Here is a 144,179-nt window from a genome sequence, read left to right as displayed (position 1 = left end):
TCTGTTACTGAAATTGCAAAATGAGAAGGTAGCTATTCTGGAAGCAGTTTTGGATAAGGAAGAACCTTACTTCTGTTCATGATTAATGAAAAAGCAAACATGAAATAAAAACCTAAGAGACAGTCCTAAGTTAATATATAATAGGCTGATATTGGAACAAACCCAGTGATTTCCACTGAATAATGCAGTGTTACATTGTTCAGGTGGGCTGAACTCTTTGAAATGAGGTTTATGCATTAAGTAATTGAAGAGAAAATTCAGTGATAGGGCATTTTTTACACAAGTGTAATTGCAAATGATACAGAATGTCATGTGGAAATGTCACTGACCCACAGCTGGTGTTAAAAAAAATAACAATAATTTATCCCTCCAGCAAAAACCTCTTGAGTGACCACAGAAGGCAGCAGGGTTTGAATGTCTGAAATCCATATTATGGCTGGACTTTGTGACAGTGCAGGAATGTCCTGCTTCTAACTAAGGCTGTTTCATTGACAGACATTACTGTATGGGAACAGGTTGATTACAGATCTCCTTTTGTGCTATTCCGAGAAGATGCTGGAACAGATTTTGATTTTTAATGACAGTTATGTGGCCTCACAGACATGCTTATACAAGTGGAAAGTACAGTTCCTACCTAAAGAAACCTTTTAATTTCATATTCCCAACACCCACAGAGCAATACATGTCCTCATTGACAGTACTGATATCTTTATGGAGGTTCTTGGATATGTTAGTTTGGTACTACAGCACAATTAAAGAAGTTAAAAACAGTATTATCCTCTTCCCCTGAACTGTTATTTCCCCAAGAAATTCCATCTTTGACTAATAAATGAGCAGGTGAGATTCTGGAATTGTTTGGTAACAGCTGACAGAACGGAACACTAGAAAATTGAGTACCTCAAAATGGTTTATTTATCTTTCAGCTTTGAAGTAACTAGCATTTCTACACAATATTTGCTGCCTGTGATTCAAGTTGGCTGAGGGGCTTAGATGCCTACAAGAGTTTTGTTTTTCTCCCCATTGTATTCTTTGGCTTAATAAAATATACTGTCTTTGCCAATTGAGCTGCCCTCTGTATTTCTTTTAGCTTTGTCCTTTTTTTTTTGATAGGCTAGGGACTTGGTAGACATAGGCTTTAACAACATATTCCTAAGCAGATGGAAACTAATATATTATAAGATTTTCTGTAAAGTCCAGAGAATTTGAGCATCCCAAAAGAATGCCAGAGTTTTAACAAGTGAAATGTATGGTATTTCAATCTTGTTATTTCCTTGTGTATCTTTACTTCCTACCTCTGTAGGAGGTACCTCCAGTGTAACCTGAGTTTCCTCACAAGCTTTGAAAGACACGTAAAAAGTAGGTGGTCAGTCAAATCTTGAGTTTGAGTCAAAACGGCATTTGAATGAGACGAGTCAAAAGGCATTTAAAAAATTTGAGAAAGGTCACCAGTTTCGTACTGGGAGCTCATATCTTTAAGGCATGTGGTAAAACTTGTTCTGCATTTGCCAGAAAGCAACTTTTATGGTAAAATATATGGCATTTTGAGTTAGAAATTAGTTTGCTTTTGGGGCATAAATTGTCACAGGCAGAAAAAGAGAAACTGTGGAATCAAGGCTGCCTAACAGAGAGGCTTACCTGAACCTCAGCCCTGGTAACAGGATATAATGAAACAACCAGCCACCTTACTGTATCTATTCCCCTGAAAAAAGAAAAGTATTTTTCTTTTTTTTTTTTTTTTTTTTTTAATTAATATGTCATTTACTGTATGTTAGTAAAAATGGGCTTAAGCTACTAAATCTGAACTTAGTTTGTTCTTTTGGTTCATAAGACCTCTCCTTTCATACAAGTTAAGTGTCATTGTACACTAAAAAATAATGGTGCATCTTCTAAGGTAGTTAAAAACCTGACTTAATAGACTTTGCAGTCAATTTTCTATGGCTGTCATTTCGTAGAAGATGATCCTGGCTAAGAAAGGTAGGGAGTAGTACATCCTGCCTTGATAGGGACAGAAAGCTCTAGTTTACAAGAGCATTGATGCTCATATATTGTTCGCATATGAGTAGGACCTGCAGAGGTCATGGGGAGGGAATTAGGTCCAAACATTACTCTCATGTGTGGAATGGTGTCACCATAAGTGTCTGAGCTGAGTATGAGTTGAAGACTGATGTTAGGCTAATGAGAGTGCAAGAGAGGAGCCTGAAGGCATTGGCCTCCTAAGCAAAAGGAAGATGGAACTTCCAATGATTTATGCAAAAGGAAATAGCTCATATGCATTCTTGAAGCATTTCGGTTAGAGCTGTAAACAAGTGATTGCTAAGAATACATCTGACTGCGTCAGGAGTTCATACATCAAACAAGGCACAAAGCTGAAATCTGCTACCTCATGCCAGAGAAAAACAATACCCTTTCTTGAGTTCAACTCAAAGATTATTTGCTTTCCTCTTACTTCCCTGTAAAGCAAAACTAAAATGAAACCAATTTTAGAAAACATAACTGCTTGAAAAAAATGTAGAATTTATGTAGTTACAGGCATGCCAGGTCTTAGCGTATCTATAAAAACTTGAAAAAAGTTCAGATAAATAATGGTCTTACTTCTTCAGGCCATACTCTGATCTACTCCACTCCACCCCAGACAGGGAGTGCAGGAAATTTAAGTAAATTCACAGTTCTTGCTGTGCCAGCACTGGCAGCATCCATCAAAGGGGCAGTTATTAACTCGTGCACTGCAGAGTAAGAGGGACACCTTTCCCTTTGTAAAGGACCACAAGTGCTCTGTCTGTTTAGCAGCATTCTTCTGCGCACAGTGTGGCTGAAAAAAAAAATTCTCACTGAAAATGATTTAATGAAGGCTTTTATCAGCATAAGCCTTAGTCAGGAAAGGGTATTAAAAATATGACGTATTGCAAATGTTTAAGTCATAGATGAGCCCACAGACACACAGAGGCCTGAGGATTCTATAATGATTTGTCACTGAAGAGAAGGCAGGTGGGTATGGTATAATTGGGGTAAAATTGTAACCCAAAGCAGGCGACCAGCAGGGACTGTCCCTATCCAATGCCTATAGTGAGGAGGAGTTTACCTGCTAAAGAAAATATGGATAAACTCAGCTAAGAATGAGAGACCTGGTTATTCAATATTTTCCACCTAGTGAGATAGCAAAGATTTACAACTACTCCAGCCTCTTTACAATACTGGAGAACCAAAGGCTGATGCCCGTTTGGTGCATTTCTAGCAATTTGCCATTCTAATACAATAAAAATACAAGTTAGAACTGAATACTTAAACATTTACTCATAAATAAATAAAAATACAGGAAAACATGGAGGAAAAAGGTTGTATTTAATTTTTAGGGAAAGATTTTTGGTCTCAAGGCTCTTCAGTTCTTAGTCATGCATTACCCAGGACCAGGGTTGTTAAAATATTCTGCTTACTGAATATCCTGAAAAAGAAGATGTTCAGATGTGATGCACTGCTCACTGAATTCTCTCTGTCTTTCCTTTTGACTCACTAGCATTTGGATAACATACAGACTTTGTTCTATTAAAGAAAAGCATACTTCAACAGAAAACTTTGGAATTTATTGTAGTACAGGTCAGGTGTGAGAATTTCATTACATTGGCTGTGATCCCACTTGTGTGAGGGATTAGCTGAGGCTGAGACGTAACAATGCAGCCTCACCCCTGTTTAAATTACTGAAGTCTTCAATTCAAAATGTCAGTTTCACAAATGGAAAGAGTACTGTAAGGAGGTGAAAACTCAGCATGGGGACTTGGAATTACCTTTGGTGTTTCATTTTTTCCTTTTTTCTCTGTAAGTTAAAATCTATTTGATTATTTACCATTGATATTTATAGAGAGGATGTCCTTGAGCTATATTGGAAATGATAATTGGGGGTGGGGGTGCAGAGAGGGGGCTGTGTGGGTAAAAATCAATATAAAATACAATAGCATGCAGCATTTAAAATTATATTATTATTATTACTACTACTACTACTACTGTATTTGTTATTATTACTGTTATTGTTATTGCTATTACTTTCTCTTGAGTGTGTAGTATTTCAGCAGGTGTTTTAGTAGGAACAGAAAGCTGTGAGTAGATACAAGAATGAGAGCGAAGTATTTGTAAAAGTATCCTATAAAAGATGAAACATGCAGTGTCTGACCAAATTTAATGACTTTTTTAACCTCAAGCTTAGTGATGAGACCAATGAATGATCTATTTTCCCAATTTTTCTCCCCTGAGAGATGCTTTAGGAAAAGACTCAAGAAAGCATGGACTAGGTTGTATTAATCATGCTGTGTTCCCAGTGTACTGCAAGAGTTGTATGAAATAATGCCTAGAAATTCAGAGGGCTGCATTATCTTATTCTTACTGTCTAGTTTCATGTCATTAAATGCAGAAGAATATGAATCTCTTGGGTGATCAGTACGCTTTGTTATATATTCCAAAGGATACAAACACAATATTCAAGCTATATTGGGATGCAGAAAATGTATCAGTCGGTAGGAATAATTTTGCAATATATGTACTGTTACATTACAAATATACACAGAAAGATATGAAAATGCCATTTTGGTTTTACAGGCAAGTAGAGTCAAAAGAAGTTAACTGATGTGGTTCTTAAGAATTTGATAGAGCTACTTCAGTATATCCTCTCTGATAATACTTTAAGTTTTATACAGACAAAATCAAAGACTCAGGATAATAACTAAGTGTTGCTAAGGAATAATATTACCATGAGACGGAAGATTATCTTGGTGTTTTTAGTAGGAACAAAGCCACTCCTAAAAATCAAGGTTGAATTACAAGAGAAAGTAAGCAAAATGAGCCTAAACAAGGCTGAGAATATAATCACAACAGAAAAAAGATCTGATTTTACCTTTAAAGACATTCGGGAGTGTTAGAAATGATGTCACCTTCATACATGTGCACTAAAGCAGTTAGAATTTATTCGTAGAGATACGGATAAACAAAGAAAAGCAATTAATTTTCTCCCATGATTACTATGATTTAGAATATCAACATAAATATATGCACAGAAAAAGCTTATTCACTTGCCTGACAGCCAGTAAATAAGACAGGAATTATTGCCTTGCAAAAAAAGAAATGGAAAAAATCAAGTCTAAACAAAGAGATGAGGAGAAAATTATGCTGAAAAAATGCATTAGATTCATTAGGAATCATCCTTGTTAATATAATGATATTTTAGTTTAGAGATAGAATATAATAATATACATTAGAAAATAACTGTAAGATTATTAGGTCCAAACGTAAAATTAACACTGCGGAGTCCACTGTTAAAATAGGACCCCGAGTGAATAAGAAATACTATACAGAGGAAAAAAAGAACAAAAAAAATATGATAATATGGACCAAAAATATTAAAGAATATAAAAAGAAAATTTCAATATATAAAAATACAGAAAAATAAAATATATACAGGAAACAAAGAAGGAAATTGATCCTTAAATCTAAGAAAATTAAAAAGGAAGTATAGAAAACTCATGATAGCAAAAGAATAGAAAAGAAAGTGTATAATGGAAAATGAGGAAAGAAAGGAAAAAAAATGAAGATAACAAAGGTAAATAAAATATTTATAAAAAACAAATATATACTTCATAGAGAAATAAATTACTTCAAATAAATGGAGGGCAAGTATACAGAAACCAAAATTCTAATACGGAAACAGGTAAAGAAATTGTAACGGCATGGACAGAAGAAACACAAATATCGAATAACAGCTCACAGAAGTATATACGTGGGACGACAAACAGGGACCAGTACAGAGGAAATGCCCTGGAAACAAAAATATCAAATAACATTAAAGCAGAATGGAACAATAAGACAACCCCTGCCCTCCTTGCCACATCGCTGGAGAACTCCTCCACGTCGAGGACGGTGGGCGGAGAAGGGAGGACGGAGACTGCGCCCACCACGCCAACTCAGGAAGGGATTTTGCACGGCGGGTCCAACGAAAGCGAGACCACTAGTCCTGCCTTCGTGACGATGGGGCCCCATGCCACTGCCACCGGCTTGGGCACAGCAAGTAGCAGTGCTGCCCCCGTGTCTGCCAGGCTTGTCTCGGCAGTGAGCAGCCACTCTGCTTCCTCTCCTGTGGGATCCTCAAGTGCCACCCCAAGCCTCCAGCCAAGCAGCACCAGCGGCTCTGTTGAGGCGGGCTTGAGCATCAACTCCCCGTCCTCCACTGCACACGCCTCCTCTGCTCCTTCCTCCGCACCCGGCCTTACGACAGTTGGGTCTGGCGCTGGAACCTCAGAGGCCGTGATGCACAGTCCGGCTCCCAGCACCGCCAGCCACAAGAAATTGGGTTCTGCCTCCGGCACGTCCCCTGCCTCGGACACCACCGAGGCCAGCCTTTCGGCCACGCTGGCTGGAAACGCGCTGACGCAGGCAGCGGGGCTCACCTCCAGGCCCCTCACGCAGGGGCAGGCCACGGCAGACACGGGGGCAGGTTCGTCCACCACGGGGATCCCCTTGCGTGCCACGTCCTCTCTGGCTAGCCGCGACACTTCTCCCCCAGCCACACGTGGAAGTCCCACCACCGACCATGGGAGAAGCACAACCGCTGAGTCCAATGCCAAGACACCACCTGCCCTCCTTGCCACATCGCTGGAGAACTCCTCCACGTCGAGGACGGTGGGCGGAGAAGGGAGGACGGAGACTGCGCCCACCACGCCAATTCGGGAAGGGAGTTCGATCGGCGGGTCCACCGAGAGCGAGACCACCAGTCCTGCCTTCATGACGATGGGGCCCCACGCCACCGCCACCGCATTGGGCACAGCGAGTGGCAGTGCTGCCCCCGTGTCCGTCGGGCCCGGCTCGGCAGTGAACAGCCACTCTGCTTCCTCTCCTGCGGGATCCTCAAGTGCCACCCCAAGCCTCCAGCCAAGCAGCACCAGCGGCTCTGTTGAGGCGGGCTTGAGCACTAAATCCCCTTCCTCAACCACACACGCGTCCTCTGTTCCTTCCTCCGCGCCCGGACTTACGACCGTTGGGTTTGGCACTGGAAGTTCAGAGGCCATGACGCACACTCCAGCTCTCAGCACCTCCAGCCCCAAGGCACCGGCTTCTGCCTCCGGCACGTCCCCCGCCTCGGACACCACCGAGGCCAGCCTTTCGGCCACGCTGCCTGGTAGCTACCAGACGCTGGCAGAGGGGCTCACCTCCAGGCCCCTCACGCAGGGGCAGGCCACGGCACAGATGGAGGCCACTTCGTCCTCCACATGGAGCCCCTTGCCTGCCATGTCCTCTGCTGCGAGCCGCGACACCGCTCCTCCCGCCACAAGCACAAGTCCCGCCAGAGGTTCCAGTCCCGCCACCGACCATAGGAGCAGCACGATGGCTGAGCCCAACGCCAAGACATCCCTTGCCCTCACTGAAACATCGCTGGTGAACTCCCCCACGTTGAAGACGTTAGGCGGAGAAGAGAGGACGGAGACTGCGCCCACCACGCCAACTCGCGAAGGGAACTCTCTTGGGGCGTCTGCCAGCAGGGAGACCACCAACTCTGACTTCACGACGATGGGGCCTCACGCCACCTCCACTGGCGATGGAACAGCGAGTGTCAGTGCTGCCTCTGAGTCTCCGAGGTCCATCTCGACAGCCACCAGCCACACCTCCTCCTCTCCAGCGGGATCCGCACCTGCAACTGACAGACTCCAACCAAGCAGCACTAGCGGCACCACTGAGGAGGGGTTGAGCATCAACTCCCTCTCCTCTACCGCACGCGTGTCCAGTGCTCCTTCCTTTGCCCCTGGCCTTACGAGCGATGGATACGGTGCTGGAACTTCAGAGGCCGTGACAAAAAGTCCATCTCCCAGCACCTCCAAATCCAGGACATCGGTGTCTGCCTCTGGCACGTCCTCTACCTCAGAAAACACCGAGGCCAGCCTTTCGGCCACACTGGCTGGCAGTGCGCAGATGCAGGCAGCGGGGCTCATCTCCAGGCCCCTCATGCAGGGGCAGGCCATGTCAGAGATGGGGGCAGTTTCATCCTCCACAGGGATCCCCTTGCGTGCCACGTCCTCTCTGGCTAGCCGCGACACTTCTCCTCCAGCCACACGTGGAAGTCCCGCCACCGACCATGGGAGAAGCACAACCGCTGAGTCCAATGCCAAGACACCACCTGCCCTCCTTGCCACATCGCTGGAGAACTCCTCCACGTCGAGGACGGTGGGCGGAGAAGGGAGGACGGAGACTGCACCCACCACGCCAACTCAGGAAGGGATTTTGCACGACAGGTCCAACAAAAGCGAGACCACTAGTCCTGCCTTCGTGACAATGGGGCCCCATGCCACTGCCACCGGCTTGGGCACAGCAAGTGGCAGTGCTGCCTCCGCGTCCACCAGGTCCGGCTCGGCAGTGAACAGCCACTCTGCATCCTCACCTGCGGAATCCTCACCTGCCACCCCAAGCCTCCAGCCAAGCAGCACCAGCGGCTCTGTTGAGGCGGGCTTGAGCACTAAATCCCCTTCCTCCACCGCACACGCATCCTCTGGTCGTTCCTCCACACCCGGCCCTATGACCGTTGGGTTTGGCACTGGAAGTTCAGAGGCCATGACGCACAGTCCAGCTCCCAGCACCTCCAGCCCCAAGACACTGGCTTCTACCTCCGGCATGTCCCCCGCCTCGGACACCACCGAGGCCAGCCTTTCGGCCACGCTGGCTGGAAGCTATCAGACGCAGGCAGCGGGGCTCACCTCCAGGCCCCTCACGCAGGGGCAGGCCACGGCAGACACGGGGGTAGGTTCGTCCTCCACGAGGGGCCCCTTGCCTGCCATGTCCTCTCCAGCTAGCCGCATCACCGCTCCTCCCACCACAACAAGGGCAAGTCCCTCCACAGGTGGAAGACCTACCACCGACCATGGGAGAAGCACAACCGCTGAGTCCAATGCCAAGACACCACCTGCCCTCCTTGCCACATCGCTGGAGAACTCCTCCACGTCGAGGACGGTGGGCACAGAAGGGAGGACGGAGACTGCGCCCACCACGCCAATTCGGGAAGGGAGTTCGATCGGCGGGTCCACCGAGAGCGAGACCACCAGTCCTGCCTTCATGACGACGGGGCCCCACGCCACCGCCACCGCATTGGGCACAGCGAGTGGCAGTGCTGCCCCCGTGTCCGTCGGGCCCGGCTCGGCAGTGAACAGCCACTCTGCTTCCTCTCCTGCGGGATCCTCAAGTGCCACCCCAAGCCTCCAGCCAAGCAGCACCAGCGGCTCTGTTGAGGCGGGCTTGAGCACTAAATCCCCTTCCTCAACCACACACGCGTCCTCTGTTCCTTCCTCCGCGCCCGGACTTACAACCGTTGGGTTTGGCACTGGAAGTTCAGAGGCCATGACGCACAGTCCAGCTCTCAGCACCTCCAGCCCCAAGGCACCGGCTTCTGCCTCCGGCACGTCCCCCGCCTCGGACACCACCGAGGCCAGCCTTTCGGCCACGCTGCCTGGTAGCTACCAGACGCTGGCAGAGGGGCTCACCTCCAGGCCCCTCACGCAGGGGCAGGCCACGGCACAGATGGAGGCCACTTCGTCCTCCACATGGAGCCCCTTGCCTGCCATGTCCTCTGCTGCGAGCCGCGACACCGTTCCTCCCGCCACAAGCACAAGTCCCGCCAGAGGTTCCAGTCCCGCCACCGACCATAGGAGCAGCACGATGGCTGAGCACAACGCCAAGACATCCCTTGCCTTCACTGAAACATCGCTGGCGAACTCCCCCACGTTGAAGACGTTAGGCGGAGAAGAGAGGACGGAGACTGCGCCCACCACGCCAACTCGCGAAGGGAACTCTCTTGGGGCGTCTGCCAGCAGGGAGACCACCAACTCTGACTTCACGACGATGGGGCCTCACGCCACCTCCACTGGCGATGGAACAGCGAGTGTCAGTGCTGCCTCTGAGTCTCCGAGGTCCATCTCGACAGCCACCAGCCACACCTCCTCCTCTCCAGCGGGATCCGCACCTGCAACTGACAGACTCCAACCAAGCAGCACTAGCGGCACCACTGAGGAGGGGTTGAGCATCAACTCCCTCTCCTCTACCGCACGCGTGTCCAGTGCTCCTTCCTTTGCCCCTGGCCTTACGAGCGATGGATACGGTGCTGGAACTTCAGAGGCCGTGACAAAAAGTCCATCTCCCAGCACCTCCAAATCCAGGACATCGGTGTCTGCCTCTGGCACGTCCTCTACCTCAGAAAACACCGAGGCCAGCCTTTCGGCCACACTGGCTGGCAGTGCGCAGATGCAGGCAGCGGGGCTCATCTCCAGGCCCCTCATGCAGGGGCAGGCCATGTCAGAGATGGGGGCAGTTTCATCCTCCACAGGGATCCCCTTGCGTGCCACGTCCTCTCTGGCTAGCCGCGACACTTCTCCTCCAGCCACACGTGGAAGTCCCGCCACCGACCATGGGAGAAGCACAACCGCTGAGTCCAATGCCAAGACACCACCTGCCCTCCTTGCCACATCGCTGGAGAACTCCTCCACGTCGAGGACGGTGGGCGGAGAAGGGAGGACGGAGACTGCACCCACCACGCCAACTCAGGAAGGGATTTTGCACGACAGGTCCAACAAAAGCGAGACCACTAGTCCTGCCTTCGTGACAATGGGGCCCCATGCCACTGCCACCGGCTTGGGCACAGCAAGTGGCAGTGCTGCCTCCGCGTCCACCAGGTCCGGCTCGGCAGTGAACAGCCACTCTGCATCCTCACCTGCGGAATCCTCACCTGCCACCCCAAGCCTCCAGCCAAGCAGCACCAGCGGCTCTGTTGAGGCGGGCTTGAGCACTAAATCCCCTTCCTCCACCGCACACGCATCCTCTGGTCGTTCCTCCACACCCGGCCCTATGACCGTTGGGTTTGGCACTGGAAGTTCAGAGGCCATGACGCACAGTCCAGCTCCCAGCACCTCCAGCCCCAAGGCACCGGCTTCTACCTCCGGCATGTCCCCCGCCTCGGACACCACCGAGGCCAGCCTTTCGGCCACGCTGCCTGGTAGCTACCAGACGCAGGCAGCGGGGCTCACCTCCAGGCCCCTCACGCAGGGGCAGGCCACGGCACAGATGGAGGCCGCTTTGTCCCCTACATGGAGCCCCTTGCCTGCCACGTCCTCTGCTGCGAGCCGTGACACCGCTCCTCCCGCCACAAGCACAATTCCCGCCAGAGGTGCCAGTCCCACCACCGACCATAAGAGCAGCACGATGGCTGAGCCCAACGCCAAGACATCCCTTGCCCTCACTGAAACATCGCTGGCGAACTCCCCCACGTTGAAGACGCTGGGCGGAGAAGGGAGGACAGAGACTGAGCCCACCACGCCAACTCGGGAAGGGAGTTTGCTCGGCAGGTCCACCGAAAGCGAGACCACCAGTCCTGCCTTCGTGACGATGGGGCCCCACACCACTGCCACTGGCATGGGCTCAGCAAGTGGCAGTGCTGCGCCCGTGTCCGTCGGGCCCGGCTCGGCAGTGGGCAGCCACTCTGCTTCCTCTCCTGCGGGATCCTCACCTGCCACCCCAAGCCTCCAGCCAAGCAGCACCAGCGGCTCTGTTGAGGCGGGCTTGAGCACTAAATCCCCTTCCTCCACCGCACACGCATCCTCTGATCGTTCCTCCACACCCGGCCCTATGACCGTTGGGTCGGGCACTGGAAGTTCAGAGGCCATGACGCACAGTCCAGCTCCCAGCACCTCCAGCCCCAAGACACTGGCTTCTACCTCCGGCATGTCCCCCGCCTCGGACACCACCGAGGCCAGCCTTTCGGCCACGCTGGCTGGAAGCTATCAGACGCAGGCAGCGGGGCTCACCTCCAGGCCCCTCACGCAGGGGCAGGCCACGGCAGACACGGGGGCAGGTTCGTCCTCCACGAGGGGCCCCTTGCCTGCCATGTCCTCTCCAGCTAGCCGCATCACCGCTCCTCCCACCACAACAAGGGCAAGTCCCTCCACAGGTGGAAGACCTACCACCGACCATGGGAGAAGCACAACCGCTGAGTCCAATGCCAAGACACCACCTGCCCTCCTTGCCACATCGCTGGAGAACTCCTCCACGTCGAGGACGGTGGGCACAGAAGGGAGGACGGAGACTGCGCCCACCACGCCAATTCGGGAAGGGAGTTCGATCGGCGGGTCCACCGAGAGCGAGACCACCAGTCCTGCCTTCATGACGACGGGGCCCCACGCCACCGCCACCGCATTGGGCACAGCGAGTGGCAGTGCTGCCCCCGTGTCCGTCGGGCCCGGCTCGGCAGTGAACAGCCACTCTGCTTCCTCTCCTGCGGGATCCTCAAGTGCCACCCCAAGCCTCCAGCCAAGCAGCACCAGCGGCTCTGTTGAGGCGGGCTTGAGCACTAAATCCCCTTCCTCAACCACACATGCGTCCTCTGTTCCTTCCTCCGCGCCCGGACTTACGACCGTTGGGTTTGGCACTGGAAGTTCAGAGGCCATGACGCACAGTCCAGCTCTCAGCACCTCCAGCCCCAAGGCACCGGCTTCTGCCTCCGGCACGTCCCCCGCCTCGGACACCACCGAGGCCAGCCTTTCGGCCACGCTGCCTGGTAGCTACCAGACGCTGGCAGAGGGGCTCACCTCCAGGCCCCTCACGCAGGGGCAGGCCACGGCACAGATGGAGGCCACTTCGTCCTCCACATGGAGCCCCTTGCCTGCCATGTCCTCTGCTGCGAGCCGCGACACCGCTCCTCCCGCCACAAGCACAAGTCCCGCCAGAGGTTCCAGTCCCGCCACCGACCATAAGAGCAGCACGATGGCTGAGCCCAACGCCAAGACATCCCTTGCCTTCACTGAAACATCGCTGGTGAACTCCCCCACGTTGAAGACGTTAGGCGGAGAAGAGAGGACGGAGACTGCGCCCACCACGCCAACTCGCGAAGGGAACTCTCTTGGGGCGTCTGCCAGCAGGGAGACCACCAACTCTGACTTCACGACGATGGGGCCTCACGCCACCTCCACTGGCGATGGAACAGCGAGTGTCAGTGCTGCCTCTGAGTCTCCGAGGTCCATCTCGACAGCCACCAGCCACACCTCCTCCTCTCCAGCGGGATCCGCACCTGCAACTGACAGACTCCAACCAAGCAGCACTAGCGGCACCACTGAGGAGGGGTTGAGCATCAACTCCCTCTCCTCTACCGCACGCGTGTCCAGTGCTCCTTCCTTTGCCCCTGGCCTTACGAGCGATGGATACGGTGCTGGAACTTCAGAGGCCGTGACACAAAGTCCATCTCCCAGCACCTCCAAATCCAGGACATCGGTGTCTGCCTCTGGCACGTCCTGTACCTCAGAAAACACCGAGGCCAGCCTTTCGGCCACACTGGCTGGCAGTGCGCAGACGCAGGCAGTGGGGCTCACCTCCAGGCCCCTCACGCAGGGGCAGGCCATGTCAGAGATGGGGGCAGTTTCATCCTCCACGGGGATCCCCTTGCGTGCCACGTCCTCTCTGGCTAGCCGCGACACTTCTCCTCCAGCCACACGTGGAAGTCCCGCCACCGACCATGGGAGAAGCACAACCGCTGAGTCCAATGCCAAGACACCACCTGCCCTCCTTGCCACATCGCTGGAGAACTCCTCCACGTCGAGGACGGTGGGCGGAGAAGGGAGGACGGAGACTGCGCCCACCACGCCAACTCGGGAAGGGAGTTTGCTCGGCGGGTCCACCGAAAGCGAGACCACCAGTCCTGCCTTCGTGACGATGGGGCCCCACACCACTGCCACTGGCATGGGCTCAGCAAGTGGCAGTGCTGTGCCCGTGTCCGTCGGGCCCGGCTCGGCAGTGGGCAGCCACTCTGCTTCCTCTCCTGCGGGATCCTCACCTGCCACCCCAAGCCTCCAGCCAAGCAGCACCAGCGGCTCTGTTGAGGCGGGCTTGAGCACTAAATCCCCTTCCTCCACCGCACACGCATCCTCTGATCGTTCCTCCACACCCGGCCCTATGACCGTTGGGTCGGGCACTGGAAGTTCAGAGGCCATGACGCACAGTCCAGCTCCCAGCACCTCCAGCCCCAAGACACTGGCTTCTACCTCCGGCATGTCCCCCGCCTCGGACACCACCGAGGCCAGCCTTTCGGCCACGCTGGCTGGAAGCTATCAGACGCAGGCAGCGGGGCTCACCTCCAGGCCCCTCACGCAGGGGCAGGCCACGGCAGACACGGGGGCAGGTTCGTCCTCCACGAGGGGCCCCTTGCCTGCCATGTCCTCTCCAGCTAGCCGCATCACCGCTCCTCCCACCACAACAAGGGCAAGTCCCTCCACAGGTGGAAGACCTACCACCGACCATGGGAGAAGCACAACCGCTGAGTCCAATGCCAAGACACCACCTGCCCTCCTTGCCACATCGCTGGAGAACTCCTCCACGTCGAGGACGGTGGGCACAGAAGGGAGGACGGAGACTGCGCCCACCACGCCAATTCGGGAAGGGAGTTCGATCGGCGGGTCCACCGAGAGCGAGACCACCAGTCCTGCCTTCATGACGACGGGGCCCCACGCCACCGCCACCGCATTGGGCACAGCGAGTGGCAGTGCTGCCCCCGTGTCCGTCGGGCCCGGCTCGGCAGTGAACAGCCACTCTGCTTCCTCTCCTGCGGGATCCTCAAGTGCCACCCCAAGCCTCCAGCCAAGCAGCACCAGCGGCTCTGTTGAGGCGGGCTTGAGCACTAAATCCCCTTCCTCAACCACACACGCGTCCTCTGTTCCTTCCTCCGCGCCCGGACTTACGACCGTTGGGTTTGGCACTGGAAGTTCAGAGGCCATGACGCACAGTCCAGCTCTCAGCACCTCCAGCCCCAAGGCACCGGCTTCTGCCTCCGGCACGTCCCCCGCCTCGGACACCACCGAGGCCAGCCTTTCGGCCACGCTGCCTGGTAGCTACCAGACGCTGGCAGAGGGGCTCACCTCCAGGCCCCTCACGCAGGGGCAGGCCACGGCACAGATGGAGGCCACTTCGTCCTCCACATGGAGCCCCTTGCCTGCCATGTCCTCTGCTGCGAGCCGCGACACCGCTCCTCCCGCCACAAGCACAAGTCCCGCCAGAGGTTCCAGTCCCGCCACCGACCATAAGAGCAGCACGATGGCTGAGCCCAACGCCAAGACATCCCTTGCCTTAACTGAAACATCGCTGGTGAACTCCCCCACGTTGAAGACGTTAGGCGGAGAAGAGAGGACGGAGACTGCGCCCACCACGCCAACTCGCGAAGGGAACTCTCTTGGGGCGTCTGCCAGCAGGGAGACCACCAACTCTGACTTCACGACGATGGGGCCTCACGCCACCTCCACTGGCGATGGAACAGCGAGTGTCAGTGCTGCCTCTGAGTCTCCGAGGTCCATCTCGACAGCCACCAGCCACACCTCCTCCTCTCCAGCGGGATCCGCACCTGCAACTGACAGACTCCAACCAAGCAGCACTAGCGGCACCACTGAGGAGGGGTTGAGCATCAACTCCCTCTCCTCTACCGCACGCGTGTCCAGTGCTCCTTCCTTTGCCCCTGGCCTTACGAGCGATGGATACGGTGCTGGAACTTCAGAGGCCGTGACACAAAGTCCATCTCCCAGCACCTCCAAATCCAGGACATCGGTGTCTGCCTCTGGCACGTCCTGTACCTCAGAAAACACCGAGGCCAGCCTTTCGGCCACACTGGCTGGCAGTGCGCAGACGCAGGCAGTGGGGCTCACCTCCAGGCCCCTCACGCAGGGGCAGGCCATGTCAGAGATGGGGGCAGTTTCATCCTCCACGGGGATCCCCTTGCGTGCCACGTCCTCTCTGGCTAGCCGCGACACTTCTCCTCCAGCCACACGTGGAAGTCCCGCCACCGACCATGGGAGAAGCACAACCGCTGAGTCCAATGCCAAGACACCACCTGCCCTCCTTGCCACATCGCTGGAGAACTCCTCCACGTCGAGGACGGTGGGCGGAGAAGGGAGGACGGAGACTGCGCCCACCACGCCAACTCAGGAAGGGATTTTGCACGGCGGGTCCAACGAAAGCGAGACCACTAGTCCTGCCTTCGTGACGATGGGGCCCCATGCCACTGCCACCGGCTTGGGCACAGCAAGTGGCAGTGCTGCCTCCGTGTCCACCAGGTCCGGCTCGGCAGTGAACAGCCACTCTGCATCCTCACCTGCGGAATCCTCACCTGCCACCCCAAGCCTCCAGCCAAGCAGCACCAGCGGCTCTGTTGAGGCGGGCTTGAGCACTAAATCCCCTTCCTCCACCGCACACGCATCCTCTGATCGTTCCTCCACACCCGGCCCTATGACCGTTGGGTCGGGCACTGGAAGTTCAGAGGCCATGACGCACAGTCCAGCTCCCAGCACCTCCAGCCCCAAGACACTGGCTTCTACCTCCGGCATGTCCCCCGCCTCGGACACCACCGAGGCCAGCCTTTCGGCCACGCTGGCTGGAAGCTATCAGAAGCAGGCAGCGGGGCTCACCTCCAGGCCCCTCACGCAGGGGCAGGCCACGGCAGACACGGGGGCAGGTTCGTCCTCCACGAGGGGCCCCTTGCCTGCCATGTCCTCTCCAGCTAGCCGCATCACCGCTCCTCCCACCACAACAAGGGCAAGTCCCTCCACAGGTGGAAGACCTACCACCGACCATGGGAGAAGCACAACCGCTGAGTCCAATGCCAATACACCACCTGCCCTCCTTGCCACATCGCTGGAGAACTCCTCCACGTCGAGGACGGTGGGCACAGAAGGGAGGACGGAGACTGCGCCCACCACGCCAATTTGGGAAGGGAGTTCGATCGGCGGGTCCACCGAGAGCGAGACCACCAGTCCTGCCTTCATGACGACGGGGCCCCACGCCACCGCCACCGCATTGGGCACAGCGAGTGGCAGTGCTGCCCCCGTGTCCGTCGGGCCCGGCTCGGCAGTGAACAGCCACTCTGCTTCCTCTCCTGCGGGATCCTCAAGTGCCACCCCAAGCCTCCAGCCAAGCAGCACCAGCGGCTCTGTTGAGGCGGGCTTGAGCACTAAATCCCCTTCCTCAACCACACACGCGTCCTCTGTTCCTTCCTCCGCGCCCGGACTTACAACCGTTGGGTTTGGCACTGGAAGTTCAGAGGCCATGACGCACAGTCCAGCTCTCAGCACCTCCAGCCCCAAGGCACCGGCTTCTGCCTCCGGCACGTCCCCCGCCTCGGACACCACCGAGGCCAGCCTTTCGGCCACGCTGCCTGGTAGCTACCAGACGCTGGCAGAGGGGCTCACCTCCAGGCCCCTCACGCAGGGGCAGGCCACGGCACAGATGGAGGCCACTTCGTCCTCCACATGGAGCCCCTTGCCTGCCATGTCCTCTGCTGCGAGCCGCGACACCGCTCCTCCCGCCACAAGCACAAGTCCCGCCAGAGGTTCCAGTCCCGCCACCGACCATAGGAGCAGCACGATGGCTGAGCACAACGCCAAGACATCCCTTGCCCTCACTGAAACATCGCTGGCGAACTCCCCCACGTTGAAGACGTTAGGCGGAGAAGAGAGGACGGAGACTGCGCCCACCACGCCAACTCGCGAAGGGAACTCTCTTGGGGCGTCTGCCAGCAGGGAGACCACCAACTCTGACTTCACGACGATGGGGCCTCACGCCACCTCCACTGGCGATGGAACAGCGAGTGTCAGTGCTGCCTCTGAGTCTCCGAGGTCCATCTCGACAGCCACCAGCCACACCTCCTCCTCTCCAGCGGGATCCGCACCTGCAACTGACAGACTCCAACCAAGCAGCACTAGCGGCACCACTGAGGAGGGGTTGAGCATCAACTCCCTCTCCTCTACCGCACGCGTGTCCAGTGCTCCTTCCTTTGCCCCTGGCCTTACGAGCGATGGATACGGTGCTGGAACTTCAGAGGCCGTGACACAAAGTCCATCTCCCAGCACCTCCAAATCCAGGACATCGGTGTCTGCCTCTGGCACGTCCTGTACCTCAGAAAACACCGAGGCCAGCCTTTCGGCCACACTGGCTGGCAGTGCGCAGACGCAGGCAGTGGGGCTCACCTCCAGGCCCCTCACGCAGGGGCAGGCCATGTCAGAGATGGGGGCAGTTTCATCCTCCACGGGGATCCCCTTGCGTGCCACGTCCTCTCTGGCTAGCCGCGACACTTCTCCTCCAGCCACACGTGGAAGTCCCGCCACCGACCATGGGAGAAGCACAACCGCTGAGTCCAATGCCAAGACACCACCTGCCCTCCTTGCCACATCGCTGGAGAACTCCTCCACGTCGAGGACGGTGGGCACAGAAGGGAGGACGGAGACTGCGCCCACCACGCCAATTCGGGAAGGGAGTTCGATCGGCGGGTCCACCGAGAGCGAGACCACCAGTCCTGCCTTCATGACGACGGGGCCCCACGCCACCGCCACCGCATTGGGCACAGCGAGTGGCAGTGCTGCCCCCGTGTCCGTCGGGCCCGGCTCGGCAGTGAACAGCCACTCTGCTTCCTCTCCTGCGGGATCCTCAAGTGCCACCCCAAGCCTCCAGCCAAGCAGCACCAGCGGCTCTGTTGAGGCGGGCTTGAGCACTAAATCCCATTCCTCAACCACACACGCATCCTCTGTTCCTTCCTCCGCGCCCGGACTTACGACCGTTGGGTTTGGCACTGGAAGTTCAGAGGCCATGACGCACAGTCCAGCTCTCAGCACCTCCAGCCCCAAGGCACCGGCTTCTGCCTCCGGCACGTCCCCCGCCTCGGACACCACTGAGGCCAGCCTTTCGGCCACGCTGCCTGGTAGCTACCAGACGCTGGCAGAGGGGCTCACCTCCAGGCCCCTCACGCAGGGGCAGGCCACGGCACAGATGGAGGCCACTTCGTCCTCCACATGGAGCCCCTTGCCTGCCATGTCCTCTGCTGCGAGCCGCGACACCGCTCCTCCCGCCACAAGCACAAGTCCCGCCAGAGGTTCCAGTCCCGCCACCGACCATAAGAGCAGCACGATGGCTGAGCCCAACGCCAAGACATCCCTTGCCTTCACTGAAACATCGCTGGTGAACTCCCCCACGTTGAAGACGTTAGGCGGAGAAGAGAGGACGGAGACTGCGCCCACCACGCCAACTCGCGAAGGGAACTCTCTTGGGGCGTCTGCCAGCAGGGAGACCACCAACTCTGACTTCACGACGATGGGGCCTCACGCCACCTCCACTGGCGATGGAACAGCGAGTGTCAGTGCTGCCTCTGAGTCTCCGAGGTCCATCTCGACAGCCACCAGCCACACCTCCTCCTCTCCAGCGGGATCCGCACCTGCAACTGACAGACTCCAACCAAGCAGCACTAGCGGCACCACTGAGGAGGGGTTGAGCATCAACTCCCTCTCCTCTACCGCACGCGTGTCCAGTGCTCCTTCCTTTGCCCCTGGCCTTACGAGCGATGGATACGGTGCTGGAACTTCAGAGGCCGTGACACAAAGTCCATCTCCCAGCACCTCCAAATCCAGGACATCGGTGTCTGCCTCTGGCACGTCCTCTACCTCAGAAAACACCGAGGCCAGCCTTTCGGCCACACTGGCTGGCAGTGCGCAGACGCAGGCAGTGGGGCTCACCTCCAGGCCCCTCACGCAGGGGCAGGCCATGTCAGAGATGGGGGCAGTTTCATCCTCCACGGGGATCCCCTTGCGTGCCACGTCCTCTCTGGCTAGCCGCGACACTTCTCCTCCAGCCACACGTGGAAGTCCCGCCACCGACCATGGGAGAAGCACAACCGCTGAGTCCAATGCCAAGACACCACCTGCCCTCCTTGCCACATCGCTGGAGAACTCCTCCACGTCGAGGACGGTGGGCGGAGAAGGGAGGACGGAGACTGCGCCCACCACGCCAACTCAGGAAGGGATTTTGCACGGCGGGTCCAACGAAAGCGAGACCACTAGTCCTGCCTTCGTGACGATGGGGCCCCATGCCACTGCCACCGGCTTGGGCACAGCAAGTGGCAGTGCTGCCTCCGTGTCCACCAGGTCCGGCTCGGCAGTGAACAGCCACTCTGCATCCTCACCTGCGGAATCCTCACCTGCCACCCCAAGCCTCCAGCCAAGCAGCACCAGCGGCTCTGTTGAGGCGGGCTTGAGCACTAAATTCCCATCCTCAACCACACACGCGTCCTCTGATCCTTCCTCCACACTCGGCCTTACGACAGTTGGGTCGGGCACTGGAAGTTCAGAGGCCATGACGCACAGTCCAGCTCCCAGCACCTCCAGCCCCAAGGCACCGGCTTCTACCTCCGGCATGTCCCCCGCCTCGGACACCACCGAGGCCAGCCTTTCGGCCACGCTGCCTGGTAGCTACCAGACGCAGGCAGCGGGGCTCACCTCCAGGCCCCTCACGCAGGGGCAGGCCACGGCACAGACGGAGGCCGCTTTGTCCCCTACATGGAGCCCCTTGCCTGCCACGTCCTCTGCTGCGAGCCGTGACACCGCTCCTCCCGCCACAAGCACAATTCCCGCCAGAGGTGCCAGTCCCACCACCGACCATAAGAGCAGCACGATGGCTGAGCACAACGCCAAGACATCCCTTGCCCTCACTGAAACATCGCTGGCGAACTCCCCCACGTTGAAGACGCTGGGCGGAGAAGGGAGGACAGAGACTGAGCCCACCACGCCAACTCGGGAAGGGAGTTCGCTCGGCGGGTCCACCGAAAGCGAGACCACCAGTCCTGCCTTCGTGACGATGGGGCCCCACACCACTGCCACTGGCATGGGCTCAGCAAGTGGCAGTGCTGCGCCCGTGTCCGTCGGGCCCGGCTCGGCAGTGGGCAGCCACTCTGCTTCCTCTCCTGCGGGATCCTCACCTGCCACCCCAAGCCTCCAGCCAAGCAGCACCAGCGGCTCTGTTGAGGCGGGCTTGAGCACTAAATCCCCTTCCTCCACCGCACACGCATCCTCTGATCGTTCCTCCACACCCGGCCCTATGACCGTTGGGTCGGGCACTGGAAGTTCAGAGGCCATGACGCACAGTCCAGCTCCCAGCACCTCCAGCCCCAAGACACTGGCTTCTACCTCCGGCATGTCCCCCGCCTCGGACACCACCGAGGCCAGCCTTTCGGCCACGCTGGCTGGAAGCTATCAGACGCAGGCAGCGGGGCTCACCTCCAGGCCCCTCACGCAGGGGCAGGCCACGGCAGACACGGGGGCAGGTTCGTCCTCCACGAGGGGCCCCTTGCCTGCCATGTCCTCTCCAGCTAGCCGCATCACCGCTCCTCCCACCACAACAAGGGCAAGTCCCTCCACAGGTGGAAGACCTACCACCGACCATGGGAGAAGCACAACCGCTGAGTCCAATGCCAAGACACCACCTGCCCTCCTTGCCACACCGCTGGAGAACCCCTCCACGTCGAGGACGGTGGGCACAGAAGGGAGGACGGAGACTGCGCCCACCACGCCAATTCGGGAAGGGAGTTCGATCGGCGGGTCCACCGAGAGCGAGACCACCAGTCCTGCCTTCATGACGACGGGGCCCCACGCCACCGCCACCGCATTGGGCACAGCGAGTGGCAGTGCTGCCCCCGTGTCCGTCGGGCCCGGCTCGGCAGTGAACAGCCACTCTGCTTCCTCTCCTGCGGGATCCTCAAGTGCCACCCCAAGCCTCCAGCCAAGCAGCACCAGCGGCTCTGTTGAGGCGGGCTTGAGCACTAAATCCCCTTCCTCAACCACACACGCGTCCTCTGTTCCTTCCTCCGCGCCCGGACTTACGACCGTTGGGTTTGGCACTGGAAGTTCAGAGGCCATGACGCACAGTCCAGCTCTCAGCACCTCCAGCCCCAAGGCACCGGCTTCTGCCTCCGGCACGTCCCCCGCCTCGGACACCACTGAGGCCAGCCTTTCGGCCACGCTGCCTGGTAGCTACCAGACGCTGGCAGAGGGGCTCACCTCCAGGCCCCTCACGCAGGGGCAGGCCACGGCACAGATGGAGGCCACTTCGTCCTCCACATGGAGCCCCTTGCCTGCCATGTCCTCTGCTGCGAGCCGCGACACCGCTCCTCCCGCCACAAGCACAAGTCCCGCCAGAGGTTCCAGTCCCGCCACCGACCATAGGAGCAGCACGATGGCTGAGCCCAACGCCAAGACATCCCTTGCCTTCACTGAAACATCGCTGGCGAACTCCCCCACGTTGAAGACGTTAGGCGGAGAAGAGAGGACGGAGACTGCGCCCACCACGCCAACTCGCGAAGGGAACTCTCTTGGGGCGTCTGCCAGCAGGGAGACCACCAACTCTGACTTCACGACGATGGGGCCTCACGCCACCTCCACTGGCGATGGAACAGCGAGTGTCAGTGCTGCCTCTGAGTCTCCGAGGTCCATCTCGACAGCCACCAGCCACACCTCCTCCTCTCCAGCGGGATCCGCACCTGCAACTGACAGACTCCAACCAAGCAGCACTAGCGGCACCACTGAGGAGGGGTTGAGCATCAACTCCCTCTCCTCTACCGCACGCGTGTCCAGTGCTCCTTCCTTTGCCCCTGGCCTTACGAGCGATGGATACGGTGCTGGAACTTCAGAGGCCGTGACACAAAGTCCATCTCCCAGCACCTCCAAATCCAGGACATCGGTGTCTGCCTCTGGCACGTCCTGTACCTCAGAAAACACCGAGGCCAGCCTTTCGGCCACACTGGCTGGCAGTGCGCAGACGCAGGCAGTGGGGCTCACCTCCAGGCCCCTCACGCAGGGGCAGGCCATGTCAGAGATGGGGGCAGTTTCATCCTCCACGGGGATCCCCTTGCGTGCCACGTCCTCTCTGGCTAGCCGCGACACTTCTCCTCCAGCCACACGTGGAAGTCCCGCCACCGACCATGGGAGAAGCACAACCGCTGAGTCCAATGCCAAGACACCACCTGCCCTCCTTGCCACATCGCTGGAGAACTCCTCCACGTCGAGGACGGTGGGCGGAGAAGGGAGGACGGAGACTGCGCCCACCACGCCAACTCAGGAAGGGATTTTGCACGGCGGGTCCAACGAAAGCGAGACCACTAGTCCTGCCTTCGTGACGATGGGGCCCCATGCCACTGCCACCGGCTTGGGCACAGCAAGTGGCAGTGCTGCCTCCGTGTCCACCAGGTCCGGCTCGGCAGTGAACAGCCACTCTGCATCCTCACCTGCGGAATCCTCACCTGCCACCCCAAGCCTCCAGCCAAGCAGCACCAGCGGCTCTGTTGAGGCGGGCTTGAGCACTAAATTCCCTTCCTCAACCACACACGCGTCCTCTGATCCTTCCTCCACACTCGGCCTTACGACAGTTGGGTCGGGCACTGGAAGTTCAGAGGCCATGACGCACAGTCCAGCTCCCAGCACCTCCAGCCCCAAGGCACCGGCTTCTACCTCCGGCATGTCCCCCGCCTCGGACACCACCGAGGCCAGCCTTTCGGCCACGCTGCCTGGTAGCTACCAGACGCAGGCAGCGGGGCTCACCTCCAGGCCCCTCACGCAGGGTCAGGCCACGGCACAGACGGAGGCCGCTTTGTCCCCTACATGGAGCCCCTTGCCTGCCACGTCCTCTGCTGCGAGCCGTGACACCGCTCCTCCCGCCACAAGCACAATTCCCGCCAGAGGTGCCAGTCCCACCACCGACCATAAGAGCAGCACGATGGCTGAGCCCAACGCCAAGACATCCCTTGCCCTCACTGAAACATCGCTGGCGAACTCCCCCACGTTGAAGACGCTGGGCGGAGAAGGGAGGACAGAGACTGAGCCCACCACGCCAACTCGGGAAGGGAGTTCGCTCGGCGGGTCCACCGAAAGCGAGACCACCAGTCCTGCCTTCGTGACGATGGGGCCCCACACCACTGCCACTGGCATGGGCTCAGCAAGTGGCAGTGCTGCGCCCGTGTCCGTCGGGCCCGGCTCGGCAGTGGGCAGCCACTCTGCTTCCTCTCCTGCGGGATCCTCACCTGCCACCCCAAGCCTCCAGCCAAGCAGCACCGGCGGCTCTGTTGAGGCGGGCTTGAGCACTAAATCCCCTTCCTCCACCGCACACGCATCCTCTGATCGTTCCTCCACACCCGGCCCTATGACCGTTGGGTCGGGCACTGGAAGTTCAGAGGCCATGACGCACAGTCCAGCTCCCAGCACCTCCAGCCCCAAGACACTGGCTTCTACCTCCGGCATGTCCCCCGCCTCGGACACCACCGAGGCCAGCCTTTCGGCCACGCTGGCTGGAAGCTATCAGACGCAGGCAGCGGGGCTCACCTCCAGGCCCCTCATGCAGGGGCAGGCCACGGCAGACACGGGGGCAGGTTCGTCCTCCACGAGGGGCCCCTTGCCTGCCATGTCCTCTCCAGCTAGCCGCATCACCGCTCCTCCCACCACAACAAGGGCAAGTCCCTCCACAGGTGGAAGACCTACCACCGACCATGGGAGAAGCACAACCGCTGAGTCCAATGCCAAGACACCACCTGCCCTCCTTGCCACATCGCTGGAGAACTCCTCCACGTCGAGGACGGTGGGCGGAGAAGGGAGGACGGAGACTGCGCCCACCACGCCAATTTGGGAAGGGAGTTCGATCGGCGGGTCCACCGAGAGCGAGACCACCAGTCCTGCCTTCATGACGACGGGGCCCCACGCCACCGCCACCGCATTGGGCACAGCGAGTGGCAGTGCTGCCCCCGTGTCCGTCGGGCCCGGCTCGGCAGTGAACAGCCACTCTGCTTCCTCTCCTGCGGGATCCTCAAGTGCCACCCCAAGCCTCCAGCCAAGCAGCACCAGCGGCTCTGTTGAGGCGGGCTTGAGCACTAAATCCCCTTCCTCAACCACACACGCGTCCTCTGTTCCTTCCTCCGCGCCCGGACTTACGACCGTTGGGTTTGGCACTGGAAGTTCAGAGGCCATGACGCACAGTCCAGCTCTCAGCACCTCCAGCCCCAAGGCACCGGCTTCTGCCTCCGGCACGTCCCCCGCCTCGGACACCACCGAGGCCAGCCTTTCGGCCACGCTGCCTGGTAGCTACCAGACGCTGGCAGAGGGGCTCACCTCCAGGCCCCTCACGCAGGGGCAGGCCACGGCACAGATGGAGGCCACTTCGTCCTCCACATGGAGCCCCTTGCCTGCCATGTCCTCTGCTGCGAGCCGCGACACCGCTCCTCCCGCCACAAGCACAAGTCCCGCCAGAGGTTCCAGTCCCGCCACCGACCATAGGAGCAGCACGATGGCTGAGCCCAACGCCAAGACATCCCTTGCCTTCACTGAAACATTGCTGGCGAACTCCCCCACGTTGAAGATGTTAGGCGGAGAAGAGAGGACGGAGACTGCGCCCACCACGCCAACTCGCGAAGGGAACTCTCTTGGGGCGTCTGCCAGCAGGGAGACCACCAACTCTGACTTCACGACGATGGGGCCTCACGCCACCTCCACTGGCGATGGAACAGCGAGTGTCAGTGCTGCCTCTGAGTCTCCGAGGTCCATCTCGACAGCCACCAGCCACACCTCCTCCTCTCCAGCGGGATCCGCACCTGCAACTGACAGACTCCAACCAAGCAGCACTAGCGGCACCACTGAGGAGGGGTTGAGCATCAACTCCCTCTCCTCTACCGCACGCGTGTCCAGTGCTCCTTCCTTTGCCCCTGGCCTTACGAGCGATGGATACGGTGCTGGAACTTCAGAGGCCGTGACACAAAGTCCATCTCCCAGCACCTCCAAATCCAGGACATCGGTGTCTACCTCCGGCACGTCCTCTACCTCAGAAAACACCGAGGCCAGCCTTTCGGCCACACTGGCTGGCAGTGCGCAGACGCAGGCAGTGGGGCTCACCTCCAGGCCCCTCACGCAGGGGCAGGCCATGTCAGAGATGGGGGCAGTTTCATCCTCCACGGGGATCCCCTTGCGTGCCACGTCCTCTCTGGCTAGCCGCGACACTTCTCCTCCAGCCACACGTGGAAGTCCCGCCACCGACCATGGGAGAAGCACAACCGCTGAGTCCAATGCCAAGACACCACCTGCCCTCCTTGCCGCATCGCTGGAGAACTCCTCCACGTCGAGGACGGTGGGCGGAGAAGGGAGGACGGAGACTGCGCCCACCACGCCAACTCAGGAAGGGATTTTGCACGGCGGGTCCAATGAAAGCGAGACCACTAGTCCTGCCTTCGTGACGATGGGGCCCCATGCCACTGCCACCGGCTTGGGCACAGCAAGTGGCAGTGCTGCCTCCGTGTCCACCAGGTCCGGCTCGGCAGTGAACAGCCACTCTGCATCCTCACCTGCGGAATCCTCACCTGCCACCCCAAGCCTCCAGCCAAGCAGCACCAGCGGCTCTGTTGAGGCGGGCTTGAGCACTAAATTCCCTTCCTCAACCACACACGCGTCCTCTGATCCTTCCTCCACACTCGGCCTTACGACAGTTGGGTCGGGCACTGGAAGTTCAGAGGCCATGACGCACAGTCCAGCTCCCAGCACCTCCAGCCCCAAGGCACCGGCTTCTACCTCCGGCATGTCCCCCGCCTCGGACACCACCGAGGCCAGCCTTTCGGCCACGCTGCCTGGTAGCTACCAGACGCAGGCAGCGGGGCTCACCTCCAGGCCCCTCACGCAGGGTCAGGCCACGGCACAGACGGAGGCCGCTTTGTCCCCTACATGGAGCCCCTTGCCTGCCACGTCCTCTGCTGCGAGCCGTGACACCGCTCCTCCCGCCACAAGCACAATTCCCGCCAGAGGTGCCAGTCCCACCACCGACCATAAGAGCAGCACGATGGCTGAGCCCAACGCCAAGACATCCCTTGCCCTCACTGAAACATCGCTGGCGAACTCCCCCACGTTGAAGACGCTGGGCGGAGAAGGGAGGACAGAGACTGAGCCCACCACGCCAACTCGGGAAGGGAGTTCGCTCGGCGGGTCCACCGAAAGCGAGACCACCAGTCCTGCCTTCGTGACGATGGGGCCCCACACCACTGCCACTGGCATGGGCTCAGCAAGTGGCAGTGCTGCGCCCGTGTCCGTCGGGCCCGGCTCGGCAGTGGGCAGCCACTCTGCTTCCTCTCCTGCGGGATCCTCACCTGCCACCCCAAGCCTCCAGCCAAGCAGCACCAGCGGCTCTGTTGAGGCGGGCTTGAGCACTAAATCCCCTTCCTCCACCGCACACGCATCCTCTGATCGTTCCTCCACACCCGGCCCTATGACCGTTGGGTCGGGCACTGGAAGTTCAGAGGCCATGACGCACAGTCCAGCTCCCAGCACCTCCAGCCCCAAGACACTGGCTTCTACCTCCGGCATGTCCCCCGCCTCGGACACCACCGAGGCCAGCCTTTCGGCCACGCTGGCTGGAAGCTATCAGACGCAGGCAGCGGGGCTCACCTCCAGGCCCCTCATGCAGGGGCAGGCCACGGCAGACACGGGGGCAGGTTCGTCCTCCACGAGGGGCCCCTTGCCTGCCATGTCCTCTCCAGCTAGCCGCATCACCGCTCCTCCCACCACAACAAGGGCAAGTCCCTCCACAGGTGGAAGACCTACCACCGACCATGGGAGAAGCACAACCGCTGAGTCCAATGCCAAGACACCACCTGCCCTCCTTGCCACATCGCTGGAGAACTCCTCCACGTCGAGGACGGTGGGCACAGAAGGGAGGACGGAGACTGCGCCCACCACGCCAATTCGGGAAGGGAGTTCGATCGGCGGGTCCACCGAGAGCGAGACCACCAGTCCTGCCTTCATGACGACGGGGCCCCACGCCACCGCCACCGCATTGGGCACAGCGAGTGGCAGTGCTGCCCCCGTGTCCGTCGGGCCCGGCTCGGCAGTGAACAGCCACTCTGCTTCCTCTCCTGCGGGATCCTCAAGTGCCACCCCAAGCCTCCAGCCAAGCAGCACCAGTGGCTCTGTTGAGGCGGGCTTGAGCACTAAATCCCCTTCCTCAACCACACACGCGTCCTCTGTTCCTTCCTCCGCGCCCGGACTTACGACCGTTGGGTTTGGCACTGGAAGTTCAGAGGCCATGACGCACACTCCAGCTCTCAGCACCTCCAGCCCCAAGGCACCGGCTTCTGCCTCCGGCACGTCCCCCGCCTCGGACACCACCGAGGCCAGCCTTTCGGCCACGCTGCCTGGTAGCTACCAGACGCTGGCAGAGGGGCTCACCTCCAGGCCCCTCACGCAGGGGCAGGCCACGGCACAGATGGAGGCCACTTCGTCCTCCACATGGAGCCCCTTGCCTGCCATGTCCTCTGCTGCGAGCCGCGACACCGCTCCTCCCGCCACAAGCACAAGTCCCGCCAGAGGTTCCAGTCCCGCCACCGACCATAGGAGCAGCACGATGGCTGAGCCCAACGCCAAGACATCCCTTGCCTTCACTGAAACATTGCTGGCGAACTCCCCCACGTTGAAGATGTTAGGCGGAGAAGAGAGGACGGAGACTGCGCCCACCACGCCAACTCGCGAAGGGAACTCTCTTGGGGCGTCTGCCAGCAGGGAGACCACCAACTCTGACTTCACGACGATGGGGCCTCACGCCACCTCCACTGGCGATGGAACAGCGAGTGTCAGTGCTGCCTCTGAGTCTCCGAGGTCCATCTCGACAGCCACCAGCCACACCTCCTCCTCTCCAGCGGGATCCGCACCTGCAACTGACAGACTCCAACCAAGCAGCACTAGCGGCACCACTGAGGAGGGGTTGAGCATCAACTCCCTCTCCTCTACCGCACGCGTGTCCAGTGCTCCTTCCTTTGCCCCTGGCCTTACGAGCGATGGATACGGTGCTGGAACTTCAGAGGCCGTGACACAAAGTCCATCTCCCAGCACCTCCAAATCCAGGACATCGGTGTCTACCTCCGGCACGTCCTCTACCTCAGAAAACACCGAGGCCAGCCTTTCGGCCACACTGGCTGGCAGTGCGCAGACGCAGGCAGTGGGGCTCACCTCCAGGCCCCTCACGCAGGGGCAGGCCATGTCAGAGATGGGGGCAGTTTCATCCTCCACGGGGATCCCCTTGCGTGCCACGTCCTCTCTGGCTAGCCGCGACACTTCTCCTCCAGCCACACGTGGAAGTCCCGCCACCGACCATGGGAGAAGCACAACCGCTGAGTCCAATGCCAAGACACCACCTGCCCTCCTTGCCGCATCGCTGGAGAACTCCTCCACGTCGAGGACGGTGGGCGGAGAAGGGAGGACGGAGACTGCGCCCACCACGCCAACTCAGGAAGGGATTTTGCACGGCGGGTCCAATGAAAGCGAGACCACTAGTCCTGCCTTCGTGACGATGGGGCCCCATGCCACTGCCACCGGCTTGGGCACAGCAAGTGGCAGTGCTGCCTCCGTGTCCACCAGGTCCGGCTCGGCAGTGAACAGCCACTCTGCATCCTCACCTGCGGAATCCTCACCTGCCACCCCAAGCCTCCAGCCAAGCAGCACCAGCGGCTCTGTTGAGGCGGGCTTGAGCACTAAATTCCCTTCCTCAACCACACACGCGTCCTCTGATCCTTCCTCCACACTCGGCCTTACGACAGTTGGGTCGGGCACTGGAAGTTCAGAGGCCATGACGCACAGTCCAGCTCCCAGCACCTCCAGCCCCAAGGCACCGGCTTCTACCTCCGGCATGTCCCCCGCCTCGGACACCACCGAGGCCAGCCTTTCGGCCACGCTGCCTGGTAGCTACCAGACGCAGGCAGCGGGGCTCACCTCCAGGCCCCTCACGCAGGGTCAGGCCACGGCACAGACGGAGGCCGCTTTGTCCCCTACATGGAGCCCCTTGCCTGCCACGTCCTCTGCTGCGAGCCGTGACACCGCTCCTCCCGCCACAAGCACAATTCCCGCCAGAGGTGCCAGTCCCACCACCGACCATAAGAGCAGCACGATGGCTGAGCCCAACGCCAAGACATCCCTTGCCCTCACTGAAACATCGCTGGCGAACTCCCCCACGTTGAAGACGCTGGGCGGAGAAGGGAGGACAGAGACTGAGCCCACCACGCCAACTCGGGAAGGGAGTTCGCTCGGCGGGTCCACCGAAAGCGAGACCACCAGTCCTGCCTTCGTGACGATGGGGCCCCACACCACTGCCACTGGCATGGGCTCAGCAAGTGGCAGTGCTGCGCCCGTGTCCGTCGGGCCCGGCTCGGCAGTGGGCAGCCACTCTGCTTCCTCTCCTGCGGGATCCTCACCTGCCACCCCAAGCCTCCAGCCAAGCAGCACCAGCGGCTCTGTTGAGGCGGGCTTGAGCACTAAATCCCCTTCCTCCACCGCACACGCATCCTCTGATCGTTCCTCCACACCCGGCCCTATGACCGTTGGGTCGGGCACTGGAAGTTCAGAGGCCATGACGCACAGTCCAGCTCCCAGCACCTCCAGCCCCAAGACACTGGCTTCTACCTCCGGCATGTCCCCCGCCTCGGACACCACCGAGGCCAGCCTTTCGGCCACGCTGGCTGGAAGCTATCAGACGCAGGCAGCGGGGCTCACCTCCAGGCCCCTCATGCAGGGGCAGGCCACGGCAGACACGGGGGCAGGTTCGTCCTCCACGAGGGGCCCCTTGCCTGCCATGTCCTCTCCAGCTAGCCGCATCACCGCTCCTCCCACCACAACAAGGGCAAGTCCCTCCACAGGTGGAAGACCTACCACCGACCATGGGAGAAGCACAACCGCTGAGTCCAATGCCAAGACACCACCTGCCCTCCTTGCCACATCGCTGGAGAACTCCTCCACGTCGAGGACGGTGGGCACAGAAGGGAGGACGGAGACTGCGCCCACCACGCCAATTCGGGAAGGGAGTTCGATCGGCGGGTCCACCGAGAGCGAGACCACCAGTCCTGCCTTCATGACGACGGGGCCCCACGCCACCGCCACCGCATTGGGCACAGCGAGTGGCAGTGCTGCCCCCGTGTCCGTCGGGCCCGGCTCGGCAGTGAACAGCCACTCTGCTTCCTCTCCTGCGGGATCCTCAAGTGCCACCCCAAGCCTCCAGCCAAGCAGCACCAGCGGCTCTGTTGAGGCGGGCTTGAGCACTAAATCCCCTTCCTCAACCACACACGCGTCCTCTGTTCCTTCCTCCGCGCCCGGACTTACGACCGTTGGGTTTGGCACTGGAAGTTCAGAGGCCATGACGCACACTCCAGCTCTCAGCACCTCCAGCCCCAAGGCACCGGCTTCTGCCTCCGGCACGTCCCCCGCCTCGGACACCACCGAGGCCAGCCTTTCGGCCACGCTGCCTGGTAGCTACCAGACGCTGGCAGAGGGGCTCACCTCCAGGCCCCTCACGCAGGGGCAGGCCACGGCACAGATGGAGGCCACTTCGTCCTCCACATGGAGCCCCTTGCCTGCCATGTCCTCTGCTGCGAGCCGCGACACCGCTCCTCCCGCCACAAGCACAAGTCCCGCCAGAGGTTCCAGTCCCGCCACCGACCATAGGAGCAGCACGATGGCTGAGCCCAACGCCAAGACATCCCTTGCCTTCACTGAAACATCGCTGGCGAACTCCCCCACGTTGAAGATGTTAGGCGGAGAAGAGAGGACGGAGACTGCGCCCACCACGCCAACTCGCGAAGGGAACTCTCTTGGGGCGTCTGCCAGCAGGGAGACCACCAACTCTGACTTCACGACGATGGGGCCTCACGCCACCTCCACTGGCGATGGAACAGCGAGTGTCAGTGCTGCCTCTGAGTCTCCGAGGTCCATCTCGACAGCCACCAGCCACACCTCCTCCTCTCCAGCGGGATCCGCACCTGCAACTGACAGACTCCAACCAAGCAGCACTAGCGGCACCACTGAGGAGGGGTTGAGCATCAACTCCCTCTCCTCTACCGCACGCGTGTCCAGTGCTCCTTCCTTTGCCCCTGGCCTTACGAGCGATGGATACGGTGCTGGAACTTCAGAGGCCGTGACACAAAGTCCATCTCCCAGCACCTCCAAATCCAGGACATCGGTGTCTACCTCCGGCACGTCCTCTACCTCAGAAAACACCGAGGCCAGCCTTTCGGCCACACTGGCTGGCAGTGCGCAGACGCAGGCAGTGGGGCTCACCTCCAGGCCCCTCACGCAGGGGCAGGCCATGTCAGAGATGGGGGCAGTTTCATCCTCCACGGGGATCCCCTTGCGTGCCACGTCCTCTCTGGCTAGCCGCGACACTTCTCCTCCAGCCACACGTGGAAGTCCCGCCACCGACCATGGGAGAAGCACAACCGCTGAGTCCAATGCCAAGACACCACCTGCCCTCCTTGCCGCATCGCTGGAGAACTCCTCCACGTCGAGGACGGTGGGCGGAGAAGGGAGGACGGAGACTGCGCCCACCACGCCAACTCAGGAAGGGATTTTGCACGGCGGGTCCAATGAAAGCGAGACCACTAGTCCTGCCTTCGTGACGATGGGGCCCCATGCCACTGCCACCGGCTTGGGCACAGCAAGTGGCAGTGCTGCCTCCGTGTCCACCAGGTCCGGCTCGGCAGTGAACAGCCACTCTGCATCCTCACCTGCGGAATCCTCACCTGCCACCCCAAGCCTCCAGCCAAGCAGCACCAGCGGCTCTGTTGAGGCGGGCTTGAGCACTAAATTCCCTTCCTCAACCACACACGCGTCCTCTGATCCTTCCTCCACACTCGGCCTTACGACAGTTGGGTCGGGCACTGGAAGTTCAGAGGCCATGACGCACAGTCCAGCTCCCAGCACCTCCAGCCCCAAGGCACCGGCTTCTACCTCCGGCATGTCCCCCGCCTCGGACACCACCGAGGCCAGCCTTTCGGCCACGCTGCCTGGTAGCTACCAGACGCAGGCAGCGGGGCTCACCTCCAGGCCCCTCACGCAGGGTCAGGCCACGGCACAGACGGAGGCCGCTTTGTCCCCTACATGGAGCCCCTTGCCTGCCACGTCCTCTGCTGCGAGCCGTGACACCGCTCCTCCCGCCACAAGCACAATTCCCGCCAGAGGTGCCAGTCCCACCACCGACCATAAGAGCAGCACGATGGCTGAGCCCAACGCCAAGACATCCCTTGCCCTCACTGAAACATCGCTGGCGAACTCCCCCACGTTGAAGACGCTGGGCGGAGAAGGGAGGACAGAGACTGAGCCCACCACGCCAACTCGGGAAGGGAGTTCGCTCGGCGGGTCCACCGAAAGCGAGACCACCAGTCCTGCCTTCGTGACGATGGGGCCCCACACCACTGCCACTGGCATGGGCTCAGCAAGTGGCAGTGCTGCGCCCGTGTCCGTCGGGCCCGGCTCGGCAGTGGGCAGCCACTCTGCTTCCTCTCCTGCGGGATCCTCACCTGCCACCCCAAGCCTCCAGCCAAGCAGCACCAGCGGCTCTGTTGAGGCGGGCTTGAGCACTAAATCCCCTTCCTCCACCGCACACGCATCCTCTGATCGTTCCTCCACACCCGGCCCTATGACCGTTGGGTCGGGCACTGGAAGTTCAGAGGCCATGACGCACAGTCCAGCTCCCAGCACCTCCAGCCCCAAGACACTGGCTTCTACCTCCGGCATGTCCCCCGCCTCGGACACCACCGAGGCCAGCCTTTCGGCCACGCTGGCTGGAAGCTATCAGACGCAGGCAGCGGGGCTCACCTCCAGGCCCCTCATGCAGGGGCAGGCCACGGCAGACACGGGGGCAGGTTCGTCCTCCACGAGGGGCCCCTTGCCTGCCATGTCCTCTCCAGCTAGCCGCATCACCGCTCCTCCCACCACAACAAGGGCAAGTCTCTCCACAGGTGGAAGACCTACCACCGACCATGGGAGAAGCACAACCGCTGAGTCCAATGCCAAGACACCACCTGCCCTCCTTGCCACATCGCTGGAGAACTCCTCCACGTCGAGGACGGTGGGCACAGAAGGGAGGACGGAGACTGCGCCCACCACGCCAATTCGGGAAGGGAGTTCGATCGGCGGGTCCACCGAGAGCGAGACCACCAGTCCTGCCTTCATGACGACGGGGCCCCACGCCACCGCCACCGCATTGGGCACAGCGAGTGGCAGTGCTGCCCCCGTGTCCGTCGGGCCCGGCTCGGCAGTGAACAGCCACTCTGCTTCCTCTCCTGCGGGATCCTCAAGTGCCACCCCAAGCCTCCAGCCAAGCAGCACCAGCGGCTCTGTTGAGGCGGGCTTGAGCACTAAATCCCCTTCCTCAACCACACACGCGTCCTCTGTTCCTTCCTCCGCGCCCGGACTTACGACCGTTGGGTTTGGCACTGGAAGTTCAGAGGCCATGACGCACACTCCAGCTCTCAGCACCTCCAGCCCCAAGGCACCGGCTTCTGCCTCCGGCACGTCCCCCGCCTCGGACACCACCGAGGCCAGCCTTTCGGCCATGCTGCCTGGTAGCTACCAGACGCTGGCAGAGGGGCTCACCTCCAGGCCCCTCACGCAGGGGCAGGCCACGGCACAGATGGAGGCCACTTCGTCCTCCACATGGAGCCCCTTGCCTGCCATGTCCTCTGCTGCGAGCCGCGACACCGCTCCTCCCGCCACAAGCACAAGTCCCGCCAGAGGTTCCAGTCCCGCCACCGACCATAGGAGCAGCACGATGGCTGAGCCCAACGCCAAGACATCCCTTGCCTTCACTGAAACATCGCTGGTGAACTCCCCCACGTTGAAGACGTTAGGCGGAGAAGAGAGGACGGAGACTGCGCCCACCACGCCAACTCGCGAAGGGAACTCTCTTGGGGCGTCTGCCAGCAGGGAGACCACCAACTCTGACTTCACGACGATGGGGCCTCACGCCACCTCCACTGGCGATGGAACAGCGAGTGTCAGTGCTGCCTCTGAGTCTCCGAGGTCCATCTCGACAGCCACCAGCCACACCTCCTCCTCTCCAGCGGGATCCGCACCTGCAACTGACAGACTCCAACCAAGCAGCACTAGCGGCACCACTGAGGAGGGGTTGAGCATCAACTCCCTCTCCTCTACCGCACGCGTGTCCAGTGCTCCTTCCTTTGCCCCTGGCCTTACGAGCGATGGATACGGTGCTGGAACTTCAGAGGCCGTGACACAAAGTCCATCTCCCAGCACCTCCAAATCCAGGACATCGGTGTCTGCCTCTGGCACGTCCTCTACCTCAGAAAACACCGAGGCCAGCCTTTCGGCCACACTGGCTGGCAGTGCGCAGACGCAGGCAGTGGGGCTCACCTCCAGGCCCCTCACGCAGGGGCAGGCCATGTCAGAGATGGGGGCAGTTTCATCCTCCACGGGGATCCCCTTGCGTGCCACGTCCTCTCTGGCTAGCCGCGACACTTCTCCTCCAGCCACACGTGGAAGTCCCGCCACCGACCATGGGAGAAGCACAACCGCTGAGTCCAATGCCAAGACACCACCTGCCCTCCTTGCCACATCGCTGGAGAACTCCTCCACGTCGAGGACGGTGGGCGGAGAAGGGAGGACGGAGACTGCGCCCACCACGCCAACTCAGGAAGGGATTTTGCACGGCGGATCCAACGAAAGCGAGACCACTAGTCCTGCCTTCGTGACGATGGGGCCCCATGCCACTGCCACCGGCTTGGGCACAGCAAGTGGCAGTGCTGCCTCCGTGTCCACCAGGTCCGGCTCGGCAGTGAACAGCCACTCTGCATCCTCACCTGCGGAATCCTCACCTGCCACCCCAAGCCTCCAGCCAAGCAGCACCAGCGGCTCTGTTGAGGCGGGCTTGAGCACTAAATTCCCTTCCTCAACCACACACGTGTCCTCTGATCCTTCCTCCACACTCGGCCTTACGACAGTTGGGTCGGGCACTGGAAGTTCAGAGGCCATGACGCACAGTCCAGCTCCCAGCACCTCCAGCCCCAAGGCACCGGCTTCTGCCTCCGGCACGTCCCCTGCCTCGGACACCACCGAGGCCAGCCTTTCGGCCACGCTGCCTGGTAGCTACCAGACGCAGGCAGCGGGGCTCACCTCCAGGCCCCTCACGCAGGGGCAGGCCACGGCAGACACGGGGGCAGATTCGTCCTCCACGAGGGGCCCCTTGCCTGCCATATCCTCTCCGTTTAGCCGTGACACCGCACCTCCCGCCACAAGCGCAAGTCCCTCCACAGTTGCAAGACCCGCCACCAACCATGGGAGAAGCACAACCACTGAGTCCAATGCCAAGACATCACCTGCCCTCCTTGCCACATCACTGACAACTCTTTCTATGACTGATTTGAGGACTTCTACCACTCTGAAGTTTGCATTTACTCAATCTTGCCGTGAGTATTTTGTTACATTTTTTTAATTTTTTTTGCCTCTTGTTTTAAGTCAATGATTATATTTTCCTTTTTTTCTCATTTTTTCATTTTGTATTTTCTTTTTTTACAGTATCTCTTTCATTTTGTTATTTAGTCTCCATTTTCAAATCGCTGCAGCTACTTGCATTTCTCAAAAACTCTACTTCCTATTCTGCAGGTGTTTTCCATATTGCACGCCTTGTATTTATGCAGTGTTCTGTGCTAGATAGGTTATAATCTTTGTAGTTATTTTGCATTGTTATGATTTTGTTGCTGGGATCCTTAATTGTTCTTGTTGTTTATTTCACTTCAAAAATTACCTCTTTTTAAATATTAGAATTATTTCCTTTTTGGGGAATATTGAAGTGAATTTATTTGTACTAGTTCACTTTTTATTTTTTTTACTAATAATTTTTTTCCAGTGTATTTTTTTTGTTTTGACAATTGTCTATCTGCTGACTTCAAACGGTTGTAATATTGAATCTTTCATCATCTTTTAATGAATAAAATTATAAAGCTAGGTTAGGAAAGAGGAGGATGAATCCTTTATCTATTCTGCACCAGAGAAAATATTTTAAAAATCTGGCCTATGCCTTCCATTTTTAGAGCGTAAGAGTATTTTTCTAGCTTGAATACAAGTCTATAGTGTTATTCCTACCATGATTTTAGTCATATTGCTGGCAAAAATTTCAACTGGAAGCATGCACATGCATGGCAATTTATACCTTGATCTTTCACAATGTCTCAATTTCAAGTGCAGAGCAGTGATGAAGGGCATTCCTCAGCGGTTATTTTTGGGACCACTGCTGTTTAACATCTTTGTTGGTGACATGGACAGTGGGACTGAGTGCACCCTCAGCGAGTTTGCCGACAACACCAAGCTGTGTGGTGTGGTTGACATGCTGGAGGGAAGGGATGCCATCCAGAGGGACCTGGACAGGCTGGAGAGGTGGGCCCATGAAAAACTCATGAAGTTCAGCAAGGGCAAGTGCAAATTCCTGCACATGGGTTGAGGCAATCCCAAGCACAAATACAGGCTGAGTGATAAGTGGATTGGGATCAGTCCTGTGGAGAAGGATTTGGGGTTGTTCATTGACAAGAAGCTCAATATGGCCTAGCAATGTGTACTCACATTCCAGAAAGCCAGCTGTATCCTGGGCTGCATCAAAAGAAGTGTGACCAGCAGGTCAAGGGAGATGATTCTCCCCATCTATTCTATTCTGGTGAGACCCCACCTGGAGTATTGCATTCAGCTCCCAGGCCCCCAACATAAGCAGGGCATGGACCTGTTGGATTGAGTCCAGAGGAGGTCCACAGAGATGATCAGGGGGCTGGAGTACCTACTCTATGATGACAGGCTGAGAGAATTGGGGATGATCAACCTGGAGAAGAGAAGGCTCCGGGGAGACCCTATAGCAGCCTTCCAGTACTTAAAGGGGGCTTACAAGAAAGCTGGAGAGGGACTTTTTACTAGGGCATGTAGTCCTAGAACAAGAGGTAATGGTTTTAAACTGAAAGAGGGTAGATTTAGATTAGATATAAGGAAGAAATTCTTCACTGTGAGGGTGGTAAGACACTGGCACAGGTTGCCCAGAGAAGCTGTGGCTGCCCCCTCCCTGGAAGGGTTCAAAGCCAGGTTGGACGGGGCTTTGAGCAACCTGGTCTGGTGGGAGGTGTCCCTGCCCGTGGCAGGAGGGTTGGAACTAGATGGTCTTTAAGGTGCCTTCCAATCCAAACTATCCTGTGATTCTATGATATGATTCACACCTTTATAAAAACATTGCAGACTTCAGTTCTTTCCTTACGTAATCAGTTTTGCATTAATATTTTATTAATTAAAGACACACAGAGTGTAACTATATGTCTCATAGGAATTTCATTTTTGCTTTTTAGTTCCAATCACTTTATCCATACAGCTGGAGGATGTGACCAGTACAAGGATACAGTTCAGCTGGAAACCTCAAGGTGGCACAAAAGACAGTCCTTACAGAGTGCGTCTGTGGGGAGGCTCTGGAGAGTTGGAGAAGAGAAGCCTAAATAAAACAAGTACTGCATTTGAAAATCTGCTTTCTGATCATGAATACCAAATATCCGTGGATGTTTCAACTTGCTCTAAGAATGTCAGTACCTCCTTGACAGTTCGCACAGGTATTTCCGCTGGAACCTATTATTTTTTCCATTACCAGACTAACACATACATGGCCTGAAGATGAAGCCCTTTTTCATTAAGCACCTAACTGGACATGAATAAGCTATATACTGAAATGAATAGGCAAAGGGAGGCCAAACTTGCAGACACTTATGGCCAGCCTGCAAATTTTACATGGGGTTAAGATCCAAAGCCTTCCTTGTCCTCCTGCCAAATTCAAAACTTTATTGAACTACAACCACAGCAGTTCAACATGCCAATCTCTCCCAGCTCCACGTTTTTTACCTCCCAATCTTGTCCTGTTCCTGCATCTTCACATGCAAGCTGTGCCCACTTTGGGGTTCCCAGTCACATAGCAGCCAGCAGGTTTAAATCCACAGTTCTCCTGTAGCCACTTAGCCTAGGAAAGCCCAGAGCCCTGAACCTCCTACTGCTTGCTCACTTTGCAAATCCCAGCTTCTTCTTCTTCAGAAGAAGCTGCAGTATGATAAATGTTTACAGTAGGATATACCAGAGTAGTTAAGTTCACAAGTGAAATACCTATTCTATTATCTATTACCTGGAATCTTGCACTATCCTCCCATGGGATAGCATCTGTGATACTGGCAACAACTGTGCCTGGTACATGAAGCGACATGTTGGAAGGAGCAGAGTCAATGCACTGCAGGCCAAGGGCAAGCCTTTTGCAGGAACTGGTCTTCAAAGCTGCCTTGCTGTAAGGCACATAACCCAAGGGTATGGTGGTCCTTCCCCTTCGCATCACGTAGCCACTTGTCCTCTTCCTTCAGAGACACATCAAGTAAAAGGTGAGGAATACAGTGGTCAGTGCATGGTACAGAATATTTATGAGATATATTGTGGCCAACTGTGTTGCAGGGAGTTAACCTGTCTGCATTCACCTCTGGTCTGCTCTTATCATTAGACGTACTTAGGTGAGGAAAAATTTTTAAACAACACCTATAATTTGCCTGCTTATTTTGTCTTTAATATCTCCACAGCTGCTGAAGTCTTCAACGGAACCACTAGGATTATCAATGAGGTTTTCATACCTCAATATCAGAACAAATCAAGTTCAGCATTTAAGGACTTTGAAGCTAAGTTCATTAAGGAGGTATTTTGCTTAAGGATTCTAAACCAAAATTTATTTTCTGTTGAGCTCTTCCTAATGTAAGTAATCATGAGGATCTGTGTACAAATAATCTTAAATGGGGGTAGGAAAGATTGTGTGATGGTTAGAAACAAAGCAGTACTTATTAAGGCCTTACTTCTCATTTATAGCATAGCTCTCTGAGGCCCTGGTTTAAATGAAATTCTGTCTAGGAATTATGCATATTCCTCTACTATGAGAGATGCTTCTAAATTAATTATGGCTAGCATATTGCTCTAACAACTCTTCATGTTAAAGGAGAAAAATAGATAATAACTTAAATCTTTTACCTTGCAGATAGAAAAACATCTACCACAAAAGATCCTTGAATTAATAAAGTGGAAAAAAATGCGTATTGTAATTAACAGCATCAAGAATGGCAGTGTGATTGTGCTCTTCGACATTGTGTTGGACACAGGAGAAAATATAACAAAAACAGAGATCTCAGATGCTTTCATAGAGGCCCTTAACATGAGTACAGTATTGAAAGCTGATCTTAAAAAGACTGTTATAGAAGGTATGAATTCATTCATCACTGTGAATTCAAGCAATAGTGTCTATTTCACTGTTGGTAACATCCACTGAAATGGGATTTAGGTGGGGAAAGGAAATTGCAAATAATACTCTATCTCTTTTTCCAATACTGACTTAAAACCTTGTTCTTTTTCTGTTTTGTTTAACTTCACTGTAGCAAGGAATAGTTGTCAGCCAGGATTAAATGACTGTTCCCAACATGCTACGTGCACTGCTGAAGGAGCCACTTATTCCTGCCAATGCAACAAAGGATTCACAGATAACAGCCCCCAAGTTCCAGGGAGAGTTTGTCAGCAAAAGCAAAACCTACCTTCACGTAACTGCTTTATATATATTAAAAAAAAAAAAAAAAAAAAAAAAAAAAAGAGTTTTAACAATTTGCAGATAAGGTCTTTTTCCTCCCTCAGGTAATAGATTGTTATGATTAGTTACACTGGACTTTGATAGATTGAATTTTATATGAGAATGGGTGCCATAATTAACTACTTAGGCAAATGATTGAAGCATATTTTCTGGGCTTGTTTTTTAAAAGTTGTTTATGAAAATAAATAGCATAAACTTGGTGAAACTTTAAAAGAAATCCTACTCACTTCCCCCAAATTGCTGTTTTACAGAACAGATTACTACAGTCCCTCCAAAAAGTGCTATAGCTGCATTTACAGGATCAACAGCTAATTCCAATTTCACTACGACATTTGCATCAGGACCTTGCAGTAAGTAGATACCTGATACTGAATTCTAGAATAAAAATTATCCAAGATGAGTTATTAAAATCAGATACAATATTCTTGTTCATCAGTCATACCAGCTGTGAAATAAAATCTCTGGATATAATTTCAGAAAGGGAAGCCTGAGAGAACCACTGAAAATACATAATTATACAAATATCAATCAAGGAAATTTCTACACCTCAGTAAACTCCTCCTGGACCCAATAAGGTTTCACTGGGTACCTGCCTTCAGTGATAAACCACTGTGATAAGTGATTTTTCTTAATGTTATCATGGAGCACATTTATTAAATGCCTATCTACTGCTCCGAACTTAGGGTTTCCTGGTGGCATTTTAGTAATCCATCTTTCTGATAAGAGTCCAGTATGAGTCAAACAGCAGTCCACCTCAAAACACTCATCAGAGCAGCTGCCTTGCCTGTCATGAGAAAGACTAGAAGCAAGTCAAATGTCACCCATTTGTGTTTTGAAGCCATCAAACAAGTACATTAATGTATGATTTACATCTATACAGCAATCAGTTTATTTCTGCTCTTATGGGAGAATGAGGTGAAAGGCAGAAATCAGCCCTAAGAAAACTCACAAAAATTTGTATTTGTTTAATTTGTATTTTTTGTCTTCAATATTAAATGTGTAGAATTGCAGACGTGAAATGAACTGTCCTTGGCTTTATGAAATTTTTTCACTTTGCAGTGCCAGTGTCCATCAAAGTTCAGAATGTGACTGGGGAAGCAATACAATTCAGCTGGACCAGTGGCAGGAGAGGCAGCTTCTACATGGTCTCCCTCATGGATGGAAACCGGGACATAAATAAAACGACTACAAAAGAGAATAAAACTGTGTTTAAACATTTACTTCCTGGTCACGTATACACAATATCTGTGGCAGTATTATCTTGTGCTGAGAATAGCTGGACTTCAGCTAGTGTCCGAACAGGTATTTCTTCAATCATCCTGTCACTTCTTTTTAATGAATATACTCTCAGAATATCTTTTTACAATATGATTTTAATTTGATTTCATAGACTATTATTCCTGTAAGTTGACTTTATTGATCTGACTCATCCCCTTATTTGGATAGGACTACTTGGATTAAACAGGAGTTTTCAAGAGTACGTGCTTATTCTATAAAATTTCTGACCATCCTGTACTGTTGAACCAGATAATTCTGTACAAAAGTCAAGATATCTTTTTTTCATATTTAACAGGAATTATTCTGGTAATGTGAAGTTTAGGTTTTACATGCTTCTGTGAATTCAGACAGTCCTTAATTCTCATTGCTATCTTTTTAATTTCATCCTAGGATATAAACATTAAGACAGAGTGTTTAATTGTATCACTGTATTAAAGCATAAAAAGTAGAACATATGCTATATTTTTTCTCAAAATTTCAGATACGCCTGGAAAGTATCTTTTGGGAAGTATATACTCATGGATGCTTATATCCTTTCCCTCAGCCAGATGATTTTGACTAAACTTTTCATATCGTGTACAGGTCTTCCCATGTGACACTATCTTCCTTACAAGCCATTTAGGGACTGTATATGTAACCTAGATCCAACATTTTAGCATCCAGGCACTCAACAGGGCCTTTTCAATTGAAACATCTGTGCATTGATTGTCATCACGTCATAGGTACCTCTGCAAAAAATGTTGCAGGCAGACAGGAACTTGCTTTTCTTGAAAAATCTTCCTCTGCCCACATCCGACCACACAAAAGCTGTGTAGTGCCCTTAGAGCAGTGATGAGACTGAGATCTATACCTGCCTCTTAAAAAGGTTTACAAAAAGTGTTCTGTTAAGTACAGATATGTAGTTATAAAGTAAAAACTATAGTGGGTTTTCATCAACTCATTTATAAACCATACTGAGAGGCCTTAGGCGTTTTCCCTCCACTATTCCAAATGAAAAGCAGTTAGAGAATTGGAATGCTCTAATATTCTAAAAGTGTTTATCAAACTACCAGCCTAAAAGTATCCACAGCAAATCCATATTCATTTGCTTTTGTGCTAACATTGCCCTCTAGCTTAAATACTCCTCTTTCTTCCTTTTCTCATATTGTACTCTCTCTCCCTGATACAATTATAAACTTTTCTACAGACAGTGCTCTCACTCTTTGCTAGACTAGACAAGCCATTCTTTCCTAGTTTCCTTTCCTAAGAAGAATTCTTCTCTGCCTTGGAGGCTCTCCTCACTCTTCATTTCTTTGAAATAGAAGTCACCCTTCTTGAATGTGAGTAACTGGGATTACACACAGCCATCCAGTCAAGGTTGTACCAGTGCATTTACCATATCATTGGTATTCTCATCTCTACAGGAAATGTATTGAACCATGTGTTATAGGATAACACATGTTTTTTTCATAGCTGCATCACAGCTATGATCAACTCAGGCACTGAAGTCCTTTTCAATGCTTGTGCTGCCAGGTTAGAGAAGACATTTTTATTATTAATCCCCAAAGGCACAACTTTCAGGGAATGTCATCCCAGTGCTGCTGTTCCAGCCTTAGCTTCATCCAATTCTTTCTGGAAGATAACTCAATTCTCCCCTGTGTTTATGACACCTACTAACTTTGTGCCATCAATAAATTATATGAGCAAACTCCTGCATTTTTTGGCAAGATCTATAATGGAATTGTTGAACAAGTTTTACACCCAGACTGATTCTCAATGACCTCCACACATAATATCTCTCTAATGCAAGGTTTCTTCTTTTAAAGCTACTCATTGCTGTCTCCCCATTAGCAAATTACTTAAGACAAATCTTTTTCCACTAAAAATCCACCACTTGGAACTGTATAATATTGCTTTTCTATCATTGGAAGAGGTCCGAAAGTCAGCTTGTCAAAGGAAGCTGCTAGGTTATTTTGGCATGATCCACTTTTGATAAACCTGTATTGCACTTTACCATATTTTCTCAGTGGATGAGAAAATTTTCATTATTTCTTTTAATATCCTTTGAAAGATCTAACTTGACTTTTGGCAATTGTTAGTTTCTTCCAGCATTTCTTGACCTCTAAAATATAACTGTCTTTGTTGCAACCCTTTTTTTCAGTTCTCTAGTGAATTATTTGATTATTCTCAAAACCCTTATTAGGCTTTAGGACCACAAAGCCAATGAATTCTCATCATAATTTCCATTCAAATCTTTCAATACTTCAGCCCACTGGATGGCATTTATTAGTTTCCCTATTTAAAAAAAAAAAAAAAAAATTGCTTCCTTTTGTATTATGAGGCCATCTGCCCTACCAGAAAAGTGTTTGTGAGCTAATAAAAAAGAGCAATAAAGACCAAGTCATCTGGATTTTATGTGGGGTTAAAGTTTATGTTCAATTCTGTGAGGAAAACTAGAGCTATACCCAATGAGCTAACCATATAAAAACTGCAGTACCACCCTTTACTACTGTTTTCACCCATTATAAATGATTCAGATTAGCCAGTCCAGACAAGCTTACTGAAGTTCTGAGACTTCATGATGCATATTTTTTCCAAATGAATTTGCAGGTGACTTTTACTTCTGAAAAATCTATCTAGTTTACCAGAGTTGTACAGTCACATAGCAGCACAACCTGTATCTTTAACTCTCAACATTATTTCAGTAAAATTCTCAAATACCACCTACCCACCCTCCCACCTGCCTCACTTGATATGCTGCATTTTTATAATCTGCAGTTCTAAATTCTCACTGGGCAAAAGGAACGGCTGCTTAGGTGATTTCTTGGCCATGATGCAATGCTTTCACCTATTTCATAATTTTCTTAATAGCAACAATCACACATGCACAGAAGCAATTATCTTGATTTTTTATTTTTAATTTATTTTGCAGATCCTGTTTCCTGTTTCAACAGAAATGAGCTCTGCTTACCACAAAATACTTTCTGTCCTGACTTAAAATATATTGTATGCTCACGTAAGTTTTATAGAATTTTAAAATTTGTTTATTCATAACTATAGGCTATTATTTTACAATATAGCATCTTTCATGAGTATTTTGCCATCTGCTTTATTATGTCAATTCACACAGCATCTGAAGTTTACACTTCTTTGATAAGGAAGCAGCCTTCATCAAACTTCAGTGTCAGATTCAAGCTCTACCTTTAGTCTGGACTTTTCTATGTAAAGCATACTTCTTTTGACCTAAGACTCATCCACCTACTCAGGAAGATTTAAACATACTCAGTGCTTTGCAAATTCTAATAGACTGATCTAGCTTCTGCTGAAATCAATGGAAGAGTGGCTATTAAATTAAGGAGTAGGATGTACCCTGAATAATGTAGGAATGACAAACAAGTTGTGAGGATTGTGATGGCTGACAAATTTGAAGATACAGACATTCAACTCTGAAGATTCAGAAGCCACTGCATTAGACGCACATGATAAACTTTCTTATTATTTGATTAGTTTATGTTTTTATTAATTAATATTATAAATACATGAGATAATAAAGTCTAAAAAGCAATTGTGGAATGACATCCTGGGATTCACCTAATTGTTTCACTTTTTTTTTTTTTTTTTATTCCAGATTACCAAGCATTTGCTTGCAGTGTTTTGTTAAAAAACCAGACATTTAATCATACGCTTTATAACTCTGATAGTGAAGGCTACAAAACAATGTCTGAAAGTATAAGAACAGAAGTAAGTTGCTGCAATCTTCTTTTTCATCATGAATGAACTAAGGAAAGTTTTGTGATTAGCAACATCAGTCTTCTAGATTCATTTTGAAATCAAGATTGAGACAGGAGAAAAAGATAATCCCTCATTGATAAAACAATATAGGAAGCACAAGAGCTGTCTTGACTGAAGGACAGAAAGCATGTCCCCAAACTCATCCTCATATGTAAGATATTTAGTGAAAGGCACTTTAAAATTCTCTTTTTATAAGTACAGGGAGCATCCCATTCTGTTTATTTTCTCCCACCTTTCTAAACAGATGCCTGTGGAGATGGAAAAAGAACAGTACTCAAAAATAAGATTTCAACACATAGTTGGAAATATGGGACCTTTACAAGTGTGTACTGTTAGTCCAGATCATTGTGAATTTGCTTCATGGTAGCGGTTGCAGGACTGGAGAAAGTATCAAGGGGTCCATATCAGGGAGGAACTGAGGAGAAAGTGGAAGCTTAGAGACAGTGGGTGAGCCTAGGAAAGCTAACATGCCAAAGCAGCAGTCTGCTGCTCAGCTGTCTTTAACATGATGTTAAAGAAAAGGACTAATAATTTATACACCTCTCCAGAATCCTGATATATGTATATATATATATATTTTTATATATATATGTATATAAGTCTGTTGGAAAGATAAAACTACTGTAAGATTGTTCTTGTCCTATATCCACATGAAAGCACTGGGCAAGTTTGTGCTTTTGAAGACATCAGTGTAAACTTGAAATCATTCCAATTGGTGTAATGGGATTACACTTAGTTTATACCAGAATAATTGGGAGACAAATCAGACCCTTGTCTCTCTTTGCTAGCTATGCTGTAACATCATGATTTTGATAATTGGGTGACAAAACCATTTTATCCGTTCTAAACCTCTAACATTAAGTTCTTCACTGGTAGTGTGTGCATGACCATGCTTGAAGTTTTGTTGTACATATTAAAAAAGCTAAGGGACACTGAAGATAACTTTAGGAATGTTAGGTGGACTTTGTAGATTCCAGATTTTGTACAGTTGGGGTCCCATATGGGTTTGTAGCCTGTGGAGGAGGAGAACTACTTTCATTGTTAACTGGCTAAAAGTTACTGCTTTGGAAATCAAAGTTTGATTTCATATTTTCAATCACAGGCCATGCATTGTTCCAGAATCCTCCTTCAGTAAGTTTTTTAGTAGTACAGACAAAAATTACTATAATTATTAATTTATTTATTATTCCAAAGCGATTATGCTGAGAGTGATAAGTGCAGAAAATTAATATCCCGATGTGTGTATGCTGTGTGTATGTTGTGTGCCTTCCTGCTCTGCCTCAGCTGACTGACACATGGAACAAATACCAATTTCAATTTACACAGGTTGTTAGAGAAATGCGCGTTAAACTGAAAGATGACCACTTTGATATCATTATGCTTGGATTCAGACCTGGAACTGTGATTGCTTATTTTATTTCTCTACTGCAAACACAAGAGCCCATTGATGTGAATATTATGCAGTCATACTTAAGTCAAATATTAAAGAGCAAGTTTGGTGACCGAACAGAAGTAACTGTACAATGTAAGTGACGTTGAAACAGCTTCTCTGAGATGCTGTGGGGATTAAAGGGTCAGATCTTCTCTTCACAAAAGCTGATAAATTAACTTATTTCTTATAAGAAATTAAAGTATTTCAGATAACTTGTTTAAACATTCACAGAATATATAGTACATATATCATGTAGATTATGGATCTGTTTTAAAGAGTCACTACACATACCCAGTTACAGACTCAAAAGATGGCTTCTCTTCACATAGAAGGAGGTCTAGGTGAGCTTCTTGTTGCAGTGTGTATCCCCTTTGTACCCTCCACGCTGATCCTAAAAGATTGACTTTTAGAGGAGAAGTGGAGGAGAAGACTTCTGTAGTGGCATCTGCAATACTTCTCTCTGGATAGAGGTGTGATGAAAGGGTTCACCTCTTCTGTTGGACGGCCCTCGAAAACCTCTGGTCCCTGCTTCCCTGGCCAAAGGTGGTGTGGATTTAACAACATAAAGTACTGCAGAGATGCAGAGAGGGAAATTAGAAATTGTGCTGAAAGATATTAATCCAAATTGCAGTATCTGTCATGCTCATGATGGTGGTAATGTGCTTATTGCCTTGTGCTCCTATGACTTAGGGGCTTTTCATGCAACACAGATGCTCCTTCAGCCTTAGTTAATACCCTCTGTAAAATGCTGGCTAGCACTATAATTTAGTCTATGTGCCTTTCCACTATTACTACACACATCTTTACCACAGAGATGAGGTAAGCTTACATGTGCTACAAGCCTTTCATTGCCTTTATCTGTCAATCAGGAAGCTTTCATGTTTTAGCCTATCAGTTTAGAGACTTTGGTTTCAGTAGACTGTCTCATGGAGCAAGACATGGGTAGGTGCAAGTACAGCTGGCAGACCAGGTCCCAATTAATTTCACAAAGTTACTTGTGCAAGTATAAGGAGGACTGTGAAGGCTAAATTATGTACAGCTCCATTTCATGGCCCTTTTTCACACCTTGGAGTGACTCTTTGTTGAGGTACAGACTGGAGTTCTCTCCTCCCAGAACCTTCCAAATACTTTCCACCGAGCAAATCCTGAGCTCCTGATTATGGATGTCACCAATAGATCACAAGGACCTTCAGAGAGAGATATCTATAAAATTTTCTAGTTAACAAAACTTTACTACATACAAAACCATTTTTAATATTATTCAAAACTTTCAAAGTTGCCAAACAGTAAAATGCAGCTGCCACTTAGGGTTCCAAGCTTTCTTACACCTACTATTTACTGTTTCTAGCTAACATTTCTAAAATGTGTTTTACATTTTCAGCTTTGTCTGCTAAGTTGCCAGCTGGAGAAAGTTCTACCTGGAAAGTGGCAGTGATTGTCCTTGGAGTTTTACTTGGAGTTGCATTAGTGCTGATTCTTCTGGTAACACTGGTTTACATTTATACAAAGAAAAGAACGGGTAAATTTTTGGTTGAACCCACAGGACTCCTGGGAAATTTTGTCTACAAGCACTTATAAGCCATCACTTTCCTTTACATACTTTGGGAAGGGGAAAAATTTATATATATTTGCCTTAAAATGCTGAGTTATTGTTTATATTAAGATAACTGTAACCTCTCCTTCCCAATGTTCATCACCAAATTTCAGTGCTTCTAACGACTTCCAATGAATCATCCTTTTATCACTGCCCTCAGGTATGGAGCGGGGAATTTTCCCTGTTGTACATGTTGTAGAGTGAGGCAAAGAGAAACTTCTGTTCAGACTATCCACTGTGGGTATTGCAATGATTCCTAACCATTGACTATAAAGAGAGAGACGGGATCCGAACTGCTCAATACTCTCTTACATTTAAATGACACAGCAAATGGAGTGACTGATCCTAGTACCTATGGTAGGTCACATGAATACACAGCTGAGCCCAGACTTAACCTGTTGGGCTTTATGAACTTGGCCAAGGGTGCTTCAACTCACCTGAGAATTTTATCACCATGTGAAGATGTCTCTTTCTCTCCAGTGACTGCAGAATGACCTCAGGGCAATTAGTGTTCCAGCATTTGCATGTTGGTTAGGAGTCTGAAGGGAAGTGGGATAGACCTGGGCTGCCTGGACTTGCTCCGGGAGTCTCTGGCGGAACAGGAATTTGATCTGGAGGCTTCTGAATTCAAGGTTAGTTTCTTTAATTCTTGGGCTATTAAGAAATAACAGCCTTTACGTGATAAATGTATAGCATGCTAAATACAGGTGTGATTTAACAGGAAATCAGTAATTGCATAGCCTTAACATGTTTCTAGACCAGGGGAGGGAGAGAAAAAGTTAATTTGCGCTGAAGTATTTTATTCATCTATTTTTGCCTGTCAAAAAAGGTTGTTTGGGCAGGGGCATATCATATAGCACCTTTTTGCCTTGCTCTTGATAATCTCAAAGTAGAGTCTGCTAAAAGCAACCTGGAAGATCCTGTGTCATTGGACCAGACCTTGTGCTTTAGAGAAATGAAATGCCCTTTATCTGTTTTCACCACTCTTAGCTGCAATCCTGGTGCAGTTACAGTCTGTTTCTCCTGTGATGTATTTTTTCTGCTTGGAATATGTCGCTGAACAAATGATAAAGGGCAGTATATTGCTGTACATATTTTCAGTAAGATTTCTGTATTTAATCTCAAAGCAGTTCTCCCTGTGTCTGTATTTGGTCTGTATGCCTATGCTCCACATTCATGTTGAGGGACTGAATATCCTGTGATGTTGAGGCACTGGCTTACGCTCCCCAAACAGTCCAGGCCCTTTGTCTTTGCAGATTATGTCATGGTTAGTTGGCATGGGTTGGAGTAAGGAGATGTCCAGAACTGTAGCCATATTGTGGGACATCAGCAGAACAGAGTGTTGATGTGCAAGCAAATCTGCTGTCCTCTGGGTGCAGCCAGTGTTAAACTTTTTTATACCTCCTTCCCTGTGCCATAGTATGGCTCCTGGAGCAACCTTGCTGAGGACCCTGGTTAAGCAGAAAGGTGAAGCCACCTTATGCACTGGCTTTAATGCAGAAAGGCTGATTTAGTTCAGGCTGTATCAACACCCTGACAAGGGAAGTCACATCCAGCCTTGCTCCTCTGCCCTCGGCTTAGCAGCAGCGTCACTGTGTGAGGCCAACGGTCTGTGCTGGTGGAGGAGGGAAGGCTGTGTGAGTACTAAGGGTGTCTTTGCATACAAAGTTGTGTTGGTGGTTTATGTTCCTGTCTGGAATTTTTTTTTTTTTTTTTTTCTGCGGGGACCTATGAAAGAAGGGTCTTGCATGACTTGCTTTCCTTTCCTTCCATGTAGTATCAGCCTGGCTGTCCTGCTCAAGTCTGGGGTACAGAGTCACAGCCCACCTCACTAATGGAAAGTCAGTGCGATTAATATTTTTTAGACTTGTTTTATGTGGGTTTTAAGTATAGCTAGCTCTGGTGCTATATTCACTGAGCAGTCACTTGACAATGTATCCTACCAGTAAATACAAGTTCTCCAGGGAGCTATGTGTTGAAAATACAAATGAGTGCTCTTGCTTATGTTAATACTGTTTTATTTCTTTTTTTGGGGGGTCTACTTTGAATAGTAAACTCCTATTGTTAGTAAACTTTTCTGATGTCCTTGAAAATAATGTTGAAATAAAGACCATGTACAGCAGGCTTGTACTATGGAATCCTGGGACTTGTTAATGCAAAATATATTTAAACTCTCTGAAGAAAAGTGGTATTTTGAATGATTTTCTCAAAAATGCTTTACAAATAAAATCTCTATTTTTACAATTTTGTATTCTGAAGGTACCTGCTGTTCTTTGTCATTTAATTTGGAGCCTCATCTATCTGCAGGAGGAGAAAGTGGCTGGTATTATCAACAATAGAGCTAACCTTGTTACAGTATACAATTAGAGAGGCACAATCTCTTTGAGCTAGATTAAACAAGAGAATCTATGACTAATGAATCTATCCTTATCTTTTCCCCTACTCAAACAAAAATCCCCCTACCACCATACTGTGGTGTCTAGACTCTGAGAGCTCTCTGAAAACGAGAGCAGGAGTAGCCAGATCTCCCTTTCCACAGGGGATCGCTTCCTCACTTCTAAGCAGCATTCAGATGGGCTAATGCGTATTCCCTGCTCAGAGAGATAGGGGATCAGAAAGCAGGACAGGAAAATAAACGGCTGATGGTAAGATACTCAAAGGTATCTAGGTAGCTGGCTCCTGTTGATGTCACTGGGATTTAAGCAGCCCCTACATCTTTGTGGGTCAGAGTCTATACGACTGAGGAAAGGCACCTTGCCTCTTTCAGACTCACTTTATTTTTTTTCCCTGGAACTGACTGTCATTATTACTTAAAAAACTTGAACTGTTCTGGCTTCAAGAGATAGGGATGAGCCAGTGTCTGAACAGCAAAACTACACGTCTGGTTTCCTAGGGGCTGGCTTCCTGCATGCTCTATACCCCATCACTGCAGTGACGCACCTTTCCATCTCCATGAACTCTCCTGCCCCCAGTCCATGGTCATTCCACAGTTCCAGCTTTTCTTCCACAGTCCCTCCAGTTTTGCCTCCTCCTTCTCATCCTCTAGACTTGTTTGGCTGTGCAAGAGATGGCATAGTCTGGGTAATGCTTGAGCTTTTCCATAGTGCAAGCAGTATTAAAACCCTCCAACTTTCACCATACTTCAGTGACCTCAGGATACTTGAGACCTCTAAGACTCTATTTGGAGGCAACTGCGTTATTTCAAGTTTAGTTGCAATTGGCCAACATTTGCAAAAGTTTTTTGGAAGGTCAACAGCTGAATAGACAGATGGGCTGGTAGACCAATTGTCAAGCTCAGTCACAGAAGTCTTATCTCCATAGGCACGTAAACTAAACAACACCTGGTTAAACATTAGTTTGGGAGTTACACAGTGCCTCTAATCTTTTCAAATGCATCTCCCATGCTGGGGATCTCTCATGTGATTGGCAGCAGGGCTGCAGTGGAGCCTGCTGGGCAGTCTGGCTGTGAAAGGAACCGAGCCAACAAGGGTTACTGGGGCCATCATCTTCTGCGACTGGCCCTTGGGTGCTATTGTTGTTTCCCACCTGAGAAGCAACCTGGAGCTCTCCTGCCTCATGTTTCACTGAAGCCTCATTCCTCTGTATCTGTTTTATCACTTCACTTTGATATAGGTGGTCAGAATCTCTCCCCAGTTATATGATCTATCACACAGAAGGAGAGAAAAGTGTTTGCAAACAGAAGAAATCTGCAGATACTGGTGCAGAGGGGAGGAATGTTCTGGGACTGATGGGATTTCCAGCTCAGGGGGATTCTCTACAAAGCAGTAGAAGTTAGGGGTAAATTGTTTAAGTTCATAAATGTGGAAGATGATAAACTAAGCAAGAAGTGGGAATTTAAAAATGTTAGAAAGTATATATTGTAGGACAGCATAAAGTATGTGTTAGTCTGAAAGTCGAACACTGACCAGCACACACCAACCATAGCTTAATATATCACCCATTTTTTATAGAGACAGGAGGAATGTAGCCAGATAATGATAACACATTTTGCTTATGTAAACTTCTGCAAGATGTGCTCTCTGAGTCTTTGAGCTGGCATTCAAATGAGAGTATTGGATAACGTTCACTACATCTAATAAACTTCTAACCTCTTTTGCAACAATTCCAAGATTTGAATGTTCCCTTTCTTGCCAGTATTAGTCTTCCAGCCTCCAAAGGGGCTCATTACATGCTATTTTTCCCATGAGTATCATCAGTATAAGTATCCAGAGAAATATTTCAACTTGCTATGTAGAGAATTGATGTGTTGGCTCAGAAGACAAGACCCACCTAACCAAGTACTCCAGCTGCAGCAGCTTTCGGATAATAGGCAATCTTTCTTTTGTGGGTCTAGTCTTATGGTGGGTGGTATTAGTCTCTGCTGCTCAAGTTTTTAACTAGCTTCTAAGTGCTACTCACTTAAGTTTCTGTTCCCTTCATGTGTGTTGTGATCAAGGCCAAGGTTTTAGGAAATACTATGTTTTGTTCTTACTGAAACCAATAGCAATCTGCCAGGTGACTTCCTGGTGAGACTGAGGTCCCAGCCAGCCTCTGGCCCCTGTCATGTCATGTGATGTCCCTGGAACTGATGAGATGAGACTCAAGCCTTCTGTCGATTTTAAAATAATTTTCCTTTTCCACAATTTATTATTCCAGTTGCTGTCCATAACCAAAATCTTTGCTCCGGCTTCATAAGTAAGTTATTAGGCTTTGTGATGAAGATGATGGTGCTATGAAACCAGCACCATACTCAGCTGTTGCACTGCATTCCCATGGGCATAGGCAGTTCAGGACTAGATCTAGCCATGCTGTGGAACAGCAGGTCGTGCTGTCACCATCTTCTATACAACTGGAATTATGTGGGCTGTGCTAGGAATTTCCTTTGGTGCTCTTGTCATTGTAGACTTGTGATGGAGAGTGGGAACTACACCTTCTTTAAAAGGGAGGAGCAAAGCAATAGGACATGTTCTCAAACTGAACAAGAGGCTTGGGAAACACCAATAATTTAATCTCCTCTGCTCTCCTCCAGCCGGTGAGCCAGGTGCCAGAGGAACAGAAAGAACTGGCTGATGAACATAGGGAAGCCACTGGGCCAGAAGTTCCCTCTGCAGAGAGCTGGCTCTACTGCATGCTGAAATAGACACTGAAATGAGACACTAAAGGATCTAAAGACACCCAAGGTAGACAAAATAGCAACAAGAACGGTCAAAGCTGCAGATGATCTAAGCCAGTGGCATAGCAATGTGCTTACCCAAGTTTACCTACTTGTTTTCCTCTTCCCAAACAGCAAGAAAATGCTGTAAGAGTTCAGGATGACCTAAGTATATACTGACCTACAGTTTAAAGAGTGTGTGTGCACTCAGCATGGCCTGGAAAAATGAACTGCAGGATTTGGGTCTGGGTAGGAGCTTGGCAGTTGGTGCCAGGAAGCATATACAAGCTGCAGAGACATCAGACAGTCCCTCAGGCCCACATTACCTGCAGACAATATTGCCTGGTTAGACTAGGGACTGAGGCTTGTCCTTATGATTGACTTTGTAATAAAAAAACCTGCTGACAACTGCTTTAAAGTGTATCCAAACACCCTGCATAATTTTTACTCATCTTTCTGAGAGCTGGGTTGTCCCAGGACATTGCATTCTGGGGACCCAAATCAATAACATACCTGTTTAGCTACAATCAACTGGATCAAGCTGGTGCATCTGCTTGCTGAAAACCCAGTTTCCACTTTATGAGCAGAGCCAGGCAGTACTGCTGCTGAAAAGGGGTTGGGTTTAAACATTTTTTGCTGTATAAACACGCCCATCTGCATATAGTCTTCAGTGTTAACCAGTTCTTCCAAGGACTCATTTTCCAAACATTTGAGAAATTTAGGGCTGTGCTCAACTTGTGGTTAGAAAGTTTGCAGTGAGAAACTGGGATTTGGCCAGCTCACATCCACTTGGCTGTCTCATAGCCCCAGTTAAAAGTTTGTCCTGAGCAACTGAAGCTCTTCTGTACTCCAGGTCACATCTTTCTTCAATTAATCTCGCTGTCTGGGGGACACCTGATCTTCGTATGGTCAAATATGTGTGAAACTGTGCTAGAAATTGTGCTAGAAATTGCAGCGATAATAGATGTTTTAATTGAGAGAAATATAAGCTTTTGTTACTGGTGTTGTAAATGCCCTGTTCTAAGATCACTGTGATCCTGTGCTGGCAGCAACATTAATGCAGATTAAGCAGGATTATAAGCATCTCAGGATGCTTTTAGGAAGACTTGGTCCTGCCAGGGGTTCAAGGCATTGCCTACATGACCTCTCAAGTCACTGAAGACAGCTTTAGCTTACTTTTCTGTAGTTCTGTGCTCTTCCAGTTTGGTTTGAGTTGTTGCAGTGAGTCAGTGCAGCTGTGTGATCCCACCGCAGATGTGCACAGTCAAGCAAAAAAATCTATGGGGTGAATCAGAAAAGGGTAGGGGTGTGGGCAGACATCAAAGCACCTTTAGTGGCAATTACTCCCTACACTTCCAACTTCATAGAGAAAGGCTGTTTGTTTGCTTGCTTGTTTGTCTTTAATTATGAAGCTGGATTAGCATAACACTACATCTGAGCTTCCAAAAATCTTGCAAATACAGACATGGACAGAAAACTACCCATTCATGAAGGTATCAAGTAAATGCTGCACTGTGCAGCAGTAGCCACCAGATGGTGCTCCCTGTACCTGTATCAGCTGCTCCAGGCCCTGGTTGCACTAAAGCCTTCAACAATTTCTGAACTTCCAGCTCCATCTGTGGGACAGAGCAGCCTGCAAATCGCTTTCCTTTCAATGGCCTTTGCAATACCTAATTGCACTTCCGTTCTGTCTTAAGGCCATCCAAGTGTCTTCCCTTCCAGCACATGAGATGGCGTAAGAGTAGGGAAATTAATACATTTTGTCACTCTGAAGAGGTGACATGGAGCAAAGAGATGCTGGACAGGCAACAGGAGCTTCTCCTGCCTGCAGGTCACCTTGGCTGTGCCCTGGCAGCAGACTCCATGGCCGTGCTGTCACAGGCATGAAGAGCCATGCAGGTCTCCAGTTACACATGCAGTTAAGCTCATAGGGGAATTACAGTCAAAAAAGGAAGGGATAAAGGTGTCTGTGGGAAACTCAGTGTGATCCTATCTGTCTCTTTGAGCATCTCAATACCATCTTAAAGCATAGACCTGAGTGAAAACACTCGAAGAAAAAGGTTTTGGTTTGTTTCCTCTACGCACTCGTCTTCTGCTTGCTTTTGTACGCTCTGGGCTGGTGCAAGGTGAAGTGGGAATGGAGAGCGGCACATCGGCAATGCATGAAGCCAGTGCAGTGGTCAGGGAGCAAGGAGCAGCCATCTGCAGGCTGAGGCAAGGGACTGATGTGCATGCTGGAGTTTGCCACTGCTGCTGTGGCAATGCAAATCACTAACTCGTCACTGTGGTCAGGTATTATAGCAGCTCCTGAATCTTTGTTCCCCTCATTGCAACAATAAACATCCTATTCTTCTGATTAAAAGGTTAACTGTACATCAAGTACATTCAAAATCTTAATTTGATTTCTCTTCTCACATTCAGAAGGCTTATGCAGCATAGGGGCTTTTCATCTTTTCATCTGTTCTTCGTGGAGATTTTCCCACTGGATTCACTGAATCAGCACCTTAAGTGAATTACTATTAAAAAATATAACTTTATGAGCATGGCCAACTTATCTGTCTAAAAAACACCCTATGAATACAAAATGTAATTAAATATTAGCTTTCAGCTAATTAGAAAACGTGGCTTTCCAACTGTCATTTTCCTTAACTACCACTAAGGTCACTTCACATGTCTAATCATTCCTTTTGTCTAAGGAAATGGATAGCTGCAAAGTGCCAGCTACCAGTGATCTTGCTCGCTCTTGAGTATCGTGTACAAGAGTTTGAATATCGCGCCATTAGTTTTTACATCCTAATTGGTGTTTAAGGAAAAGGTCCTCTCCCTTCAGTTCTGCTGAACAGTGCCCATATCAGTGACTGGTACTCACTGAAGTCACCCCTGGAACAAGGAAACATGAATGCATGCTTGGTAACATATGGCAACAGGAGGCAATCTGTTTGCTTCAGGTTTGTCACTGCTGTGTCGCCCAGCCTATAGGGCAAGTAATATGCTAAAACCCTGGAGCCATGCTCTAGTGGACAGCCCTGCAGGGCCAAAGAGATGGGTGGTATAATCTCTCAGCTCTCCCTTCTGTCTTTCCAGCTGAAGTGGACTCAAGAAGAGCAGCTCACCCTTGGCCAAGGGTGGGGACTGGGGGGCTGCCACCTCGCAGGGCTGTCCGGGAGGACGGAGCCCTCCCTGCAGGAATCAGGGCTTTGTCTCTTCCCAGAGATGCAGCTGTATGTGCTGTGTGATATTGTGACAGGGATGAGGCCATCTGTCTTGCCTTGGGATGGCCTCTGTTGTCAACAGAGAAAAATGAGAACCTTCAGGACATGATTCATCTGCCCTGTTTTAGGTGTTCACTTCAGGTGAGATGAAATCACCCACAAATGTCCGTTTCTCTCCATTGACTCTGAAGGGAACCTAGAGCAACACTAACTCATAGACACCTACATTATAAGACAGCTGTAGGTGCTCAGAAGAAATCCCCCTCCCTAACTTTCATGCCTTGGAAGAAGATACCATCATGCCAACACCTGGTGAGGTGGGTCAGCAGATCTGTGACATTATAGGCCTGGGCAGGGCATTATATTGGAGAAAGAGCAGCAATTTTTGCAAGCATAAGGAGTTCAGCAGCACCTAACTGGGAGCCTGTGGCTCTGCAGGCACACAGCTGGCACAAGAATTTTTCTCTCTTTTTCAGGATTTTGCCAATAATGGCCCATAGGGTCTACTTATCACAGTGCCTTTCATGATTGGTGTCTTTCCTCCCCTCTTCACTTCAAGTATAACCATGATGGAGGTCTCACTAACAGGACTTTGGCCTTGGAGGAAGACACGTGGGATAGGACATATATCCCTCATGTCTTTCCATACCATATTCCTCTCACCATGCCTGTCAGAATGCATCTTGACCCCAACATGCATGTGAGTGGCACCAGTGTACATGCCCTTGTCTCCATCACAATGGTGCTGCCTCCCATCCTACACAGCCTGCATGTAGTGCTGCAGCCAGGTCATGTGTATCAGCAAAGACTGGGCAACCAGGCCCTAACAGAGGTATGTGTGCATGCAGATTATGTAGGAGGAATGCGAAAGATGGGGAAAAAAGGATTAAAGCAAGGACAAGCTGAAAATTCCCTTAATGCTAACTTGTCGGTGCATGCTGGTAGAGCTAAGGAAACTAGTTAGGGAGAGTTGTGATTGCTTCACTCCTTCATGACAGATCACTGCCCAGCCTTGCAAACTCATGCCTACTGCATGAGGCCCTCAGAGCGGCGAGGAAGCAGGGACATGCTATTCCTGTGCAAGCCTGACAGGAGACACCTGTTCTGATTCTTGCTGCTAGCGACCTGCCTGCCTCAGACAAGCGAGCTGGCAGCAGCAGAAACCAGATAAACCCCTCCTCCTCTTCTTTTATGTTTTCTATGGGCACGAAGCCTTGTGGTTGGCCTGTTATTGAGTGTGGTCACGCTGCTTTGTGAACGATTTCCTCAATTCTAGCAAAAAGTGATGAAAAACTCAGAAGAGAGTGAATTTGCAGTTTATGCCATGCTTGAAAACTCTCTTCCTTGAGTTGTTCAGTCTCATGCTAGTAACTGGTTCCTGCTTCTCTGTAACAACTCTGTATTTGCTGGGTTGTCCTTAATGCCTTTTGCAATGAGACGGTGCAAATGTGTGCTAGGTGTACTTACAGTTCACTTACAGGAAAATATGGTCTGGGCTGTCACTGCCAAAAAAAACGTAGCAAAGGAAGCTCTCGGGTCACTGTAAAGGGTAATCTGATTTTATTCTGCTTGTGCAATGTCAGAAGTGATTGATATCTTAAATATGAGGAAATGGAGTTTCCTGCTTTGTCCTACAGCTTGTATTGAAATTGTCTCATTTGCTCTTATTAAATGATCTATCCATGGGTATCTGGGAACAGTCTCCCTTTTAATTCTCTACATTGTACAATCCAGTTTGTAATTATTTCATTATGATTTTAATTAGTCTTTCCTTCATTAAGGTTACAAGCACCGCATTTAGTGATTTATTTATTTTTTTAGTTGACTACTCAGCTCTTAAAAGAGCTGGGGGAGATGAGGGGCTTAAAAGAGAGTGGAACGGCTATTCAGTTTTGGAATTACCTCTGACACAGACTCAGAGTGCACAATGACTTGTCATTTTTTCAGACCAAAATCATTACACTGGAAAACTGCCAAAGTCAAACAGCTCTGCAGGATCCTGCTTGTTTTCCTGTCAGCTTGCTCAGACTCTGGCCGGGGGGGGCTGCAGGTGCTGGCCTTCCGTCCACAACACCAGCTAGGCTGGTGGGAAGCTGGGCAGTGAAAACTTCCATCCATGACTTGCCTGAAGGTTCCTTTTTTCCCTAACCCTTTTTTTCTCTTCACCTTATTTTCCCAACAAAAAGCTAGTAGGCTCCTACTAAAGTATATCTTGAATAAAATGACGCTGAGACATTTCCTTCTGCTGTGAGGTTACATTGCCATGTCCATCAGGCCCGTCCTCTTGTACTCTGAAGAATTATCTGAGCAGAGTTTGAGGAACTGCTGTTAGTTTGGGATGCCCAGGTGTGTGGTCTTGCCCTTAACAGTACAGCCTGCTGCCACTGAGCATACGTTATACCATGAGGATATGCATGCATGCATGGTTACAAGGAGCTTCTTACCAAGGGTGTTCTACGTCTGGAAACTCCAGATGTCCACAGTGCATGCCCAGATGACGTGGAAATCTGAATGGTTGAAAATAGGAAAAGGAAACAGAAGGATGCTTACTGTCCATGTACTACACAGAGTGCACCTTGGTGGAAATAAAAGTAGAAAGATTTTAACATAGGAGATGTGCTGTATTCTGCAGCTGTCAGTAGTGAACAAATGCTGGAATTTTTATAAATACTCATTTGGTAACATTTTAAAGCATTGTGCCCAGCACAGAGTAGCTAGGTACTTTCTGTCTCACTGGAATGGAAGCCAGTGGTTGCTGAAGGACCACTGATTGCCAGTCTGCCTGTTTGCAAGCAAGGCAACAAGAGTCCCAGCAGTAGTCTGTATATGGGACAGACACACTATGAATCTGACATGACTCATAGCACTGCTGAAAATAGAGTTATTTAATAAAATCTGGAAAGGAACTGCATGGCGTGTGTAAATCAATGAAGACAAAGAAGTACTCTTCGGGCCCTTAAGATGGAAGATGATGCACTTTCTGACATTAAACTTGTAAAGTTTGGGCCTGGATAGTTTACAGTTGTGATTCCTAAGAATATCTTTACAGAGAACCTTGATCACACTGAATAAAATTTGGAGTCCTGGGGAAACATCGTTATTCCTAAAAATGTTGCACCAGAATTCAGAAAAGGCCAGAGCAATGGCTAGATTCAGTTGGGGTCTGTGACACCAGCTCAAGCAAAAATACCAGAATTAATTTAATAATGAACTATAACATCAAACAAGTTGTGTAATGCCATGCACCGAGAAGACGGTCCTTTTCTGAGTCTGCCCTAGCCAGGTCAGTCCTTTTCTAAGAGCAGGTATGAGCCTGAATTATGAAAATATATGCATGCTCACACATTATATAGCTACGTTCTTATGAGATTTGACTTAGCATCCTATGATAATCTGTCCAATACTGTACAATATCATAAAATATGATAAATAGTTTAGCAACTGGTAAACCAACATACCTCAAGGCAGTTATCACTGGGGAAGCTTTTAATGGGCATGTTTTGATTAAGATTGCACTGAAGATAGTGTTAGGCCTGAAGTGATTAAATATTTGCATTGGTGATTTGGAAGTAAATATAACTCCTCTGCTGATTAAGGTGTGTGACTTATGCAGAATGGTAAACAAAGAGGCTAGAACTGTTGCATTCAACAATCTTGACTTCTTGATAAGCTTGACCCACTTAAGTGAAATGTATTTAAGTAGTTGACTGCACAGATACACTTTTAGGAATAAGGAATGAAGGTCATGACTACAGAATAGGATGCTGTATCCCAGCAGGAATTGACTCAGAAAAGGATTTGGCAATTGAAGGATAAGCAAATCAGCATGAGCTCCCACAGTTACACCGTGGCCAAAAAAGGTTAATGAGATGCTTGGATTAACAGTGCATAAACAGGGCAGAAGTAAGGTAATGTTAACTATGAACATGACATTAGTGGGATCAATTCTGGAATGCTACATCAAATTTTGGCATCAACTGCTCTAAACAGAGGCTGAAAAGGTATAAAAAAAGGGCCACAAATGATTAGATGGCAGGAGAAACTGCCTTATAGAGAGCTCTAAAGGGTTCAGTGTGTTTAGCTGATCAAAAAGAATGATACGACTTGATTATTATGTCTATGTAATAATGTCCATTGTGACTGAGGGACAGAAAAGTAGCAAACTAGAAAGGGCTTTTTAACTTGCTTAGTTGTAACTGTAAACAAATAGTTGAAAACTAGACTAGACACATAAATACTCCACAAATTAATCTACATCAAATAATAAACAGGTAGAATGAACTATTAAAGGTAATCTTGCCTTTCTTTGATTTGGTACCTTCAAATAATGCCAGAATATCTGTCTGGAAGAGAGCTGAACATTACCAACTCCCATACAGGGTAAGTGAGTGTGACTGAAGGACCGGTGACATACCAGGGACCACACCAGCAGATATGGCCTCTGAGTCTGACATTTATCAATGGTCAAATATGCATGAATTAGGAAAGGATCATTGTGAAAAGCTTTTACATCAGGCCTGTTGACTGACCAAGGAAGTCAGGCACTACTGAATGCTGTGGCTTTAAGGTTTGTGATGGTGCCTGATTATTTGCAGGGTTCCAAGTGCACCAAGCTCAAGCCTCTATTACCTGTGCCAGGGACTCCAAGCAGCTCATCTCTCCAAACTGACAGTCACTCTGAAAATCATGACAAATTTGGGTGTAGTTCAGGGCCTGTAGTTTGGCTCCCTCACGGGTAATAACAGCTCCGCTTCCTTGGGAGGCTTCCCAGTGACCAGGCACCTTCTGCAGAGTGCATCACACCCATTTCTTGTTTCTAGGTGTAATTTTGGACAAAAGCATGACCAAGCACATGTAACAAGCAAACAAGCATGCACTAAACTTACCACCTCCAGCTATGCTCCTTTCTGCATGTAGTCCTGCTAGTTGGCTGATACAAGTGCTTTGTTTCCCTGTCAGTCTCATGTGGGCTACTGGAAGGAGCGAGTGGGACAACTTTTCCAATGCCTAACTATACAGTTTTAAGGGGGGTTGTAGCTTTCTTCCCCTGAGCTAAAGCAGAACATGCAACTTCTCTATGAGACTGAGACTGCAACAGACTGTTTTTGTTGCCCAGTAATCATGGTCATTATCTCTCAGGAATTTCAGTGCTGCAAGAAATAAATGTACATATCTGCAGGGAGCACCAAGGGAGGTTCAGGTCACTTACAAAATGATCTTTGAGATGTTCCAGGTGGCGTGGCCATGCAGAATAATCAAGATTTCTCTGCTGAGTCTCACATCTCTCAGAAAGCGTCTAAAATGCCCAACCTTCTGCACTTCTGCTTCCAGTCATGTACAAAAGCACCTGAGGTGGATGGGGTTGGGAGATGGCCTGTTTTTCCTTCTGAAGTGAATGATTAGAGTGATTTTTCTGGCTGCCTCTGCCAGAAAACTGCTCTGCCTAACCTGGAGCTGGGGTTTTTATTCAGTCTCCTGCCCTTTGTAGAAGAGCTGTATATCCTGGGCTAAAACTGAACTTTAAGAAGTTCCACTTCACACAGAAACAAAGGGGAGGGTGGCATCCACATCCCTTCCCCCGTTGGTGTTTAGTTGCATTTTCAAAGCAGAACAACTATGAGGGTAGAGACACCCAACGCTTTCCCCATGAATACTTCATTTCAGTGACTCAGACTTTGTCCTGACCCAACATGCATGTTCAGAATCTTTCTTGAAACCGAGCAGAGACTGAATTTGAAACTTACTTTCCAGCACCACAGTGAGTGCTCAGTGGCAGGGCTACTGGGTGTAATGGGATAGGTGCTGTTTGCAGCTTTCTGTGACGAAAACATGAATTGGGGTCATGGCTGAGAATCCCCTTTGGAAACAGCTTTCAGGGACTAAGTCTAAGTTCCTCCAGGCATGAGTTTTTCCTTGGCATTTCCTTCTGCCTAACTGTTCCTGCTGATGTCTGTGTATCCCTTTCCCAGGTGCTTGACTCTCTCCCTTGGCTGTACAGGGAGCCTAAGCTGGCAAAGGGTTTCAGCAAATTGGTGCCATGTCTAATTTTCAAGTCACCTTGTGAACTGAGATTGCAGTCTTTTTATCAGACTGCAAAAATACTTTCTTCACCTAACCTACTCACGACAGAGTTGCTGAAGTTTTTCCCCTTGGCTATCGCTGCATGAGTGGTATCACTCGCTCCCTTGTGCCCAGATCCTGAGGCTACCGTCTGTGAAGGTGCAGTGCAAGGAGCCACGATGCCTAAAATCCAGCTGTTCTTCGCTGTTTTCCAGCCATTAGCCTGAGCAATGTGTCCACATGTTTGTTTCTAACGAGGACAGCATGATTTGAGTGGGGCTGCACTGTAGGAACGCAGACAGATGTCTGAAATAGTCTCTGTGCTGGGGACCTTTTCCCTAGAGACCTTGTCTGCTTCCAGCATGACATATGGGTGACAGAAAAATTTGCTATTTCTTCTCTCATGGTAACTGATTTGCTGTGAGCGTGCTATGTTGACATCAATTGAAAGTAGTGATTTCATATAAATTATGCTCAGTCTCTGACAAAATAACTCTATTTGTTTGAGCAGAAAGACTAATGATGTGTTTTCTCGCTCTCTCCTAGCACGTCTTGGGATCGGCTGACCATGGCAAATGAGAGCTACTTAGATACAAACTAATAGACCACCATCTCTTGCGGAGCTGAGCTACTCCATTGCACCCACTATTACTTCCTCTTGGTGTTATTTATCCCCCTTAGTTTGCTTGAGCCAAAATGCTCAAATAACCCCCTTATACCAAATTGACCACTGTACACCCTACTGATTCCCATGAGTATAACAGAGAGTAGCCATAGAAATGAATTCCATCTAAAACTGGTCAGAAATAGGTTGGTATTTTGCTCTTGAATTTCTTGCCTTTGGATCTCAGAAGAGGGACATTTGAGTGCCCAGGCATAAAAATACTGGTAAAACCTAATGTAAAACAAACATGTGAAATTCTTGTGTTATTCCTGAAAATGTTAGTTGAAGACAAAGGTGGCACAAGAGCACAGCTTAGGTGGTATCTGTGTCTATAACACTGGCCATGGCTATTCCGAGTTAGGTGTCTGAAGCCCTCCCCAGCTAATAAGGAAGCCAAAATAGATCTAGAATCCATCCCAAATCAAGGTAAATATTTAGGAAGGAAAGACTGAATTTTCTTTTTGGGATCCCCATTTCTCTCCACTGACTGAAAGAGTCTACATGACTAGCTTAGATAACAATTTTTCAGGCAGCTAAAATTAGAGACAAATCCCACCCATTATACAGAGTATACCTAACCTGAAAGGAATGACTGATTATGTTCTTTAATATTAAATAGATCTGAAAGCAGATCTGTTTAAACTGACTGATCTCAAATAGTATTATGTGAATATATCCAGTATAGATAGGGAAGTATTAATGTCATGTACAAAAAGACATGATAAAATTGAGAGGGATTATGACTGTTGTTTCAATAAATAGAGAGGGGGAACAAGAGGAAGGAAAAAGAAAAATGTGATCTAAGTCAGGTGTTTATTGTATTTTAGCAGGATGCTTCTTCAAATTTTCAGCCCACTGGCAAAAATTACTAGAATAGTCTTTCTAGTTGGAGTCTGGGTGCAAAGCTGCGAATAACTTCCTAGTAGTAAAGGAAAGTTTGATATGTCACTGGTGGTTTGTTTAATGTATCACCTGAAAGTAACATGTATGTTGATGTCTTTCAAGTCCTAATAGATGGGAACATAAACAGAGAATAACAGAGAATAACATTGCTTTAGTTAAAATAATTCTCTTCCGGTAAGATGATGATTTTTTCCCCCCACTATACTTTCATTTCCTCTGTCTCTTTTTTTTTTTTTTTTAAAAGCACAGTGCAGACTCACGGCTACTAGCTGCCAGAAACAGGCTCTCAGCCTTTCTCAGGATCAGACCATAAGTTTTTTCTCAACTTCATCTTCAGGCTGTTCAAACCTATCGATAATCTTTCCACTCTTATTTCACTAAACCTATGGAAATAATTGGGGTAGGGCATAAAAAGATAAAAAAATATACTTCAGAAACCATCCAAAATCGTGTGTATTTTCAAATAGCAAAATGACACTCTGGTATAAACTGTTCTTGAGTACTTATTTAGGTCAATAATTGCGTGAGCATTTCACAGTGGGGTATGTTTCTTTGTGCTCTCTGTTCCTTTGACTCTTTAGGTAGATTTAGAAACATAATTCAGAAACAAAATACCCATTTTTTTTCTCTGATAAACATTTTTTTTAAAAAAGGATATTTTTCTCAAAAGCTCCTTAAGTCTTTTCCATAGAATTCCTTAAACTCTGCCCAGAGCAGCCTAAATTAACAGCAAGTTGCAAATAGTTAAAGCTGAGGTATTTTTTAAATTAAAACCCCATCTAAAATATTTTTCCTTTTATAGTTAAGACTTTCTCATCTGCCTCTTCCACACTTCTCAGTTGAACTTTACACACATGCTGCATCTCAGCAGTTAAGTCCATGCCGGCCTCTGCATTTCCCCAGGCTATACCACTTCTATACATGAACTAGTTCTTGTACAGAGACACCAGAGCTATCAGTACTGCACTAAAATGCCTCCCGTGGCTGTGCTGTAAATCTGCCCTCTCCTGCTGTTGTGTTTCCACTTTGCCTTGTCCTTCCCAGTGCGTTTCTGCTTGCAATGTCCTTTTTCTTTCCTGTGGGCTGCACCAGTCTACTGTCTGTAATGCTTACCCTGCTGTAAAGCCTGGAAGCTACTACTATTTCCTCATCTATTTTGGGAGTCAGTTTTGTCCCTGCTTGCTTGTCCTCACCTTCATTTGTAGCTTCCCTTGTTTTTTTGTCCTGGATTTTTTTTTAACACAGTTTTATCTTTTTTTTTTTTTTTTTTTTTTTTTTTTTTCCCAGAGAGTTGTGTTCTTGTTCTTTTTGTCTGCAGGGACCAGGGGATCACCTGTAAAGCTAATGGAAGAGTTAATGAGGGAATGTAGGAATGCAGGAGACTGCTATTTTTAGCATGCTTCGTCTTATGTAATCATTTTTTTCCTGTGTGGTATCAAAATAGATACCAAATAGAACTTGGTTTCTGAGAAACCTGTTTTATGTCTCAGTGGTTTACAAGAAGCTCCCTTAGATACTGATACTTCAGCCGCCATGAAAAAAGTAAGTCCTCAGGGTCTGATCATGTACTCTTGCTCAGGAAAAACGCTTGTGGAAGGTGACAGGAGCTGTGCTTGAGGCTGCAGGGTAGAGCCATCACTTGTCTTTGTATCATGCTTAATGTCTGTGCCTCTGTGACACTTCACACAGTGAAGGGTAGTTTTCACGTACACCGTTAAAAGCAGTATGGCAAATACGCGGTTGAGCCCACACTACTTCACCCATAATATTAATACAGAAGCCATCACTTTACTGATGGGGGCCGATAATGCCGCATGAACTCAGTGCAGTGCTCCTCCTTTCACACTGCTGGCCTGGGAACGAGGGGCAGCAGCAGGACCTGGCTGGCGACGCGGGTGAGCGTAGGCGGGCAGCGCAGGCCTTCCTGCGGGGGACTGGTTTGTGAAAGGTGCTCTTCGGCCCTTGGTACCGTAAGCTGCTTACGGACAGAGCTAAAACTTTTGTTTGTGCAGCAGATTTCAGTACTGTACATTTAAGTTTTGTTACAGCTTTAATGCTGTTTTCCTTGCTTCTTCCTGAGCCTTTAAGAAAGTAAAACAGAGGATGGTAAGCATCGTGCTGCGTCTGTATCACACATTCACTAAGATCAGGATATCTCTTGCTCGCTCTCAGTATCTTGTTCCATGTTGCAGTTAAAATACATGTTGTCTTTAAGCAGTTTGTTTTACCCTGTAAATGTCTTAAACATATACAGCAGTATTTCATAGTCCTTTTCAGATCCTGCAGGGAGATAATGCAACCTACTCAATGTTTCTAAGGGAAAAGAAAAGAGACAAGCTTGAATAAATTCTAGGTGCTACAGACACATGCTTCCTCACTTGAAGAATGCTTTATAATTTCTCTTTATTTCTAGTATTAGAAGACAATTGTATTTAAAATTTCTTGTCAAACACAGTTCAAACCTTCAATGAGGACTACTGTATGGGCCCATCCACGTTTGGTCTGGTATTCCACAGCAAGTAGGCACTTCTTCCTCAGTATGAGATATAAGTAAATAATTTTCTGCAACATCTACAGACTGAATCCAAGGTCAAACTCAGTGAGTCCCCACACTCCATTCCTTGGCAATGCAGTGGATGTTAAAAGTTCATATATTTCCAAGGGAGAGTCTTCTCTTGTGGAAGAGATATCTACTGAGGGCTATTAGCACATTCAGCAGTGACAGCTATGCCAGGAAGTCCTTGATCCAAAAATGGCTGCAGGCTGGGAGAATATTGGGGAGACATCCGATACAGGCCAGCCCTGTGCTTACGCTCTTCCTTTAGCATCCATCTCCCAACGATTGCCAGGAGGGAGGGTACTGCAGGACACAGGCCCCTGTCTGACCCGGCGCAGATGTTCTGTGCAGCATTTCCCTCCCTGCAGTGCTGTGCCATCTGCAGCAAACACCCCTCCACAGCTCAGCAACGATAAAATACTTACCTACCTCCCACGGACTTTGTGAAGATTACTTCTGTGTCTGTACAATGCTACATGAGCATCAAGCGTTACAGTGAGCTCCCTTGTTAGAAGATTCGTCACAGATTATGAACTGGCATATATAACGTTTGGTAGACGCTTTGAATCCAATTCTCAGACCGCTGCTATCCCCTCTTCCTGCTGCTTCCACAGGAATAGAGAGGGAGCCTCATCGCACACCAAAACCAGGCCCAGCGCATATATATCTTCAGAGGCACTTCAGATGGTTGGTGGGTCTTCCAGTATCTGGCTTCTTGGTGAACTGACTGGGCAGAGCTTTCTCTGCCACCGGGTAGCATGGCTAATGAATCTAACTCAAAACCTAGTCCCAGGTCTAGGTTCAAGTCAGCAGTGCCAACACAACCCTAATGGCATGTGAACGCCGCCCATTGCGCTTCATGTGCAAATGTGGGGGTTCACGCCCCGTCTTTGCAGGACCTCACTGACATGCGGATCTTCAATTTAAGGAAAAAAAAAAATTAATGCAGATGGCAACTCAGTGACAGCCTTCCTTTCTCTCCATTTCTGAACCACGACGGCTCGCTCTGCTTATAAATCGATGGCGTGTGAGTCCCAGGGCCAGAAGAGCCGTTCCCTCCTCACGCGGGCGGGACGGCACAAGGCGTAATTACATGGTGCTTTGATTCCCCGTTTCCTCAGGGAATGCCACGGCGCGTCCCCTCGGGGAGCTCACTAGGGAGCTGGCCTGCTGAGAAGTGCCAGGAGAGCGGAGGGAACGCTCGGCTGCCCACCTCAGCGACGGCCCGGCGAGCGGTCTCCGCCCCCCCCCCAAGTCCCCCGGAGGACCGCCTGCCGCCTGTTTCGGCAGCGGGGCAGCCGCTGCCACCCGCGGGCCGGGCCGCTGCCCACAGCGAGGGCGCGCTGCCCACGCGTGCCCCCAGCGGAGGGGCGCCGCTGAGGGCAGGGGAGCCCCGACCCCGCCTCTCCCCGGCCGGGCGGCGGGGGCCGCGGGGGCGGGCGGGGGCCGCGCCTTGCCGCGGCGGGCCGGGGCGGAGGCGGCCCCATCGCGGCGGGAGGCCGCTCCCCTCCCTGCCCGCCTGCCTCCCGCAGCCAGTCGGGGCGGAGAGGCGGCACTCGAGGGCTTCGCGCAGCGCCGGCGGAGCGGGAGCCGGTGCCGGCAGCCGGGGCGGGCAGCAGGGCACATGGCATGTCTGATGGCGGCTTTCTCCCTGGGCACCGCTTCGGTAAGGCGCGCTCTGCCCTCCCTGCCTCCCTTGGCGGGGCCGCGGCGAGGGTGCGGGGCGGCTCCGGGGTGGCGGAGGGGACGGAGCGAGGGCTCCGCGGGGCGCCTTCCCGCTCTCCCTGAGGGAAAACCGGGGCCGCTCGGTGGGGCCCGGGGCCGCGTCCCTCCGCGGGGTGCCAGGTAGGAGGGGGTGCGGGGCAGCCCCCGGCCGGCGGCGGGGGGTGTGAGGGGACGGCGGCGCATGGCGGGGCTTGACCGCTGGTTACCTCTGAGCTGTAGCTAAAACAGGGGGATTAGCGGCTGCTCCGAGCATGCTCCCTGCGCCGCTGCGCCCCGGCGTTTTCCGAACGGATTTGCGGAGGGACCGTAACCTCTGCATAACACCCGGGGCGAGCGGCACACGGGCGGGAGCGGGGAAGTGGGGTGCGGGGCGGGACGACGACACCGAGTCGGCGGGGAGGGAGCGGGCAGCGCCGGCGGGACCGTCCTGCCGCTGCGAGCGGGCGGGCGGGCGGGCGGGCGCCGGGAAGGCAATCCGGCTCCTCACGGGCGAAATAAAGCTGCGTGGTAAATAAATACAACTGTATGGCGCCCGCGAAGGTGTGAGCGCCGGCGTTGAGAACGTACGCGGTTGGTGTCTGGTGTGTGTGTGTGGGGGGGGGGGGGGGGGGATTGAACTGGACGCCAGTTTGAGCTGCCGGGCTGTGCGTACGCGCCGGTGTGTCGGTGGAGTAAACGAGCGGTGCGTTGGTGCTGGCGGATGCGCGGAGGGAGTTGAGGTGTGGTGTTTGAGGAGCGATCCCGGGTAAGCCTGTGGCTGCTGCAGCCACGGGAGTTGCCCACCTCTTGGGAAGCGAAGGTGATACCGCGGCTGGGGGCCGTTTCTGGCCCCCCCAGGCTCGGGGGCGAATCCTGGCCCGTAGCAGGGGGTCCCTGGAGCAGGCAGGCGTGGGGCCGAGGGCTGGCAGGACGCCGTCGCCCTTGGCTGAAAACAGGCGTTTTAGTCTGCTGGGTGATTCGAATGGTTTGTTTAATGTCCCAGGAGCAGAAGTCTCCGGCTTCATCTACTCCCACATGATTAAGTAGGCAGAAACAAGGACCTTGTCCAAAGAATGTTTCGTCTTGAATTGATCTAAACTGGAGAAGCTCTGACCGTCACCTGAATGCTCAAGGTGACCTGCTCGTTGAAAGTTAGTTTTTGGATATTCCCTCTTGACATGTGGAGGAAGTTCAGGGGTTCCTCAGAACCAAGCAGCTTATGAGTGCCAAGCAAGCCTTGAAAACATTCAGGAAATAATATTGTTAATTCACCATCTTTTATTTTTTAGGGAAGAGGGAATTGCTTTAATTGTTCAGTTCTAAGTTGTTTCACATTACTCTTATTGTGTTCAAATTACATACCATTACAGTCAACTATTTAAGAAATTGGGAGTAAGTGTTACTGGATACCTGACCTCTGAGTAAGTTGAGAGCACGATTAAAATATCTTCCTTGGGAAAGTATGGTAGGCAGAGCTGATTTTTACATCCAGGACTTGGGGCATGTGCATGAAGAACGTCAACATGCTAGCTATGTAGTGGTTATGTAGGACATTTTTTTAAAAAAGTTTTTAATCAGCGTTTATGACAAGTGACTGATCTGAGCAGCACTGCTTTTACAACATAAATGGGAAGACCAGTAACCATGTAAATGGCACAGTGACAAGGAGGCAGCGTGACTTCTTAGTTGCACTGCTGGACAAGTAGGAAGAGACAGTGGCATGACTCTGTTTGGGGGCATTCAACACTGATGTCTTGAAATGCAGTGCAGCACATACATTTACCAAAAGATACCGTTGGGGACATGTAGGTTGTTGGGTAGATGTGACAGCATGGAGTGCCTGGCACATAAGCCAGCTACAGAAGTCTTTTCCAGTACGGACCTGAATTAAAAATACTAAATTTTCTTTTAGACAACTGTGCAGATGTTGGGCCCAGCTTATGACATAATTCAAACAACAGATGACAATGAACAGCCTCTGAACTGTTCAAAATTCTGTTTAGCTGAAGAAAATTGACGATTGTTTTACTTTTGGCCTCATACACATCTGTTGATATCGGTGCAAGGTGCCCATGCAAGTAAAAGGAATAGAAAAAGTTCAGATTTTGTGTGCATAATAAAAAAAGAAGAGAAAGGCAGGTGGCAGGCCATTGACATGGTCCAGAGAGTAGGGGAAAGAGATTTAGTCTAAAAAAATGCCAAGTGGAATTGCACTGAGTGCTACGATGGACAAAGCGTAGTATGAGGTATGGCTGTAAACATAAAGCACTGACCTTACAGTGTCAGTGGTGCAAGTACTGGAGCAGGGTTTAATATGTTTGTGTAGCTGATAAGGTTTCCATTAGGGATCACTATCAAGCAAGTAAAGCGTGCAAGGATTTTGGGTGGAAAGCACTGTGCTTTCCTAACAGACCTCTAGGAAAGAAGTACTGTTCCTGGTTGCATAGTCTCTAGAACTATCAATGCAGGAGCAAATAAGGCACAAAATAGTACATCTTAAAATTTGTGGAACTGTAACTTGTACAATTTTGCATTTATGGGAGTATATGCTGACCCAAAGGAACAGGAGCTCTTAGACTTTTTTAGTGGCTGTCTTTTGGCATGTTTGCACAAATAAGTGTTTGGCAAGTTCCCTTCCCCCTTCAGCTCTGTCCCCAAACAAGCCCTGGAATCATAGTAACAGGAACCAAATTCTTTGAGTGCATGAGAAGCCAGATACAATGAGGACTGAACTGATAAATATATTAATCTGGTGCAAGAGCTACTCAGTTCTGAAGATACTAATGTGCTGTGTATATACCCTTTGAGGGGAAACTGATGGTAAAGGAACTGCCCTTTGTGTGCTGCAAGCGCAAGAGCTCTTTTACCTCTTCTGTCAAGACACTGGCAGAACAAACAAAGGATTGTTTTATTTTCTTCCCCTTTCATCTTTCAGCACATTACTGTGCTGGATTCTTATGTTATTTAAATAATAATTCTAATGCAGGAGGTTTTTAAACATGTTCCTAAACAAAAGTCTCTGAGCTTTGTCCATTCTCCAACTTTTTCCCTCTAGAACAGCAGCAATTCTGCTTGTACCATGGCCGAGCCAAAGTCAGTCTGTGTTTCGGTGGATGAAGTGGTCTCAAATGGCACAGATAACCAAGACATTCGACTGATGAATGGACATTTAAAAAAAGTGGACAATACTCTGACAGAAGCTCATCGTTTTTCCTACCTACCCCGCAGACCAGCTGTGAATATTGAGTTTAAAGAACTGTCATACTCTATCCAAGAAGGGCCATGGTGGAGGAAGAAAGGTGAGGAAAAGTTAATGCTTTGGCTAACGTACATTTGTTATTACCTACGTGGGTATCTGTGATAGGTGGAATGAGAGTCTGTTGTGGATGGCAAAGCAAAGTGAGTAAAAAGAGCGTGTTTTCACAGTTGCTTTTCGCTTGACTTCATGACATGCCCACTGCCCCACAGCCGGCACCAGGGAACTTCCCTGGATCCTGATGCAGTGGGGTGGTACAGCCCCTTGCACTCCGAGAAACTGTAGATGCAGTAGTTCATACAACTGCTTATTTTTGCCTCCCAGTTCTAAAGTATCTGAAGTAAATACAGTATTACTGTGCTGCCAAATATCGGTCCTATATTGTTGAGGGTGGGTAGAGCATGCAGTAGTTTAAATATGGGGGGAGGGAGGGGAAGAAAATGCTTTTTTTATTTTTGAGATTGGCTGTTTTGTGAAATGGTTATTTTTTCAGTACTATTGCAGAACAGCAAGCATCTCGGAATTTCAGAAGGTATTTGAAACCAGGATAAAAATTCCTCTCTTAAGATGCCATGTTTGGAAATAAATGCTGTGGGCTATAGGAATGTCAGCCCATCCATGTCTCTTAGTGTTCTACAATGGGTCTCCCTAAGCTTACTATTTATTTTAACTGATGCAATCACAGGCTATTGCTGGGACTGAATCCTGAGGTTTAGTCAAGGACCAGGATGCTCTTTTGCTAGCTACTTTGCTAATAATACATAGCAAAGAGTTCACAGCCTACAACACAGGGCAGACCGAAATGATACAGATAGTGGATGTGTCTCAAGGAAGTGAAGTGTTACCACTTTGCTCTCACACTCCAGTTTCACTTATAGCTGGCTCTGAGACAATTCTTCTGGTGTTCATTTACTGATGGGAGTAAGGAGGCCATATTCAGCTCTCTTCTTTATATATTCTTGGTTTATTCCAGTTCTAAAAGGTAGGTGTAAGGTGTCTCTGTCCTTTTTCATCTGCTTTGCATTCATTCCTTTTATACCGTCATCTGCTTTGTGTAGCCATGTGTTTCCTAGAGAGTTTTTGTTTTTTGTGCATGTGTGTGACTCGTCATCTCTGGAAGGAAAAGTAGGTCATGCAGTAAATTCCTGCTATGGAAAAGAAGTAAGCCCAAGTGAAAATACTGAAATCTTCAGGAGAATTTTGTGTACTAAATTATGTAATTGCTCTTCCTCGAGGAATTCTCTCTTAGGAACGTAAATTGGTATGGTTGTGTGCTTTAGTTCTTTTTAAGAGATAAGCCCCTGCCAATGTGCTGCTCACCTGAGCCATACTTGATACCTACCCTTGCTCTGAATCTATAAAGTCACTGGCTTAAAGGTTCCACTTAAAATTGTTCCACAAAGTACATTGCGGCTGTCTGGAAATTGTGTCATTATCACAACACCAAGGCTTTAATAGTCTAAAAATGTGTGGTATGAAAAACACTGGGGCTATGGCTATGGAAGCACTGCTGTATGTGGACAGCCTGTGCATGCAATTATTCATTCGTTGAAGGATGTGCAGGCTTGAGGCTTTAATGGGTTTTTCATCATCAAAACCATATGTACACCCACTTGCCTTCATTTAATTATTTATTAAAATTGCATGTAACCATACTGTCCATAAGAGAACAGCTTGGTTTGGCAGCAACTTTTGTACATTCAAGATTATTTTTTATCTTATCAGAACAAATGCAGACGTTGAAGTTTATTTTTTTTTTTTTCCCCTAAGAAATGGAACTAAGCCAAAGTGTCTCATGTCAGATTTAAAAACTTGACGTTTCTAACTGGATCTCTTTCTCATTGGACAGAAATGATTGAGAGGTCCAATACCAAAACCCTCTGCCCACATTTGCTGACATGCCCAAGTGACTTGGCTTGAACAAAATGGCACATCATGGCAAAATGCCCTGCTGCTGAAAAGGACCCGATGAGGTATTTAGCTTTAGGGCATCGCTATAACTCTGTCAGTGCACCTAGATCTGAAAGAGGAGATTAAACTTTTCTGGCTACCTGTAAGCAGGAGGTCATATTCTCCCCTCCTCACCTGGTCTTGCAGTATATGTCTCTCCTCAGACCACTAAGGACAGCCTCTGAGTGGCTGTGAGGCATGCTGTCTGCCAGCAGGTCTTGGCGCTCTTCTTCTAGTCAAGGATCTAAAACAAACTTGGGAGGCATACAGTCGATGCCAAGCTGACTTGTGAGCCAAAGTGTGCTCTCACTGCAAGTAAGGTAAATCACATAATGTGCTACCTTTGGAGGACATGGCCAGATGGAGGCAAGTTGTTAACCTTCTCTTCTCAACATAGATGAGAGCACAACTGGAATACCATATCCAGTTTTGGGCCCTCCAGATCAACAGAGATATTGGGAAGCTGGGCAGGGTCTGTCAGAGGGGTCAAAACTTGGTCAGAGGACCGACAAAGAGAGGTTGAGAAGCTGGGCTTGTTCAGTCTGGTGAGGGGGAAGCTGGGGGAGGATGTATTTCTGGCCTACAACTACCTAGAGGGCAGTTACAAAGACAGTGTAGCCAGACTGTTGTCAGTAGTGCCAGACAATAGGTAACGAGAGCCAGTGGCCACATATTGCAGTTTGGGTGGCTTATGGTGGACATCAGGAAGTCCCTGTTCACCAGGAGGTTGGTGCAGCGCTGGGACAGGTCACCCAGAGGCAGTGTGCTTTCTCCTTGCCAGGGTGGGTGCAGAAGATTTGGCTGGGCAGAGTCATGGCTGACCTGATCTGGTGTTGGTGATCATGTTGCTTTGAGTAGAAGGCTGGACTAGGTGACCTCCAGAGGTCCCTTTCTTCACTAATTCAGTGAATTGCTAGTCAGATTATAGAAACCTTCTAGAAACAAACTTTCTTCCCAGCCATGTTCCCTACTCCAGGGACTGACCCAATATATTGCTTTTAATATAAAAGGTTTTCCATTAGAGGAATAGAAAACCGAATTGTCTAAATAGCCTCAAATGAAAGGAAGGACCAAACTGTCAGACTCCTTGAGTTGTTTTAGTGGTTCTGCAAGTAGAATTGTTTGTATGTAATTTGGGATATGTGTTTAAAACTGATGGGCTTGTACATTAATGCATTACCCGTGAAACTATTCTGAATGCCTCTCACTGGTTCCCCCTCCAGTGGGAAACTGGGACTTTGCAGTGGGTTTTAATCTGTCTCTGCTCAACAGAAGGGCAATATTGTGCCTCCAAACACTGGTGGTTATTGTAGCTTTACACTCCTTGTGGGTTCCCTGTGCTAAGAGGATCTCTCACTGCTATGATGTGAAATGTTTAAATTCACTTTTTAATGAGAAGAGTAGCAGAAATCACACTCCTGAAAGTACAAAGTCCAGTGTAGGAAATACAACTGCTTTTTAAAAGCAATAAACTTGTAAGAACAAGATGGGGGGGGGGGGGGGAAAAAGGAGATGTTTCTCAGTTCACATAGTTCTTGGGTGCTGGTCATGGCAATAAGCGATAAGGGATGCTGTTATGAAAATGTGCCTTTTAAATTAATGGTGTTTCTATTCTGAAATGGAGCTTGGAAAAAGATCCTGCTATTTCTATATCATTCTTTATGACTCTAATGAATTAGTTAAAACCTTTCATGAGTGTTTGATCATAAAGGGAGAAATATAGTTTCCTTGCAAAGACAATTTGTACCAGCATGCTGGAAAGGAATTCAACTAGAGAGCAACAACAAAAAAATGTACTCCCTTCAGTAAAAATGGTATGGCAAAGTAATGTTAAGGTTAGGCTCTAAATTAACAGAAGGAGGAATAATTAGTAATGCTGCCATTGTGTTCTGTACTTAGCTTTATTGTTCAGACAGTGAAACTCATAGTATGTAACATCATTGGCTTTTTATTAAAAGCACAAAGAAACATGAATTTGCATTGCTTGTCAACAGTAAAGAAGCTAAATAAGCCATAGTAGGCTTCAAATTAGAATTTCTCATTGATTTGTGTCTCAGCCTTAAAATGCCTAATTTATCTATTAAATCTCATTTTCTCTTTAAAAATAACGAAGGGCATTTTCATTGTCAGATTTATATGATAAATGCTGCTCTACTCATTTTAATTAGGTTTTATAAAATTCGTAGCAAAGATTGGTGTGACTCTCAACCTGATTCATTCATGGTGTAATTCCTCTTGAAGTCAGTGCTATTATCAGGGAAGGAATTTGGAAGGTACGTCCTTGATGAAAGCAGCTGTATCTGACCCATTCCATTCAGTAGAAGTTCTTACCAATATGGGAATTTGGAAGAGGTCTCAGATGACTTTTTCCCCATAAAGCTTTTAGGGAATTAGTCAGCTGGTTGAATCAACTGTTCCTTCAGTTTTGAAGAAAAGAGACAGGTAAGTGACTTTGTCCAGATTTTGTGAGATTAAGGATCTTCCAGGACCGAAAATGTGTCTCAGTCGTTGAATCCAGTCTATCTTCAAGCATGTCCCAGTGGTCTCCTGCAGGTCAGCAAGGTTCAAGACTTTAAGAAAGTTGCAGGACTCCTAAGTAGTGACACTGTGTTTTAAGAGTAAGATAAACTGGCAATGCCAGAAAAGGAGACTTCAGCACACAGAGAAATAATAGGGCCATTTTAGTCCGAGAATACCTTCTCCTTTCTTTTGGGACAAGGGAGCCAGCTGGCTTGGAGGGGAAGAGGGAGAGGAGAGTCCTATGTTAGATCCAGTGCGGGATCCTTAAATGTGGAGAAGCAAGATCTGCAGAGCTTCAGAACAAAATGTGGCCAGAGTTTCACTGCCTTGTCACAAAGCCATTTATCTAAGGGTTGCAAAAGAGATCTGAAAGTGGATCTTATCTTGGCTTCTGAACTGTTAAAGTGCAGTTTGAAATGTAAACCACAGAACCATAGATTGGTTTTACCAGTTTGTAGAAAAATTACAGACATGAAGGTTTTGATACTAGTGCTGCCTGAGGACTGTTTGCAAGAGGATTTCAGAGAAAAGTCAGTGCCTTAGGTTTCTGCCATTTGTGTTAAAAGCGCCAGAAAGTAATCTGAATAGACTGAGTGGTTTGGGGATAAAATTATGGATAGTTCCAAATATGAAGAGGGCATGAAAAGTACTTTGGAGCTATCTGTCTTGGTCAAATTCATTCAGCTTTACTTTGAAAAGATACATACATTCTGTACACTCACCAGAGGACGTTTGTTCTATTGTTTCTAGGTGGTTTTATTGTAATGCGGGATGGAAATGGAAGTATTGTTCCTACATAACTTGAGTGCATCCAGGAAGAAAGTAGGAATAAATTGGCTTTTAAAACTCTACAACAACTCGGGGATTACTTTTTTTTTTTAATCATACTTGTCAGCATTCATGGTTAATTAGGCAACATTTTAGTTGAAAATTTCTCTGTTGTTATTTTTAGGACTATAATGACTCATTTGTGCTGCGTTCGTATGTAAATTCTGGTAGGATTTGGTCTGTAGTAACCTCTGAGGGAATGGGCTCCAGCCGGTCAAAATGTGGCCAGGTATTTTTATGGAGTGGTTTAGTAGCAATATAGAAATTCATGCTCAGCAGAAAATGTGATGTTTCTGTTATTTTGGGGTTGCTCTCATGGGTCAAACCCCGTGGAAGCAATCAGCCAGAGAGGTGCTGTCCTTTCTCACAGAGTTGTTGTTGCTTAATAGCTTTGAGACTCAGCACAGTGGAAGGAGAGGAATGAAGGACCATGCTTATTCTGGATGGCTCTGTCATGTCTGGTGGGAAAACACGGAGCCTTTGGCAGGTTGCTTGATATTCATGAAACGCGAAAAGTGGCCGTCACGGTCTGAAATAGTGTCATCAGAATAGCTAGATACCTACGTTTCAGCTAGGAGGTCTGGGTATTATGTTAATACTGATCTCTGCATAAGATGGAAACTTAACCCACTGTCAGATCGTCAGTAGGGATTTAAACAGGCAGGGTTTTGCTGATTTGCTTTGGTGCTCTGTTACCAATTGGTTCTGGTACATACGCTTGGACAGACCTGTTTCTTTTTATTTAGTTAGGATTTTTTCACTGCATCCTTTCTGTGACTTAATTTACAAGATTTCACACACACGCACACCCACCCCCCCCTCCCTGGAGATACCTGAAGCCCCAAAAGAAAAAGGGGTGGGGGGGGCTGGGGGGCCAGTGAGGAAGGCAGGCTTTGCCCTAAATTATTTGCTAATCCTTGCGGGAGGAGCCGGAGGCAGCCTGTCCTGGTCCCCAGCAGGTGCACTGCGGTGGAGGTGCCGCAGGGCCGGCCTGGCCCCGGCCCCCGCGGTTACTGGCGGGCAACGCTCGGCAGTAACCCGGCCGCGATGCGCTGGCCGCGCCGCCCGGGCCCTGGTTGGCTGCTCCGGGCGCTGTTGCTAAGATGGGAGGAAAAGATGCAGAACAGTGAAGAGCAAAGCGCTTTTTCCGAGAGAGGGTTTGGGTTTTGTGGTTTGTGGTTGCCTATTTTTTTTTTTTTTCCCTGCCCCCCCCCCCCCCTTTGCCTTTCTTGGACAGATGGGTTGTATTATTTTCATCCATTTTTGCCTGCTTTGTCTGAGAGCGCGTTTTCATCTCGGAGAGCAGGATGTATGCAAATTAAGATCTGTAAGCTAGAATAAACAAGTTAATCTAGCTGAAATGAACCACGATGGTAGTAAAAAGCTTTTTAAGCAAATATTTTGTGGATTCTTTTTTAGTGACTTAAAATGTTAGCAAAATCTATGAAAATGAAACATGCTTTTTAGCAGAGGGTTTCTAAATGCATGTTTCAACCTTGATAAAATCCATGCAGTTTTTCTTTTAACACTTAAGCTGCCTCAAGGTGGTAAAAATATACTAAGTAGTCACTACTACCAGAATAGTTCTCAGCATTTTATTAAGTGATATATAACTCTTCCTAGTGTCCTCTTGCATGAGTTGTATAAAATAGAGGTTACTGGGGACAAGTCTTGGTCAGCTCCTTTGTCTGATACTTCTGGTGTTTCCCAGATGAGTATGACTTTACTTCAGCATTATTTGTTTTCCTCCATGCATTATTTGTTTTAGTCCATGCGGAACCCATTGTTATTGTGAGTTTGTTTGTTTGGTTTTTTTGTACCTGGAGCTTTTTTTTTGGAAGTGTGTCTGAGTTTGACTCAGTGAGTTTTGGTCACTGAGTCTTTGTGTAAGTAGAACATACTTTTCTTCATTCTCTTGGCTGTATTGTTTATTAAAACTAAACATTGCAATGACATGGCTGTTTTTCATTCTAGCTAATGGTTTAATAGAAAAAAAAATATTAGTTGCTGTTGTGAAATCTTGTGGCTGAGGAAGGAAGTTTTAGCGTGATACCAACTAAAACATTTCAAAATTTCTATGCCAGGGTAGTGGTGATGGCAGTGGTGATGATGAGTTGTCAGGAGTTTCAGCTATGGTCTCTGCTGTTTCCATCTCACAGTAAGCATGTGTTGGGGGCTGGCTGTAACTCACCCTGACAGCCCTCCACTACAACTTTCTGTACACTGAGTGGGATTTGATGAAATGCTTTGCTGTCCTCTGCCCATACGCAGCCATATCTTGCTTGATGTGTTGAGGAGGTAGAGACAGCATGCATCATCATATGGGTGTAGTTTTTTCACATTTCAAAGTAGAATTTGGTCCACAGTCTGATGAAGATATGTCTGAAGTCTGAAGGAGGATGAAGCAAGAGTCATTTTGCAATTGAAGGCTTCAGCCATCAGGTGGTTGAACCGGGTTCTCCATAAACCACAGTAAAAGGAAAGAAAAATCATAAAAGTAACCAAGAATAGAAGCTAGCTCAAGAGTAAAAATGCTGTTTGGGTCCATTTTTACTTGTCTGTTTACATGCCATTTTGGAAAGTGGCTTCTGGATGCCCATGGGGTCTAAACTTACCTGCTTAAGGCAGGTCTTTTGTTCTCACGGGATTTAATATCTCAGAGCTCAGCTCTGTATTCTCTAAGAAATTAATTGCTTCACACTTCCCCATAGCATTGTTCTTGTAGGTAAACTGGATGACTTTGGGAAGATAGAGTTCAGAGAATACGATACGACTCAAAATGTGGCAGACCTTCACGAGGAATGCTCAACTGCATTATAATTCACAACTGTACCCATTAAACTGGTGGCTATCTTGGTCCTCTATTAGAAAACAGTGTTTAGTCTTACTATTAAAATTAACATCTCAAGACTTACTCCAAATAACCTACAAGGAGAATCCCAGCAAAATTGACATGATAGTTTAGCACATAGGAATTAACTGATTTGGATTTAAAATTAACGCATTGCAAACTGAAGGGTGGGTGTTCAGTTTCTAGATGAATGTCCTTGAGACAAAACCTAAATGCATTAGCCAAAAAAGCCATGCCTTATCCTTAGAACCTTTGTGACTTCCACACTCTTGAGGTGCGTAAGGATATATGTCTAATACAAGACTGAGTTTTTGACAAAAATAAGCCGGGAGTTTATGTCAGCTTCCCATTGTACAAAGTCAGAGAAGGTCCACCTGGCCCGGTGTCCCTTCTGTGACAGCAGGTAGAGCTGAATGCTTGCAGAAGAGTTCAGGTGCAGGCAAGTGTGTAGTAGTGTTTCCCTGGGTTCTTGCAGCTTGCAGTCAAGAAGTTTCATGAACTAGGTGTAGTATTTTTGTGTTTACCAGCTCTCAATGGATTTTTCTTTTATAAAATCATTCACTTGCTGTCTGAACCTAAGTGGACTTCTTGTGTTCAGGCTGTCACCTCACTATTTGCCTCCTTTTTCAAACCATTCAGGAATAAGGTGAACAGCACATAGCTCAATAAAGATTCCCTGAGACTCAGGGGTAAGCTTTCTTCATTACTGACCACTGGCTCCTGCTCTTTTGTTTCCTGTTGCTTGATCTGCTTTCTAATTTACTTGAGAACCGGACATCTACCTTCCTGTCAGATTCATTTATTTCAGACCTTTAATAAAAGACCTTGTTGAAACATGACATCCATGTAAGATGACAAAATGGCCCTCTTTTTTTAGGTATTACTTCCAAAAGACATCACATGCAATTTATATTGCCAAATCTTGTATCAGAGACTTCTACACAAGATCTGTCTTTTTTCTCTATCAAAACCTTTGGGACAGTAACAGGCTGAGGTGTTAGTGGTTAAGATTGCTTGCCCACTATGCTGGCTTTGAACCTAGAAGCTAGCAGTTTTTGTTTAACACCATTGGTACAGAGAACAAAAAAAACACCACTCCTTACTTAGACTGTACCGTGTGGAAAATTTAGTTCTCTAGTAGGAAGGTCATTTGCAAGCACAGCTTTAGTGCCTAGGACTGGCAGAGTCCTCCTCACCAAGCCCAGGCCCAGGCTGTAGCAGGCTGCTTCTTGATATCAAATCCTGTGTTAATTGGAAAATGGAAAGACTGAGGGTCCCCAAATCCATCCAAATGTAGTCAGTTTTTCACCAACTTTCAAATACATAAAAATAATCCACAGCATAATAAAATACGTATGGAAGAATTACTGCCCTTTTCAACCAACTCTTTAAATTGTTCATCCCCAAAACAAGTATGATGAAAAAGGGTCACAGCGCATACATAGAAGGCCAAGCAATTTTGGTTGTCTTCAGTAACTATTTGAATCTCAATGCCTTCCTACACATTGATGTTCTTATATATTTAATTTGTTCCTGAAATAATTATCAGGAGGCCTGCTGAAGTATCCCATTGGTGATGATTCAGATATTTGGAAATGGCTCCCTTGTGAATTATGTGCCTTAGTGCAGACGTTTGAGTTGAATTTGGCCCTTGGATACCTCGTCTCTCAGAAAATAAGGTTTTAGAATGAACATTTGATGCAGAATATAAGTGGTAGTATAAAATACGGAAGGACTATTGCTGTGTAAGTGTCTCTGGAATGAGGACAAAATAATTCTGTCTAGGAGATGGTGTGGCTGGAGACGCATGCTGCAATATGTCTTGAGGTCACACTCTGGGAACTTTTGTAACTGCGTTCCTTGTCACTGTTAGGCTTGTATCCTCATTTACAGTTCGTTTAGACATTGCTGATTTCAAGAGGAGAAACAGATGCACTCTGAAGACTTAATTCCCTTCAGAGAGGATAAGGATGAAGCTGTCCAAATTCTTATCAGGAAGAACTACGTGGAATTATATAATAGTTAACCTGAGTTAACTGCTTGTTTGTTTGTTCGTTTTTTTGTTACATATCTGTTCCAGAGAAAAAGAAATGGCAGAGACCTTGGCTTTACAAGATAATTTACCATCTGCCTCTCATCTACTATCTACAGCCTACATCTTTTGTGTAAGAAACTTATTTTTTCCTGCTTCACATGTTTAGAATAATAACAAATGTTGTTTATAATTGCAGTACATCTGCTACAGGAGAGAGAAGATGGAACATGCAGTGGTCAGGTTCCTGGGTAGATGAGAATGAGACCTCTGCTCTGTCTTTTGCTGATCTTCAGAGGGTAGGCTTTTATGCTAGACAAGAGAAGAAGGGAATTTCAAATAAAGTGAATCACCTAGTTAATATGAAATTTGAAGAAAAAAAAATCTGATGGTTTTGATACTCTTGTTAAGGAATGGAGTTAAATTCTGCCCTGCTGCATCTGTTTTTTGTTTGTGGAAGCAGTCAGGTAGATGAGGCTGCGCCGACAGAGCATGGCTAGTATAATTTTTTTAGCCATGATCCAGTTATTACCTCGAGTACTTTGGAAATTAAACACTCTAATAGCACCGGAATGACAGGGCTAGCATTGGTAAATGAGTACACAATTAAAAGGAAGGGGACTGAAGGTAAATATTTGCTATTACAGGAAGGGCAGTTATTTTTGGGGGGTCAAAAGGCCACAAAGTTCGGCCAGCTTATTGAATATGAATATTGAGGCCCTCATGTCTAAAACTCAACTATTTGAGACTCTAAAGCTGAAGCCTGTGGGTGGCTGTCTGGGACTGAATTCCTCTTTCTCTTCCACTCAGAGAGGTGAAGGTCATCTACTGCCACCAGAGAAATGTGAGAGTCAGAAAGACAAGGAAAAATGCAGAGGGGTGCATCTGTGCACAGCTGGCTGTGAACAGTTACTCTCTTGGGTTTTGGTTTTGACCCTGAATCTTGGAGAATTGCTTGAAGGAGAATTTGTCTCAGAGGAGCAAATTGATAGTAAATAAATATTAAGCATGGAGATGCTGGATCAGAGACGTTTCTGAAAACCAGTTGGGTCAGATCTGTTTTGTAATCAGAACTGTGAGTTCTTCACAAGGAGTTAGGAAGAGTTTCTAATTGTGGGGATCGTAAAACAAGACCGTCGGCAGTAGCCGAATTTGGTGGGGCTTCAGGACCCAAGGGGATTCTTTCTGTCCCAGCCCAGTTGGTGCGTGGCAGCCTCAGTTCTGTATTCAGAGGTCCAGTTAGTAACGAGGCAAGGCAGGTGTTGCCAGTAGGCACACACGCACCCATCCGTACGTGCAGTATCCTCAGCCAGCCGTACGGACCTGCCCAAGGGTGCCATCTATGGCACCCACCGATAGCTCACCGCTGTTCCTCCCCGCTGGCTGCTTGTGGGTTGGACACGCACGCGAGGCAGGGCTCTCCACCGGTGGGTTTTGGGCTCTCTGTCAATCCAGTCACTGTCCCACACTCTGGTCTCCTCCAGTTGTTGGTACCTGGACCTACAAGGCTCCAGGTTTGCAAACTCTCGCTCCAGGGGCTGACACGCAAACTTCTGCTACTCACTGGTGAGTCCAACATGATATTTACTAGCGTTCACACACGTGGCTCACAGTAGAGAGTGCATTCACACAGTAGATCGTTGGGAATAGTGCTCAGCAGGAGTACAGGTTGGACTGTGGTGGCCTGAGGCAGGGCTCGGCCAGACGGACGTACTGACCAGCTGCCTGTTCATGTGCATCTGGCCCATTTAATCCCCTTTTCCATCTATTTTCTCAGACTTGTTCCTCCTCAGTCCTTGATCCATCCCTTTCCCTGCCTTCAGCAATTCTCCTAAACATCCTGTGATATGTATTTCTCACTCTCCTTAATTCCCATAGCCACCCCATGGCTGGTTTTACACCATCCCAAACTTCTGTTCCCTCAGCATGACGTGGTAAGTCCTATTCCTCAGCAGGCCATTGCCCCCTCTCACTTGCACGGCATTCCAGGGAGAGAATTTCCCTGTTGACGCATCTTGGTGAGCTTACCTTCAGGAACATCAGTCCCATCCTTTTCCTTTGAGCATCTTCAGAGTGGCCGATACAGGGACTTGTGTTTGCACTGGGTAGGTTAGCAGGGTTGGTCCTCTGAGCCTTGACTCAGTCTCTGTGCTCAGTGCGACTGGCCTTTTATCATGTAACTGAGCAAAGACCATTTTTAGATCAGATCTTTGCTGATCTGATTTTTCTAAGCTTTCTATTTAAAAATAAATGAAATAATGTGGCTGCCCAGTCACTTGTTTAAGACCATGGAAGGTTTCCCTGTGATGTAAATCATCGTTGGAGTGGAACTCACACCGACGTGTTTTTACCCTCACATGTGAAAGTTTCAGGAAAGTTGTGAGTAACTGCAAACATGGAATCGACTTGCTGCCACTTGTGATTATAATAAATCAGGTTCTGATGTCTTAAAGGCTGAATTATAACTATGTGTGTGAGCTGCTATATCAAAAATAGTTAGAGGAGATTAACAGACATTGCTGAAGTAGGCTGAGTATTTGATTTCTTGTCTGAGAGAAAGATGATGTAAACCTCAAGGAGAAACACCTTACTGAAGTAGTCACAAATCCATGAACCCTGGGATTACTGTAAGACTAGATGTTCACAGAGAATGATTGTGTCTTGTCCAGTAGTAGTATGACACCTGGGAACACAAAAAGAAAGGTGAAATTTCAGAATATGCATAATAAAACCATATTTACTCTTTAGCCTCCAAACAGAATTATTAGCATCAGTCTCCTGAATCCCATATACTCTAACTACACCATGTACACACTACAAAACCAAGCAAATAAATAAAAGTAAGGCAAGCCTTCCCATACAGGGCATGGCTGTTGCATTTTAACACTCAGCATTTGATTCTGATTGACAGGTAGTAAAACTCCCCAGGCAAAGTGAGTTGGGGCAAAAAGTGACACACATTCTACAATAAATAAACCTAACTTTGAAGCCAACCTACAACTCCTGTCAGATGTTCATACTATACCACTTTAAAAGTACAGGGCCAAATGAACCTTGAAATCACCACAATGGCATAATGGGTAGGGTAGAGTTTACCCAAAGAACAGGTAACAACAGTCTGCTAGGAGTGTTGTTTTATGATAGACCATTTTGGACCCAACTCATCCCTGATACAAATTAACTGAAATCAATAAAGCTGGCTGAAGGAGGAGTATTTTCACTCATAAGTAGGGTTTACTGCTAAAACTGCATTCTAAAAAACGCAGAAGCTAAAGCAGTTCATGTGAAATGTCAGTGTTGAATGTCAACCAATATGCTGTTCAGGCCAGACTAGACTTTTGACTACCAGGGTAATAAAGCAAAAAGCCATCTTTTTTCCACTCCCTCCCGTTACTCACAGTTTTAAGCTAAGAAAACTTGTCCTGGCTTGGATTCCAACTCCTGTCCAGATATTCAGCATTACAAATGAGAGAGTACAAGGCATGTTGGTATGGTGGTGGAAATGTGTCAGCAGCCGTCATTCAATATAGGCATCTCAAAGCATTAGAGTCCCCCCTTTCACAGTACAAGGAGTAAAGTATTGCTTCTTACCAAGATTTCTGCATATTCTGTTTCATAATCTATAAGCGTATTGTATGTGCATTTTCATTATATATAGAGATAAGTAAGTTCAATATAATGTATATAGATACATCTATCATATTTATATATATATGTGCAAATGCAAGTGTATGGGTATATATATACGTACATATTGTCTTTGTTTTCATAAATATATGTGTATATATGCACATATTCCTATACACTCAGGTGTATTTATTTATGTACAAAAACTGTCTGTGTATGACTATAACAAATATTTTGAAGATAACATTTTTATAGAGGTGTATATTCGTCCTCCTTTGTAGTGACAAGATGATATAATTACAGAAGAGCAGTAACTACCTGATTTTTTTTTTAATGAAAAGCAAAAGAAAACCGGTTGCATAGAAGTTGTTCAAATCTGTTGCTACTGGATTAACAGCATAACAAGCTGAAATAGCAGGCAAAATGACTGTAAAATGGAAGCTGTTTTATCCACCTGAATGCCAGTGGTGAAAAGAGTGGTATAAAGAAAAGACAGTATTTTGCTGATGCTTTTCAATAGAGACGTATTGCATTACATAAGTTGAGTAATTTTCTGCTCTCAGTCATTTCTCTTGTAATCAGATTGCTTGTGCTTTGTTCTTGTTTTCTTTAGAAGTTGTAAGAAAGAATGGATTGGAGCTCTCGTGTGAGTCAATGGTGGCTTCAATTCATACATGTTTTGGCAATTTTGCGTGTTTATAACTGCTTACATCATTGTCTGAATTTCCTTCTTTATTAGCTGAGTGTTACTGCAACTCACTTTCCTGCTGGGTGTAAAGGAGAGTATGCTTATATGCCAGATAAATGTGTGCTACTTCTGTTAGTTTGAGCAGTGGTTTGCTCGTGACAGAAAACTGGAAGGAGTGTGTGTCTTGGGGTGCAGAAGGAAAATACTGAGGTTTTATGTAAACTAATGGGAACGTGTGCTTCAGTTTGCAGGAGCCACTCAGAGAGTGGTGCAGAGAACAGGAATATGGTAGAGATGTTCTTCTGGCTGATTTTCTTGGGGGCTAGAAATGTCCCTCGACTGCACAAGGGAAGGCAGATAACAGCACCCAAGATCTGCAAATGGAGAGCACTTCCCAGAAACAGCTCTGTGCGTGGCTGGTGTCCACATTTTCTTGTGGCTTTGTTTACCTTTTATGAGCACCTCTGATGCAGGGTAGGGAAAGGGCTCGGGAGGATGTTGTCTGGTTGTGGTCAGCCTTTACAGGATCCACACCGTGTATCCTTTACATCTGACATACCTCAGAGGTGTGAGCGGGAGTGCTCTGTGGTCTCTTCTTCACAGGGACGAGGGGGGTGGGATAGGGGTGGCAAAAGCTGAATTGTTGTCATTGTTCTTTTTGCTAGCCACTCTGGCACTGATACACTTCAGGATTTGTGTGAATTGCCCAGTGTGTTTTAAAAGATTCTCTCTCCTGTCTCTTCTCCAGCTCCCCTAATTATCCAAACTTGTAGCCGTTCTGTGCAAGCGCTGACACTAAAACACACAGGAAGAAGTGGCTGCAAATGCTTCCAAGGTGTTTACAACTGTACACAAGGAGATTGAAGATACAGTCAAGATTAACCTCTCCTTTTGTATCACAGTATCATTACTTAATCAGATCAGAAGCAAAGCCCTGCAGCTTAGTCAGTATTAGAGCGTAGGCACCCATTTCAGGAGGAAGCCTTTCAGAAGAGCAATCTACAGCCGTCCACCTACACCATTTTCTTTGTGGCTTTGCAAGATGGAAAAAGTGACAGATGTAAACCTCCCCAACGGCAGTCACATGTTCTCCTTATGTGTATTGCCTTTAAAGAGACTTCTGTCCCCCTGAACCACTAACTCTGAGATGATCCATGAGGGTGACCCTTGTCCTTGCTGTCCCTGTACTGCTGGAGCACAGACGGAACAGCTCCACTGGAATTCAGTCAGACCCTGGGGAGAGGGTCTGCTGGTTTTGAATCACCCATGCTATTTTATTACAGTCACAGGTAGCCTTTATCAGGGAGTTGGAGCCATGATTCAGATAAGCTGGATAGAGAGGGAATGGGAGGGAGCAGGGAATTCTTCCCAGTTGCCAGTAAAGGTCCTTTACCTGAACAAGGAATCTTGTCACCTAGTAGTTGCTGTGCCTTACTGCAGAAAATGGCCAAGATAATTTAAATATATGGACATAATACAGCTGAGTCTGTTGCTACACAATTCATAGGTCCCATTCTTGGGGTCCATATATGTTGGAACTCATGCCTGACTGTGATTTTGGTTCTGCATCAGTTCCGAAACGACTTCCTGGTTTAGGTTGAGCAAACATCCCTCTAGAAGAACATGACTTGGGCAGTTCTCCTCAAGTGTTCTTCTAACGTAACAGATGGTGGGATTTTTGTGGGCAAAGCCAAACTGTGGGTTTGATTAAGTTTTGAATTTACCACTCTGTGTGAAACTAATCCTGGTGTGACCTTCTCTTTGCTGACATATAAGGGTCTTACATCAGTGCTTTGGGTTCCTGGAGGAAAACGTACTGTAGCAAGCCCTTTCATTGTATTGAGATAATTTATCAGCAAATGGAGAGTGTGGGAGAGAAGAATAGAGTAAGTCAGATTCTGTCCCTGCTCCGAGATCTTGATCTTAACATTTGATGTCAGTTGACTAGGAACATGGGACCGTGAGTCTGACCAGGGCTTGTGAAAGCTACTATGCTAACAGTGATATCAACCGTGAAATACAGAAAAGCCCTTAAAATTTATTACAAATACAGAAATGGAAACTCAGCTGTTGAGGACAGATAGCAGAACATAAAAGCAGTTTGTTGGGTTTCACTTAGATCTTCATTGGAAGTGGAGTGGTGACTCAATTTTAACATGTACATACAGAAATTTTAAAAAATAGCGATATTTTGAAAATGTTGTGATCTGCTGACAGAGCAATGTTCAGAAGTACTTGTGCCATTACCTGGATTGTTACAGCCTCTGTCAGCATAATGTAATCTCACCTGTTGGCACAAAGACAAGAAAGACACAGGTGGTGTATTCACCACTTGCACATAATGATCAGAAGCATTTAGCTAGCACTGAAATAAAAACTAACAATATTAGAGATGTGCTTGTTTTTCCATTTGCACACAAGCTACAGCTGTCTTTACTTCCAGTTGTTCTGTCATGTACATTTAGAAAAAATTGCATGAAAACTTTGAACTTGTGCATCTCCCATACGGCACTGAATGCCCACAGAAGGTCTCTCTGTAGCCCAGCAGACCACAGCTGGTTTATCACTGTGTGTAATGAAGCTGCTCATCTCACAGTGAGATTTTAAATTATACTTAGGTATGTCAGATATTTTTAAAAACATGGATTGCATGAGCAGTTATACCTAATAGATAGTAGACCACATTTTTCCTTGAGCGTCTCACAGCAGTGAGAGACAGGCTTGACAGTCAGACTTCTGCTGTGTAAGGTTTCTGCTGTGTAAGAGGCTGTGTCCAAGTTAGACAACAACCTTGGTGCTATTTATAGACAAAAGATTTCACTGATGCCGGTCAGTGTAAAGTAGTGTAGGTTACTATTCATTTCATCCATAACGAGCCAAACAAAGGACTCTCCACATTTACTAGGAGGCATAGCTGGGGTGGGGTGGCCCCAGCCAGCAGCTGAGCACCCACTCCCTCAGTCCCCGACACCAGAATAGGGGAGAGAGAAGAACAAAAGCTGAAAACTTGTGGATCGAGATCAGGGCAGTTGGCAGTTTAATAAGTGACGCAAAGCTGTGCGCACAAGCAAAGTGAAATAAGGAATTTTTATTCGCTGCTGCCTGTCGGCAGGCAGATGAGTAGCTGCTTTCTGAAAAGCAGGGCCTCAGCACGTGGAAGGGTCACTTGGGAATGCTATAACTTCCAACGCCACCCCTCCCTCCTCCTTTCCCCCAGCTTTTATTGCTGAGCACGATGTTGCATGGTACGGGCTATCCCTTTGGCCAGCTGCCCTGCCTCTGGCCCCTCCTAGCTTCTTTGCACACCCCAGCCTACTCTAAAAAAAAAAACGACTTTGTGCAAACACTGCCCAGCAATAGCCAAAACACAGTGTGTTATCAGTACTGGTTTAGCCACAAATCCAAAACACAGCACCATAGGGGCTCCTCTGAAGAAAATTAACTCCATACTAGCAAGACTCCATTCGCCTATGTGCAAATGTTTACATTGTAGATGTCTGCAGCTGGTGAAAATCCCATCTAGAGACTTTGAGTTCCTAATGTATCAGTTTTCCTACGTGGAAGGTTACCACCATGAAGTCTTTGAATCTTGCAATATTGCTGTGTGTCTAGATTGTCATGAATCCCTGCTTTTGATCCCTTAGCATGTGTCAGCTACTAAACTAGCATAAACTTGTTCTGCTGTATTGATTTTATTGGTGCTATGTTGTTTTACAGGAACTGAGTCTGGAGATTGCCTGTGTTTTTTAGGAGCAGAGCATGTGTTTTGAGGTGGCATGGATATTGTTCTAACTGTGTCTCTCCGTTATTTCATTTAGAGTGACAGTATTTATGAAGAAAGGCATGTAAACAGCCTGGACTATTATCTCCTCTTTCTTTCCTGTGTGTACTGGTGTGTTAATAGGTAGCATAGATAAATGACTTACAGAAGTGTGTTCAGCATAGGTAAACCAGTTATAATAGAAGTCATACAGTAAGAGAATAAAGAAACCTCAAGCGACAAGTTTCATTTTCTGGTAAGGTATGCAACTGGCATTTTTTTTTGAACTGTCATTGTCAGTTGACTTGGTGGTCAGAAAAAAAAATGGAAATGTGCTGTCTTGACTTTGGAAAAAATATGTCTTTTGGAATATGGTTTACAGAGACGCCTAATTAGAAGTATATGAGAAGACCAACGCTCTTTATGTGTCTCTCTTACTAGTACTATACATGAGTCTTCAGGCTATTAATTTAGCAAATTTCTTTTGACAGACTTCCAATTTGTGGAGGAAGCAACTGCTTTCACTACCAAATGTTTCCTGTCCCAGTAGACCAGTAGGACCAGCCAACATCAGCTTAAGTCTGTCCATAGCTTACCCCTTGCCTTTTCATTGAACAGCTGAATAACCTAATTGTAAAGAAGGACAAAAAGTGTTCAAAGTTACAGGTGTGTTGTGCTAAAGCACCCAGCTGGCAGCCAAACACCCTGCAGCCACTCACTCACCCTTCTACACCACTGGGGAATGGGGGAGAGACTTGGAGGGGTAAGGAGACTTGTAGGTTGAGATAAAAACAACTTAATAATTTAAATAAAATAAAATATTAATGATAGTGGTAATAGAAAATACAAGTGAGTAATGCACATTGTGATTGCTCACCACCCACTGACTGGTGCCCTCCCTGTTCCCAGCTAGTGATCCCAGAGAAGAAAGAATCCTGAAATCACAGTCCTGGAAGCAAGAGTGAGCCTCCTGATCAACCCTCATCTATATACTGAGCATGATGTTACATGGAATGGAATATTCCATTGGCCAGTTTGGGTCTGTTGCTCTGGCCGTGCTCCCTCCCAGCTTTGTGTGTACCTGTGTGCTAGCGGGACATGGGAAGTTGAGAAGTCCTTGATCTCTTAGCAACAACTAAAAACATCAGTGCTTTATCAACATTCTTCTCATACCAAATCCCATACTGAATCCAAAACACAGCACTATTCTAGCTACTAAGAAGGGAAAAAAAATAACTATCCCAGCCAAAACCAGGACAGGGTGTTACTGGGAAATGAACCAATGCAGTGAAAAAATGTGAAAGGACTGTTAAAACTGAGGTCTCCTGATGAGCCTATAGTGAAAATCCCTCTGGAAATTTTCAATATGATCTTTCTGTTGGAAAATGATAGTGCATCAGAGTAGAAACATGTTGTTTCTTCACTGTATTTTTCTGACTGTGTTTTCATGGAGATTTGTTAGGTTGAGGACTTTCTAGTTAGGAAGAAAGAAAACCCAGTAGGACTGATGACCAGGGCACTTGAAAATCTAAGAGATCCAACTTGGATTTCTTGATCTGACTCAGGGATTTACGTTAGGTTCACCCTCATCTCAGTGTGTTCCACTGGAATTACTTGTTACCGATTTGTAAAAAGCACAACCGAACAAAAAGCCAGCACCAAAACTGAAAGTTGAGTTGTCTCTCTACATCAGAATAAGAACAAAAATGGAAGCTTGAGGTGGAAGTTACTCTTTTGTGAAATGAGTTATTGCTTCCCAACTTGCTTTACTAATAATTTTGTAGGTAATTTAGGAAAGATAAGATTCCAAAATGTTGAATGATTCTGGTACGTTATTTTAGCATGTCCTGAAGTTATGAATTAAAGTTCATTAACCTTTTTTTTTAAAACATCAAATAATTTTAATCTGTACTTTTGATTTTTTTTAGCATGTGAAATAAAAAATTAATCAATTTGATGATACTTATACTGCAATCTAAGTGCTTCTGTCAAATGATCATTTCTGTTTTGTGTATGACATATCAAAGAGTTTTGCGCTTGAAAAATCTCATCTTTACATGGGACACATTACTGATAAAACATTTAATTTCTTAGGATATATTGTTAGCAGCAAGAGTCAGGCTTTGTTCATGCTACTCTATAAGATTCAGCTAATCCATAATATAAAATGTAGGTCAGCTAGAGCTTTTCAAAACAGACGGAAATTTAGTAGTTTATGGTAGTTCAATGGATGTATGTCCTCGCAAGGCTGCCAACTTCTCCAGTTCCGACTTGTGAAAAAAGCAGAAATCAGACTGCTGAAAGGCACTCATTCTGATTTTCATTCCAGAAGCAGCAATGCCCTGTGCAGTAGGTTTTGTTTGTAACATATTCAGCACTGACATGCTACAGAGGATGATAATTAGTTCAGTGGTGTTTAGAGGATTTTATATTTAGTTTGCTGACAACGAAAAGTATTTTAATTTGGGCAACTTCATTAGTGTAAATATTCAAGAAGAGAGATAAAAACACAGTTGTTCTAAATAAAATGCAAGAACTGGAGGTAATCCAGGGTTTATTTCCACACACACTTCAGGTTTACCTTTATTTTTACATTCAGGATCAGAGGTTATATCTGTTCCTAGATTAGTGATAAAATAAGGTAAGTATATTATCTTGTGTTTCTGTTTCATGAAAGTCTTGAGAGTGTTGAGGAGAAATGGGCAGAATCAGCATGGCTATTTCTGAAAGTAAAAGTCTCCTGGGACACACGCTCCAGCCATCCATGTGGCCGGCCACAGGGGTGTCCTGCTGCCACAGGAGCTTCTTCAGCCTCAGTGGTTCTTCTGAACGTGACTCCTGTTCTCCTTCACTGACCTCTTCCAGATTTGGAGGCCAATCGCTGGAGCTCCTGTCCGTGTCTCTGTGCCTGGGTGTATATAGTAGAATTAAAGATTCACTGCATGAGGTTAAAATTTACTTTTTAAAACACCTCTGATATTTGCCTCTGAGTGTGTTTCAAAGGGTCCTCCTGGCACCAAGCGTTCCTCAGCCTGCTTGTGAGAGAGAACAGGATCAGAACAGTGGGAATGTGCAGAGGTGGAAGCGCTTCTTGCAATTTGCAGTGCAGAATTGGTTTGAGAGGGTGGGAAGAGGAAGGAGATTGATGTGCAGGAATTGTTCAGAAGGTCGGAATGCTGAAGTGCTCAGCACTTGCCTGTTCTCCAGAGAAGTTCCTGCAACAAACTGTCATCACTATTGGCAGTTGAATAAGACTGCTGTAAAAAACTGCTTTTTGTTTGGAGTCAAATGCAACATTTTGAGTTATTGAAGGTGACTTGTGAACTGTGATTTTTTTTTTAAAGGTCAAACATGATGGCAGCTTTTAAAGAGCAGTGACTGGGACTAAAAACAATTTTCAAAATCCAAGAAATGTGGCTCCTCAAGTCTGTAAGGGCTAGGGACAAAATGTTGTCTTGTGAGCGTGTAAATCATGGCAGAAACCTATGTTTTAAATAACGACTCTTGTTTCTATATAGTCTGAGAAAAGGCACGGGTTTTTCCTGTGCAGTTTGCAGGAGACATTTCATCACATTATGGTTTAATGTAGAGTTTGTGGTAAAGATGTATGCAGAAATACTAGGGAAAGCTTTTCTTTACACACCAAGGTCTTCAGACAAGATATTGCCATCAGGCCCAACTTGGAGGAAGGAGGTGCTACATAACTTCAGCTGCTTCTGCTTTAGTCTAGAAAGCCTCAGGGCCTTCCTCTCAAGCCTTTACACAGGTAGGTAGGAGGAGAGAGCCAATTTTATTTTTGCTTTTTTCCCTTCCTGCTTTCTTGCTTTGTGCATATACGTGGGTGGGGAGAGGCTGGGAGGAGGAAGCGGGAGAGCAACAGTAAAAAATGTGGTGACTCTGAACATCAATACAGGAGACCCAAAGTAGTCTTCTCTGAGGGAGGAAGGGTTTCTGTCACCCTTGTTTGACCCAGCTGGTTCTGCACTTCGAAATGAAGGCAGATGGGGCAGTTCAGTTCATAACAGCTGCTGGACTATTTTGGAATATCTCCTACTTGAAGATTTTTTTCAAAAGGGAAGGGATGTTGGGAAGGGTTCTGGTTTTATCTGTTTGTAAGACTGTGAATAATACTGTTTGTACTTGGAGGTATAAAGGTAGTGCAATTATGAGAAATTGCTTTCTGCCTGACTGGCATACGTAAACAGCTTTCATCTCTAAATGTATGTATCAGACTCATGACTTCAGTTTGTCATTCGAGGGAACGTGTCAGCCTTTCATTTCAAATTGTGTTGGCTCTTTTGGCAGGAAAGACCTTTCTTACGTACTTAAGTAGCAGAAACAAAGGCAATTAAAAAAAAAGGCACCAAAAAGCAATTATCAAAGAAGGATTAGTCTATGGATATTGCTTTGAAAAGACATTTCCACTAGATTCAGAAGAAAGATGAAGCTGTGCGTCATTCATACATGTGGGTTTTTTTCCCTTTCATGTTTCCTAAGGGTTGAAGATAAATTAGGGTAGCTATTTCCTGTGCAGGCAAAGTACAAGCTATGCCCCAGATCTCCAAATGCTTCAACATGTAAATACTGCTTCCGAAGCCATCAGGTCTTGCTGCAAGTACAGATTTATTTGCATTCATGTTTGAAGGTTACTTTCGTTCATTGACCCATTTAATTGTCATTCTCTATCCTCAGTTGCAGGCATATGGCTTCATGTGCATGCGTATGGAAGATGAACAGCTTTAACTCTCTCAGGCAGAAACATTCAGCGGAGAAACCAATAAGAACTGAATCTTGCTGTGCACGTGCAATCTGATTAAAATTAATAGGCAGGATCCTATCGTAATCATCCTGTACACCTCAGTAGAAGGCTGTAACCTTGCTGTAGGACTAGATGAAGGTAGCTGTACAGAAAAGGTGAATACAAGAAAAGGCTCAGACCAGCTGTTCCAGTGGTTCTAGCATCATCCAATGTGAGGTATTTCTTTAATAAGAAAGGTGTCCAGTAGTTACCTGGGCCTGTTACTGGCTCAGGTTGCATTGCCGGGTTACTTACGTACTTCAGCTCTGCCTGGTCATAGCCGTAAAGAGCGTAGGCTTAAAGGGGGCTGTCACAGAACTCACTCATCTTACAGCATGGTGGGGAAGATGTAATCAATAGTTGCAGGAGCAAGGAGGTGTGCCCACAGTGCTGCTGACTCCTGTTCTGCTCCTCTGTACTGTTGGAGGAATGCATGTTTCAAGAAGGTCTGTAAATTCTGTGTCCACCTGCAGGTGCTTCTGTCTCCTGTTGGTGGAATGGGTTCTGTGTACATAGAACCCCCATCTTGTTTATAGAGAAACATTGCCTGGCTGGGAGATGTGATACAGACAGATAAGGTGAGTGAGGTTGTATAGGCTATTAAACCTTCAAACTCAAATTTAGGGGGTTGCAGAGCTGGCAGCCTAAGACTGTCATATCTAATTAGTTATTCTGAAGAAAAGCAGTAGTCGGATACTAAAATACTGCGATGAGCATCTTGCATAATAGAGAAAGAGTATGGTGCATACAACTCTTATTTCAGAGTTTCGAAAGCGTGAAATCTTTACTTAGGGTATTTTTTGTTTGACTGCACAATGTGGAATGTCAGATCCAATGTCTTGCATAAGTTTAATATTGAGTCCAGGGATCTGAGAAAACAATTAAATTAAAGGGACTTTTCAGATTCTTTGTCACCTACAGTTTGGTTTAAGGTTCTCCCTCTGCTAGAACTCAGTTTCTCATCTGGATTGCCATCTTCTCATCAGCACATTCTCTTTTATTATACAACATGGCCTATAGTAACTAGGGATTTCATGTCATAAATCTTGGCTTGGGGGCTCATGATCTCTCTTTATGCTCCAATTTACTGCATTTTTTACTGACTTGCCACAGAAGGAAGTCAGCTGATATGTTTAGCACAGAGGAAGTGCACTGATAGAAGTCAAATCTCAGGCACCCATACAAAAAAAATTTAAAACTGCTTTAAAGTTTGTTCTCAAACATTTAGCTTTTAATTAACATCTAATCTTCCAAAGCACATTTGGATTTTTCAGGCTTTGATATTCTGCTTAAGTTTGAACCAACTGCTATCAATACAGTGCCGTGTTCTTAAGCTAGTAGATAGCTTGAAGCAAAAATTCACAGTTTTGAACTGTCCCTATTTATCAGAGTGCGAAGTCAAGTGCTACATACCAATGATAAAGTAAAAACACAATGTCTGCTGCATATATGCTTCCTAAACATGGGCAGGATGCTCTTCTTGCTTTGTTTGTAGGAAGCATCTGGACATGTGGAGTGCCGATCCAACTTGAAGATTTTGAGTAAGCGATTTGTGTGCTTAATTACTGCAATCATACAAGCAAATGAGGGATCATGATCAAATTGACATTTAAAAAATACAGCAAACATCTTGGTATCCATTTTATTTGTGACTGATACTGAAACCAGCCATGATTTTGTTGGCAAAGGATGAGATTTCTCACAGCATCTAGAGTTCTGGTGTCTAATCTAAGCAAATTGTCTCAAACTCCCACTATAGTTAAGAGAAGGATGCACTTCCAGAGGGTCATTTATGCCTTCCCAGAACAGGAATTCAAAATAGGTAGAATTAATTACCTATTAGGTGCACCTCTTTCTCTCTATGGGTAATTTATGGGTCCTAAACAATGAATTTAGGTTAAGCGTCAAACTTTTAGATGTGTAAAATTAGGTAGATTGAACGCTGCAAGGCTCGCTGTGAGATTGGGCTAAGCTCTCCATCTGAGTTATGAATAATCCGTCCCATGATCACTAAGTGGGAAATCGGCTGTGGATCAAGAGCCATATGTTTAAGAAGGCCTGGTTGTGGGCTATATTAAGAAATGCAGTTTAGTCCACCACAAAGAAAGCTTTGCTGTCCAGGAGGACTTGTTTGTTTGTTTTTGTTTTTTTTTTTTGGTAAGGCATGAAAGACTTACTATATATTTACATTGAGAGGAACGGATTCCTCGTTTCTGAGTTGGAAAGGACTTTGAGGCAAAGGAATTTGATTTGGTTACTTCAAGCACTCAGCTTTTCTGCCCTCTCTGTCCTGATGTTTTGGTGCCTGGCATGCTGTTCTATAGACATTTACATAATGAAGGTCATTTCTCAGAGGCAAGGTACAAGAGTGCATTACAATTGTAAATTCCCTTAATTGTTCTAAAGCAGGGCTCAGAGCTTAGACAATGGAAAATCCTATTGTTCTATGTCCCTGAGAGACCTGTGAATAGAATAGAAATATATGGATATGTGGATTCTAAAGCTAAAGTGGAAAAATGATTCATAAAAAGGGTTATTTGCTTGAGATACACAAATGATGGTGGTACCCATGAACCAATGACCTGTGAGTTTACATGTAGGTTTTATCTGGTAGACAGTTACCTTAAACATGTTTATTATTTCTAGTGTGACTTTGCCCCCCAGGCTTTATAGAGGTACAGTTCAGGCCACTGTACAATTAGGAAAGTTCCTATTGTCAAAGCAATATAATTTTTCACTTTGTTTGTCAGGAAAGCTGTTTCTGTGCCACACATTTTCTGGAAGTTAAAAAATGCCTCTTTTTCTTCCCAAGTATTAGTACCCGTAACTCACTAACTTAAGCCTGTTTGAACTTAGTGGGGAGCTTGGGGAAGAAATGTCCATTTAAATAATCCCCATCAAGAGTTTTTTAAAATTCAAATTATTTAAATAATTATCAACTGATACAGATAATTCCTCTCATGTGAGAATTTACAAACTCTTCCTTAAACATTAACAAACCCTGTCCATATGACTGAGAGAAACGTGTTCTGTACTCATATAGAGAATGGGGAGCACAGTACCCTGCCTGGTTAATAGCAGAATTAGGAATACATGGAAAACACCTCCCTAGCGGATATGCCAATTTATGGAAACAGCCTGGCTTTGAACTAACTTTGATTTCGGTGTAAAGTCCCAACTCTCTTCATCTTTTCATTGGAAAGTGATTTAATTTTTGCTTCATACTAAAATAAAGCAAACAAGCAATCCAGTTTGGAATGAAACAGTTTGAGTGGTGTGAATTGTGCATAAGGGGCAATTTCATTTAACTCTAAGCCCTCGTGTTTCAGAGTGGAAAAGAAAAGGTATTGCAAGAGCCACATCCCTGGGTGGCACAAACTGCTGAGAGGTGCCCCAGCTGCTTCTCCCTGCCCTGCCCTGCCCTGCTTGCAAACCGTGCCCTCTTGTCCTGGCAGTGACAATCCTGCAGCCCACGCAGCTGGAAACAAACCCTCTTCATTGTTAATTCCCCAGGAGCAGTTTCCAGGTGGACGGACTTGCTGTCCTCACTGGTTGTGTAGGCACACTTGAAAGCCAGCTCAGGGAAAGTGATGGGAAGGTGTCCTGGTGAGGGAGAGCAGAAGGACACTGCCCACTTCAGTAACAACAGCATTTTCTGTTGCTGTAAGCTGCTTCTGAAACTCTATGCTCTGAATAGCCCATACCCACAAACGGGGCCGTGACCTTGCAACGGCTACTAGTCTCTCCACTCATCTCCTGGCATGTGTACAGCTATCATGTTTACATGCACAAACTGGATGGCTGTGATTTTTGAGTTGTAAAATGGAGCTGTACATCATCAGGTATTAATCTACATGCAGAGTTGTGTTGTTTATGTGCAAAGAAGAGGAGCCTGCGCCTCTTTTCATGTGCAAATAAACTATGTAGTCGTGACTGTGCGCTCTGAAAGTAGCACAATAAATGCAGGATATTTACTGGCACTGCCTTCAGTGCTCTGCAACACCAACTTGCTGGTCTTCTCTAAGTGCATACTTGCTTCTAGGGTTTAGGAAGGTGCTCACTCAGTGCAAGGGAGGGCAGAGGAAGTAAAGCACAAGGAGACTGAGAGAGACTCCATGGGACAGCAGCGTGGGGCAGCTTTCTCCAGGAACTTCACATAAATCTCTGTGCTGCCACTCTTTTCCTACCCCAGCCCCACAGGGTTAAAATCCTGCCAGATGAAGCAGATTGGCATAATCTCTAGCAGTAAACATGTAGATGTTTTACTATGACACTGTCTGCTTCTCAGGAGCAAGAACAAGGGCTGAGATGCAGAAAGTGAATAATAGATTGAGAAGGATCAGACAAGTGGATTTTTTTGCTGGCATATTTACATATAAGTATATGGAAAAGACTTTTGCTGATGTGAAAATGATGAAGAAATATGTTTCCTAGCTAACGTTTATTGCATCTACAAATGTTTCTAGTGTAAATCTAGCCTTGGGCTATTATCTATGTGTGTGTGTGTTTCTTGTGCTTCTCTGTAGAGTTTCTGCCAGCATTCCCCAGCTGTTCAGTTTTCTGATAAAAATCTAAAGAGTCTACAAATTAAATGTCTGCCAGATATCATAAGGATGTTTTCCATGTCTGGATGGTCTTCCACAAGCTCTTTGTCTCATCCAGAAGTCACTAACTTTCCCTTTAATGTGATATGTGACTTGGTTAGTCTGTTTTCCCCTTACTCCTGTTGTTGCACAGTAGGTATATGGACTCAGGGGGGAAGCGTGTGGATGAGATGGCTTGATTCTACTTCCCCTTATTCGGGTTTTGTGTTGGAGAATTCCTTGGACTTTGGCATAGTTTTTTTGATTGAAACAAGACAAAATGAGCTGATGGTTAAGCCTATAAATTTTAGAATAGGAAATACAGTGGAGTTTCTTTAATGGAACGGGGTCAGTATACAGTGCCAAGAAATTGCTGCGGTTTCTCTGCATGATTTAATGAACAATTTGACTGATGGTACTGTAATAGAACAAATTTGTGTATTGAAATTTAAATTGCTGCTTAAAAAGTATGTTGTGTGTTGAAAGTATTAAAGGAGGGCAGGTTAGTAATACAGTACTTGCCAGAGGTGTCTTCTGTATTTCCGTCTGGATGTATGTGACCAGGAATATATCACATCTCATCAAAAAAAGCACCACAAAAAGACATAGGAATGTAGTCCTTGTATAGATTTTTTTTAATAAAGAAATGGTGCACTTCTATCTGGCTTGCAGGTGGGGAGTGTGGAAAGAGGAGGTTTTGACATTTTGGTGCCAAGCGCTGCTAATTTTGTGGCTCCTTTATAGTTTTCCCAAACTTGAGCTGCTTAAGTTGAAATTCCTATGTTACATATTTGCTGTAGTGAATTTTCTGAGAAACCTTCAAGCAATTTCAGGCCAGTGGTACTTGCAGGGTACCAGAACCTATTTCCTACCTTCGGAAGAACTTATGGTGAAAGAGAAACAGTTCAGATATATAGGGAAGGGCAAATCCTGCTCTAATTGCAGTGAGCAGGGAAAGCCTGCTGTGTTCACCCGGGACCAGAGGTGGGCTCTTGGTGCCTATTGATGGATGCAGAATTAGGCTAAAGCACCTGGAAACTTCTAGGAGTCTGTGTGACATTTCTTTGAGTAGCAAATGAGTATATAACTGGCAATGAAATGCAAATGAATGTAACATTTTAGTCAAAAACCTAGAGATGGTATTTACCTGAGGAAATTCGCTGTAAGGGTAGGAGTGAGTTTTGGTTGTGGTATTTCGGTGCTGATTCAGACACATTCTGAAGTATGTGCTCCTACCCTAAGTATGAGGAGGGGGTGGCTTGCTTCTTTCCAGATTAATCATAATTTTTGTGAGAATAGTAAAACCAAATCTCCCCAGAAATACTTGTAAAGTCCATGAGGAAGCAGATAAAACCATCAACACATTTCTCCCTTGCTGAATCCATTAGCAGAAACGTTGGTGACTTGGACAACAAGAGCTCCCCTAGCATCTTCATCAGAGGCAAGAGGTCACTCTCTATCCGCTCATTAAACAAGGGGCTGCTGTGGCCTTTGTGCTGAAGCCAGGCAGTGAGGGAAATCCACCTCCTGAATGAGGGTTTGTTCAGGCCAGTCACGTGTTTCTGGCTGCAAATCTGGTCTGAAATCACAGTGCCTGGAGTTTGCTTTCCATGGTGAATCCTAACGCAGGAAAAAGAAACACGCTTTGCTTGTGGGAAGAAGCAGTTGAACTCTGGAATGTAATGTGAGGTGAAAATAAGACCAAAAAGTTTTGCATCACTTGAATTTTCAGTTTGGGGTTTGATTTCTTACTTTTTGTATTCTATTTTTAGTAGGTTGGGCTGAGAAAGTTGCCAAGTGCTTGTTCTGGTTGGTGATGGTATATTAATGTCCCGTTGACAAATGCATATTTTAAGTAGCTCTTGAAAGCTGGTATTTGGATTTCCATGAGCATCAGACACTAAATATATTTTTAAGGGTGAAGTCTCGGTAACTCCAGGAGGGGACATTGGAAAACTGAAAGGATCCAACTTATTTTTCATTGGAAATAAAAACAGTTTTTAGAGGAATAACTGAAAGTCATGGTGCTAAACTTGGTCTTGATGTAAGTGCAGTCCAAAAGGAGACAGCCACTGTGATGTTCAAACTAAATGCCCTGTAATATGCATCCATCTTGGGGTGAGTTTGCTTTGAGGCTCAGCCTTTCATTAAGCTCTGGGGTACCAAAACTCCTTGCTGCACAGATCATGAACCAGGGGCCTAAGGAAAATGAGATGGGCCGGGATTGAAGGTGGTCAGAAATTCCTAAAATACAGCAGGTGGATATGAAGCAGTCCCTGTACTGTAATACAATCCCCTTCAAATGCATAATCTGTTTCTCATGAAAGACATGTGGCCCAATATAGAAGTTTTAGGTCAACTGATTCAGTTAAAGATTAGCCTCAGTATTCTGAAAGAGAATACTGTAGTTACTTATGGACTTTAATTCCTTATAAAGGATTATACTGGGCACCACACCACTGCTACTGTGTCAAATCTTTTTGTTCGATTGTTAAATTAACCTTTGTAATAGAAAGCCTTCTTATGTGCTTCCAGTCAAAAGAAGAGATGGTTTTCAGTCTGTAGCAACTTAAAATGCCAATGATTGGGATCCTGATCTAAAATTCATATTTTTTTCTATTTCTTCTTAAATTATGTTCCTCTACTGTTTTTCAAATGAGTTACAGAGATGTGTCCCGCTCTGATTTAACATTATGTACAGGTTACTTAAAATGGAAATCTCTATCAGAGGGGCAGAAACAAGTGCGGGTAATGAGGGGGAAGATACTGCAATGAAAGGTAAACTGATTATCATTTTTGAAATTATGTTTGGAAAAGTGACTTTAATGGATGTAACGTTAAATCTCACAGACATATACAGTGAGAGGAAAGGCTTCAGTTTTACGTAATGGTATGTATGTTGATACATGTTTTCAGATGATGATCATGTATTTTAGGTTGTACCTCCATCAGTATTCATGGCAGTACACATTCTTTATGCTCCCCTATAAGTTTGTACAATATTTACTGTCCTGATCTTGAAACTTACGATGAGCTGATTGTTATGAAACTCTGACAAGAACTCTGTACCCTGGAAATCTGGGTCAGAACAAGCCCATACAATAGAAATTGTTACAGTGGAGTTGCCATGTGATGTTCTGTCATGTTGAAGTGCTTTGTGAGACAGACAAGGAATAGAGACATCAGTGAGTACTTTATCTCATGCACTACATGTGGGACCTGGTGAAAGAAATCCTGTCCTGGTGGAAGAAGAAGACAGACCAACTTGGCCAGCTTTTGACCAGTGTGAGAAGGAGTTCCCGGCTGTGGATAACGTGTGTGGTGGATGTGTGAGTAGTGTGAATAATTGGGGTAAAATCTAATGTTTGAGTCCCTTGCAGATTTATTAAAATTGGAAGGTAACTGGTTCTCATTACACTTAAAGGACAGTATGAAGGACTTTGTCACCATAGGTGTCATTTAGTAAATATTGTCTTGTTTGAAAGGTCTGAGCTCTTCCTTGCACTTTCCTTCAAATACTCATTTGGATGGTGACATTGGCATGACGGACAAGCTTGTTGACCTTGTCAGGGTGCCATGGATTTCTCTATTTGAAATAGTTGTTCCTTTTGTTAGATTCTTTGCTTTTGTTCTTATGACTTGTGCCATAAACAGGCAGTGTGAATGCTGTTTTCATACCCATGATATCTCGTAGCTTCCAAACAAGTTGTTTCATTCAGTTCCAGGTCAAGATTTTAGAATGAAAAATTACTGGCCTGTTCAAAAACAGGCACTCAAGAAAATCCTATTTTTATATATTCAGTCCATTACATTTTATAGGACATTTGCCATGAAAACAGTTGCATCAGATATTTCTAGGAGAGTTTTTGTGGCTATTGCTTTCCTTCTGGGCTGGGGAATACTCAGAGAAGAGTATTTGCTGTGGATTTGGGAGGCCCCATGGCAGCATGACATTAACATTTTGGTGCAAAAGTTTGTTTGCTGTGGCATTGAAAGAGTGTGAACTGAGACTAGAGAAAAGAAGAAAATTTAAAGAGGAAGCTAAGTGGGAATGAAAGGAAAACAAGGAATTACAGAGTTAGGAAGAAAGATAAATCAGAAGAAGATAATACACCATTCATTTTCTAAGATCTTTCAGACAACATGATTTTTTTACAGCATTTCAATGTTCCAGGTACAGTCTATGCTGATGATAATCACAGGACTGGGATAATTCAAATGTGGTATATAAATGCTGCCTGCATATGCACCAGTATGGCAAAATGGATTGCCACATCCCAACACTGCATGTAAAAGGATCTTCCACTCTTCTGTTCCAGTTTTAATTTAATTACAGAGACATTTTCAACATATGAGATTGTTTTTGACACCTTACTTAAAGTTTCTTTATTACTAAAAATTTTAACTAAAAGCACTGGTAGTTAAAGTAAGCAAGCAAAAAGTAAAAGGGAAGGAGATCCTGAAAAGTTTATATGCCAGGAAGGGCTCTCACCACCCTCCTCACCCAGTCCTTATGCTTTAAAATAGGAATCATTCAGGACAAGATGGATGCAGCTAAGTCCGAATCTGGAATTCTCATTGGAGTCCAGCTTGCTTACACCTAGAGTAACATGGAGTTTGGGGTTTAAATTAAGGTTTATTGACAAAGGTAATTTACTCGGGAGCAAGGTGAGAGATTTGAAGTTGGTGTTGTGGTTGTTGTAGAACAGCTGCATGTTCTTAATCTGGAATGAGTATTTCCCTATGAATTATTTTTACAGTTACTGTAGTCAGTCACCCTGTCTAGACAAGCTTTTAGATGATAAGAGAATCCTTACAGTAAGAGAATTAAGCAGGTTTGTCTCTTCCTGTATGTCTCCTTTTGCTGTGTTTCTTGTCATACCTCTTTTAGTGGGGAATGAACAAAAGCATAGGGCTTTGCCTTTGAGATCCTGGCTGTTACTCTCGAAGAAGTTGTTTTGGTGAGAGGGCAGATTTTGGCATTGAAGCTGCAGTGATTGAAGGGCAGTCTGCTCCAAGTCTGTGGAGTTGCGTTAGCTGTGGAGTATTAGATATTTTAGCAGAGATGCCAACATCCTAGTAAAATACTCTGAGAAGACACTTAGAAAGTGGCAAGAAGGCTTCTTAGCCCTGTTTGAAAATTTTCGTAGAGTGAATAAAGAATGTGTGGTCCTGTAATCCCACTATAATACTTGTGCAGCATGAGGAGGCTGCTGCTCCCACTCAGAATTCGGCTCTTAATAGTTATTGCAAAGTACTGATTTTAGCATCAGCCTCTCAACAGGTACAGGCTAATGCCTGTTTGTCATGATTGTTGTGGAAATGAACTTTCATTGCCCCCCCGACTTGATTGTGAAGGGTTCAGTGAACTTTCCTTTCTTCTTTCAGGTTATAAGACCCTTTTGAAAGGAATTTCAGGGAAGTTCAGCAGTGGAGAACTTGTCGCAATTATGGGTCCTTCGGGAGCTGGGAAGTCCACGCTCATGAACATTCTGGCAGGATACAGGTCAGTAACAATGAAAATCCTAACTAAGATAAGATAACCTAGCCTGATGGCTCCTTGGAGACAACAGCAGAAGAAATCTTACCCCAGTGTTTGTAGAAAACAGGTATTTCACAGATTTTGAATTAGATTCTTATTACTTATCTTTTTTTCTGTTTGTCCTGTTCTGGTCACTTCAGATTTATCTGTTAACAAATCTGTTCCAAAAATAGGAAGCAATTTAAAGTCTAAAACACAAAAGAATTTTTCCTTTCTAGCTGTGTAACAAATCTGACTCAGTGTGTTATGTTTGCGATATTTTTTAAATCACATTTTAAAAACACTTGTAAAAAATGACCCTTTTTAGTCACCACTTTCATAATGTTGATGTCTTCTTGACCAGACTTCAGCATATGAAGTGACTATGGTTCATCTTCCTGTATCTCCTGTTGTACAGCCAAATACAAAGTGTCACAGCGTTGCTGTCACTAGGGCGTAAGATAGAGGATAGAGAAACCTAAAAAAAAAATCACTTGAATAGCTTGATATTTTTTCAGACATACATATAAGACAGCACACATTTTGTACTAACTTTGAGTAAGATTTTCAGCAACGTTGCATGAAGCCTCTTACGAAAGAGAGCATAATCTTGTAATAAATTAATTTCTATCCACTGTATCAGTTTTATTCTATAGTGGGCAATAATTACCCAAGACTTCCACATACTGAGGCCTGTGGCAGCACAAGTGAAGGCAAGATTCACCCGTGGTTATTTTCTTGGTTCATTTCAGAGAGACGGGAATGAAAGGAGAAATTCTCATCAATGGACAACCTCGTGACCTGCGTTCTTTTCGCAAAGTCTCCTGCTACATCATGCAAGATGACATGCTCCTTCCTCATCTGACTGTCCAGGAAGCTATGATGGTGAGCTTTGTTTCTTGCTCTAATTTATTTGGGGGGGGAGAAAACGGAAAAATTTCTGTGTATTCTGCACCTGTTCTTACTCCTGGTAATGACACGAACCGTTATCTCTTTTTGATCCCACTCAGTGAAAGTGCTTGGACTTTGTTGATGCCTTGAATTCCATTTTGGGATGATCCTTCTAGGCATTGTCTGAGCTTCTTTAGCTTTATCATTTTCAATTTGTGACTATCATTATGATTTGGAAGAAGTTCTAAGGCTCGACTGCTTAGACCTGAGAGAATGGAATCTGAAATTCTGCACAGAATGAGCCTCTGTAGGGACAATATTTCTTCTTGGGTGGTGGAAGAGTAGCCTTGTCTCTCTCTTTCTCTCCATCTTCCATGTTCTGACTGCAAAATGCTATTTTGACGTGAGCATGATCTCTGCTACTTCTACTCTTTTGTGCCTTTTCTTTAATAAAGGCGTTGTATGAGGTCCCGTTCTTCACAGGAAAACAACGGGAACAGTATTATCCCAAGATGTACAGGCTACGTAAATTCTTCTTCCTATTTTTTGTAGCATCAAGAAGTTTACTAACTGCCAGCTTGACCAATCAGTCTAGAAGTGCCTGCTGCTCAGTTTGAGAAACGAGCCAGTTTTTCTCAGAGGATGTTATCAAAATAAGATAAGGTTGCTTATATTGTATGCTGGCATCAATTCACAAATTTTAAGGCCAGAAGAAATCACTGTAGTTTTTCTGTGGCTAATTTTCTGCAAAGGCTCTTCTTTGTGAGGAAATATTTCTTCTTTTTTGTTTACTTCAACATTGTAGTCAGAATCCATAAGACCACTTTTGTAGAATTGGGCACAGATGATACTTGCTGTCTAAATTAATCAATCAAGACTCTGACAAAAATAATTACTTAACAGTTTAATTGCTTCTAATAAGGGTTAATCATAATGTTTTGCAGATCTGCCTCTTAGGACAACAGATGACATCTTTCACAAGATTATTTATTTCTGTACTCATTTGTTCACATCCTGGAGAATGGCAGAGTTTGGTTATCTTCATGATATGGATGAAGCACAAATAAACTAATTCTAGCATTGCCTGGAAAGTTAGTGGCTATGCAAAAAACATGACTCTCTCATCTTCCTCTCAAGCTCTTTGGCTTGTGGAATGGCCTTTCTTTCTAATACGCTTTTTGCCAGATGCTTAAGTCAGATTATACACAGTTACCTACTGTACAGGCATATGTGGTGCTTGTGATTTGAACATTATAGTTCAACTTAAACTTTTCTGACTGGGTTGAAGGAAGTTGTTTAAATGGTATGTTGGGGTGCTGTGCCTGAAATGTCCATGGTAACTGGTGGTTGTGCTTCAAACCAGTTCAAAATCAAATTCCATTGTATTACATTCCAGGTGTCTGCTCATCTGAAACTTCAAGAGAAGGATGAAGGCAGGAGAGAAATGGTAAGTGTACAGTCAATCAAACTGAGAATTTTTTGGGGATGGCAAATAGATCCATGAAGTAAGCTCTGTAAAGCAGACATTTTTATCTAACATTGAATTGCATTGGACTTGTAATGATAGAATAAATCATAACCTCAAAGTTGACAGGTATCATTATGAGGGAATGTTTACTACAGTCTATATGAAAGTTGCTTTCAGTATGTGACTGAACAAATAATTGTAAAAAGATCTACTGAAATAAATTCAGAGGTTTTGTAGGATTCCATTTAATGAACCTTAGGACTTTAGATTCTCTTACATGCAAGTCTGAGGGCTCAGGCATCTTGTGTGTGGTGAGACAAATCAGTCATGTCTGGCAATGATGAGTGCAGGCCTTCATTTTTCCAGGGACTAATGAAAAATTCAGCAGTTCTTGTAACTGCTGCATAAATTTCTGTGCTTGTGTTTGAAAGTGCTGATCTTTATGGCTATGCTGGTGGGTATATTGTTGCACTGGACAAGTTCATGCGGTTACAGTTAAGGTACAGGCTAATATATTTTGAAGCTGGGTTGGGTGACTGAGGTTTGGACAAGTAGGAAACCAGGCTAAAACACACACACGTGTCTTTTCTAAAACACTGGGCATGAGTTGCACAATTCGCTCTTGCACATTTGCTGCACTGTCCTGCTTCTAACTGTGGCTGACATACAACTTTCCTGAGTCAGAGATAAGTCCTGGTGTGAATTTCTCCACACAGACCTATAGCCCAGCTGGACGTGCACTTGGAAGTGTGCTCCTCTCACCCACCTGATTGCCACGGTTCCTCCCTGCCATTTGTTCTGACAGAAGGTTGTCCTTTTAAAGAAAACACATTGGAAGTGTGTGACCAAACAAAATGGCTTCTGACATTAGTTTGTGCATGAAGTGGCTTTCTTCACTGAGTTTGGTTACTGTATTTATACTCTAAAGAGCCGGAAATGTGCCACATTTATTCTGCACTTAAAACATCTGGTCCTGTGTCTTCATAAGGACACTCAGAGCTCAGGAACCTGTCTGTGCTCTGGTGGAGTTACCAGAACTTGCCGAAGCCTAGGGGAGGAACAGTTTGGTGCTGCACATTGTGTTTCAAAACCATATACGCCCAGGGAGGATAATGTCTGGAGCTAAATATAAACAAAAAATCACGGCACTGGTGAAAGCAGAGATGGTTCAGGTTGAGAGAGTCGTGAAAAGTGAAACAGTAGCTCACAAAGTATTTGGAGGTGTTTTGGCTGGCCTCAAGCTATGTTTCAGTCCAGCATAAGGCAGCACCAATAAGGAGATGGTATGATCTCTCATACACTGTCTCCTTGAAGAGGAAGCCTCTGTTATGTTAGGGTTATGCTGAGGGTTAATGGGACTCATGTGATAACATGACCCCATGCCTAACATTGGGGGTCCAAGAAACCTTCCAAGAAAGCTGGCTGCTTCTTCTAACTTTGTTAAGGACCTGTATGTTAATCTGGACAAGTCTTCTAGTGACTTAAAACTCAGTTGTCCCACCAATGAAAAGGAAGTTACTATTGGTATAGGAAGCTCCCAATGATTTTGCTATATTTAGTCTTGTTAAATTCAAGTTATGAGCTTTCTATGCTTTTTCATAAATAGAAAGAAGGGTGAGATTTTCATTTTGGTACATTTTGTTCTGCCAAAACCATGCACTGAGGAGACCACCCTGCATGGGCAAATTAGGAGATCATGCAGGTGGCTGGAAGAAGTCACCTTTTAGGTCTCAACTCAAGCGAAGTTGTGCAGGAGGAAGGAGAAGATGAGGGGACACAGGAGTGGGAGTGAAGCATGGACATAAGAAAGTTGTGGCTTGCTGTCTCAGGAACATGAGAGGTTTCCTGCTCTTCCCCAGATGCAGTTTAATCAATTTGTTTTATCTGATGGAGGCCTGAACTTGTTGAACTTACTCTAGTAAAAGATACCTCTGACAGTAGCTGGCATGTGATTCTTAAGCAGAGGTTTATAAAGGAGAAGGTAAAACTGCTTCTGACCCACCTGGTGAAAAGGATACCCTTAGTCTGAAATGTGAAAACTGTAGCAACCTCAAAGATAGCACAGCCATTTTTGTGGCTGTCATTTCTGTGTATTTATTTCCAAATTGGAACATTTGGCATTTGTTCAATCTCAGAGAATCCTTGAAAATCAGAAGGAGCTCCAGAGAGGAAAACTTAGAGTGATCAACATATGTTTCATAGCCTAAGAGTGATTTGATTCTCTCAAACACTTTTTTTTTAAATAAGCTAAATAAATTTTTTTTTGTTGGAAAATACATTTGTTTAGAAACAGCTATTAATTTTATTTATCCTTTGAAGGCCTTAATTCATTTACACTTTAGTAAGTTAGGGCAAGCAAGTTAATTCACTCATTCACATTGTCACTGTAATTACAAACAGTTCTTTGAGCAAAAACCTGTGCTATATGCATTTTATTCAACACATATTAGAATGGCAGTAATTTTCTGGTTAGTGTTACTGGCCTGAGCTGGACTAGATCATTAATTTTATTGTAAATTGTAAGGTGAATGTTGATCATAGATAAATTTTATGAATTTATGTACTTGTGTTAGCAAGATTAAAGATGCTTATTAACAGGACAAGTAAAAAATCCGCCACTGAACCATAGTTTATGTTTCTAGTTGACCTAGCTTGTTCTGTCCATGTCCTTCCTGGAGATATAGGGAAGGAGGTAGTTGGGCTCTTCTCTCTGAGGAAAGAGGGGTTTGTGGGGTTTGTTCTTTTTTCACCCCATCTCAATGAGAGAGGTAGCTCTGGGAAATCAAAGTCAGGACAAGTGAAGGGTCAGGCCCTTTTTGGTCTAACCAATTTTTACCATGTTAGCCACTCTTTCTGGAAAACTCCCTTCAGCCAAGCAACTATTACTTTAAAAAATGACGGGCTCCTTTTCCTATACTTCAGTGAAGTATTAAATATCTGGGCTTTCCTTGTACCTTTTAAGTGGTGGATTTTTTAACTGCACAAACAATGTAGCTTGGATTCACTAATTTTTATGTCCATGTTTTCACTGATGCCAAAGAGATTTTTACCTCATATAGGGCTACCAGGCCAGATCTACACTCACTGAAACAGAAAAATTCATAGAGGCTGGGATTGTTCTCCTTTTGCTCCAAAGACCCTGGGACAAGCTGTGCCCTTCCCGAGGCTGTGCCTTGAGGAAATCCCAAACATCTGAGAGTACGTGTGACAACTGAATTGACTTGGAGGAAAATGAAACACTTAAAATCAGTGGCTGCACTGTAAAGAGTAGACTATGAAGAACAGATGAGATAAGAGCAGGTCACTGCTGTATAGAAACCAGTGATTTTTGTTACGCAGTTCTCCAGTCCCTTGTAAATACATCCTGGAAGTTCTATTGAGAGAAGCTTCTTGGTTTCACTGTGTAATAACTCCTCACATGCTGCAAAGCTCTTTTGATATCGGTGCCATATCCAAGGGGTGTGATGGAAGAACCGATTTCCACTCCATTTTCACAGGCAAGACTTCCTTACTGAGACAGGTCACGTAGGACAAACAAGTAGAATTTGGGTCAGAATAGTAAATGGTAGACTGTTAAGCCCCATTGAATCTAATAAATGCTACATTAGATGGAAACAGGTTTTGGTGTATGGATGGTGAAACAAAGTCATGACCTGGTTTACATTCTTCACAAAAATCAGTAAAGAGGCTTTTTTTTTGTGCTAACAAATTTAAATGACACATTGTTGTGTTTCCTCTAGGTAAAGGAGATACTGACAGCCCTCGGTTTGCTGACATGTGCCAATACAAGGACTGGGAGTCTTTCTGGAGGCCAGAGAAAGCGTCTTGCCATTGCTTTGGAGCTGGTGAACAATCCTCCTGTCATGTTTTTTGATGAACCAACCAGGTACTTTAAGGCCAAAAATTAAAGCTAGACAAATAGTGCTTTATATAGTAGAACAGTGCTGCAGAAAGGTTATTCACCTCTAAGTCCTTGGAAAAGGATCATTTTGTGTTGCCTGTAAGTACTTAATAAGACCAGAAGAAATAGTTTCATTTGGGTACGTAGTGCCTTGGGTCACTGCTGTAACCGCCAGACTATGGGACTATAAATAATTTTTAAGGGAGACACTAACTGAAACAGGAAGGGAGAGAGGAAAATAGTTTCGGATTGTGGTATGAATTTTCTTTTTCAAGAAAAGATAGCTTGAATATAAGGATTTTCAAATGTGAGTCTTAATAATGAATGTAGCATATTTAAAATCAAATTCTGGAATCAGTCTAGGAGGAGACTGGGAGAACTATGAATATGTATCTATTCATTAAAGTTGGGAGCATTTAAATCTGCAGTCCTAAAATGTAAAAGTCCCTTAAGGCAGCTTTGAGAATACTCTATTTTTCATTCTCAGGCATGCTTCCAACTTAATTAAAAGACTGATGGAGAAATAAAAGCATAAGGTTGTCATAAGATAAAATTAAACTGCTACAGAGAAAATTTATAAAATGATAATAGTGAGAGACCAAAGTAGCAAATACTTGCTAGTTTTGAGTGGTGCTGATGGACATGTGGATAACAAACTTCTTTCTTTTTCTTCAGCGGATTGGATAGTGCATCGTGTTTTCAGGTTGTCTCCCTGATGAAGGCTTTAGCCCAGGGTGGCAGGTCCATCATCTGCACAATTCACCAGCCCAGTGCTAAACTATTCGAGTTGTTTGATCAGGTATTATTCTCAAACCCTTTCTCTTTATATGTGATTTAAGTAGGTTATACTTTCAAGGCTACACTCTTTAAGTAAAAACATGAATCATTCTAGTCTACAGTTTCAAATCAAATAAAGAAATTAAATAAATAAGAGCAAAATATACTTTTTGATAATGTTTTTTCTTCTTCTCTGCCCCTTTCCATTATTTACATGTAATGTTTTTAAAGAATCTGACTGGTATGTTTATGAAATCAATATTATCACACTTTTGATTTTCATGCCTTCACCCACCACTGCCCTTGGGCACAGGGCTGTCAGTAAAGTAAATTAGGGTAATTTAAGAGCAAGAGAGCTTTAGTGCCAGTGTCTGCAATGTTGCTAGTACACATTCACATCCTAGCTACACAGGTGTAAATTCAAAAGAGTTTATTCATGTGAAATAGTAATAATTGAAATTAAGTCCGTTGGAGATATTTTCTCCAACCTAACAACAAGATGTGGACCATGTGTGTTTGGGTTAGATTTAAATTTACTTTAATCTTGCTAGGAAATTTAAATTAGACCCGTGAGATCTAAGAGAAAACCTACTGCACCACAGGTGAACAAGCTCTTGCAGATTGCCAGTCTGTCAAGGAGGTTTATTTAAAGTCAATAGTCTGGCTGAAAAGTAAGAATAATCAAACTGTTTCCCATTGCTGTGCTGTTCCACCTCTGCTTCCATTCCTGCATTCACCAGCCTCATCTCCCAGCCCAAAATAGCCATAATGTGTAGAAAGTAGATGGCTCGGCTCTACAGTTTCCTGCCTATTTTCAGCACGTGTCTAAGGCTGGAATTAGTCTGTTTCTGTGTTAATGTGCTTTAAGTCCTGCAGGGAGTGTTTGCAGAATTCAAACCTTAAGCATTTCATTTTCCATTCATTGTAATTCCATGCAAAGGTAGTTCCAAGTGGTGACAAACCTTCCCAAGGTGTTCTTCCCACAGGGATGAAAAGAGATCATTAGGTTAATGGATTGCTGTCACACAGATAGCAGGTTCAAATACCTTGATACTATTCTTTTTCTTTTCTTTGCCTTGTTTTCCAGCTCTATGTTTTAAGTCAAGGTCAATGCATTTATCGTGGGAAGGTATTAAACCTAGTCCCTTACTTGAGAGATTTGGGTTTGAATTGCCCAACCTACCACAATCCAGCAGATTTTGGTAAGGACAATTTGAATAGTTTATTTAATTTATTTTGTATTTGATTAGCACCTTCAGGGTAATGGGGACCGTGGTGTGTTTTGTACATATATACATACATGCATGTGTACATCTATGTACCAAAATTCAAAATAAAATTATTCAGATTTTTTCTAAGTAATTTGAATGCCATCTAGTGGTAAAATTTAGTGAATATTTCTCTCTGGTGGAAGTCCAGGTCCAGGAAATGAAAGATAAAACATATTCTTTAGTGTTTCATAGTATTAATCTTAGAGTCTTTTCAAAGTGGCTCCAGCATCCTATTTTTTTGTTTGTTTGTTTGTTTGTTTGTTTGTTTGTTTGTTTCTCTTGAAGAATACTGTGGTATTGTACAGCTAATAGCATTGAGGTTTTTTCATTGTTTCCTAATTATAAAGAAGCAGTATGAACCACAAAATTATACTTGTGTAATTTTTTATTACCAAGACTATCCCATATTCACTGCCTTTCCTCTAAAATGGTTCATTTAACTTCCAGGATGAAGAGAACTCTCTGAAGATTTATAGAAAGATACATTTAAATTATGTCTGTATACATACGAATTTGCTTGTGGCATTTTAGAGCCTGTTCTAGACAAAACTCCTATTTCTGTCAATGCTACAGAATCAAGGAGATCTAGTAATAAGGCTTGTAATTAGTGTAAACCAGTAATTGTCATTAGTGTAAACCAGTAACTTACCTTCTGTTTTTTGTAGTTATGGAAGTAGCATCTGGTGAATATGGAGACCAGAACAGCCGGCTGGTAAGGGCAGTACGGGAGAGGATATGTGACACAGACTACAAGAGAGATGGTGGTGGTGAGAACGAGTTGAATCCCTTCCTCTGGCACCGGCCTTCTGAAGAGGTATTTTGTATGTCACAACTAATGGACATGGCTTGAGGCTGGAGGGGGAGGAAGAGAATTCAAATCCTTGGTCAGTGGAGGAGGTTTCTGGGCACATTCAGCTGATGAGAGTGGGGTTTTGTGAACGAAAACTAAGCAAGATACTGCAAAGAAAGAAGTTTATTCTTTTATGTGTTTCCGCAGGATTCCTCCTCCACAGAAGGCTGCCACAGCTTCTCTGCCAGCTGCTTAACCCAGTTCTGTATCCTCTTCAAAAGAACTTTTCTCACCATCATGAGGGATTCGGTAAGACTGCCTTTATAATAACTTTAGTAGCCAAAAGGTCTATTCAGTTGGTTGTGAGGTAGTGTAGTATGCCTTAAAGGTCCTGTCCAACAGCCCATGCATGAAGATCATCACAGAGTGTCAAAGGAAAGAGACTGATCTTTCAGTCTTGCTATTAACTGTACTGTCTTCATTGTGAACAACAGTTTTCTTCAGAGGAACGCAGAAGCATCTGGCCTAAAAACCTAAAGCTTAAATCCCCTCTCTGTTGGCAGGTCCCTTATACAGTTATTTATTCTACTGAAACATGAGTGAGAAATTGTACTGGTGTGTCACAAAATTAATTTTTCCAGAAAATTCAGGGTGGCAGAGAATAATTTCGGTGTGATGTAAGGTTAATAGGTAACGTCTTTATTTTTAAAACAGAAAATTGATAAATAAAAATTTTGCTTCTCTGAAGAGGGAACATGTCTGTTTTCATACATTTAATATCAAGATGAAGTAAGTATCATAATGAACCTCTTCATTCCCAAGGAAAAAAAGCATCTCTTTCACCTTTTTTCTTAAAAATAGACAACCCCCTTCAAAATTGCAAACTCTTCAGTTTTCATGTATGTTTATTAAACGTTTTGGGTGCCTGGTTTTCATTAACAAAATGCAATGGGACTTTTTTTTTTTTGCTCAGAGAAGTTTTTCTTATCTCTTAAGTAGCTGAGTTGTTTGTGAATTCAAGAGATAGGACTATTTACATTGTCTGATTGATGCTTTGAAATGTCCTCTTGATAGGATTGTCCCTTCATTAGCAGGTATGAGTTGAGGAGATGAGCTTCCTCAACTAGACCTTGCATGCACACCTGTCCAAGGAACTCACCTGTCTACAGTATAGTCGGTGCTGGTTGGCTAATTGCTTTTCTCTGTGACAAACTTGCAATTTGATAAATCTGAGGAGGGTTTGCCTGCTGCTTTTTCTGCGTGTGGGAAGGTTTTCAGTGCATTACATAATGGGAGGGGAAATACAATATACGCATTAATATATATTGTTGTATTAATTTGACATGCCTGTCCTAAGAAAAGGGGAAAGCCAGACGAAATATCTATACTGGTGGGCAGGTGGTGGATTCAATCAAATAAAGCAGTTTGGAAACCAAAAGCAGTTGAGCCATGTGGAGCTCAGCATGAGTTGGTTACCCCTGTGACAGGGAAAGCTGAGCTTCACTGAGCTCCAGATGCTGCAGCTACACTGCTTTTGCCCCACACCCAGGCAGGTATCTCCTTAGGACACTACCGTTTTTAGTGTAGACATATCCACACAGAAATACACGCCTGGAAGAAACCTGCTGGACCACTGTGTCCAGGACTCTGCTGTCAGATAACCACAGTGTTCCTTCCCTTTCAGAACAGGAGACACAGTATTGAATGCCACAGTGAAAGCAATCGTCTGTTTTCCCCACTGCTCTGGTTGGGAAGATATGGCAGAACCATCCGTTTCTAGTGGCTAGGAAGCATCTTCTAATTTCCAGACCAGATATATATTATGCCCACTCGTTGTTTTGCCAGCACATTTCTTTGCCATAACTTGTTCTTCTCCCTTGGTGTTTCACATGATAGTGTGTTTGTCATTCAAGGATTAATTAAGTTGAATTTTGCCTTCCTGCAATCTGAAATAATTTGCACATCTGTTCTAGTACCAAATATTTGGTCAAAAATAAATTGACATGTTCATGTGGGATGGCTCTTGTAATCCAAAGTGTACATAAAGCTTCACGCTCTCCATGTTGCTCAACTAGCTGATCAGAATGTCTCTGGTAACCTTGGAGAGCATATCTGGGGTGTGCAAGCACTAACCGTGGATCACATGATCCCCTCCTCATCTCCACTAAAGGGAAACTGTAACTTACTCACTTACTCTCAGACGCATAGGTTGAAGAACAGTTTTAAGATTTTTTTTTTTCCTGTTCAACTGTAAAGGCTTGCAGTTGTTCCAAATTTTATTATTTCTTTTGTTCTTCCATGCCTCTTGTAGGAATACTGTATTGCAGAGAAGGCACAGAAGGCTAATTTATGCCTGATTAAGTTAGTTTAGTCTGTACAAGCCTGAAATGCCTTTTCTGCCACGCTTCTGCTCTGGGAAATTTATCTTATAGTCAAAAAAGTCTCCTTCTGATGAATGAGGCCCACTGGCTCCATGACATTGTCAGACAGTAAGTTTTCAGGCTGCAGCATTTTCAGTTTCTGTCTGTGTTTACAGGAAGAAATTTTCTGTACTGTAACAACCATGTGTCTGACACTGGGAAGCTCATTACAGTAAGTTTTTCTTAGCTGAAGCCCAGTTTGCCAGTAGGAAGTGAATATTTCTAGATAAGTTCTTCTGGACATAAGTACTCCTTCTCTGCAATCTGTATATCTGATTTCAGTCATATTGCCGTTGTTTTTGAGCCCAGGCTTTCTCATCAGAAATATTACTCTTTCCTTGCTTGTAGGTCCTGACGCACTTGCGTATCACCTCACACATTGGCATTGGACTGCTCATTGGGTTGCTTTACTTAGGCATTGGCAACGAAGCAAAGAAAGTCCTCAGCAACTCCGGCTTCCTCTTTTTTTCCATGTTGTTTCTTATGTTTGCTGCGCTCATGCCAACTGTCCTTACATGTGAGTACCAGTCATACTGTTGCATCAACGAGCAAGGAGATTGCAGTAAGCTGGGAGGGTGTTGTTATGTATCTGTTTCATATAAGATAGCATTTGGCTTGTGATTCTACTTCTAGGACAGGTGTGGTGATAAATCTTGCACTCACTAAACTGCTGTGTAGAGACAAACAGAGATAGGCTTGTCCAGTGGCACCTCTCTCTCCCCAGTTTTGCCAGTGTTTCTCAACCCAGCCTGTTCACTGCTACGGTCCTGGACCGGAGTTTCGCCTTGTGCCAGTGCACCTCAACCATGTCATGAGGTTGTGGCTGGTTTTAGGGAGGATGTAATAATTTCTCTAGGGCTTGTAAGGCATGACTCCTGCATAAGATCAACATATTCATGTGGTGTCAGAAGCAAACTCCTGCAATATGGACTGTTCCGTAATTCTTTTGGGATCACGGTTACTTTGGATTCCCTGTTGGACCAAAATGAATAACCAGGTTCTTTTAAGTTTTGACACCACTTCTAATTCAAAAAGCCTCTTTAAGAGAGGTTCAGATCGTCTGCGTAGACTGGTACATAGTCTAAACAGTGAGCAACTCTCAGGACTGACCTCTTACATTTCATTACAAATCACTGAAACTATTGGTGGTCTGTCAAAGGCCTCAGAGTTCCCGTCTCACTATGGGGCTGCAGCAGTGCAGGATTAGGTATGGATAAACTATGTTATTAAGTGCAACAATTTCCTATGCTGGCAACCTAAGTTACTGATTTGTGTTCTCTGTAGTTCCTCTTGAGATGGGAGTATTTCTTAGAGAGCATCTGAACTACTGGTACAGCCTGAAAGCCTACTATCTCGCCAAAACCATGGCTGATGTTCCTTTTCAGGTATGTGCTCTACTCTTCAATAAAACAAGAACCATTTAAGTTCATGGCAAGTCCACTTGCCAAGAAGATTTGTTTTGGTGTTTTATCCATCTGAATAGTGGAGAAACTGTCCATATGTGTGTGCTGAAGCTTCAGGTCCAAATCAGAAACCCCCTAAGGGTAAACATCAGGATTTCACAAAAGACAAGGCCTGACGCAATATTTTTTTAATAAACAGATGACCATCTTTGCTTTTTTTGAAGAAGGGGAATTGAAAAGGGCTGTAAGCAAATGGGATCTCTTTTCTAGTGCCCAAGTGGTAAGATAGATATCACAGCCTGTGGCAGATGTATTTATTCTCTTCAGCCACGCCTGTCATGGAAGGGCTGAGACCTGTGAATTAACTAGAACTCCCCGTGTTTTTATCTTATTCAGAGTAACAGTGAATGTTTGGCTCTAATGGACTAACTCCAAGTGTATCTCCTTGCAGATCATGTTTCCCGTGGCTTACTGCAGCATTGTGTACTGGATGACTTCACAGCCATCTGACGCACTCCGATTTGTCCTCTTCGCAGCTTTGGGAACCATGACATCCCTGGTGGCTCAGTCACTGGGTCTTCTCATAGGTGCAGCCTCTACATCCCTCCAGGTACTAATGGTGTTTTGTGGTCTCACAGGAACCCTGTTGTTTCCTAACGCTGACTGCTTACTGTGACTGCTGCTGTGTCCCCAAGGTATTTGTTGAGAGATGACAGGCAAAAGGTTGTCTTGGTCTGATATAGCTACTTGGTGTTTCCCAGTAGCATCAACTTAAACAGCATATACATGCACTGCATGTGAAGCTCTGAAGTTCCTTCCCCATCTGAATGGGGCTGTGCTTGCCCCTGCGTGAGTGGGTTGTCACTTGCTATTCATCCCAGGCTGAGCGGGTCCTAGAAGCTGCAGGACTGGTGCATTTCTGTGTATCTACAAAGTGGAAGTAGGTCGTGAGGGTCAGTAGCTCAGAAGAGGGTTCTTCCATGCACATACAAAAAGGTTGCGGAAGGCAACGTAGGAAAACTAAACTTTTGCAGAGAGAGGAAGAGAAGCAGCTGTTGGCATGACTGTCACACTGGAAGTTGGCTGTGTAACTCCAGTCTGCTTCCTGGCAGGAGATGTGCTGAGGTGACCATTCAACAGCAGGATTGTTTTGTGGTGCTTGTGATAACATGATATTGACGTTAATCTGCACAGATGCTAACAATATTTCTGCAGTAGAAGACTTAATTCCCTCTCTGTGCCACCCTGTGGAGACCAGCATAGTCCTGTTGTGTGATCTTTGTGCTTCTCCTCTCCCCAGAGATACCTATATGGCCCTTTGCCCTGGAGGGGATATAAGGAGGACAGACTGGAATTGAGTCAAGATCTGTCTTCCCCACTAAAGCCACCCAGCTGGAGATGTTCCTTATCCTCTTCACAATGTTTTAGGACCAGTTGAAGCTACTGTTCATGTGGGGTTAGTGAGGAGGGAGGTCTTTGTGTCCTCAGTGGGGAGTGAGTGAGAAAGAATAATATTTAGAAAGAGGGGTCTCATACCCAGAGAAGCAAGGGAATTACAGTATCTGTCTTGCTCTGTAAACTTCTTGGTGGATTCAAGTCCTTTAAAGGACATATGCCAGCACAGCAGCATCATCATCTAGTGGAGGGGTTTAGGAAGAGGAGAGGGACCCCTTTTCCTCCACTAACAGCATCTAACCTGCCCCCCACAAGAAATCTCATCCAGAAAAAAACAGTAATTTCCTAGTATTTCGAACTGTGATAATTTTGGAGAGTAGCATTAAAAGAAAGACTTGAATGACATTGCTCCCCACTGCCTAAAGAGAAAGCTTGCACTGCCTGTTTGGGTTTGCCACAGAACAGAGGATTTGCAATAAGGAAAGTCTGCTCTTTGAAAGGCTAGTTTCCTCACTGGAGGTCAGAACATCAGATGAAAGAGCAAGTTAATTTTTATTTTTTTCTCTGGCTGCCTGACAAGACACTGTCTATTCCTTCTCTTCACAGGTGGCCACTTTTGTGGGCCCAGTTACTGCCATCCCAGTGCTTCTGTTCTCTGGGTTTTTTGTCAGCTTTGATACCATCCCAACATACCTCCAGTGGATGTCCTACATCTCCTATGTCAGGTACTGCTAGGGAGACCATTAACCTCCCATCTGGAATTGCTGTTCGTTTGCTTTTGCTTGTTTGGTTGGTTATTTTGTGTGCCAAAGAGACTACGTCCACAGTGCATTCTTTTAGAGTATAAACATACATAAGATATATACTGCATTAGCTCACTGCATTTCATGTTGTATATGATGTGAAATAAATTGGAACATTCAGTACAGATTATTGGCCACAAGTCTGCGTCAGTCCCCTTGAATTCGGTGGGATTGCACAGCATGCAAATCTTCCTGGATTTTGCAATAGTGGATTTCTGAAACAACAGGGACAGTATGCCCAACTGAAAAATGGATGCCAGCACCTCAGTTTGGAAGAAAGTGTTCTATAAATCACTGCTGTATCCTAGGTAGACCTGTTGGATAAAGACCTGGTTTTAAGCTTTGCAGTAGCATGCCACAAGAGGAGTGAGATTTGTGTCATCTCTAATCTAAACTACTGTTTTAAGAACCATAGGCACCTTATATCCTGTCTATGTCTGTCACTCTCGCTGTCTGAGACAGCTGTTCTAAGATGGGATGATTGCCATCTGGAAACCTCAGGAGTTTATCACAGAGTGTCCACTTTAGACTAGACACTTAAATGTTTATAGCTGAAATTACATAAGGTGAATTTTCCCATCCCCCCTTTTCCCCACCCTGCCCAAGCTGCACTATTATCGAGAAAACCCAAGCTAAAATACCCTCTCATTTGGCAAGTGAGGTCTTACACAGAGACTCGTTGAAGAGACCACACCGCCTGAATTAGCAGCTAGAATTCAAGATGAGGCCTTAAGTGGTTGTGTAGCCTGTGTGGGGTCTCCTGAAGCTGGCAGGAACTTCGATATGCATGGGATCCATGATGGTGTATCTGCTTGCAAAGTCAAATGCTAAGTGCACCCAGTGCCAGGGGAGATGTGGGAGCTGTGCCTTGTCAGTGAAGCTGTAGCGCAGGGAGGAAAAGAGAAGAGGCGTTCTAGATGCCAGTTTTAATATATTTCTGACTTCAAACCATGAGTGTATCCCTGTTGCTTATTTTTAAAAAATTGACTTAACGATGTCACTTTTAAAAGGGGAATTTCTGAATATGAGCTGAAATTAGTCTGCTTTCTATTTTAACATTTTTCTTTGGAGAAATTGCGCTATACACTAACTGGAATCAGTTAAAGGCAAAACTTCTGTCCTTGGTCAGTCTTACATAAAATGCCAGTGACATGTCATTTGCTTGATTGTAGCAGGGATAGAACTTGCCCTGAGACACATGTGTTCGAACAGTATTGAACCCTTCGGTGTTTCAGCCGAGCTCTCATAGGGATTGTGTTGCTAGTGGAGTACTTCTGAACAGATCATCGGGACTTCTCCTTGTAATCCATCCTTCTTCTTTCCAGATATGGGTTCGAAGGAGTTATTCTCTCCATCTATGGACTGGATCGAGAAGATCTGCATTGTGACAAAGATGACACTTGCCATTTTCAAAAATCAGAGGCCATTCTGAGAGAACTGGATGTAGAAAATGCCAAACTTTACCTGGACTTCATTGTTCTTGGAATTTTCTTCTTCTCTCTGCGCCTAATTGCCTATTTTGTTCTCAGATACAAAATCCGAGCAGAAAGGTAAAGGAAAACCAACTAAAACGATGCAGTAGGAAGATCTTTAGACATGCAATAGAGGGCACTTGACATTGTCTCGCTGTGGCAGGCCAGTCTCCAGTGCCCAGCTAGATGCTGTTACGACCTAGCCCATAGAGAACCACAATGGGATAGTGGACATGTAGTGTTAAGCCAATCAGTCCAGTTGGGTTGGGTCATGTTTTCATTACACTTTCTAGCTTTAACTAGGAAGAAAAAATAGAAGGGAATTTTACACCACAGAATATCAATACCGAGGCAGTGTAACTGTAATAAAAAACCTGGCTGCAGGAACTTTCCTTATGAAAACTGATTTTGTGATAAGGTCACTAGGATACTAGTCCTTGTAGCCAGAATAGTATCGTGTCGTCTATAGCTGACAAGGTAATGAGATGCAAAATGGGGAATGCAAAGAAAATAGGGTTCTCTCATCTTTTTAAATTCAGAGTTTCATCTTTGCAGTTTTCTATGTATTATTTTGCAATTCTTTTCCACAGAATTACCCCTTCTGGCCAAAAGTCTGTAAATGTATTAATTAATAAGGTAAAGAGATATCTTTTTAATATGGATACTTTTTTAAAACGAGCCTAAAGTGATTCAAGTCATTATTTTTGTTTCTGTCTAAATTTAGAATTCTGGTGCTTTACTTGTCGAGCTGGTCTCATATCTGAAAACTGTAACGATAGGAGGAAAATGCAGATTCTGATTCTGCACTAAACCTGTGGTCCATATTTGGAAGCGTCAGTAGATAGCACAAGCAGTCAGATGTGTTCATGCTGTCACTGAATGATTGAAAAAAACGTTCTTTTGCAGTGTCTTTTAAATCCTCAATGTTTGTGATATTTAAAATAGTAACTCTGCTCATTATCTGTTTGATCTACCTCCTGCGAATGAAAGAAATCAAAGCACTCTAGGGCTCATTTTTTTCTTATATTGTGAAAGCAGAATCTATCCCTAAAGCCTGAGCAACTGTTAAAGCCTGATGGAGTGCAAGAACTAGCCACAGCTCAAAGCTTGAGGTATTGTGTTAAAACATTTGTGACTGCCTCATATGACAGTGTTCATTGAATCTTCAACACACTACATGTAGAACTCTCCTCAAAATATACAAATGACCTTGTAATACTGCAGGTCTAATTATGCCAAGCAGTTTTGTTCTCATCCTGAAGTCTACATACGTGACATGGGAATTAATAGCTAATTGATCTAAACACCAATGAAACTGTTGAAAGAAGTGTGCATTTGTATGTATATCTCACTTTTGTAAGCTTGGCAGGGGACATTCTGGTTCCAAGTTGATACGGAATTTTGTCGCTGATTTTCATGGGTTTGGATTTTCAACACAAAATGAAATTGTCAGTCCCATGCTAATGTTGGACACCTTGGTGGACTTTTGTGTGAATTCTACTACCTTCTGCCATTACTTTAGTGTCACAGACCTCCAGGTCAGACCTACGCATGCTATAAATGCATTATTCCTACCAAGATGCTGAAATCTTGTAGATTGGAAGCAGCTCAGAGTCAGCAAACTGTTCAGGAGCTCAGCAGCTCATGCCAGTGGAGTAGATTAGGAGAGAGACCTTGCACATCTGCTGGCCGCCAGCAGTCCCAATGCACAGACTGGTTTCGAAGACTCCATGGCTACATCTGTACTAGTAAACTAAATGGTGCCAGGGCCAGCTCTGTTAGTCCTCAGACAACTGGGGCTAAGAGCAGTGATCCCTGCACTGTACTGACTTCTAAACAGGGCCCAGACATTTTCTGGAGAAGCTCTGGCTGTGCTGGGCTGCAGCTCTGCCAGTTAGCAGTGAAAACAATTGTTTCCCAGTTTTCCCGGCCTATGCCCAGGATCTGTTTAATTTACCAATGCAGACATAGACCACATGTGTCTGTTAAACTCAGGATGCTTGAACTAAGCCTGTGTTCTGGAAGACTTTAAGTCAAGTCACATGTTTTTGGAAGGTTAGCTGGACTTTCCCTGAAAATAAGATTGACCTGTGAAAGGAAGGTCAGTCTTTACTGTAGAAGAAAAAAATAAATCCTTACATATGTCTATACATATCTTTGCATAGTTTTGTTGCTGTTTTTTCAAAAAAAAGCTTTTATACAGCTCTGCAGCTTTTCCAGACATAATCACAAGCACGTATGGACCTATATGGCTGTCAGATACAAGAAATTAAGAATTTTGGCGATTCTAAATAATACTCATAACTCTGAAGAGTTTTTAAATAAGTCACAAGCTGAAATCCCTTGACACAATGTACCTTGATTATTTCAGGACTCTTCAAATATATATGAGTATTACAGGCACTTCAGATGATATTTGAAAGCAGACAAAAGACTGCCTTTCCCAAATTACTCTTTCATTGCACACAGCTGGTCCAGTTGTAGGCTAGGTGAGTATGAGAGAGTGTGATGTCCATGGCATTAAATACCTTCAGGGTTCATGTTTTGTATTTGCCAAATACCACATTGAAAATCCATTGCAGTTTTACCAAATGAAATAACTTTGCTGAGATTTCAACGCTGTTAACTTGCACGATGACAATGCTGTCTTCTCCCATCTAGACCAGTTTAGCAGTATGAGTTCCTTGGATGGTCTCTTGTTATCTGTGCCTATTCCTCTGTTTGTAGATTTCCTTATTTTACCTCTTCAGTCTGCAACATGTCCTCCTGTACTGTAACTTGGTATTGTATTATGGTAGCCAAAAGGCTGGTCCTCCATGGGTGTTCCTAAGAAAATGCATGCTTTGGAATATTTTTTGTCACTGTTTTTTTTGTTAGATATGCTTTTTTCCCAGACATCAGCTGGCAGCGCTTAGCTGAAAGTTACAATTCTAAGGAACACATTCAGACTGTAGTATCCCAGTAAAGAAATAAATTAATTCTCTTGAAACTCAGTGATACACATATATGAGATAATCATTCTTTCCCTCCTTAACGCTAAAGTTAACTAATGGTATCTCTTTTGTCACTACTGTGGGACAGAAGTATTTAAAGTCCATCCCAATTATGTTTTAATATACTGCAAAGATTTTTAACATAGTCCCAGCTTGGCTTTTTTCTGTTTATGTGGAAATAAATTCTAACGGGCTGGTATAAAATGCATTCCCAGGTTAACAAACTGAGCATGCATGTGCTGTAGTGTTAAGCAAGCACATTGTGAAGCTCCGGAGGCTTCACGCAAAAGAATAATGAGGCCAGCAAGATGCTAAAGACTTCAGATCCTCAATTATATAGCCATATACAAATAGCCATGAACTGGTTGAAATCAATGCCATTATTACCATTCAAACCAGTCACAACCTGTCTAAAAGTTGCTTAAGAGGCTAAAGGTTTTTAAAGTTCTCTTGAAGACTGAATGTATAATTTCTGTTAGGATTGCAGCTATACTTTATTGTTCTGTTTGGCCTCCCTGTTTTATTTCAACTTGTTTTGACATGTTGCTTTGATTACTGTGTGCATCAGTTAAGACTTTAGGTACTTCTGGTGGGTTTTTGTTGTTTTTCTTTGTGGAAACTTGCATATCATCTGAAAAACCCTGAAAGGTTTTCAAAAGAACTTAAACCCTTATTGTTTAAAACTAAATAAAAGATTTTGAAAGCAGATTCTGCTCACATAAGAAATTGAGAAAATGTCATCTTTATAGGTCAAGTAGAGTAACAGAAGAATATCTGGTGCTGAAATCCTGTTCACTTCTTACTATTTGGAGCCCAAGATACCTTTTATTCATTAAAGGAGAGAAATATATATTCACAAGATAGGGAGAGCTGCTTATGTAAGTGGGAGATAATGAGCACTTGAGTCCAAGTACTGGATGTGCCAGGTGACTGGCATTTTGATCTACTCTTTTGTGTCAAAGTCTATGTTGTCAACAGAAATGCATGTTGCATTAAACATTTGTTTCTATAAAGAAGTATGGTACATACTGACCTGTGCCACCCCAGTGACCCTCACAGTGGAGATCCTGTCTGTCCTGTTTACTGAAAACTAGATGGATATTTTTGACTCTGATGGGATTCTTTGAAACCCTGTTCCAACAAAGTACTTAAGTATCATAATAAGTTCTCACATCTGCATTGCCTCATGAATCAAATGAACAACTACTCTCTTTAAAACAAAGTCCAGGCTCAAGAGCTTTGCTGGGTGAGGGCTCCATTGCAGAGGAGGACTGAGATGTTGGCTGTCTAAACAGACTCAGAGACTATACTGGAAAGTCTGTTTGCTTTGGGTTAGTCTCTAGGAGATTACGACTTTACAGTGATCTTGAATTAATCTTTCTGAATCACAAAATACTTCTTTTGAGGGGAAGAGGAGAATGAAGAGCAATCATGGAGATGAGTATATATTTTTCTGTGTATTTTGTAGGTCCAGTCTAAGTTAATCATCTACTTTTCTCTGTAAAGAAAGGAAAGAAACGACCATCTCCTGGACAGATGGACCCAATGTACTTCCATAATTCCCTGAAGTAGGTATTTTTCCTAGTGACTTGAAGTCTGACCCATACCGTGAGTTTTATTAGAACAGTTGCCAACACCTGTTCTTAGGGCAATGTCAGCTGGAGCAGGATTGGATCCTCATTTTGTAAGTGTGGTTCCAGTTTTTACAACAGCCCTGATGTGTATAAATTGAAATATTAGCAGCGTCATTCAGCTTCTTGGACTTACTGAGCTGTAGTTGAGACTTTTCTTTTGGTTTCCTAAGCTCCTTCGCTAGTTGATGGGGACTAGACAGGCAGATAGAGGCAATTCTTCACACTGAATTTAGCGTCTCCTTTGTGGTCTTTCCTAGGCATGTGTTTTGGGCACTGTCAGAAGATTTGGGATTAGGTAATGTGACAAGAAGTGTGGTTTGCCCTCAGGGAGGTGCACGGCCCTTTCACTGAGGATCAAAGGAGCCAAAGGAAGGTGTCTGAGATAGTCAGCCAACCTGCTCTGGACTGATCAAGTTAGAGGAGACAAGCCCTTTTATGTTGAACCCTTAGAGCTTAAAGCTTTGGCACTTAGACCTTTAGAGCTGGAAGTTCAAGCTAAAGTGGAAACTTGTTAAAACTGGTCTTGCATTGTGGGTACCATAACATACTTAGCAAGTAGATATGATATTTGAAGCTACCTTGTTTCTGTAGCCCTACCGTAGGTTAGAAAAGGTCTGGACTTTGCCCTGAACTCTGTGTGTTAGGATTGTTGTTCCCTTTAACATTCATACAGGGCAGCAAAGATCCCTGCCATAAATGAGAATATTTGAAAACACTGAAGTTGGTTTTGGCAGTAGCTAGCCTTAGGCTCCTTCAGAGCAGGTTGGCTGTGGTAAGTAATCAGTCTGTATTTCTGTAGAGGGGATCTCAGTGGTACCTACAGAGATACTGTCCCATGTGGTGGTCTTTTTTGCTCTGAGAAAATGATCTTCCTGTGCGTATTCATTTTCCTACCAGAACAGCCCGACAGGGTGCAGTTGCTCAGGAATTTCTTTCCTTTAGTTCTGTATGGAAAGCCATTTATAAAGTATAATAATTTGAAAAGCTGTTGGGAACTAGAATTTGGCAGGAAATGACACTGTGTCACGTCCTCTGTAACAGTTCATGACAGGCTGATCGTTGCTGTGCCCGTGACACTGCCACACAGCACTGGTGGGTACATAAATTAAGTGCTGAGTGTCACTGCAGTTAATCAAGAGCTCTGCTATTCGTGGACAAGGGCAGTAGCATTTTCAGGGATCAACTCCTACTGTCCTGTTCTTAAACACCTGTTTTTGTAATATATAAAGAGATTGGTGTAATGTATCCCACTGAATGGGTTTTATAACCCTGGGTATCATTCTGTATATTACATGTCCAAAAGTTGCAGGTTGAGCCTGCAAGCATAGCAAGTTTCCTTTTAATTCTGTGCATGTTAGCGTATTTCTGTTTCTGTACACATTTCAGGTAGAGTTTGTGAAAGAGTGGTGGTACGGTAGAGCACAAAATATAGCTTCAGTATTTTTATTATTTTGAAATCTTACAATAAACCTGAACTTTATGCAGTTGTCAACTAGAACCTTCCTTTAAGAGATTTAGATTCCTGTTGAGACCCATTACCAGCACAGTAAAACAAAGGGCGAACAGTCACAATACGTATCCTTTGGCATAAGAAATCCCCATGGCTCGGCCTGCCAGCCTGCATTCTCTGCATTGTTTATGCCTTTAAGACACATTCAGATTTTTTGACCCATTTTCTTTCTGGGGGCCTCCCTGCAGCTCAGCCCACAGCTCAGCCCGTGCTTACCAACTGCTTGGGTCCTTACTGCTAGATGTTCATGGTTGCCATCCACATGGGGTGTAAAAATGAGCTGTTTGGGTACAGCCTGAGGTAGTGTAGGGGTGGAGGGATGACTTCTAGACTTCTTTGAGCTACCAAATACCTAATGTGCTGGATCTATGGGTGTGCTTTACACTTTCAAGAAGAAAAAAATTTAAATGTCTTTTTAAACATTGCAAGGCAACATGGTAGTCTTTACTTCTAAGGTTGACGGGGTTTTTTACTTCAGTGGCATCTGTGATGTCTTTTTTTTCTGATCCCATTGTAGCTTATTTTAGTAGCCCACTTAGGGTAATTGTTATACAAACTCCTTTCTATTACTTCCAAACACCAGCTTTCCTGGCCTCAATGAGAATTGTACCAACCATTACAAACGTGAATTAGTTGTTGAGAAATTCAAAAAATGTGGAAAAAATGCTCTTAAGATATGGCAAAAGTAAATGAAATTTAAGGAAAAGATTGCATTGATGTATCTAAAAAGAAGAAAAATGAGTCCTGCAGTGTAGCCAAAGCCTTTACCCGTGTGAGTAAAGATTTGTGAAATACCTTATCTGAGTCAGTTGACCTTATTGTGAGATACTGCCCTTGAATCTGTTACTGAATTATTTAACATTTGTTCTTTTGTTCTTAAAGCAAGAGTCAATGCAAGGTATCATTTTAAATCAGCGTGCTAAAGTGTGCATATTCTGTGTATCTAATATGTCATTGATGTCTCTTGTTTCTGTAATGCATTTGCATTACTACAAGTCGATTTTATTATGCTTCTCTAGAGACTATTGCTGCCTGCACGCTGTGATATATTTGCACTGTTGTAGATATATATATACACACACAGACATATATATAATTATATTATATAAACCATGTCTTTTCCAGGTTGCTTGTTACCTTTGTAGTTTACGCTTACTGGTACAGTGAACCTGAGTAAAAATGTGGGATGTGGGGCATTCTGATGATAAATTACAATAATAGAGAAATCTTTGTATATTTCTGTATACTTAATACCCATAAGAAGAAATTTGTATGTGCATTATTTTCCAAACTAGGGCTTTGTTTTCTGAGACTAGAGAACACTTATGATAATGTAACAAAAAAAAAAAAAATCAAATAAAGTGTTATTATTTTCAGACAGATGCCTTTGTCCCTGTTCTCTCTCAAAGGGAGGTGGCAGGTACATTGCTAGTGATACGTTTTCACTGCCTGCTCCTAGGTTCTGGCAACCAGCAGGGACATTGAATTGCCTGTTGCAGATGTACCTTGTGGTGGTTTTTGGTAACTCCCAAGACAGGTAGGCTACAGAAATATACAGTAAAAATTCTTAAATATGTTAAGTGCAGTCACCTTGGCTCAGAGCAAAGGTCTGTATAGCGCGGTACCTGACAGTGAACAACAGCACTGCACAGGGGAGAGTGCAAGAACACGACAAGCATCAGGGGGTGCTTCTGTGACAAACCCTACACAGTTGGAGGACTTCCTGAACCAGTGAGATTATCTTTGTATTTTCTTGCCTTTGATGGATTTTTCTTCCACAGGCTTACCTGCTGACCATCTTGACCATGCTACCTGCAAGTGTCAGCAGATACTCCCCTTGCTCTTGTGTTACAGGAAGCAGTAAAGGATCATTCCTTCTTTACCTTCTGCTTGGAACTCTGGAATGTATAATTTCCTCCTTCCTTGTTCGCAGCCAAAGTGAAACCATGTTTTATTCTGCCAGTCACACCTGTGCGTTCCCCATTTTACAAAACACCATTCTCCCTCATTCAGCCACAAAACCCATGCTGTGTTCTTCCGCAGCTTTCTGTAGATTCCTGTCATCATGAAAGGTCTCCTCAGCTATTTTAAAAAGCCAGGTTTTTTTCTCTCATGTTTCTCGTGAAGATCCACGTTGACCAAGAAATGACATGTGTACTGTTTCTGCCATTCTGAACAGTCTCCCAGCAGCCTGCCATATACTTTGTTTGGCTGGGTGGCTTTTCATGCTATTAAGCTATTTGTGTATTGGACTTCAGGTCAAGCCTAGACATCGTCACTGTCCTTGTGCCACACCTCCTGACCACCACAGCAGCCAAATTATCTGCATTGGTCACCACAGTTCAAGGATAACAGACGTAACTTTTACAAGCGTCCAGTCTTGAGTAACATGAGCAGTGATGCTTAAAGGATAAATTGCCCAGAGGACACAATAGGGTTGCATTTCCAAAACTAAGAAGCAAGACAATTCTCTAATGATAACAGAGATCATACTTCATGTTATGTTTTATAGACCTGCAAATAATACCAGATTGAAGGAATTACTGTCCCAAAAACTGAGATGCCTCCCCACGCCAACTGTCCATAGACCAGGAAGGGAAGAGGAGGAACAGGAGTCCTTCATAGCCTGAGTGGCAACATAAATTACTTTAAGTGTTTTATATTACAGTTAATGCTATGAAATAAGCCAACCATAAACTTCTCATTAACAACGCTGCAAAAATTAATATACCTCACATGCAATTACCATCCACTGTGTGCTCCAAATGGACTCATAAAATAAAGAGCGGTTGAAAATAAAGGACACTTTAAGTTGTATTTTTTAATAGCTATCCACTTAAAGCCTGCTTCATAATGCAGATTGAAAGGCATTGGAAACCAGGGAAGCTGGTACGGTAAGAACGATCACCTCTTTCAGCATGGGAGAGTACGGGGATCTGTGCAGTGCGCAGGTGAGCAGTGAGCAGCCATCATGCTGTCAGTCACTAGCACTGACACCTTATCTTGGGAAAACCTTAATAAAGGGCTTGGTGGGGAAGTGTATGTTAGAAGCTCAATTTAGGGCAGAAAAGCTGTCAAGGGCTGGATTAGTCAAATTGGCACTAGTTGCATCAATTTATTTTATTTTTGATTTCATAACCTCATTTGGTTTCCTTTTTTTCTGTACCTTGGAGATTTTTTTCAAGATCTGTGACTTTTTTATGCAATGTTAACTTTGTTCAGTGGCATTGCTGGATACATGACACCAGTTTTGTGCCTGTGCCCACACGCACATAGGCAGGCTAAGAAGGAAGTCAATACTTGATCTCTTCCACGGATAGAAAATATTATCAAAACATGAAACTGATCCATTGTCAGCCTCTGACCACAAAACCAGCCCTCAGAGATGCACCATTTCCCCCCCACACTTCTTTCTAGCACATAGTCATTCTCTTGTCCCACTGCCAGTTCATCTGCTCTGCTGGGCAGGTTGAATAAAGCTCCACCTGCTCTTAGGGCCTCCTTGCTTATCCCCACTGGCATCTGTAGTCAAATATGAGGTGGCTTTCATGACATTATCAAGAGTCTTGCAGGTGCTTTTTGTCTTTCTCCTGTGTAAGAATCAGAAAGTAGCCCCAAAGCAGTTAGAGAAGGAACAGAGGCTACAGAAAAGCTTGTGATTTTGCTCCATCCGTTTGTTGAAAGCTGTATCCTAAGCCTTGGTGAAGCATCCCTCAGATGGGGTGTAATGACAAGTCTGAAAAAGGGTAACAAGCAGGTGAGATCCTGAAGCGCAGAAACAAACTTTACAACTCACAAAGAGTTGTAAAGCAGGTATGTTTATTGCAGCGCTGGGTGCAAGGGGGATTGCTCCTCCTAGCTTGCACACCAACAGCACACTTTGCCAGAAATTTATGCAGTGCAGATATACATATTCATGAAATTATGCATCATAAACATATATATGCATAAGTGAGGCGGGGTTAGTTTGCACAGACTCAGATCTGTCTCTGATGGTTGTTTTCTTCTTCAGGGGTCTTATCTTCTCTTCCTCTTGTGTCCTTTAGATGAACTTTAGTCATTCACACATGCTCTCTTCGTACTTGGTGATCTCAGCAGATTCTTGTCCAGTTTTATGGTCAGACTGACACTGTTATTCTTGTTATCTCCCCCTGTGTCTGACACACAGTTCTTGACAAATACCAGTCCCTGATAAGCTTAGGCACCATTCTGTAATAAACAAGTTTCAAAAGAACATTCAAGGCGTCAAAATAACATTCAAGGTAAACAGGATTGTTAAGAAATTGCAAAGCAGTTAGTTCCCAATATCAATCCTTTGAGGCAGGAAGGATCCTGTGTCCTCTCTGGGTTGTACTTACCAAATTTACCTTCCATGAAGCTCCCTGGAAACACCACAGACCAAACTGATGATACCTGCTTTCAACCAACCTTCAGTTCACACCTGTGTTTAGTCAGACCCAACTAATTGCTATGGGCTTTGGACCCTGGGAATTTCCTAGAGTTTCTGCAACAAGTTCAGCAATGAAGGGGTTTGGCTCAGCTGCAGTGAAATATTTTGATTTAAGACTTCCAGAGTTTCACTTCAAAATTTCAGTATCAAATCCCTCAAAATTTATGTTTTCCAAAACAACCTTTTCTTATGCTCAGAGGGGAATGCACACGTTGAAGGAAGCCTGGGAGACCTAACCTGGAGGCAGATGGGAGCAGGACTCTGAGAGAGCCTGTCCTTGTCTAGTGTCTTCTCTGAGGGGAATTTCTGGGTACCACGATGGGTACACAAAGGGTGCTCACAAATCACAAGAAGTTATTATAGATAGATGAATACACTAGTCTCCAGCAGAAAAGTACTTTGTGTTCTTACCCTGCTCACCTCGGATAGGCACACAGAAATTTTACCATTCACTAGCAGGGGGAGTAGCACCAAAAGACTGCAAACACTTGAACAGAAGAGCATCCTCTTCTGTAGCATCCATGAGTGTTGCTAGTTCTAACATTTGAATGCATTATGCATTGCAGCACACATATTTTAAAGCGAAGTCAATCTGCTTGGCCATTGCCTTCTAGTACTGAGGACACGTTGGTAGTCTCATCCTCCCTTTGTGTACCTGGTGGAGTGTACCGGGACAGGGAGCGTGCATGCTGCCTTAGGTAGTCGGGCAGCTCACTGTTTTGTACACTGACACTGGCAGCTTTCAAATGCTTTAGCAGAAGCTTCAGGTGGGGAAAAACGAGCCTGCAGAGCAATAATGGACTGTTCTGCTCAAAGAGGGTTTTTACTTCTGGCAGAGAGCTGCTTGGGCGGCTCTCACCTGAGAGCTTCTGAAAGGCTCACCTGAACTTTGCTTGTAAGGAAGGTTTTGCAACCCACACCTCAGAGCAGTGAGTTCCCCTTTTTGGATTCAGTCTGGCAGAGAGGGCAACCTCCTGGCAACTGAATCTCTGTCTTGAGATCATAATTCTGCCTGGTTTTAGCACAGGGAATCGTATTTGCTTGTTGTGTTTTATTTTCTGCTTTCCAGGCTGTTTAATGGCATCATGGTTAAGTTTCCAAGCTTTCGTAAAACCAGTAGCGTGTTAGAGACTTGTGGCAGAACCGTGTGATTTAGCTTCTCTCAACACAGAAAGATTTCAGTTTCTGTACTCTTTTCACTTTGGTTTAGCACCTTGTCTGAAACCTTCCTTTTGAATGGGAGCTTTGCCAGAGGAGGTATGTGATACTAGCTGTAGCAGGAAGCATACCCTTTCCGGAGACATTTGGGAATGGGATCTGAAGTAGGTGGGCATATTAAAATACACATTTTTTTGAGGTGTTTTCAGTTATATTCCTTTTTCACATTGCTACAGGTTTGTTCTTTGTTGCTAGCACCCATCTGCTCTGAGATCCTTGTCTGTCCTACTTTTCTGCCCTGTTAATTCTCCATGTTGGCCAAATACAGCTTTCCTGCACTGATTCAAAATGAATGATTTGAGACCTTTTCCTTGGCTGCAATCGCTTTTAAAAAACAGTAGAATATCCTTACTCACTGAAGAACCACACTGCTAAACAATCTGCAACGTCAAGTATTTTCTATTTAGCCTTTAATAGAAGCTGAAGCGTTGCACACAGATGTCATGATTACAGACAGTTTAGGACTACCAGGCAGTTGTGATTTTAAACATCATTCACTATCTGCGTAATAACCTCATTAGCATATATACTTGGTGTCACAGAGGACCGATTTCTGTTATGGTAGCACCTTTACTGACAAAAATCGTGTAGCTGGCCTATTTCTTTTTTCCCCCAGAAAATTATTCGGAACTTTGTTTCGAAATATTCGGAACTCATTCAGCACCCACTGAACAGTGATGTGTGTGTGCAAGCAGAGTTGCAGAGATACAAAGGGTAAGTCTTCATTTGGGCTTCTCGTACTTGCATGTTAAAACTTATTCAGGTCTGTGAGTCCTCCACTGTTACCTAGTAATCGCACCTTGTTGTTGCACCAGATTTTACAGCGCAGTATTACTGTGATTACACTGTTGCTTGGGCCTTCCAGATTCACCTGGGCTACAGCACCAAACCTTCCTCAGCAAAGACCTTCAAAGACCTTCAGTAGACTTGTTGGTTTATTGCTCATATTACAACCAATATCTTACCATATTCAAATCATATTATAGAGCCTATTGTAAGTGCAAGATAATGAAGTTTTATGAATGACTAACTTTCACCCGCTTGGATAAACTTACTCATCACAAAAATGTGCTTGTAGAAATCTCTCGGGAGGGATGTGTCTCCACCATTTGTCTCTTCTTGCACCACAACCCTGTACAACTGTTCTTTCCAGCTAAGCCCTGAGCACAGCTTGCTGTCGTGGCAGTCTTGCATTAGCCCATTTTGTTCCCAACAGTGCGCTTAGAGGCTCTTTACTGTGCTCTCACTCAGCTGAAGCAGGGAAACGCTTGTGCTGCTGTACTGAGCATTAAAGATGCCCAGGAGAAATCAGCCACACTTGCCTGGAGACCAGCAGCTTCTCCTGTACCTGGTGAGACACAGCAGGCTCTATTTCAGGAATAGCTTGGGGACAGGGGGACCTGTGTCTTGCTTTTAGTGTTGCAGAGACTTTTCCTGAGTATGGCCCATGGGACTCGCTTGTGGGGATGCTGATTAACAGTGAGAGATCCCGGTGATTCAGCTGCACATTGCATCAGCAGCCAGGGCCCGTGTTGGGTTAGGTCATGTAACAGGTGGGTACCTGCCCTTCTGAGCAGCATCGAGGGTTTGGTAGCACCAGAGACATGGTGATGCAGAGAGCAGGAGGTGTCCAAGTCACACCAGCTCGGAGGACAGCTAACAAAGGTACCCTTCCCGATGTCTCAAGGGGGGAGAAAAAAACACCCAAACCCACAGCTGTAGCTATTATAAAGGAAAATGCTGAATACTTTCAGTATCCAGAAGGGTGAGTGGCCCATGTGAAACCACGTATTATATAACGAACACAAGCAGCCGCTTGCAAGCGTGAAGTGTAACTAACACAAAAACCTGAGTGCCATGTTCCTTTTGGAAGTGTTAGTGACTACTCTTGCATCGGTGAGTTGCTAAGATGCCAAATTTCCTGGGAAACAGAGAAATACATAGCTTTAAAAATAAAGAGAGCAGAGAACTCACAAATACTGTCTTAGTTCTTTTATTACAGTGAAAACCTGCACGGTACTAGCCTACTGAAAGAATAAAAGCTGCAAGTAACTTTTAATGAGAATGGAGTCAATCTAAAGTAAAAAGGACCTAGAAGTCATAGCTGTTGCAAACTATAAAGTCTGAGTTGGGATCTCCAGCTGTTGTTTCCCGTTGGTGTAGGTCCAAAGGTCTCAAGGGTCTTGATGGAAGTTTCTCCTTTAACAAGCTGGGGAGGTAAAGAGGAGAAGCAGATTAAGGAACATGTCTTCTTCACAAATTACACAAGATGCTGGGAAATGTTTTGCTTAGATGCAAGACATCAAAAAGGCAATATTTTAGCAATTGCTTTCTGCCTCACCACCCCTCCACCATCCCTACATGTGTTTTCTAACTATAATTCAGATCAGTAAACCCAAATTATGGTGAATTATCTCCAGTACAAAATACACTGTGAGGTGGGTTAGAATTAGCTGAGGCTATTGGTTATCTACGTTAGATATGCTGAGGTCAATCCTAATTAAAAAAAAAAAAAAAAAAACAGAAGTAGGAGGTTAGAAATTTCTGTAAATTTCATTCCACATTTCTAAAGCAGAGTCTTTTATCATTTGTGATAAAGTAGATATGAGTTCGGTAGCTGGACCTCTACCACCACATTAGCTGAGGGCTTGATCTCTCACCTGAGCCCAGCCTGCCTGTGCAGCCACATTGCCCCCAATTCCCTGTCTCAAATGCATTGCAACACCCACCCCTCTGTGCAAGAAGTGGGTCCGTTTAGGGTTTAGCCGCCTCTTCCCCCCTCACGCCCTGGGTGAGGAAGCTCTGCACGCACACAGGGAAGGGGGGCGACCCCGTCCCGCTCGCTCCCTCGCGCGTGGCCTCGCGCTGCGCCGCGCCGGCACAGCACACCAGACCCTGCCAGCAGCCGTGGTGCATCCACGGGGACGTGGGGAACGATGTCTCGTGCAAGACCTTACCTTCCTCCACCACGCGGTGGTAGAAGCACCAGGGGACACCGGCAGGATGTGCCTTGAAGCAGCACCCCTTCTTTTCGCACTCCTTAGCCGTGATGCCGGGGAAGCCGCAGTTTATCCTGGCGTGATGATCATCAGGACATACTTTCTTAACTGTGTAAAGCAAAAAAGGAAGGAAGGAAGGAAGAAAGGAAGGAAGGAGGCTGTGTTACTATATGCTCCGTCTACTTGGTGGCACAATTCACAAACAAAAGGCAGGCCACAAAGGTGAGGTCAGTGAGCAGACATGACAGCCACGATGACCTTCTCCATACCAATTTCAGGCAGCAGGTTCACCCAAATCCTTACCGCACCTCTTAAGCAAAACTAAATGCCAAGGAATGAAGAATTGCTGCTGTGCCCCAGGGGACAAAGGGGGCAAAATTCGCCCCTAGAAGTGTCTAGTAGGCAGCGACTCTGATTTACCTTTCCTACATCCAGCAATGGGGTGAAAGCCATGTGTGTCCTGTAACGGTACCACAGACACCAGCCTCAGACCAGGGCATGTTCATGACCTGATCCAGAGCAGCCTGGCTAATGAGGGGAGAGGAAAACCCAGCCTCCTCTGCGTGCCAACTTGAGTTACAGAAAGAAGGTAGGCCATTTAGGAGGAAATCACAGCTCATCCAGGCAATTTAAAGTAAAATCACGGGTAAAGAGGTTATACCACCCAGCCTGGATAATTCAGTTTTCCTTTCCTGAAACAGTTCAGCTCAGAAAAGCAATTCTATGAGAATGACACTATAAGGAGCTGTCATTTGTTTTTCAAGATTTTCATTAAATGCAAACAGTGTTCAAAAGCAATTTTTTGTTTTCCTTCAGCAATTCTGAGCCCTGTTGACCAATCCTAATACATATCAAGTTCGTTTACTGGGTAATGTTGCCTTTGCACCCTCACTTCCTTTCATTTCACCTGTGCAACTGCTGAGATTGCTCTGAAGTTCTGCTAAGGAGTCCCACCATCAGCTCAGAAAATGTAGCTTACATTCAGTAGTTATGTAAAGTATGCAGCCAGTCACTTGAAGCACTAGGAGAGCAGCTCTTTTCTAAGAGCTCTCTTTTCTCAGAGAAAACAAAGGCCAAAAGATCAAAGCAGGACTTTAGAAGCTTTAGAAGGAAGAATCTAATGGAGAAAAGGATTTTCCCTGGGATATTTTGGAGATTTTATTGAGTGGAGACTAGGAACAAGAATGGAAGAGAAAAGAAGAACCAAGTGGAATTATGCTGGGAAACAGGCAGGAGAGGAAGGAAGTAGCAAGCATCAAAACAAGCTGGAGAAAACAGCAAAACCCCTAAAAGTTACAGGATATCTGTGGTCTTTTGTACAGGTGTCAAACAACTACCGAGGGACTCATCTACTCAGGTCTTTGACATGCAGTGCTAAAGTCCTCCTCAGCCACATAGAAAACCCATTTAAGTAAGTGCTGAGGATCCCTTGATCTACTGATGAACAAAACCACAAATGGCAATGAAATGTTTTTAAATAATCAGCATGTGTTATTTGATAACTATAAGCCTGAAGGAAGAGGAAATATATTGTATGCAGAATATGAGACAAAAGACTGATGGGTAAGCAAGGTTTGACTTTGCATTTTAATACCAGTGGTCTCCTAACAGGGGCTTGTGCCCACTTCATTGGCCTAAGAAGAAAAGCAAAGCTGCTCCCCATTTTTACAAATTTCTGTATAATCAGACAGTAGGTAAACCAGTGTTTCTGGCAGAGACATTACCTTTCTTTGCTTTAGGAGCAAAGCACCAGGGAGTGCCAGGGACTTCATCATTGAAGCAGCACCCAGCTTGCTTGCACTGATACTCTGAGATTCCCGGGAAGCCACAGTTCGTTCGCTCATTGGGCGCCACTTTACACTGGCATCTTGCTGCTCAGGACAGAAATATCAAGTTACTGGGTGTCAGTTTGCACACTTGTTAGTGGAGGTGCATTTATCAGATGTCCCTGGGAACAAATATCTTTCCCTAGACTCCATTTATCTTTGCAAAGTGTACCTTTTCTGTTGCCTGCTAAGACCAGAAGTTGTGTGCTTTAAAAGTTTCTTTTAAACTCCCATCGATTTCAGTAAGGGTTGTACCCCACCCTTTGAGAATCTGTGGTTTCACCTGCAGCCAAGCCAGCCCGGCACAGTGGGGTCTGTGGCCTTCAAATAGACCTCATCAAGTGGTAAAAACCCATAACTTCAAATGTCATGCTAGTAGTCATGCTTTGCTAATCTCATGGGAAGAAAGAAAGAGTTAAGGGTCCAGTGGATATTCAAACAAGTGTACAGATACAAAATCTTTTCATTCTTTTCATCAGGTGACTATAAAAACATAGCATTGCATGTAAATAGTTATGTCTATAATTTTAACATTTTAAGTCTACTGCACAGTCATCCACAAAGGAGAAATTCTAGAGGTGTCCCTAGGTGTCTGTCATTGAGTTACTTGCTTTCCCCTTCTTAAGTTGTCTAAATGACTTCTCTTTTATTGAGGAGGAAGATATAGACTCCTCTGAAATTATATTCATGTGACAAAGTAGCATAAAATAAATATCAGAAGACTATTTAGACATATCTAGCTCCTGTTCTAGCGAGGTCCTGTCCATCCCTGTGCCTTTGCAGCAGGTTCCTGGTCATTCTAGCAACACAAGAATTCACCCGCAGTCTTTTTTATTTTGCCATAAATTTCTCTGAAAAAATTAAAAATCCAACTTTGGTAATAGTACCAGAGCAAGACATTCTCTGTCTGATACATAAAACTGGAGACGTGCTCTTGCTGCAGTTACAGTCGGGAAGGCCAGGCCCACATAGGTACCTGTGAAGGCAACAGCAGGTGAATGTACTTACTTGGCATCATCTTTCCCTCTGCTAAGGTGCTGAGGGCTACAGTGAGGATGACGGAGAGCACACAGATCACTTTGAGATCCATTGGTCTTGAAAGGCAGGTGGAGGAGAAGTGCCGCTCTCCCTGGGAGCAGCTCGTTTTATAGGCTCCTTGTATTTGCCCAGAGAGGTCTGATAACATTGTTTCACCCGACATCATCCAACCAGAGGTTGCGTGTTCTTTTGTTTAGTTAGTAAATGTTGCCATGCATATTTTGATATCCCTCAGATAAATTTCTAGGCTCCCGTGAGCTATTGATCACGTATCTATTATGTACCTATAGATACATATCAATTACATGATCCCATTATCTATTAAATAGATGCTGCTGGTTGTCTCTGGCAACCCCAGCTGATTTCATTGCCATTAGAGTATTTCAGACCTCTGGGCAGCTTTAAATGGTTGCCACTACTGAAAAATAGGTACATATATTTCTTATCCACGTGTATCTTTTCTGCCTCAACTTTTGCCTGGCCCTAAGGTTTTGGTTATGCTTACTCTGAAGCAGGTGAGGCAGGAGGGCTAGAGGTGTGACACCTCCAAGCCTCAGGAGACCACCGGGCAAACTGTGCACCCGAAGAAATACATAAACATAGAAAGTAGAAGTTGTTTCTGTGAAATAACGAGCCCGGCTGAGGCCATGGTTTGTTTTCACACCTGAGGCAATTTGAACTAGTTTGAAATAGGAAAAGGAAGGTAAGATCAGGAAAAAAAAAAAGAAACCACACCAAAAAACCCCAGGGGGACAACAGCGTAAAGAGACCCAAGAGAAGAAAGGAGAGTTTATATATGATTTCAGATATGATTTCAGCCTGACCCACATACACTGTGCTCGTCCAGGGGTCAGACCGAAGTGCCCCAGATGATATTTTGGAGTTGCTGTCCTGTGGAAGGAGGAAGGTCAGGCTCCTGGAGCAGACCCCCTCCCAGCCTGCAGGTCCTGTCCAGGGGGAGCTGCAGCAGGGCCTCCCCATCCCCTTTGACAGGTCCCAGAGCATCATACTGCTTCACAACCCATCCAACACCACAGGCACATGATTTGCCAAAAACAAACTTCTGAAGCACCACGTTTGACCTGTTAATTTCCCAACTGCTTTTCTTTTGGTTTCAAAAGCGGCCTCTAAGGCAGCCTTTGGGCTGTTCCAGGACAACGGGCCTTGGGACTTGGACTGCCTGGACAGGCAGTCAGGCTTTAATCTCCCTTTTTCTATCATTTACTGTAACATTTCTTAACTTCTAGCTACTTCCCAACACTCGAACAGAAGCAGTGCAGTGCCAGGGAGGGGAAGACAGGCAGCAGGATGGTGGGATTGTCTCTACACCCTCAACAAAGGAGGCACCCACAGAGCAGGCAGGGCCAGCCGCAGCCCTCACGGTGCTCTGCAGCATCTCTTTTCCCACGGGAAAACCACCAGGGAATTCTTCCTGTTCATCATCAAAAAAGGGGTTCAAAGAATTTTTTTGATCTTTGACAGAATTGTGTCTTCATGCTTTTGATTATTATATATGAGTTAGTTTTGTACCACTTTCCTTGACAAAGTTCAAAGTGAGAACTTTTAACTTCTATAGTTGTGTTTTGAAGGTAATTTATTTGATGAAAAGTATTTTGAACCCCATGAAAGGGATTTTGGTCTACAAGGAAAAAAATAATAAACCTCATTTTCCTGCTGTTTAACTTAACTTTATTTATGTCCATCTCTATTTAATATATTGACAGCATTTCCTATTGAAAGACATGATTCATAAGCCAGACAGTTTGTGTATCCTTCATTTCACAAGATACCAAGCTGCAGGCAGAAGAGGACTGTGTTCCAGTACTCAGCAGTTCATATTTACCTCCATCACTGGGAGAAAATGTCAGACGTGAAACTTAAAAATCTGTTTTTCTCCTTATGTGCAACACTGACAGTGCTCCCAAAGGCCCATCGTGATGGCTGGCGCAGCAAAGTCATTAATAATTTTTCCATCAGCTTTCTTCTAACGGTGCAGGGCATGAGATTGGCTGAAACACTGCCCATGCATGAAAGGAAAGCAGTCATCCCAAGGGGGTACCGCGCTGCTTTCTAACCTCCATGGAGTTCTCAACAGATTATCAGTCCATCACCTGAGCCAGGTGAAACTGCTGATAACATTCATCCCTCCTGCCTCTCACTGGACATTAATTAAGTCCTTATCTGTTGTCTGTCACCTCCTGGGCCTGATTCCAACCGCAAGAGCAAAGGCAAATCTACCACTGAGTTTTTTCTGCGGAAAGAGCTTTTGATTGGCATCTTAAAACAAACACATCAAAAGAAATAAGCTTCTTGCTTTCTGCCAGCAGATCACTTTAAGATCTTTAATATGTTTATATAGCTAAAGCCTTGAAGATTATCTGAGGTTTCCTGTAAATGTGTTTCCTTCCCTGAGGCCAGCACCTACCTTGACCTTTTGGTAACTCGCTGTAAGGTGCCCAGGCTCTGGAAGTGCCCATGGTCAGAAGGGGCTTGGTGGGCTCCTTCCTCCTCCTCAGGCTCCGTGTCCTCCCTCATTCTTCAGTCCCGCAGGTGTTTTAACTGAACTATGGTGCTCTCATTTCCTTCCCAGCAAGGAAATGGAGAAATCACCATGGCTGGTACAGACCTTCTTGCTGTGGGTCAGTAACAGGCTGCAACTTTTTACTCTGATATTGCAGAGCTTTTAAAAGATCTGGGCATTCTTTTCTTTTTCTTTTCATGTAGAAACAAAGAATCAGCAACCAACAACACAAGTTAGTTTTTCATCCTAAAGGGAGTTTTTTGACACTAAAGGGAATTTCCTTTTGTGGTAACTGTTAGTATGAGTACTGACCTGAGAAATCTGTCACTGGGCCAACACCACTGCATGTGAGCCCACAAATATCCTGAGTTTTGAGTGCTCCCTAAAATAAATCATCATAAGAGAGAAAAAATATCAGAGAAAAAGGAGGAGGGAGTCTTCATCAGTTTTGCTCCTTCCAGCTGTGCGAGGGGCACTCAGCAGGAGAAGAGACCCAGGAGCAGGGGTAGTCTGATAACACCATTTAGGTGAACCTCACTACACGTCACTTGTTCATTGCAATATTGTTTTTTATGAGAGTGTTTTTAGAAATCATAGCAATGAATAGTACTCTCCTCCCTTATCATTAGGCTTACTGTTCACCTTGCTTCATGACGGCCACTGGTGCCCTGCTATATCCCCATCCTTTTTGGAGGCACATGGCGGGTGGTGTGAGGAACAGGCAACGCAGGTGCCTGCTCTCCCCCACGGTACGGCCTGTAGGACCACAACATTTAAGAGGTGTATTTTTCAGGGTGTGCTTCCCATGGGTCCCGTCGGACCATGTTGTGGGGCTGCTCTACCATGACGAGCTGTACGGGCGGTTTGTGCGTGGCACTGACGCAAACCGTGTGTGTGTGTACGCGGGGTACCCACAGAGCGGGGTACACGCACAGTGCCGGGATCATCTCAGGGTGCACCTGCGGACAAGATGATGTGGCTGGAGTTAGGGACTTGGGTCTCTGCTAGCTACTGTCCTGCAGACCCTTGCGTTTTCAAGAGGCATATTCCTATGTGCCGTTTGTCCTTGCAAGGCACGATACAGCAATGAGCTTCCTTGATGTTCCTGTTAAAACCTACAGAAAAGTAAATAAAGATGGATAAAGTAGGGGGCTGGATTTGGAGCTGCAGGTTTCTGCATGCAGCAGGGATCCTGGGCTAATAGCAGAAATCATTCCAGTCTTCCCCTATCCCTGGTATAAATTAAGAGTTACCTGGAGGTTGAAAAACTTGTAATAGAATCTTTAAGCAATGTTGCAGTCAATTCCTCATGTTCCTTCCTGTTCTGAGCCTGTACTCATTTATTTCTGTGCCAAAGGCATCTGGTAATAGGAATTTCAAGAGGCTAGAAAGGTTGCTGGGATTGTGCAGGAGTGTGCATTTGAACAGAAGCAAAAATATCAGGAAGAGGTTCCCAATAAGATTTGCATCTCAGTGCCTGTAAAGAGCATCATGCTCTCAGATTTGTATTGGCCTTCCCTAACAGAGGTTATTCTGTAGCACACAGAAGAAATCCCCAAGATTTTGAAGCTTAAAAGTCATTATTTTGAGTGTGGGTGTCTAACCATGTTATTTTTAGATATAGGTCTGTTGTAATACATGCTCAAAAATGTTGTTTCCCACAAAGCAAGCAAGAGCTGTGCTGCAGCTTGGAGGTGTCTGTGCAGAGCAGTATGACCTGTGCCACTCACTTGGGCCATCCTTGCTGGGCATGGACTTGGGCTGGCTTTCCCTTTTTGTTTCAGGGTGGCCCCCATTTCAGAAGCAGTCAGCCAAGCAGTCAGTGCTTCACAGGGAAGCTTAAAAGTACATCTGGGAAAACACAGTTGGACCTAACTATAATGTCTTGAGACTCTAAAGCTTGAAACTGTGCATGATGTTAAATATAGGCTGAAATATTGGACAGATAAGATTTCTGGAAAAATATAAACATTTATATATGCAAGCCCCCGGAGTCCAGCCACAGGTTTTGCAATGCTCCAGTTGCATGGTTGCTGCCTGGCTTACTTTTTCAAGCCATGCTACAGATAAACCTGTTGCATAAAAGTGTCAGCCATCGGAACAGGGATAGATATGTGTCATTAGGGAAAACAGGGGAGGCACTGAGTCTGGGGAAATTGGGTTTAGACAGGAACTTTGTGACCCTCACATACACCTAAGTTTGGATGTATGTTACTGCAGCAGTGTCCCACTGCACTTCTTGTCTCCCCAAGCTGCTAAACCCACTCTTAGTGGGACCAAAATCTGAACAGGTCTGGAGAAGGAACTACAGAAAGAGAACAAATCATTGATCTGTAAATGAAAATAACAGCAATAGTAATAATAATAGTAGTAATAGTAATAATAATACTAG

The 144,179-nt window shown here is 46.1% G+C and overlaps 3 protein-coding genes across 6 annotated transcripts; 2 read left to right on the top strand and 1 right to left on the bottom strand.

Annotated features, from left to right (window-relative positions):
• The first annotated feature begins 35,851 nt into the window (after positions 1-35,851).
• On the top strand, positions 35,852-50,518 carry LOC116961953. The gene is made up of 11 exons (XM_032994488.2): positions 35,852-36,055; positions 37,967-38,221; positions 39,221-39,333; positions 39,667-39,886; positions 40,061-40,219; positions 40,518-40,616; positions 41,326-41,568; positions 44,456-44,539; positions 45,152-45,264; positions 46,642-46,840; positions 48,129-50,518. Exons 1-11 carry the CDS (start codon positions 36,001-36,003, stop codon positions 48,323-48,325), a joined length of 1,737 nt encoding a protein of 578 aa, XP_032850379.2. The 5' UTR covers positions 35,852-36,000; the 3' UTR covers positions 48,326-50,518.
• A 17,832-nt stretch (positions 50,519-68,350) lies between these two features.
• ABCG1 (ATP binding cassette subfamily G member 1) lies at positions 68,351-134,105 on the top strand. 4 transcript variants are annotated; one of them, XM_032994465.2, is made up of 16 exons: positions 68,351-68,555; positions 71,649-71,892; positions 104,875-104,992; positions 105,760-105,892; positions 107,295-107,345; positions 111,107-111,252; positions 111,943-112,066; positions 113,132-113,246; positions 113,981-114,129; positions 114,313-114,414; positions 116,874-117,042; positions 117,810-117,910; positions 118,380-118,538; positions 119,930-120,048; positions 121,452-121,676; positions 134,020-134,105. In XM_032994465.2, exons 1-16 carry the CDS (start codon positions 68,514-68,516, stop codon positions 134,072-134,074), a joined length of 2,052 nt encoding a protein of 683 aa, XP_032850356.2. In that variant the 5' UTR covers positions 68,351-68,513; the 3' UTR covers positions 134,075-134,105. The 4 variants fall into 4 exon arrangements, with proteins under 4 accessions (XP_032850356.2, XP_032850357.2, XP_032850355.2 ...); XM_032994466.2 differs by lacking the exon at positions 134,020-134,105 and adding an exon at positions 129,517-129,544; XM_032994464.2 differs by lacking the exon at positions 134,020-134,105 and adding an exon at positions 123,970-125,297.
• A 1,202-nt stretch (positions 134,106-135,307) lies between these two features.
• LOC104365153 (trefoil factor 1) lies at positions 135,308-139,318 on the bottom strand. The gene is made up of 4 exons (XM_042788272.1): positions 139,233-139,318; positions 138,127-138,269; positions 136,361-136,510; positions 135,308-135,324 (listed from the first exon to the last, which is right to left on the bottom strand). Exons 1-4 carry the CDS (start codon positions 139,316-139,318, stop codon positions 135,308-135,310), a joined length of 396 nt encoding a protein of 131 aa, XP_042644206.1.
• Between the last annotated feature and the right edge of the window lie 4,861 nt (positions 139,319-144,179).

This window comes from Tyto alba, unplaced genomic scaffold, assembly GCF_018691265.1.
Source record: "Tyto alba isolate M040663 unplaced genomic scaffold, T.alba_DEE_v4.0 Super-Scaffold_14, whole genome shotgun sequence".
Taxonomy (NCBI): domain Eukaryota; kingdom Metazoa; phylum Chordata; class Aves; order Strigiformes; family Tytonidae; genus Tyto; species Tyto alba.
This window is presented reverse-complemented; position numbering and strand designations above follow the sequence as displayed.

Coding starts and splice junctions, on each gene's coding strand:
- LOC116961953 (XM_032994488.2), top strand. CDS start 36,001: ATGACTGATTTGAGGACTTCTACCACTCTGAAGTTTGCATTTACTCAA. Junction 39,887..40,060: donor TAAAAAGACTGTTATAGAAG/GTATGAATTCAT, acceptor ACTTCACTGTAG/CAAGGAATAGTTGTCAGCCA. Junction 41,569..44,455: donor TTCAGCTAGTGTCCGAACAG/GTATTTCTTCAA, acceptor TTTATTTTGCAG/ATCCTGTTTCCTGTTTCAAC.
- ABCG1 (XM_032994465.2), top strand. CDS start 68,514: ATGGCATGTCTGATGGCGGCTTTCTCCCTGGGCACCGCTTCG. Junction 68,556..71,648: donor TCTCCCTGGGCACCGCTTCG/GTAAGGCGCGCT, acceptor TTTTCCCTCTAG/AACAGCAGCAATTCTGCTTG. Junction 117,043..117,809: donor CATGCCAACTGTCCTTACAT/GTGAGTACCAGT, acceptor TGTTCTCTGTAG/TTCCTCTTGAGATGGGAGTA.
- LOC104365153 (XM_042788272.1), bottom strand. CDS start 139,318: ATGGATCTCAAAGTGATCTGTGTGCTCTCCGTCATCCTCACTGTAGCC. Junction 138,270..139,232: donor GGAAAGATGATGCCAAGTAA/GTACATTCACCT, acceptor CTGAGCAGCAAG/ATGCCAGTGTAAAGTGGCGC. Junction 136,511..138,126: donor TGCTCCTAAAGCAAAGAAAG/GTAATGTCTCTG, acceptor TGCTTTACACAG/TTAAGAAAGTATGTCCTGAT.